Consider the following 137,846-nt stretch of genomic DNA (forward strand, 5'->3'; position numbering starts at 1 on the left):
CTCTCCAACGGCATGTTTCGTCAAAATTGCTTTGGGAGCCAATATAGAGTTCCTCCCTTTTATCTATTAACTCAGTGTTGAGGAACTTAGTGAACAGCTATGCGAATAATCGCTTAAGTTCAGAAATAGAAACGTAAACTCAAGAAGGGTTAATTACCCTTTATTTCTCAAAATAAAAATATACAGTCGGCCCCTTTTTCAGGGTGTACAGCAAAGCCTCCACTTGGGCTTTAACTCAAAAGTGTAAGAAATAGGAACTAGCTAATGATTAGCTAAAGAGATTTAGCCGAAGCTAACACAAATCTAGACTAGTTGGCCCTTAGCGAAACTATCAAGGGCACGTAATACGGCCAAGCGTATAGTAACAGCTTAGAGAGACGTAGTCATAAGGCAAACGCGCGCTATTCAGAAATTCCGATTCTTTCTCCCGAAGTCAGTGGAACTTCGACTTAAATACCACTTTTGCATTTAACTCGATTCTGAAAACTCATTCTGGTAAGGAATTGTAAGCTGAAATTAGGAGAGAAAGGAAAGGTGCATAAACTTAAAAATATCTGTTATAAATTCAGGAGAAAACTTACAAATTTTAACTTTACGACGAAGAATTGCATACTATTATCAAGAACAGGGAAAACTATGTAATCTAACAGATGAAGCATTTTACAGAAACATTGCATTTTTGTCTCATATTATGACAAAACAAAACAATTTAAATATATGTCTGCAAGGTAAAACGAAGCATATATATATAAAATGTAACAAAAGATCCAAGCGTTACGGAAAAAATTAATACGGGGGTTGTAAATTAAATAGTGTCAACTTAACCTTGAAACTCGCAGAAGGCGGACATGCGCAAATAGGATATGGGAGCGGTGAGCTGGCGCTGTTGTCGATATGTAGAGTGCAAAAAACAGTCGATCTGCTTAGAAGGGTAGTTGTTGTGTGGCGTTAAAATGAGGAGTTTCGTTTCCATCGCTCTAAAGCATGTTTTCAAAAGATGATCAACAGTCGTGGCTTAAAATTGAGGTTCCCCGTGGCAAAAATGCAACAGAATGCTATCGAGGATTAGCGGAAGCCTGTGGCACAAATGCTTTACCGTATAGGACAGTAACACGGTGGGTTCAAGCATTTCGTTCGGATCGGAATGAGACTGTGGATTTGCAACGCACAGGTCGGCCCTCCATTCCTCAAGAGCAGATTGACATCCTGAGCGGTCTCCTTACCGATCCGCCTTATCCTGACCTTATCCTGATTATTACCTTATCCTGACCGCCGATGGACTGTTCGATAATTATCCTTAGAGGTTGGTCTGAGTCATCAAACGGTGTGGCACATAATGAAGAAATCTCTCAACGTGAGGAAAATTGCTTCCCGCTGGATTCCACATCGACTAACCAAGCTAGCACCCACTTGGAGAGATACCGCAATGAAGGAGAACGCATTTCTGCAGCGTATTGTCGCCATTGATAAGACATGGACACGAACCTATGAGCCTGAATTAAAGCGTCAATCAAATGAATGGCGTCACCAAGGTTCGCCACGTCGACTACGACTGGGACGGTGTGACTCTTACACATGCTGTACCTGAAGGACAAACTGTCAATGCAGATTACTATTGTCGATTTCTACAGCACCATCTGCGTCCGGCTGTGCGGCGCAAACGTCCACGTTTATTGCAGAACAATCTTCCTATCGTATTGCATGACAACGCTCGTTGCAATGTCGCAAACAATGCCACTCTCCTTTTGCGACGGTGGCAGTGGGAAATTCTGGAACACTCTCCCTACTCACCCGACATGAGTCCTTGTGACTTCGATCTGTTTCCGAAGTTGAAGGAACCCCTCCGAGGTCACCGATTTCATGACGTTTCATCTGTACTCCACGCAGTAGGGCGCTCGGTCGCTCACATCAACAATCAACACCTTGCCACTGGTCTACAACGGCTTCCCGACATTTTTCAAAAGGTTATAAGCTTTGCTGGTGATTACATAGAAGGAATGTAATGCAATTGTACATGTAAGTTCATTAAAAATTGATTTATACCTATGTTGCTATTACTTAATTTACAGCCCTCGTATTTTTTAAAACATTGCTTTCTTGTCGGATATATCTGTAGAACACTTCCCGGAGCTAGCAAGAATGTTGAATGAGTAAAAACATAAAAATAAAACTTTCAATGAATATATAGGTATCTTGGACTTTTTAAGAGAAGAATATACTGAAAAAGATTTTCGGATTTTGACGAGCACACTTCTGCTATGAGCCTGGCATTTGAACCACATTTAGTAGATATGGCCAAAGCTCCTACGCAAGCAACTGCAAATGGAGTTATTTGAGTTGCTGGAAGATATCCTCAAATCTCTTTTTGACGCTAATAAGGATCCCATAGAAATCTGGAAAAGTGCTTTTGAATAGCGATGCCTATAAGAGCATGCACGCCGTTTTCTTTGCTTTGGAAGTACTTATTGCTGCTAGACAACATTTTCTCTCATGACAAAAATTAAAATTAGTTTAAGAAAGCAAATTACAGATGCTCATTTAGACGATCTACTAAGGCTGCCCGTTACGAAGCTTGATCCAAATATTCATTTACTATCATGAAAGAAACAAATGCAAATATCCCACTAAATTACATTTTCCATGGAATTTTAACATTATTTTACATACTGTTGCTATGTTGGTTTTTTATAAATTGATATTATTACATTTCTATTGTTTTTCTTCACAATGTAATACATTTATTGAAACAAACTTCTATTTTATTATTTTTACTTGAAACAGTATTTAAATATATGTAGTTGTTTATTAAAAATTATTAAAGATTAATTTTATAAATTATTAGCCTTATGTGACCACAAAAATATTTTATATTGTAAATTTTTATTTTAATAAATAACTTTTTTTTGCATTATTTCTGTATAATGCAATAAAGTGATATACAAAAAGTATAGTAATTTCACAAAAGTCGCATTTTTAGGTATATCAAGTTATGCGACTTCCTTTATTACTGCTTAATTTAAAGTGGCTTCGTCTGATACAAATGTTACCCAACTGTGCACTATAGCATCGGACGTTTTCCTCACACTTTTGAATCTGATCGTAATAAAAGAATTCACATAGAAGGGATTTCAAACCAAAGACAATTAAATGTTATTTAAAAATCCTTAATAATCTGCGTACAAATGCGATTTAGCAAGATCATACATAAAAATATTTTGTTACGAAATTCAAATTATCTTCTTCCGTAGCAGAGACTTTAATTTTTTAGTTACTGTGAAACATTGTTGCATATATTTAAGCTGTGCCTTCAGTAAACGAGGCTATTTTGTTCCGGATACGGTTTAATACAATTGTAGGTTGCATTTGTCATGTTTTTAATGAGAGATAAAATTGGTTCGTTGAATGCAACCTTTGACCTCGAATTCTCATTCATTTTTTTTTCTGTATGGCTATGACGCTTGATTAAGGGACTCGAAAAGCGACCTTCTACTATAAGACGCCTACGCTCCCATTCTTCTACCCTTTTAATGTCAAACGCATGTTCGAGCGGAGTTTTCAAGCGTTTCAGCGATTTACCCTGGTAAGTTTTTCGTTTCTAAATTTGCATTTTGTTTTCGCAGAAAGAAGCTGATATTCAAATTTTTCAATTTCTTCCGATTGCAGTCACGTTAGGTTCTATAAATTATTGAATTGTCTTCAAAGCATTGTGAAACGATTGTTCACAGCAAGAATATATTTACTCTCTTTCTAAGCTTCTTAAGTTAAAGAAACCTATGAATATTACACTAATATAATATTTAACAATTTAACTATTGGTATCCAGAACTCCATTGCAATATGAGATGCTTCTACAGTAAGAGGTTTTGTTGCATACGATTGTGTATTTGGTAAGAGGATGCCAGTCTTAAGTTTTTTTTATATTGTAATAACGTAAATTCCAAAGTGTTCAATAAATTTCAGAAAACTAACAAACTGTAATAAAATTAACATAGCTTAAATTTTCATTACACAGGTTTACGTTTACTTATTTAGACAAATGAAAACCGAGGCAAATTCTTGTCAGTTATTATAATTTCACACTCATCGTAGAATTTTCACTAAGACATTTGCTCTCTCACAAATTTTGATTATAAAACATTTTCCATCTTATGTATTTAAAGTTTTATTTAATAAATATGACCATCAAAATTTAATACTTGTCAATCAAGATAGGTAAGTTTGCTTTACAACATTTCGTAGCACGTTATAAGAAAAACTTTTCATGTTTTGCTATAATAAATTACCTAAACCAACTTGTAAAATCTCCGAAATATAAACATTAGATTTCTCGGCTTTGCAGAAAAAAGTTTACTTATCTTTGAAATTTTATAAGCATATATATCATTAATAAATACTTCTCTTAAAACATACTAAATGTCATCAAGCAGTGCTTACATTTTTGCTTTTTTATGTTAACATCTTCCACACAAAGTTGACTAAGCTAGTTATTTATCTTTTCAATCACATGACTGAAAAATGCGAAACATTAAAAGTTTGTTTAAGAAAAAGCGGACAGCAAGAACGGCTAGAAGAAATTTAACCAAGCATGGCATAGGAATTTACTATATTTTTATAGATATTTTAATGTTTTTTTGCCATTTTAAGCTTTGTATATGAAAATGAACTAAAATTTAGTGTGAGATTTTATATGTGTCTTACTAGGAATTAAAATGATTATAATGAAAGCAAACACGCAGTATGTATCTACTCCAACAGGAAACACAACGAATTCTTCATAATAGTGATTTAAATGTAATTTAAATTCCCATTATGAAGGATTTGTCCTGAGTCCTATAATAGTAGACATATGCTGCTCTTTCTGAGCATTAACAGATTTTTCGTGTTGTTGCTTAAGGTATCTGCCTACGTTAAAAAAACGATTTCGGCGAAAAAATTCGATTTTTTTTATTGCCCAATTTGAAAGGTCAATTTTGTAGGATTCCGAAAATGGTTCATTTTTACGTTTGTGATAATTAGAAGAGAAGGTATAGCCAATTAACTGCACTGGAAATGAAAGCAGAAAGACCGGAAGTGCTATTTAAAAGGCTCAACTTAAAGGTAAACTATGTTGTTATCCGTGTTTTTTTTTTAACTGTTTGTGTGTAAAATTGTGCTAAAACATTTCATTTTAATTCTGGGTACTTTTTTTTTGTTTCTGGCAATAATTATTTGCCTTAATTCTTTGAACCGGGACTGGCAACATTGCGGTTTTTTAACTGGGTTTGACAACATTGCGATTAGGTATAAAGACTATGTTGCTGGGTGCATATATAGCTGTTTTAATTTTTAATTCAGGGTATCTTGGATTACTTCCTGTGTTTGAACATTTAGGCATATCAATTGAACAAGAAATGATTAAAAATTACTTTGGAATTGATAACGAAAGAATAAAGAACTCGAAAATTCATTCGTCGCTCATTTCGAAAATAGCCAGAAAAAAATTAAAATCAAATAGGAAATCAAAATTACTTAAGTATAAAGATATGGAGGGTGTGATGTACAAATGTGGAGAATTTTAAGTGTGTAAATACAACAGAACAGTTTTTCTGTTAATGTGAAATCTTTAAATGCGTTTTCTGAAAAACTAATTTTTCTAGTGTTTTTACATACAAGAAATGAAATTACTCAAAATGTTCTAAAGATATCTCTATTAAATTTCACTAAAATGTTTTCTATATTATTTATTAGGTTTTAAGCTACAATCTAAGTAATATTTATTAATTTGATTGTTTTATAAGTATTTCTATATAAAACGATAAGAAATATTTTACAAAAAACTGTGTTTTTTCATGTAATTACACATATTTTAGTAAATTTTAGAAATATCATATACATTTTAGTTCATAACACAGATAAGTGTTGTAGTAGTATACAGTATAAAAAAAATTGAAATATATGCTGTGAGAAAAAATATACGGCATTTAACGTAAGTGCTAAATTCTCCTAAAAATTTGCAAAAAATTGCATATATTTCAAAAATTTATAAAATTATTCCTAAAAATTTACCTATTTTCATAATTTGATATCATATTTTGACTAAATAAATATATATTTCATCAGAATTCTATGTTTTAAAAAAAAAGTGCTCCGAACGTAGGCAGATACCTTAAAATTGAAATCAGTTATTCATTTAAAGTTTATGCATTGTGTGTTACTTTACATTTTTTGCAAAACAAAGTTGCTCTTCTCTGAATATATTACATTATTCAGAAAATGAAATAAATTAGTTATGAAAATAATCATACCATTTGAATTCATGTATTGACTTTGCATGCGTTGTTTACTTATTCAGGAATAAATTTTAAATAGATGAAGAATTTCAAGTTATAATATAATTTTTTGTCTTAAAATATCTCTAAAACCGTGTATTTTTTTATGAGCGGTCTTTATACCAGATCTAATGTATTGCATGAAATTATATTGGAAGAGATATACAATAGTGTAAAATTTAAAAATAGGCAAAAAAGCTGCCTTAGTACGACTGCAAAATCTGCGCCAAATTAAGGTTGCCTTTTTTGCCTAATCTTAAATTATATGAAATTGTATAAAATAACTATGTCTCCATTTATGAGTCTGCAATATGGGAATAATAGCAAAAGTCTTGATTAAAATTCAAATGAACTGAATGTTGTTGATTTGTTATTTCTCTTCCTTCAAATGAACATATCACCTCAATTATATGCACTTAATGTCTAGAAAAACTTTTTTAGACGATTTTGTTCTCTAAACTTTAGTATAAAAAAATGTCGAAAAACTAAAAAGTAGCTACTAATTCAGAAGTCAAACAACAAAAATCAGCGTTATACCTACAAAATTTTCACAGGACTAGTTTCGATGGTTTTACCGAACCATCATCTTCAGCTGCAAAACCGCAAATGAACAAGATAGGAAATAATGATTAGATAAGATAAGATTTCTTAAAAAGTAGCTGTTTACTTAATTTTATCCATAGTAGAACTTCAGTTATCCGGGCGCTTGCTTTTCTTTCTAAAGCCAAATAAAATTAAAATTGTTTTTAAATTTATGTGTTTTTAATTTTTCATAAATAACATAGAAAGTAACAAGTACGGGATTTAAAAAAAACTGTTAAATCAGTTTCATTTAAGGTATAAAATACATAGACTGGCCTAACATATTTGATAATTAGCTATACAAATATTAATGGAAAATAATTACGTATGCATATAGGCTTATTGTTCTTTATATATTCCTTGAGTCACTGCTTAGCTATTACTTCTTTTAAAAAAAGCAGATTTAATAAACGTGGTGGAGTAATATCAGATCCCTGTTTACATACTGCAGGTTAACTGCCGTCAGTTATTTCCCATTCATCTGCTGGTCAACTTTGTTGTAGTCTTTTTGTCCCCTTTTGCATGGCTTTTTTTAGACGATAAAGCGATATTTTTAGCCATAAATGTAATATTTTGAATCATCATAAGTATAACGAAATTACCATGTATAAGGCATTTTCTACCTCTCCATGATTTGCTTCCGTGGTGTAACTGGAAGTAAATCAGACTGGCAATCGGAAGATCCGGAGTTTGAATCCCGGTGATGGCACTGCATATCTTTCACGTTTCCTGCTTCAAACATCCTAATTAAAAAATCCTACACACTTAACATTACATTAATGACTTAAATTAATGTGTATTAAACATAATAATGCAGCCAACTTATTCGAGAAGGTTGTAGCCGCAATTAGTTCAGATGGTTAGATTTCTATTTTACTTCCAATTAAGGTAATTTAATTGGTCAACTAATTATCCCTTAGCGTGGGAGAGCCAACCATCGTAGGATGGTTGTCTTGAAGAATAATTTTCTAAGCACCTGTTTTTGATTAAGTGAATAATGTAGCGCTTAAATTAAAGCAAAAGAAGTAAAGGTATTTTGTTACGAAGATAGCAAAAATAAGAACAACTTGTTTGTATATTATATTATAGGGTTTTTTTAAGTCTGTTATAAAATATTGTTGTGAGCCCCTTATAACTACGATAAATACTTTAATGGAAAACTAGAAGGTATACAAAATCAGGCTCAATGGATCATAACGGGAGCTTTTTGAGCTGATCCAATTGATGTCCATTTGCTCTTCACAGGCGAAGTACATATCAGGAAGGAAATACCTCTTCTGCCGGCCATAAAACTTCATGAGAAGCTTATTAGACTTCTTTATTATAAATTTTTGGAAACAGTATGCAGCAGACTTAAGATCTAGGAATGGTTAATAGAGCTCGTTTCAAAGAGAAGACCATATTCCATTTTAGCTTTTTCTAAGCACTTCCCTTCTCTTTCTAAATCCTTTCGAAATCAAACATCCTTCTTTTTCTCTTGATATGTACCGGTTTCTAAATCTGGTAATTGTTCTGGTGCTGTTTATATTTTGGGAACAGACACTTTTGGAAGCAGATACTGTCTCGACTTTTGACCATATGGGTTTATACAGAATGGTCTTATACTGACAGTACTGAAAGTTCTGGAGCTGGAATTTTCTGGGAAATCTACTTCCAAACCTACCTATTGGCTATTTCAAAACTAGTTTTGACGGTGACGCAAAGGTTGTACATGTTGCTTTATAACATATACCAGTTTTTGATAATCCTACTGTAAAAACTGTTGTTATTCTGTCGGATTCTGCAGCAATTATTCGAGCTATTTCAAATCAATACAGGTCAGGAATTAGTGAAAAAATTAAAAAATGGCGTATTTTCTTGCGTTGTAACACCGAGTGTCACAGAAAAATTGAATTCCAATGGATTTCTTTTCATTGTGGACCGCGGTAAAGAAGCTCGTTGAAACGAAAGACGCACGCATCCAACTGGATTTAACAATGTCACTTACCAATCTACGTTCATTCTCCATTACACGTCACATAAATCTAAATAATCATTGGACATGTAGGACAGATTTTGAGCAAGGAGTTTCTGAACAACCTACCAGACCATTCCAGAATTAAGCAGTTCTGGCCTTACGTTTGATTACCGGACATGACTGCTTTTTGGCCCATTTCTTTCATTTCACGATAGGCCCATTGCGCCCATGCTGTGGGTTATGCCCCTTAAAAAGAGCGCCTTTTACACTGCTTCTTGCACTACCGTATCTAGAATTTACGCCTTATCTCCCGAGACGCTCCCGGAACTTCTGATTTTTTTAAAAATTTCTTCTGGTTTTTGGCTACATCTCCCTCTTTGTCGGTTTGTTAGGGCTTTTCCCCACAGGCTTTCTGCATCTGAAATTGAAAAAAATGTTTGTGTACTACTGAAAATAAGCAAAGCACAAGTAATATTGCGTGAAGAAAATCGGAAGCAGATGAGAAAAATTAAACGTGTATGATAAGGTGACCAGATTTTAACATTGGTAAAGCGGGACACCATTGACCGGGGGGGGGGAAGATTCCTGATTGAAAATTTCGTCTATATGGAGCAACAAAAATTTTCATAGAACGCAAAAATAGTATTGTAATAGATATTTTTTAAATTTCAACATAAGTACAATATACAAATATAATACATTAAAAAATTACGTATAATATTATTTTATTCTTTGGCATATTTCTCATTTGAGTGAATTTAGTAGACTGCTGTCGTTTTTTGTTGAATAACTTTTGGACAACTTGTGATGTACAAGATCTGAAGGAATGATTGTGATTATTAGCATGAAAAGACATAAAAACTTCTGCTAATGCTAATTTCTTTTCTTCGTCTCTATAAATTCTTTTCCCGAAAGAATTCCTGCATTTTGGTGGAAGATGCAGTAGTATTTAAATATCTTTTATGTTTCTGTGTCCCCGAGTGCTTTGAAATATCATTCTTCCAACCGGGCGAAATAGAAAATTCACCATTACATTTCTCACATTTTACCATGTGATCGCTTTTGTGTTTTATAACAAAAGGAAATCCACTTCTTTGAATTTGCATCTTCTGTTCTTACTCATTATGTTAAAAATCTAAAGAAGTAATTTATTATTGTGTGGCGGTCGTTTTAGATAGGGTCATAGAAGAGTCCTGTATAGTGTAACAAATATTTATTAACAGGTTTACGTTACACACGGATATTACATTTAACTTTAAGAAAATTACAGAGCAAGAGTCTGATACAACCTATGAAGTGGGAAGCTTGGCTTTTACTGAAGTACTTCTCTGGCTACTCACCAGAGGGCAGCCTTGTTGTCACACTTAGTTCAACAGTTTATGTTAAGGAGAAGGTTACATTATAAATTTATAAATTATATTATAAATTTTTATGTATATATATATTGCTTAAAAATACAGTAAGTAGGTACATAATTACATGAACATATTTTATTGTTAGTTTAAAAATTAAATTAATTTGTTTGTTATAAAGTAACTATATTTTAAATAAATATTTTAATTTTAATCCTATAATACTTTCTAAATAAGTATTTCTTTAAAGACCGACGCTAGACCTTTTGCCGCCACTATAAAATATAAATAATAAGAGTACTGTCTGCTAAATTCAAGGAAATTTATGTTTTTATAAAATAAATAAATAAATGAATTACGTACCTAAATTATCCGACTAGCTGATTTGTTGACATTACTTGTTTAACTAGCACTAGCACACAGTACGATGTGTATCGTCTGAGAGACAGTTACAAAATGTTTTCATCAATGCCAATGCCAAAAAATGCCATTAAGTCTAAACAACGGTGGTCGAATCCTAACAACTGATCAACAATGCGAACTTTGATAAGCAGTTCTCGATTATCAGTTGTCAACAATTATTTGTTATTATTAAAATTTAGCATTATAAAATTAACAAAAATAATATAAGATACATATCCTGACGAAGTAGCCACATGGCCGCCGAAAACCGTATTCTCCCTCCGTTCCCTAGCTTATCGTGCATTCTTTCCAAAAATCGGGACTTTTTTAAAACGTCGCGGGACAAATTGTTAAAAATCGAGACTGTCCCGCCGAAAGCGGAACGTCTGGTCACCTTAGTGTATGAGGACTTTAGTTCTAGTTTTAATCACTTAGGAAAGGTATCGCTTTCTTCATTAAAATACTGAATGCGACTGCAGTTCGGAATCAAACCATTTCTATATCTTAACCTGATTTAAAATTAAAATATACTGTTGTGTTCCACCTGCTGTTTTGATGACGTGGAGTAATTTATGCTTGTTCTTGAAGGCTGCTTCTCCCCATGTGCAATGAGGGATATGAAAACCTTGTTATAAAAGTAGTGAGATATTTTAAAATCATTTATTATCTCTCTCTCTCTCTCTCTCTCTATATATATATATATATATATGTGTGTGTGTGTGTGTGTGTGTATAATAAGATGACTTGGAGCAAGGTGCAACAGATTGACGATGGCTCTCTGCGTTATATCCTGGGGAGACTTTAAAGCGTAGTTACAAAGATGACACTAGAAGGAAAATCTTGTAGACAGACGTGGCCAAACTGAATATAATTTTTACTGGTGGATACGAAACTAGTTATCAAAAATATCTCTTTCATCACATATAATCATGGGCGCAATACGCACACCTAAGTTTTACACAGAGAGTATCGCATTTTAGATAATGGCGTAGTTAGTAGCACGACAAAGCAAACGGAGCGAAGTAGCATCTTGACTGCAGGAGAGCTGAAGTTGAAAAGGGCGCAGTTATCCAGGATGGAGGCTTACCAAGAGACGGTTTTTTAGAAGTTTGAATAATTTTTCTCCGTAGTAGCGTCTTTAAGCTAGAGCCCTCTGTTCTTTCTACTGTATACTTGTTTCGAGACCCACCTTTATTCTTTTGAAGAAATACTGTAACTTCCATACATTTACTGCACTTTATGGCAGTAATGAGGCCCGGTGGCGTAGTCGTCAGCGCGTCGCGCAACAGCACCAAACGTCCGAGGTTCGATCTCCGGGCTGGGCAAGGTTGACTCTGCCTTTCAACCCTTCAGTGAGTCAATAAAATGAGTACCAAGCTCGCTTGGGGACTAAACACCGGTGGTTCTGCGACCACCTGTTCAGGGCATATGCTCATGCACTCCGGGGCTCACGGTCAGGAAAGCAGATGTCGGGGCACTGCAGGCCACTAGGGCTGCTGCGCCGCTGAGTTTAGTTTATTAGCAAGTGATAACAGTGCTTTCATAAATCTAGGCAAAGTGCCAAGGAATTGCATTTAGCGATATCTTAACCTGATCGAAATCTAAACTTACTAAGCTTTACGTTTATTTCTAGTAATTTACGTTGAAGTACCTCCTTTTTTAAGTTAGTCATTTTTTTATTATTGTTTACCAAACCTCAGTTTTTTTAACCGCTTTCAGACACTGAAATGAAAGCTACGATAGCGAGAACTGTCTGTTAGTTGCTTTAGTAATGCAGATTTAATAATAAAAATAATAGTAGCAGTAATACTTGGAAATGGCACCTCTTTTCCGGCAGTTGCTTTTATAAGTTGCACTTTTCAGCAAAACTGCAAACAATTAGCAGTTATTGAAACAGAGGCTATGTATTGCATTTTTAAGAGACTAACTGCTCTTTTATACCCAAAATTCCTGTAAAACTGAAAGGACCTAGAGCTGAAGGCTCGTATAAGGCAGTTACTTTGCTTGTTTATTTCCATGACAATAACGATTCCATTATAATTGTTCATTTTATGATACTGCAAGATTTGTTTCTGAAGCAAAAGAAAGAAATTATGTTTGGTTTCTGAGTTAAACAATGTTTAACTGAAAGTAATTATAAAACACTTAAGAAATAATATTTCTGGAGTTATTCGGTAGGTATATTTCTGGCGGAGCTGTGCTGGCTGAAGTTAATGATGTTCAAATTAATGTCTTCATAGCATACATTCTTTCTATTTAAAATAAATCATCCTTTAACCAAACAGTATTTCTATTAGAAATTTTTTACCTTAGCATCTTTAAAAGAGAGCTGAGAAGAGACTGGTAATTGTTTTACTTCCTTTCAGAATTAAACGCCTATATGAATTCATATAAATATGGATTTCATTATGATAATTTTTAATTAAAATTCTTATAATATTTTCTGTACTAGGAAATTGATCTCACAGAGTTCAAAATATTGTACGATCATATGAATCATTGCCACCATAAAGCATCAAATTTCAATTCGTCTTTTAGTTCCTTTTTTGAAAATTATCATACTTGTGCTGATCATTATCTAGCTTACTGGTTAAGTCTAAAGTCAAAATTTGTTTGATAGCTGCCTTTTGTTTAATATGATTAATTTAAATACGGCTGGAACTACAGCGTAAGCGGTTCAATTTCTAATACCATTTGCATCAAGTGCAGAAATTTATTTTTCAAGCTTGTGAAAATAAAACATATAAATTTCTAATAGTGTACATGAAAACTTACTTTTTTTTTACTATTTGTTTACTGTTTCTCAGTAGAAAGCTCTAACTAATGCATAATAAATATTGAATGATCTGAATAAATGTGGCAGCTTCATATCAGGGAGAAAAAGATCCTACTTTTAATTATGTGACTCATCTCACTTGTCTGACAGTAACATCACAGCATCACAGCAAGTCCACGAAATTCATCGTTGCAAGGAGTGCAAGATTGCAGCTATCGTTGGCAAGAGCCTTGAGTGCCATATAGGTGATAGAACGACTTTACTCAGCTCCGCCTGCAATTTTGATATAGAGCACCCCGGGGAAGACGCTTCTCCTACCACCAAACTCTCGAGAGAACTTTCGGCTCGCCATATATTTAGAGTGCCCCGTGTCGCACAGACACTATACATTTACAAACATCCATGCCTTCACCAGGATTCGAACCCGGGACCTTCGGTACGGTAATCAGAGTCACTAACAACTATCCCAGTTGGGCGACGTGTTAGACGGTTCAACACTTCTCACTTTCGTGAGTCTCAGATTGCCAATTACTGTTTCTCACATTTTTGTCGCCCTTTGTAAAACTATTTAAAGATCATGAATAGTTGAAAAATTAAAACTGCAAAGAATATATACCAATTCGTATTTTTACAAAAAGAATGCTCATAGCAAACCAGTATGATAATACAAACTCAGTTTTAAGTAATAAAAATAAAAGTTATATGTAATTAATTATGTGATTTTAATTCATCATTCTTTCATTTTTAAAAACAATAATCAAAATTCAAATTTTTGATCCGCAATAGCCGATTTCTAAAGAGAAATACGACGTTCTGGACGCGCTGAAATGACAAATTAATAGTAAGCTGTAAGCCAAAGTAATGAGTTTAAAAATTCTAAGAAGTATAGCTTTTCAGATTTGCTTGGAATTTTCTTCAATGTTTTTTATTAAACGTTTAATTTCTATATATTCTTAAAACATTTACAGTAAATAAAAACTGCAGGGTAGTGAAATTTTAAAACATGTGCAATGTTTTCAAAATACGAAATCATCAGGGTATTAATTCGAAAAACGTATATATGATTTAAACACTTACATAGTAAGACATTAATTGTATATGTTATAATGCATTAAAATATAAAATTAAAAACTTTTCATTAATTAAATGAAATTTAAATTTAATATAATCAATTAATTTTTGTTTAAAAATTAAAAATTACTCAATCAAAGCAATTCCCTTCGTCAAATTAAAGCACTTTGTTTCAAATCCTCAGAGCACTTTCCTTCGATTCCTCAAAGCACTTTCCATCGTTATAGAAAATCTTCTGCATACACCCGGAGAATAGAAAAGTCAAGTTAAGGTTTTCAAGAAGAATATTGACAGAAATAGGTAACATTAGGTTATTTGATTACGACAAAGCACACGAGGGCTATCTGCCTAAGGGAAGGGATGTCTTCGTGAAGGACTTTTTGAGGTAACTGGCTCGTATTCATGTTACACATGGGGAAAATACAAAAACTAACCCTGTAGACAGCCCGTTCACCTGAGTTAGAACTAACAGCATTCAGTAGCTTTACCGCTCGACCACTTGTAAGGCATATAGTTTTTAAGAGTCTGAATCCTCGAAGGTAGGTGTAGGTGTATTTAATTATTGCAAAGCACACTAGGGCTATCTGCATAAGGGGATGGATGCCTTCGTGGAGGACTTTCTAAGGGAAACTGACTCGCATATACGTTACACACGGGGAAAACCACGAAATCACCCATGCAGCCAGCCCGTTCGCGGGATTCGAACCTCGGATCGAGCTACCAGTGTTCAGCGACTTTATCGCTTGGCCGCTGGTGGGCTCGAATCCTCGAAGGAATAATCTGAAAAATTAGAGTAACTCATGGTGAAATGCAAAACACTCGAGCCTTGAAGTGAAATTCTACTTCCTTCATTTTCGTTGGGAACGAAAACGACTGCGAGAGGGATTTTTTTATGCTTTGTTTTCTGCTGCAAAAGTGATAGCCTTCTACTAGAAAGTATACTATAACTTTATCGGCTTTATTTTCATTTTTCTCTGTCGTTACGTAGTTTTAAAATTAATTCAAGTATTCAACTGCTTATTAATTTCATCATTCTACTAAGGTACCTATGATGTAATTCAGAGAATCTGTCAATGCATTTGCCTTTTTAAACTACACAGAGCATTCCCTCACTTTAACGTTGCTCGATATACGGCGACACCGGCGGAATCAGGAGGAAACAGCGGGAATATTATGCTGCTTCCATCTGAAATTGCGTATAAATAATGTAGCCGTGAGATAATATGCCTCTAGAAAGGAAAGGGAAAATACTTTCAGCCTTAAAACATTATATTATTTGAGGTTTATCATTTCGAAAAAATTATAAAAAAATTATAAAACTTGAAAAAATATATAAATAAGGTTAAAAGTCCTACAAATGTTTCACTTTTTTCTTAAATAAAATTAATGCCTGTTGTTGCCAATTCATGAAACAGAATTTTATATACTATTGAATAAAATTAAATTTCATGTCAGAAGAATATCAATACTGCTTTGGCTTTTTCGTGGCTTTTCTCGTGTATAACATAAACACGAGCCAGTTTTTTTTTAAGAAATCCTCTACAAAGGTTTTCCACTCTTTATTCAGATATCCTTTCTTGCTTTGCTAATCCAAACTATTTAAATTTTAATAGCTCTGGCATTAGTTCCTGCATATCATTTTTAAAAATATTAAAACAATATATTATCGTTTGAACAAAATTAAAAAAGAAATATATATAGAGAGAGGTCTGAAAATTTGTATATTCCTACAAAAGTTTCATCAAAAGCGTTAGATTTTATTTTCCGTGCAGAAGATAGTGTGGATGAAAATTCGAGTTAAAAACTCTGCTGTCGACTTACTATAGGATGCTAAAAACGTATTTTATGATACTCGTGGTATACAATAATACATATTGCAAAATGTTGATTCATAAAAAATAAGATAAAATGATGTTTTACGTGACTGACTTACTTTGCATTGAACAACGATGTATAATATGAGTTTTAGTATGAAACTGCTTACGAATCATCAATTAGCAACCATATCTATTTATGAGATTTTATCGCAAACTGAAAGCAATGATATCTCTTCTGGATACTTCAAGAAGAATTTTTCAACAGTCATTCTTTTGATGAAAAAGATAGAGAAAAATTTCAATTATCTGCCATTAACTGTTGAATTTGACGGAAAAATATATGTGTTTAACCACAGCTCAAAATTCCGAAAACTTAAAGAAAAAATTAATTTAAAGCTTATGTGTTCCTATCATATTCCCGCTATTTAAATAAATGAATGCACAAATGAGCAGGAGTTGAGACTGATTCTTGTATAGGATGCATGCATACATACACACATATAGACATACACGCATACACTCAAGCGTACATACATGTGATAATTTTTAGTACGCATTTAACTTTTATTGCTTGTATGTATTTTTTTGTAGTTTATTTTCTTATTTTGCTTTTCCTTTTTACTTATTGATTGGGTGTGTAAAACAGGGTTTTTTAAGTGTACTATTAAATATTCAAATATAAATGTACTAAATATATTAATGTATGAAATGTTTCCATATTCAATATAAATATTCAATTTTTTTTTTATTGGAAGGTCTTAACTTTCAAAATAGAGCGAGTTTTAAATTGAGTTCTAACCAAAGAGGTAAAAGGGAGTAGTAAAACTAAAAATCTTGGTAATAACTCTTTTATGGCTACTTCAAATAATACCCTTTATTTAAACTTCTTTACTTCAAATAATGACCTCTTATATGTTAGAAATTCAAACTATTCTGATATATGATTTACCATTTTTGAAATAGTTTATTGAACACGTAGTTTTCTTTGTTTTCGGCAACTGCCTATTAGAATTCTTAATTTATCAGAAAATCTAATCAGTAAAGCTTTAATTTAATTAATGAATCATAGTATTTTATGTTTAAATTAGACTTCTGAAAATTACCCGAATGTATTCTCTTACATCGGATTAATTTAAAAAGTAAGTTTTTATTAAAAAATTTTTAACTCGCTAAACATTTTACGTAGCGTAATTTCAGTTTGTTCATTTCCTCATAACTAATATAATCTTTGACCTTTTTCTTATCCAAAAATGAAAACAGAAATTAAATTTATGTAAAAAATAAAGTTATATTTCGTTTTCTCTCGAAGCGAAAGACCTAAAGAAATTGTGCATGAGTAAGATGCTTCCTTCGAAATTTTACAATTTCTTTTGAAGCTTTTAAACTCTGTTTCGGAAGATCGAAAGTGGATGAGTTTAAGACAGAAAGCACGTGGAATGATTTGTTGACCATATCGACAGATTACGTCTAATGCGACCGTAATGCTTTCCAAATAATTCACAAATGATGTTACACGCATCACTCTGCCACGGAGGCTGCCTATACTGATTGAAATTCGTTAGTTATATGCTATCAGTTTGATTATATAAGTCTAAATGTTGTTATATTTAAATGTAATACTTACTATCATTATTTCCTTATTATTTTTTAAATATTGTATTTCGTGAAAGACATCGTTCAAATAATAAAGCTCAGCACACTTTTGGCAACATTTGGTGGAAGTTTTACTGCAGTAGCTTGTTAAGATATCCTTCTCAACGTCGAATACGCAAAAAACATTAACCGACTGACCAGATGAATGATTGTCATGACGTCTTCCCTTGTTTAAGCAACTACTTTTATTTCCCAGGCCTGGTGAAGAGTGAAAAGCCCACTCACAGCTCTGTAAAGGTTATCATCATGAATATTTTTCTCGAAGTAAAGCTCATTCCTATAAATATAACAATCTGGCTTTATTTGTAATCAAACTAGCCCTCTCAGATTAAATCCGAATTTGAAGAAAATGGAAATTTTTTTGACTATGAAATTAAAAGGCGAGCTCTAAAATACGATTTTTAAAAAGAGGTACAGAATTATAACAAATTTATGTATACAGTTTATAGTTAATTTAGTTTACAGTTTATGTATACTGTGTTAGTTATACGGTGTTATGTTTAAATAATTTTGCAGCAACTTCCCATTAGGGAAGTAAGTAACTTAATAATCTTCAATATAAAAATCCTCATCGGTATATATGGATTTGGGATATGTTACATTTTTCTTACAGCCGATCAAAATGATGCGATTTGATTTATAGGCAAAGTTCAAGATTCTGGTGCGTGAGGGTACATCCGAAATTATTATGTCGAAGGCTAAATTTTTGATGCATTAATGAAGTTGGAATGAATTTGGTAATTTTAAGATTTTAGAAAGCTATACATTTGATCACACAATTGTTAAAGTTTGGTCATGTGAATTCTGGCATGGTATATGAATGGACATGATCGAAAGTTGTATTTTTAATAAGATCTTCAGCTAAGAAGTTCACTGAGTTTCCCGTTTTTGCGCCAAGTATAATAACTACTTATATGCGCTTTATTACAGCTTAAACTTCAGACTGATTAACCTTTACATCGTGAAATAATCATATACTCTTCTTTCAGGGAATGATTGGCCCCTCTTTGGAAGCCACTCTTTTAATTTCGGTGCCACCCCAAAGTCATGAAATAGCAATTTGTTTTCCCTACTTAATTTAATTTTCCAGGTTCGTTCCGGTGTTTTAATTTTCAAACAAGTTATTTTTGCATTTTATTATACCTAAGGCGAAAAATGTATAGTTCCAATAAGAAAGAATTATCATGTATCGCTAGAAGTCCTTGTATGGTCTTTATTTTCGGTCGTTGGCATATATTTCTAACTACAAAAACGCTTCAAGTAAGGAAAATATTCCTGTTACCGCATTTTTCAATTAAAAAAGTAAATTTGGAAAACTTATGAAATATAATTTTTGATAAGATATCCCAGTCCCTATAGTTACATATAGTAAAAATATAAACAAACATTCTAAAACAGGAAATAAAAAATTTTTACCTCTGGTACGAACAAAGTTGGCTAGGACATTTAATATAAATTTTGAGATTATGTTCAGAGGTTGTACATGAATTGAAAGTAAATATTTAAATCTGTACTTAATAAAAAACGAAATATCCGTTTGGCGAAAAGGTATCTGATGATGGCCGAGTCAACGAACTCTCATTTACCTTAAGGACGGCTGAACATGAAACTAACGGGAAGACTGTGGCTGAATTATTTCGTGGACGAAAATTAATTACGCCCCTAGATAAGTTTTTTTCCTGTTCAAAAGAGGTCTGCGAAATTTAAGATGGCAGTTATTCAAACATTTGTGGACGAGGCGACTAGAAATTAGGATAAACCCAGGGCGGAACAGTTTTATCATGACAAGAAAAGATGGAAAACTGATTTCTTGATAGATAGCAGATCCTTAATTGACAATTTTCTCTACCACGATGTTAAACAGTAGAATATGGATATGAAGATTTGAGACTCATTCTTCTCACGGAGATGAACGTGCTGGCCAGAGCAACAATCGAGTTTCCTCTGTATCGAGGAATCACAGGACAGCATGAGAAACATAAGATATTGGATTATCTTGTTGAAAGAAAGCGTCACTCAAACCTGGAAGACAGGGCATAGCCACCTGTCTTAACACATCAAAAATGTATCGGTGACGAGAAGTGACCTGAATCTATATACAGTGGCACCCCATACCATTGCGCCAGATGCTAAGTCGTATGACGATGACAAATACAAGCTGGCAACATCTTTTCTACTCGGTGCCTCCACATATGTATACGTTCATCATGATGCTGTACGCAGGATTTAAATTCGTCTGAAAACAAATGGTGCCACTCCTGTGTCTACTGTCTTCGTTCATTGCACTGTTGTAGGCACACATATTTCTGCTGCAGTGTCAAGGGATCCTGCAACAATGTTGTTGTATTGACAGTCCATTCTTTTGCAGACGTCGTCACAGTGTCCGTCCGAACACTTGTCGGTCCGCAAGGCCGAGAAGAAATTATGTCTGATTTGTCTTTCGGGTGTGGTAGCCCGCGATCGCCGAGTTCCTGCATGGAGTTCAGTATAGTCTTCCTAGATCCATCGATTTCATATCTGCCTCATAGTCATAAGATCCTAACCAACACGAGCAGTAATGTCGCGGAACGATAAACTGCTGTCCCAATAGGCCACGATCCTGCTTATGTAAAATTCCGACCGATGCTGGTAGGAACACGAAGTATAACACGACGTTTACACAAAAAACCTTCTTACGCGAAGCATAACATGATCTTTACACGAACAACCAAAGTTCAAATGCGATTTCAAGGTGAGAAACCAGCTGTGCAATCTTCCTATTTGTACACAATGTGGTGGATGACGTTACTCATATCAGATTTGTCTGCATCCGCTGGAATGCTAATTATTTGTATATCCCAATATGCAGCACATTTCAAACAAATTTGATGTTTATTGTACCCCGCCTTCATGGTATAGCAGTCTTAGTAGCCAACAGTATAGTTACGATCATAACAATTTCGTGATAATGAAGACTTAATTCAGTGTTATTTGCGTGATTTGCCATGAAACAGAAAATTTACGTAAAAATTAGATTCACTTTTCAAAGCGCGAATCGTCATTTTAATTTGTAATATTTTTGCTCAACTTTTTTCTTCACCCGACGATCCGTCTATGCTCAGACATGTACCCTCTAAGCTCATACATTAAAATTTGGCTTTGAAAATTAGTGTTAAATTACTGTAACAAGATCTTATAGTATTCCTAGGTTAGGTTGATTTGAGTAATATACTAGAATGCGTTGTCTATTTAGTAGTCTAACAGTACTAATTTTAAATGTTTTATTAATAGGTGAGGACAAAGCTTGAAAAATGCTTCTTCTAAGAAACTTTTCTCTATTACTTATGTCTCTTCTTCTCGAGAATGTCACATCTGAAGACGCATGGTGGTTGAAGGTGGCCCAGAGACAAGGGTAATATTTGCAAATTGGCATGATACGAGTATAATCTTTTTCTATGAATTAAAGATAATTGGACATATTACGTTACTGCAATATAGGAACGTATTAAAAGGGTCTTTTTAAAATCAGAATCTACTAACCACGCAACATTTTCACAGCATAAAAAGTTCTTCTAAATTTTGTTATTATAAAAAAAATTACTTGCGTAAGTAAACATGTATTAACCCTTTGACTACGAATTTTATTAACAATTTTATTACAACATTACACATTGGGCAACTCATATTTGTTCTTTTCTCTATGTTCATTTGTGTACAACTTGCACAGCGGTGTCTTGATTTTCCAACTATTGGAAGTGATTCCCAACATTCAGGAGATTTAAGTACTTTTTAACCCAGCAGTAATTTTTAAACTTTTAGTGGAGCATACATATCTCGTTAGTAGTTAAAGGGTGAATGTTTTAACTGCTTTTCACATTTAAAAAGAAATGAAGAAAGTTAGATACGACTCACGTCGTTAAACGTTCTCTCAATTAATTACTGGTCAACAATCAAAATTTAGATTTAAAAAATGAATTAAAAAGCCGTGAAATCGTTTTAAAAATGCGTAAATACTTCTTGTTCGTGCTGTAAAGGAAAAACGAAAGATTTCTAAAAGAAAGTAACGCTAATAAATACATAAACATAATATTAATAGTTATGCAATGATAAAAAGTTAGGGGTAAATACTGGTTGAGTCAGAAATATGGCTAAAGGTTTGATCGCAAGGTGTGCTAACAGTATAACGGCTAGAATAACGAGAATAAAATCTTTGAATTAAACAACAGTGAATATCAGTATCAATCAAAAATATTTTATTGTTTCAAACTGCTTCCGGTTTTTACCCATGACGTTCCGTCAGTGTCGCAAAGAAAAAGATTTTCATTTCTGAATGTTTAATGTTTACTCTTGTAAACAGTCGTTTTCCGACATTCCCACAGTCGAAGGCAACATGCTGCATTAAAATTATGTCTCACGACTTATCGACTATTCTGAGCAATGATCAGTTGCAGCATTGGCAATTGTAAACGTTAACGCCCACGTTATAACTGTAACTCTACTACAAGTTCAGCTCTGTCTTAATTGATTATATGAACTCGGGTAAATTAATCTTATTTGAAAATGAAAAAAAAAAAAAAAAAAAAAAAAAAAAAACATCATTCATTCTTTTCCTGTAGAACTTACTCAATGTAAGGCTCTCTGGCCCCTTAGAAACCTATTCTGACCCTTTTTCTCCTTAAATTTGACTCGTTTGCAGCAAATAGTTGTTTTATTAATTAAATCTTATATTTGAAGCAAAAATCGTGCAACTGTGCGCTTCCCTATCAATCATGAATTTAATTTCTTAAATTATATTCCATGGCAAATAATTTAATTATTTCAAATTGTCTGGCGTGCGCTAAACGTCAGAGTAACAGCAAAAATGGCAAATGATTCCTTGTCGATGAGTTACCACTGTTCCCATGTTACATTTAGAGAAAGTCATCTCCATCAGGACAGCACCAAAAACGGTCATTAAAAGTAATATTTACTAATTATTTTTCCTTGTTTCTTTTCTTATCTTTCTTTTTTTTTTTTTTCAAGTAGGTTCCGCTTGCAGTTCTTCTGAGTAGTCCCCATGCTTCTCAATAGATCCATTGTTTCAGAAGATCTGCTATTGCTTCTAGGGTATTACTTTTACTCAGTGCTAGGTAACTGCTGAAGAAACCTCTTTCAAAAAGACATGCACTGCCGGCGGAGGGGCTGTTTCAAGTTGAGGAATAATTTGAAACCTAGTGAGCTCATGTATAGACATTTTAGTTGTTGTGATTTATCTCACTTGTCTGACAGTAGCATCAGAACAAACTCACAAAATCCATAGTGGCAAGGAGTGCAAGACTGCGCCTGTTGTTTGCAACAACATACAGGTGACAACAACAGGTGACAGTACGACTTTGGCCCCTGTTCTGATGGAGAGCAACCTGGAGGGGGCACGGGTCCGAGAGTCTCCCACCATTCTTCCCCTACCACAACCTCTCGAGAGGGCATTCGGCTCACTGCATATTTAGAATGGCCCCCATGCTACACAGACACTATACATTTACAAACACCCATGCCTTCTCCGGAATTTGAACCCGAGAACCTTCGGTACGTCAGACAGAGTCAATAACAACTATCCCGGTTGGGCGGCAGGTAAAATTTTCCACTCGGACTTGGTCAGCAGATCGGTTACAATTCCACATACAGGTGTCCACTAGCGCTAGAAATGAATTGCCCATCCGTAAGGCAATCAGACGAGTTTTTTTTTTTCTTTTTCGGTACAATTTTCGCAACTACTTACAGTAGTGTGCTGCTTTCGTCATAATTCTTTAATAATTCTATACAAAGATCATCATTTACTTCACACATTATCAGGTTCAATGCTCCGTCTTACTTTCTTCGGGAACATGCAAGGACCTGACTCGGAACAGAGAGCTTACTAAAGCTATGTTCAATAACTGTGGGAAGTAGACAGGATACACAAGAAGGGTATACAAAACCCTTTATTTTTCTCTATTTACAATAACTTCCGTACTTCGGAATACAAAGACCCACTACTTGTGGTCTAAACGTAAAAATATAAAAAATAAAACTAAACTCTAATTTAACTTTAAAATAATAAACGTGGAAGATTGGCCTTATATTAACAGGAACCCGTATGTAGTACAGAGAACTGCGAACACTACAATACGTTTAAAAATTATCAAGAGGATTAAACCTCTGGCCTGGATGTATGCAACCAGCAACTGAGTAAAACTTCTAAGGTAAGCGGCCTGCTTCGACTAACTGCTTCCTCTCTTTCGCTTGGCAAAAAGCCACAACTTAAATACTTGGCGCTCGCCAGACAAACTTTGCATAAATACGTTAACGCTTATAATTCTGGCCGGAAGTAGAAAATAAGAAGTGATAGTAAAGATTTAAAATAAAATAAACGTTAGTAAAACTTAAGATCCTTACAACATTACTGAGCATATCGAAATTTTTTGGGTTGTGGAAGGGGTAGATTTCTTTATCGGATTGACAGCAATTTTAAACCTGGTTCGAAGTCTCTAATACACGTATCGTTAATAATGATTATTCGAGTCAGAAATTCGAGAAATATATTGGACTCGCACTATTTTGTAAATCTTCTGTCAAAATGTCGTATACTGGTATTGGGGGAAATCGCTGTTAACTTGTAACATTTCTTTCCATGTTGCTGGACGATCTTCTGCCTTTTCTATCCCACCAGAAAGTGTCATACTTTTTTCGGCTACTGATACTTTGACCTTCAAGGCCTCCGGTTATCTTGCACACCTGACACATCTGCCACGAAAGCAAGTAGCCCAAAGAAGACTATACGATCCACTGCCTAATCACTGCAAACTTCATGCAATGCAATGTGAAATTTATTGACGCTATGTCAAGTAAACTTCTAGTTCTGAAGTAAGATCTTTGATTTCTACAGTCACAATAATTGCAAAGTTTATTTCAAGCACTGGTAACTTTAAAATGTTGCTTTCTAGAAAACTTGCATTTGAGTTTGTTCACTTTTTCAACTGCAAATAATACAAATTATCTTAACGTCAAAACTTACTAGGGAATTAATATAGGATTTCTTAATACGGAATGCAAAATACCTGATGCCATCAGATCTGGTTTCAGATGATAAAACACCAAACAAGTTTATATCAAAAGATGTATTATAACTTAAGAATACTTCATAAGACAGAAACGGAGAAACTGATGTATGCATTAAAAATAGCAGAATTCTTTATTCCTTAACTAATGCATAACAGTTATAAACTGTCAGATAATTATACTAAACTCCCTTATTGTGTAGTCCACATTTAAAGTTTCTTAGGATCACTAATTGATATTAACGCAGGAAAATGGTTTCTCTATATGCTTTGAAGCAGAATGAATTCCACAATAATATTAATAACATCAGCATACGACCTACAATTCGGACATCAATAGTACTTTAAATCTTCGATAATCTTCGGAAACTTCCTTGATTAATAAAAGCTCAATTCAGATATTTAACTAAAATACATCCTTTGAAATGAATTTTGGTAGGATTGGAGTTAATGCATCTTCTTTTACATGATCGATCATTCCACATGTTCTGGTATTTAATTACATTTAGCTTATGAAACTTCGCTTTTAATGCTTTAATCGAAGTTTTCATCACGAATTTGATAGTAGGAGCGTAAATTTTATTCCATTTGCATCAACCACTTTGCAGTGCAGCTAACTTGCGTATTACTTTTTAATTTATCTATGTATATTTCATTACGCTGTGCTGATGATATACCTAAAATCTTGTTGAACAGCTATACAGATACACATAGTTGTTAACTTCCATTAGGGAAACTAGAGGTGGGTTGAATCCTAAGTTTCCTCGATTTCAAATTCAAACATTGAAAGCTTTTCGAATCTCACATTCTTTGACTTCTTCAACTAATAGTAATAATAATAAGAAAAAGTTACTTTTGATTAATATTGAACGTTTTTAAAATGAGGAATTTGAAATCTGCATATAGTGGAAAACAAATTTAAGAATGCGATTTTTAAAAATAGCCTATATTTATTAAAATGATAAAAATGAAATTTACCAGCTGACCAAAAAGTTCATGCAGTTTGTGATCAGCAGAGACAGACAAATATACAACGCATGGTACTCAATGATAGGTCACGGAGTAATCTCAATCGGCATCCGGCATCTTTGCCAACGTTCTTGCAGACTGCAACGCCCTGGCGACAAAATTTGGGGGTCTTGGACGCAAAGAAGTTCGCGGATGCGTGCCGAAGGTCTACTTAACTCTCGAAGGATTTCCGACGGAGGTGGTTGCCGAGGGAATGGAACAGGTGGTATTTTATAGGCACTAAAAAAGACTGGCGAGTATAGTGTCTTCAATCCAAGTCGCTGAACGGTGGTATACGTGATCGTTCTTGCTACGTGTGGTCTCGAATTTTGGTAGAGGTACAACACATCCTTGCGATTAACCTTGTGCTGTATCCTTCTGCTGCAATACATGTTGCACCCGTTGCAAATGCTGCGAGTACAGCTCCTCAGTGATACTTTAGCTTAGTCGTAGTAAATAACGGCGGGAGTCCCACTAGCTCAACTTGTGCACCTTTTCTATGCAATGCACGTGAAATCTGATAGTTTCCTGAAAAGTCGGGAAACGTTTAGCAAGTTCATCAAGCAGAATTCTTTATTCTTTAACATCTTTCTTATTTACTACTGTTCTTGAACATGGCTGCCTTCAGAGCCTCGTCATCCAGCATCTATCGTCGCCACTACGGATTTAATCACAAAGGCTCAGATCTCCCAAAATGAACTTCTGGAAACTACGCCTACTATGCCTGGCAGTGCGTTCATTCATGGTATCCTCCCCAAATGCCTAACATTTTCTATAGTCTGACAGCTGCTGGCAGGCCAATCTTAATGTCATTTAAGAAACAACCACGAAGGAGACATTTTGATACCTCTTCGACACTGTTAGCTATGTTGCTATGTGTGCGCAACATGCCTGTATTAGAACAGTTCGGTGGTACACTAATACTCCATTGCTTTTCCAAGGCGGGAGTCTCTTTGTTTCCTTCCTGTGACAGCTTCATAAAATAAGATGTCAAAAGTGACAAGAACCTTTTCATTGCCTTTAATAAATGAAATACGTAGCAGTAAATGATATAGTATATAAAGAGTAAGTAAATAATAATAAATGAAATGTATAATTAAACTCTTGAATATTTACATTCATTTTCCAGACATAATGTGGCAGACATATCTGAGTAACAGTTTAAATTCAGCAGCAATGACAGAATAGTTCAACTGGTAGACAACTAGAGTCTTGTCGCGATGCAGCGTTTATATATCATGGCATAAAGTTGTTAGAAACATCCTGGTCTTATTATCAGTGGGTTATCTATGCCAAAAATTATTAAAATGATTCTAGAAATAGGTTTAAGAATTTTCGATAAAATGCACTGCCCCAGTAACTTGGAATTTATCGCCAGATTTCATGCCATGCTGAAACTGTATGGAACTTACGACCATCAAGAGGTGATGCTGATGATTTAGACAGCACTGAAGTTGAAACAATCACGTTCGTTTCTTAATAAACGCTTCTACTGGGTGTCCTTAAAACTATTCTTTACATTTGAGAGATCCGAATGATGAAGAATTCACTGAGACTCGAGTTCTGAGTTTCATAGCTTTACTAAGATTCGCAAGATCTGAGGATCCAAATGTCTCCTGCTTCGAAAACTAAACTGGATTTCATTTTGCATCTAATGAATTCATTTTTTTATTTAAGGCTAGGTTTGATCTCAATATATTGGTTTTCTTGGTAACTGCGGAGATGAACTAAATTATGATTTTTTATACAAAGCCGGAAAAAGTTGACAACTTATCTGGATCTATTTTTCCAAATTAGGGTTTTATTCTGCAATCAAGAAACTTCTTACTTTACCGTAAAAACCTAAACATTACTAAAAAATATTAAATCTTCTTTCGATTTCAATTACTTAAAATCAATGAGCAATTAAAAACATTAATGGAAGGAAATCAAAGAAAATGCTTTGTTTCCTGCCTGCAAAAATAGCTTTCATTTGGGTCAAATATTGGAGTTTTAACTTTTTATATTATAGGAAACTTAATTTCTGTAATAAGGAGCAGTAGAAATAAAATTAATTTAAAACAATACATGTGCCACCGAATAAATGATATCAAAATTTCAAAATCTCTTAAATTTATTTCAAATGTTCCCTTGCATTCAGAACAAATTTTACTGCTTTAAAGACGATGTTGATAACAAACCTGCCGTTCTTCTAAATTGATGCGGCTCCTACTGCCATTAAGATTGGCTACCCTTGATATGCAGTAATTTGATATGTTTACTTCGCGCATGCAACCATATTTCTGCCTCATCAAATATATTATATGATTACATGAGAAGGGAGATAGAGTCTTAAAACTTTTCGCCAAGCCTCCAAAAATTGTTTCCCAATCATCTGTTAAAAACACTCAAGAAACTACTGCTTTAGAGTGTTAAGGTACAGAGATAATGTTGGTGGTGGTGTATTTAATTATGGCAAAGCACACGAGGGCTATCTGCCTAAAGGGAGGGATGCCTTTCGTGGAGGACTTTCTAAGGGAAACTGGCTCGTATACACGTTACACATGGGGAAAACCACGAAAACGCCCATGCAGCCAGCCCGTTCGCGGGATTCGAACCTCAGACCGAACTACCAGTGTTCAGCGTCTTTACCGCTCGGCCGCTGGTGGGCCACACACACAGAGATAATGAAACAGCTAGGAAATTTTAGAACAGTAACGATTTGAGTTAGTTACATGTTTTCTCAGAGAACAATAACTGTCCCCAAAATTTAGGGTGTATCCTTCCGAAATCTAAGGATGTGCAAGTCATAAAAATGTAATATGTATCTATAAAGGCAATGATTTTACCGAAGTGCTAGTTCATGCTGAGAAGTTTCTTTAAAAGGGGTTTTGCAATAACACTAGTAAGACATTAATTTCTATAAAAAACTCTGGACATTTGAGACTATGACTATTTGTTTCTCTGTCTAATTATTTAAAACAATTACATTACTGTAATACAGCCTACAAAATTGCTATTTTGCATGTTCTATAAAAATATAATTTAACTGTTTAGGCCAATGGTATGCGCAGAAGAGCTTGTGGAAGGGAATAAGCGGCATTTCTCAACACCCTGGACTGGAGGCAATTTATGCGGCACAGAAACGTAAGTTAACTTCATTTAATGTTCGAAGATGTAAAGGAATTAAAGTACTAATGCATTTTTATGCTCTGTAAACTGTGGTCTCTAAATAACCTGGAATGAAGTCCTCATTACTCAGTTATTTTGTGAAATGTATATAATGAGCTTCCAAAGTTCGTGAAAAAATTTTTTTTTTAATTCAAATATTTTTTTATACAAGGTCCGGCTATTAATTTCCAGGACTGACGTAACTGTAGGAGAACGAAAAGTCGGAAGATAGCGCTAATGATTGCATATTGAAGAGCGTTTTCTTGCGCATGGGCAGTGTAATCGGCGCCATTCTGAAGTAAGTGGTTCTCGTGGAAAGGGGCATTAAAACGTAGCTCTTAAACTCCTATTGTCGAAGTGAAAATGGAGCAAAGAATTAAAATTAAATTTTGCTTCAAATTGGGCAAGACAGCTGCGAAAAAATACGAAATGTTAAAGCAAGTTTACGGCGAGGAAGCATTATCTCGCTCAAGAACTTTTAAATGGTTTAACCGCTTTCGCGAAAGCGTCGAAGATGATCCATACACAGGTCGGCCGCAATCCGTACGCACGCCGGAAGCAATTGAAAAAGTTCGCGATATGGTGAAATGTGATCGTCGATTGACTATTCGAGTACTCGCCAATGAATTCAACACGGACAAAGAGACTGTTCGGCGAATTTTGACGCAAGATATGTTCCATGCGTTCCTGGATAGGATAGTCACTTGGTGTTATCAATATGACCCTGAAACCAAGCGTCAAAGCTCCGAATGGCGGTCTCCAAGTCCACCAAGGCAGGAAAAATTTCGATTTGAAAAGTCCAAAATCAAGGCTTTCTTGATCGCTTTCTTCGATTGCGATGGACTCATTCATCATGAATTTCTTCCTCCTAATATGACTATCAATGGACAGTTCAACACAGAAGTTCTTGACCGACTTCGAAAACGAATTCGTAGAGTGAGGCCTTATTTTCAACAAAATGGGAGTTGGCTGCTGCTACATGACAATGCCCGCCCACACATTGCGTTGCCTGTGAGGCGACTCTTAACTCAGCATGTTGTCATTGAAATGCAGCATCTACCATACTCTCCAGACCTTGCACCCGCAGACTTTTTATTGTTTCCTAAGCTAAAAATTTCCCTTGTAGATTTTTTGGGTATGATGAATTTGGAAATAACCTTAATGTTTCTCCACCATGCAATCAGTGCAATTTGTATTAATCCGTCTTTGGTCGGTGTACTTTGACACTCTTGTTGAATTGAATGGTCAAAAAACAACCAAAGTGGACTGCAATGAAAAGTACTCTACATACTTCAAGGGAAAAAAATTATATTGGTATAGAATGTTATATGAACATTTAAATGCTAGAATACAGTTGTTTACGGGAGGGAAATTCTTAATCAGAGGCCTTGCATTACTCTTTTGATAATGAAATTGCGTTTGTTGGGATTTCTGTTCTATAACTACGCTGTACTGTAGAAAATGCTAAGATAATAGCATACTTAGCATTTTCTCTTTCATCTTATTCTAAATGCTTTAATCTTAGTAGATGTACTTTTCGTCCATGTTTTGGAAAAAATATTCCAAGAATGTATTTTAAGAGCAGCTTTATACTTGGTGAGAACACTTAAGATTTAAATTTTGGTCACATACATTCAGTTATGGCCATCGTACTGTTACACACACACACACACACACAAAAAAAAAAAAAAAAAAAAAAAAGAAAAGAAAACTAAGTAAATATAATCTTTAGCAGTTCAAATTTCCTTTTCGAAATACTTCATTCACAAGCTAAAATATATGTGCAATTTTAATATCGTACCTGCAGGCCAATTTATTAATTCTCTAATATCTGGTCGGACGAATATACATTTTCCAGCTTTGCTTTTGAAAGGCGAGAATAAACAGATGCTTTTCACAGAGGTACTGAAAGCAATTTTCCCTTTTTACGAGTACCTCTGCAATTTCTCTAATAGGTCCAGTTTTATGAGAAATGGGGATAAAAGAATATATATATATATATATATTGTTAACAGGTTTAAGGTGAAATGTTTATTGTAGCTAGGTTCAAGAAGATTTCTTAGTGGACAATGTATTTTGAATCGAATCCTGTCTTTCTGTTCTGCTGCCCCACTCATAAAATGGTATTTTAGCTTAATGTACTTGATGACCAAAAAGCATATTTAATACATGCTCTGAACAAATCAATCATTTGTGATTATTCTATTTTATGTGCGCGAGAATCGACTCAATATTCATATTTTAATGGATAATTTTACGAGGTTTATATTGAACAGAAAATCCTTAGAGTTTGAATTTGATAGCATACGTTCAGTTACAGCCTTAGGGTTTAACTCCTTAACTTAGATACTCAAGGTTCTTATTGTTATACAAATAGTTACTAAAGATAATCTTTAGCGGTTCAGATGTTCTTTTTCAAAATAATTTATTGACAATGTAAAAACACTCATCTAATATTCATGTTCTAATATATGAGCTGGTATATTATTTTCCTAATGTTTGGTCGGATGAATGTAACTTTTTGTAGCTTAGCCTTTGAGTGGAGAGTGTATCAGGGTATTTTTTAACAGAGACGTTGAAAGCAATTTTCGCTTTTTATGAGTACGTCTGCAAATTGTTTAATGGGACCAGTTTTATGAGAAACAGGCTAAAAGTATCTTTTCTCTGTTAACAGGGTTTGAGGTAAAATGTTTGTTGGTGCCAGATTCAAGAGGGTTTCTTAGTGTACAGGGTGTGTTTTACGTCGGATGTCGGCTTTCTGTTTTGCTGTCCTACCTATAGTATTTGAATATAGTGTAATACACCTGTTGACCAAAACGTATATGTAATATTCTAAGCTGTGAATAAACCAATTTTTTGTGATTATTGTATGTTATATGCAGGAGAACTGATTTCAAATCTTCATATTTTAATTGGACATACATACAATGGTCAACAGCTACAAAGGGATACTTGTTCCCACTATGCAAAAGAACAGCTTCAATTCTTCTTATACAGTTAGCAATAAAATGTATAAAATTTTTTATGATAATATTGACATTAAATTGCTAATACATTAAATATTTATTTAATTTCATTCATAAAAATGTGTCTGTAATTAATTTAAATTGTGTACTGTAGTTACCTTATTTACATAATTAAGATCTGAATAAAAAATATCGAGTTCTGGAAAGAGTAGTATTAGTTTCGAAGGATATTTTGAATTCAGAGTACGCAATGACATTAAGAAGAGGTAGAATCTTCAAAAAAAGATTTTACATTGTAGGACTATGCAGTTACTGTAACAATCAATCTTAACCAATATGAGTATTTAATTTTTTCATAATTAAAATTTTAAGAGCTGCGAATTTAAGTTCTGAGACACTCAGTTTGAGAGGCATAAATAAAATGTTAAAATGATCGTTATCATGTATGTAATACATGCTGCTTAGGTTTCACTGCTCAGCATATTTAAGAAGAAAAAAACGCTCAGAATTATCAGAATATAAAACGGTATGGCAGCAGAAAGTTATTTCAATCGCAAAAACTACGTCTTATCAGAAAACTGCGTTTTCTAGCTCTATGAAAACAGCAAACTGATATATGAATCATATATTTAAATATTTATTATCCAGCTCAAAAGCAATTTATGTGCCCAAAAATATACGCTCTGATAATTAAATAATGAGACTGAATCTATAAAACAAAAACAAACAAACAAATAAAAACGAAAAAACAAGGACATTACTTTTTATATTTAACCTTTTGCAAAGACACACTGAATGGCATGATCCAAATAAGGCCTAAAACGACCTATGCTTCTCTTTATGTGGTACTACCCAAAGATTCGATGTTACAATCCTTTAAAATCGTGATCGTCGTCAGAGAGCGACCTTTCAATAGAATTTGAATAGATGATAATTGCAGGAGGATGAATTAGAGAAGCAGAGTGAATGGTTAAGAACACACAGTTTTTAGCCAAATATTTGAAGGCATTATTCATGTTAATTATTAGTTATTTTATGTTCTGAACCTGTACTGTCAGTTTGCCCTTTCCGTTTTCCTTCCAAAATGCAAATTAGCTCGCGTATACGTATTTAAGTGATGATTTGAGATTGTTTAGATACAGTGTGTTCTGCTCGCTGAAGGCCACGTTGCTACTTTTTTATTCTGAGAAAAGAGTTCCTGTCTTCAGCGTTGCTTTATTCTTGCCGATACTGCTTTCTCGCCCTTGTAAGCAGAAGAGCTAACTTTCGTGCCGAAATTACTCTGCGTAGCCTCTGGATAATTAATACTTAGGTTTAATTTAAAATTTAAAAGGCTATTTTGGTTGTCGCTATAAGGCTGGCTGATTTGTAAGTACTAGATGCGCCGTCTGTTCATCTCACTTAGTTTTAAATAAAAAGGGTCTTTTACATCCTTCTTACGTTTCTGTTTCATCTTAGACAGAGGGATAAGTCGCTTAGGGTCTTATTGAGGATTTGCCACAATTAAGTTACATTAAGGCATTACACAATTAAGGCATATTCTCTACACATTCTTGTACCATTATTGCTTGTTAAGCTGCTGCATTATCGTGAAGAGGTAATTAACTACCACATACTAAATACTTGGTTTAAACTCGGAGAATCGTCTTCCGTATGTTTAAATATAAATATCATTGACAGTTGGTCTCTCAAAACCACATTTATGATAACTAATTCCTTTGGTTTTGTAGAAACATGCCACCTGTGTTTTCACTTCTGACTTCTGAAGACGATATTTTTTCTTTAGGTAATGTTGATACCTTCCATTCAGAATTTTGGCATTCAGTTGTGGCATCCTAGCAGAAATTCCATGCTTTACCCTTTAGTTCCAAGTTGATTTAAAGAAAGCTATTCCAAGTTGATTTAAAGAAATTTTTATTTTAATGACAAATTTGAAAGGTCTTTCGCATACTGGATATAATCCTCTTTCTGATCGTTAGAAAAAGAAAGTGACAGAAAATGGGAAGTAAATTATATTTTGACCAAATCGTCCTTTAAAAGTTGACTAATTATCACCTAGCTTAAACTCGTCTTCTATCATTCTCACAGTCAAGCAATGACATTTCTGCACCCATTCTCTCACTGTTGCAATGAGTTCCTCATCACAAACAGACCTGAGGTCCAAACCTAACTTTAGCTTCAATCGTTTTACACCATTTTGGAATTATGTATACCACCTGAATATTTGTGCAGGGGATATACAGTTATTGCATACGTTTCTTTAATAAATTTCAACTACCACTTTCCGAATTTTTAAAACGAACGCAATATTCATTATTTGCTCCATGCTACTTCGGTAAACAGCGTTCTCTCAATAACTGAAAGAAATAGTATTTTTATCCCACTATGCCTATTACTTTAAAATAGGCACTTTAAGGCCTTTCCCTTCCTCATTTGCAAACGTAACATATGTCTTCACCACCAGCAGGGTTTATTTTCTACACCTCATTTGGGTGTGCAATTCAAACCAAACTCTATTCGTGCGCTGCGCTTTTCACTAAATTTCACTTTCTTAGCGTGCTTTCGTGGTGTAGTGGTTCTTCGTGCTGGGCCGGTATTCCAGGTGTCCGTGGTTCGATTCCCGTAGAAGGAGGTTGCTCATTTTTATCTCGTCTGCTTCCACAAAATACCTCATGTCTCTACAAGTGGCGCCCGAACTAAAAGGGTGTTCGATGAAGTTTTTCCACACCCAGGATTTGGCGACTAGGTCCCCTGAAAACCCCAGTCGCCCTTTAAAAAGGGAAGTATATAAGGTATTTCTCCCACTTTCTTAACGTGCCTTCGTGATGTAGTGGTTCGGCACGCTGGCCCGGTATTCCAGAGGTCCGTGGTTCGATTCCCGGCGAAGGCGGTTGCTCATTTTTCATCTCTTCGGCTTTTCCAAAAATACCTAATGTCCCTACAAAGTAAAGGAATCGTTGTAATCGCGAAAAATTTCGGGTATAGTATTTGAACAGAAAAATCCCTTCTGAGCGTTCTCGAATCCATCTGAAAAATATTTTGCGTGAAGTTTGTACGTATGGGCAGAACTCTTTTTTCCAACACAGATTGGAAATTTATTTAAATATGGATTCTAAGAGGTGTTTTTTTTTTTTTTTTTTTTTTTTTTTTTTTTAACGTTCGTACATACATACGTATGTGTCTATGCATGTATCTCCCATAACGCAAAAAATGTTAGACATAAAAGTTTAAACTTTTTATATGGGACTGCTAGAACATCTAGTTGTGCATCTTTATTTTTTACTACAATCGGAAGAATCAAACATATATATGTATATGCCCACCCTCTTACCCGGTTTCAAAGTTCTTACCCGTCCTTTTATTTTCGCAATCGTTGGTCATAGTCATATACTTATAATTACAGAAGTGTTTTAAATGAAGAAAATATTCATATTTTGGCAATGTCAAATTAAAAAAATAATTAATTTTCGCAAATAACGAAATCTAGCTTTTAATGCGGTCTTCCGGTTCCTATACTTTGAGAAAGTTTTATACCGGTTATGAAAAAATAAAATTATAAGAAGTTTGACTGCCGTTCTTCAAAAACTGAACGTGGTATTTAATTTCAAAATTTGCAATTTTTATGTCATTTTAAACTTGCCTTGAGGGATCGGTAATTCAAGTTAGAATAATTCGAGGAACGAATTTAAATAAAGAGCATCAAAAAATGGGTATAATTTAATAGGCCGTATAAGGAAGTCGCCTGGTGTTCACATCGCATTTTTTTAATATTCTGTATATTATTTCTATAAAAATAATACACAGCGATAACATTTGGTGGCAGCATCCTTTTATCTGAAAAGTGATTTGACACAAAAGTGAAACAGACAAAAAATTGAGGATTGAGTCTAATGTATTTAATTGCTTCATGACAAGAGTTCATCTTCAATAATGACCTTAATCTCGTTGCATGTAGCGTAATTGCAAGAATACATTTAATGCTTATGTAATATGTTGTTCTCAATCACATACTTGTTTTAAATACCAAATGTGTAAGCTTTTGGATTATCCTATTATATATTTTTTCAGGAAACTGCGTTCAGAGCTTCAAATAAAGTATATAAGGTATTTCTGCTACCTTTTTGGCGTGCCTTCGTGGTGTAGTGGTTCTGCACGCTAGGCCGGTATTATAGATTCCGCGCGGTTCCATTCCTGGCTAAGGCGTTGCTAATTTTTCATCTTGCCTGCTCCCAAAAAATACTTAATGTCTCTACAGTGGCGCCCGAACTAAAAAGGGTTGTGGATGATGACTCTCCACACCCAGGATTTGGCGATTGGGTCCCCTAAAAAACCCCAGTCGCCTCTTTAAAAGGGGGAGTATATAAGGTATTTCTTCCACCTTCTTATCGAGCCTTCGTGGTGTAATGGTTCTGCACGCTGGGCCGGTATTCCAGAGGTCCGAAGTTCGATTCCCGTCGAAGACGTAGCTAATTTTTCATCTTGCCTGCTTCCAAAAAATACCTAATGTCTCTACCAGTATTACTTTCGATGAATCGTTTAAGTCGAAATCTATGTTATATGTCTATCTAATATGTTTGCTCCCATTGATATAAAAGACTTAGTACTGAAATTGAAAAGTTTTTAGTAATATTTTAATACAGTTTTTCATTAAAAACTATTATGGATTTTCTTTAAAGTATCACTTCCGATTATCCGTTAAAAACTGTTATAAGTTTTTTTCTAAGTACTTCTAAGTTCTAAGTGCTGCTTCCAGTTGTCCAATTTTAAACAGAATCTAATCAAATCTTTATATGAATGTAAAAAGCTTAAGCACGGAAAATAGAAAATTTTAGTCTTTTTGGGTATCATAAAATGTAACCATAGACTTACAGCGAAGTATCGATAAGTCTAAAATAACAACTGAGACTTGAAAAGGGTATAAAAGACTTTTATTAAAACTAAAGAAGAACAGAAGGCACACTTGGCGTTTAAAACTCAGCCAGCACATGTGGCGAGATAATTTAAGTAACAATAATTTGAAATTCAAAATAAACTTGTAGTCGAAGACTGCACAGTTCAATTTAACGCGAAGTTGGCTCACAACCTAACCGGCGTAGATATTCAAATATCGGGAATTATAATGCAGGGCCGACGATTACAAATCTTGTTGGAGCTAGCAACAACTTAATTATGGCCTCTAGAAACAGAACACGCTCTGCCTTACAATCCCAAAATCTCAGTTTAAATCCTCGCAAACTAATTTGCACCACAAGTTTTAAATAAGCGTTACCGTAGACCAAAGAATCGTCACACACGTACAGACACACATACAGACAGGCATCATTGTAAAAATAGTAAAAAACGTGTTGAGGGGACTCTGATTTGTGCTTATGCACTGAAAATTCACTACTGAATTTTTGAACACTAAAACATACGTATGTATGTAGGTTGGCGGGAGGTAAAAATAGTGAGTTCCCTTGTTTCCTTTTAGCGGAGGCTTCAAGTTAAAATATTATTTGTGGACTCAAAGTTGCACTAGTTTAAACAGACAGTTATAGGCTTCAAACAAAAGTACCACTTCCGTTTGCCCAATTTTACTTAAAAGTCTAATCAGTTTCTTATCTGAATGTAGAAAACACAACTACGGGGAATGGAAGTTTTTGTGAGTTTCATACAAGATTTATCGTGCACAAAAAAATTGTCACACATATTGTTGAGACATTAGGTCATTTTGAAGCAGAAGAGATGAAAAATGAGCAATGCCCTCGCCGGGACTCGAACCACTACACCACGAAGGCATGCTAAGAAGGCAGGAGAAAACCTTATAGCATACCCTCAGACACACAGGTAGCACTTTAAAATTAATAAAAACATGTCGTGGAGACTCTAATTTGTGCTTCTTCACTGAAAACTCACTATGGAATTTTTGAACTGAAAAATTTTCCTCCCTTACCTATATATATATATATATGTTACCGTGAAAGACCGAAATTGGAAAATGTCGACTTTCACCGGAGAATATCAACATTCACCAAATACGTCGGTGAAAGATCGAATATTGCACTACATTCTTGTATATTCGGACCCTCACCGGTGTATGTCGACAATCACAGATATGCTCTGGTGAAAGTCGAAAAGAGAGGTCATAAAGTGCCATAATAGTTTAAGTTGTTGCAATAAATAAGATTTGAATCACATAATTTAGTAAGTTTTTATTACTGTTATTTTATTTTCTCATTTAGAACGTACTGTATAATTAAGTAAGTTTTTAACTTCTAGTATTTTCCTTTCTCATTTTGAATGTATTGTGTGTTTTAGGTTCTCATGTTCTTAAGTTCTTATTTCAAGTCTCAAGTGCGTTTATTCGCGACTGAATTACGGGGAAAAAAATATAATATTGTTATATGTTCAACATTCACCATTAGTACATGGTGAATGTCGACATTGACCGGTGTAAGTCAGAAATAAGAGTATTTGGAATACGTTTCGGACATACAACCAAGAGACTATGTGAATGTTGACATTCACCGGTGAAAGTCGACATTCTCCAGATTTCGGTGTTTCACCGTAACATATTTTTAGGTTGCGAGAGGTAAAAAGTAAAAAAATTTTAATTTGCACACATTCGTGTTGCTATGTATTTATTATTTACAGAATAAAACGAAACTCAATAACAAGGTTTCACAGCTGCATCATCATTATTCGTAACGTTTTTCAACATACCAAGGAATGTATTCACAATGTTACCGTCAATCATCGTTACTTATTTCTATTTTAAGTGGACGGGTTTTGGGTAAAATGCCTTTAGAATGGGGAGCTTGTCTTATAAATTCCAAAATTCTTACGACCTTCGAAGTGGCAAGACATAGACAGGCAAAGCAGTATACATTGAAAATTACAGGCTACGGAAACGATAATTATCTTCTGCGGTCATCTAATTACAACCGAAGGTCAGGCTAACAAAAAGAACAGAATTGCATCTTTATGGATCGCCGTATCATTCTGTGTTTTAAAACAGAAATCGAGTAGAAAAAGAAAAATTATTTTTTTTGTGTTTTTCAACATTAATGTGATACCCAGACTCTGAATCGTGGTTCAGGCTAAGGGTTGCCTGCGGAAGAAACGTTATGCCGCATATTTTCTTGGTTTTTAACTTTCCCATTAACAAAACAACTCAAAAACACAATCACCCAAATTCTAAGCTCTAAAACAAAGAAACTTTAAATAGGTTTTATGAGGTTTGTTATCTTTCTCATTTTCAAACATGTGCTTTCATACTGAGTGATCTCTCTCTGGTGTTTTAGAAATGCACTTTCAATATACAAGTTCTCAAAGATCAAATCATTTAAAGAAGTGTCTTTCAGCCTTTTTTTTTTTTTTTTTTTTTTTTTTGCCATGCCCCATCGAAGCGTTTCTAAAATTCTAATGCCTGTATGCAACATACACATAGTTGCTCCCCTTAACAATCAAATTGTCCCTCCGTGGAGCGTGGAATCCATGTTGGGAACCACTCATTTAAAGACTGTGAACAAAGACATTAAATACCTATAAAGTTTTCATTCGTAAATCACATACTTGCACGTTTAATTGCCATGATCCTCACCCATGCAAATTAGTAACCGCCGCTAAAAGAGGGTAGCTATGTACCGACCGTCATCAGCCTTTACATGCTGAACAGTAAACTATTCAATTTTTTTACCAGAATAAGTGTGAAAGAAAGCAGAGAATTTTATCACGGCATGGATAATTTTATTTATCCAAATGCTGGTCTGTATTGGCGCGTTGTTCACTTTGATTATCAGATAATCGACTGAGTTAAAACGTGAATGCGAGTTTTGGAAAGAATTGGAGTTCCTTCTCAAGGGGTTTTAATATATGCGAGAAAAGTTCTGAAGCTATAGCACAAACTCACAAAATTCAAAATGCTGTTGTTTAGTAAAATAATATAAACTTAATCTAGGGATAGCCAAATAAAAATGTCTGTTTTAACGGTACTAATCATGTAAGATTGAAATTATATGTCTGTGGTAATATTTTGTTTCTAGCATTATGTAGTTCGAGTTGATTTAAATTATACACATTATGTTTGTTGGAAAGAGTAGAAGGAAATGTTCAAATGCATTAGTTAGATTTCAGAGTGTGTTGTTTCTCAGTTTCCAGTGGTAGTCTGTGACTTTCATCATTTAGAATTGTCTTTTTTAATATGCTGTATTAGGATTATATTTATGACTAAATTTCACGTATATTTATTTGTTATAGGTAAGTCCCATTTGAATTTAGTTGAAATACCCTGGATTATTTCGATTTATAAAACAAATCTGTTAAAGGAAAATGACTATTTTAGAATTAAATGCTGGTAATCGAAAATCTCGCTCCTTTCCCTAATCAGACTACATGGAAGTAATCAACTCTAAAATTTATTTTAGAGTTGATTAATTCACCCAACAGGGCGCTCGCGGAGACCCTAGAAGGGTTTTTGCTCTAGATGGTTAGTGTGAGAGAACAATACGTGTAAAATCCCATAGTGAAGTTCTGGTGTTCCACACACTTTCACCTGTCACCAGTTACTTTAAATTGCCATTGCCAAAAATGGAGATAGATTTTTGTGAACACGAGACGTGCATTTATACTCAGCTTCTGATTTAATGAAAAGGTTATTTCAACCTTCTTAAGTCTTTGTAGTTAACTTCAGACCATGCGATAATTCGCTTCAAGTCTGCTAGGAGTTTGGAACTAGTTTATGCTACCAAAGCAACTCTGAATAATTCATCTCAACTCTGATTTGAATCCTTTCAAGTATGAATAAGCTATAACGCTAGCCAGAATCATAATATTTATACATCACACAAAACTCATTAAGACAATGGGAATTAATTATATTTAACGTTATATAGTTTTTAACGTAGCAAAACTGGAGTTAAATTTGAAAAAAATTATATATTCAAAATTTGAATAAGATAAGCCGAACAATAAAATTAACTGATGGTTAAGTAGCAAAAATAAATTTAATATTTTAATCATTCTGTAAAGAATGTGGCGAAAATCAAATACCACATTATCTCACGAAATAAAATTGGATCTAGTAGGTTTCATCCAAAAGACCTCGTAAATCATAAATAATTTGCCCGTTCAGTTTGAAAGACTTAAAGCTTTATAAGTTCAAAGGGAAGAGAAAGTTACAATCAAATCTCAATTAATAAAGCCTCGCTCATGAGCCCACCAATTAGCATTTTATCAGAATTTGAAAATAACATGATATGTGAAAGTACTTTTTTCAAAAAACTCCAAAGCAAGTTTTAACACAAGCGTATGAATTAATCTTAACTCGGATTAAAACTTAACGAAGCAAACTTAAAATGACTAATTTTTTTTTATTAAAATCTATTTGTCTGTTTGTTTGTGGCAATATCTCATCCGGAACAGCGGGGCGTTGAGCTTCGGGAGAGGTATCCCAGATTCCAAAAATCCATGAGAAGCCGTTTCGACCGTTCTCATCTTCGCGCGAATTTAATCAGCCGAGATATTAATTAAAAACTCTGAAAACGTTAATTTTCGCACTCATTTTTCCGACTGGGGACAATCTCGCGCGCTGAGATAAAAATCCGCTGTATTTCGAAAAGTGTTGCCACTGCTCGTTTTCAAATTGTAGAGTTTGTTAATAAAACATTTAAGTTTTACAAAATATGAAATAAAAATAGAATTGCCAAACATTAAATGAATCATTTTTATGTAAGTAAGATCATATTCTGACGTTGAAGAAAGCAGGCGATTACATGTGACGTCATTGTATGCCAAAAATATTTCGTTAATGTCATCATTTTAAATAAATAGCTGCGGTTGGCAGCTTTTTTGTTTCAGGGTAGGATAACTGACACGATATGTTACTGCCACATTATTGCTTTTATTGATATTGAGAAAAAGTTGTTATATTATATTAAATTTAAATCACAACGTCATACGTATACGTATTAACCTGAAGTGTCAAAAGGTTTTGTTTCTTGGTCGGACAACCAAAACATTATTTACGAATTGGTTGTTGCTTGGAAAGAATTAACTGATTTCATTCATATTGAAATGTTTTCATGTATTTTCTTTTCAGGTTGTACGTTGAACTTACAAATTTGGCTTTGGCTGTAGTCCGCTAGTAAAACCATAAATTCAATATTACTTTTGTTTGTTTTGTATTTTCTTTCTCTGGTCTTTTTTCTGTAATAACGTTGATAATGTGATCAAGTATTACTCATCGGTTTCAGTATTATTCGCTATTCCTGTTGTCATGGATACAGCAGAGTACCTGGAGAACGTGGATGCCCTTTAGGTATGTATTTATTCATTTATTTATTTTTCTCTTTAGAATAAAATTGAGAGTTACCATAAATTCAATTTCTAAAGTTCATCTTTGATTCTAGGGAGTGGATGAATATATTACTTTATTAGAAAACATATTTATTACGCCATCGAATATGTTTTTAAAGTATCTAATTTGTTATAATGTTTATTTAAAATTATTATACCTTTGTTCAAAATGCTGAACTGCTTTTACAGCATTAGAAAGAGGTAAAAGAAAATATTACTGTTTGCTATTATCTATTTAACTAAATCAAAATTTTTATCGTTATAAGGAGGCTGTTTCCTCTTACTTCTCAGAAGCTACACTGATATTTTAATTTCTTTCATTGTCCCGCGTTACTATATTTCAATCTTAGCAAATTAGCTTTAAATAAGGAAAATAATAGTTTAAAACTGAAATATGGAAATGAGGTAAATGAACAATATTTTATTCGCAGTTCTAGAAAAAATTCTCATTCTTTGCATATTCAACATGTGTACAGCGATAGATAGTAATTTTTATTTTACAAGTATGCGTTTCCAATTTAATACCCAATTTACTTCCATTAATCGTATACCTATGACATGTTAAATAATGACTAAGATAGGAATAAGATTTGATAAAAATTTTACCAAAGTGGGAATTTTCGCGATTAATTTCCCGAATTTTAGATTTTTTGAAATTTCGGGATTATCATAATTTTTTGCGAACATTGAATAAATCCAGGAGCTTCAAGTTTTTCACTGGTATTTTTTAAGTTTTACTGCAACTGCCAGAATATTTTAATATTTAAATAATCTTAACAATACCTTTCGTTAGAATTTACGAAAACAATTACGCTGCAAAATCAGTCTGTCCCCAAAATTGACCTGAACTTTAAATTATGAAATACCCCTAAGTCTTGCTAAGGTGTATGAAGTGATGGCATTCCCATAACGGTTTCGGTGCCGAACGTTCCTTTTGCTCAGTTTTAAAATATGCTACATAATGAAGAAAAACTGCATGTTGGGTGATTCGCTACTTCATGTATAAACTTCTTGGAGGCATAGGTTACTCAAAGAACGAATCAGGAGCAGATTACCTACATAATGAAGAAAAACTGCATGTTGAGTGATTCGCAACTTCATGTATAAACTTCTTGGAGGCATATGTTACTCAAAGAACGAATCAGGAGCAGATAGCAATGCTCAGTCTGATACGCTATCGTTATGTGCTATTGTGCAGAGAACACACACACACACATACACACACAAAAAATAGCAACAAACTGAGTAACATAAGTTTATCCAATAAAATATAACATTGCGAAATTAAGAGAGGTCACAAAGGTGTTCGAAATTTCCGGTAGCAGCTTCAACACAAGCCTGATATCGACGCCGCATGAATTCACAGACATTTTGAAATATTTCGGACCTCTTTGGGATGGCAACATTAGCTAAGCAGCCACATGTGACAGTACCCTTCTCATTATTCGGGTTTGCTATACACCAAACCTTTCATCTGACCCCCCCCCCCCCCGCCTTTCAACAAAAGGTCCAGGGACGATGGGTCAGACAATCTTTCAGGTCAATGAATGGGACCACCAAGCCTGATCCGCTTTGCCCAAATATCGCAGTTAAGTGCTCCCCAAAATCACGTATGAAATGCGCTGGAGACCCATCATGCTGTAATATATCATAGCGCAGCGACTGCTGGATCTGTTCGCCATTCAAGTTTGGGCAAGACTTCCTCCATAATCCTCTTATAATACCGTTCATCCAACCGAATAGGTGAGAGATTACAGGTCTAATAAATTCTCTTCCACAAAGTCAGATCAAGCTTTAAAGGAAATCTTTGCTCTACTGTGTATGTTCGTGTAGCACAGACGTTCTCCACCACCTATGCATGCCACTTAGGTGTATTATAGCAACCTTACTTGGGGTAGTATAGCCTTTCATTAGTCGGTAGCCAAAAAATGAGATTCGCCATACCCTTCTGCAGATAACATTGAGCAAAAGGAACTAACTCTCTATTGGTCTGCGAAAGACAGAAGCAAGTACCAATTGCAAGTGGCATGTTGAATGTCTCCTGCATAACGAAGTAGCATCTCTTAAATTTTATGCTGTTCGTCTCCAATTTATGGCAAGACTCTCGTACAAATCCGTTTCATATAATCTTTGAAGACGGCGTGCAAACTTTTGGTAGTTCGGAATGCGCTTTGTCGGGTAGCATTGCTCGTGCAGTTGCACAGCAGATCGCCCGTTACAATTCGCAGCTCCATATGCTACACACATTATTTTCTAACTTCGAATTTCTCCATTCTGATCGGTATAGTAGTTAGCAATGCTGGCTACCATATCGTTGAGAATGGGTTCGAATTTCAGAGAAAGGATGGTTGTTTGTAAGTTAATAAGTGTTTGGCCGCCATCGAAGCGCTTAAAATACTGAAGAGACGGAAATCCTCTCGAGTAGCTTGGTGATAGGGAAAGAGGGATGTAAGATACTCGAAACCCTCTACCAGGGTGTTATGCATCAAAATTGGAACAAAGGTTTTTTACACAATTAGTTAGACGGAACCATACCTGTACTAACAATGGTGAAGTTCTCGTAACCCGCATATTTCTATCTGTACTTGTACCTCGCGGAAGTTTATCGAATGACGGTTTTCCCGAGTAGACATTTTACTGGCTCCACAATACTCCCTCCACCGCGGTACGATTGCGTTTTCGAGCCTTCATAATGCATAAAGTTCTCTATGAAGGCATCCCTCTCTTTAGGAGATAGCATTATCATGCTCTGATCGCGATTCATCTTTGAGTAACTTACCCCTCCCCGGTCGACTCACCAGCGATCGAGCAATAAAGTCGCTGAACACTGATAGTTCGGTTTGGGGTTCGAATTTTGGCGAACAAGCTGGCTGGATGGGCGTTTTCGTGGTTTTCCCCATGTGTAATGTGTATCGATCCAGTTTCCCTTAGAAAGTCATCTACGAAGGCATTCCTCCTCTTATGCAGATAGCCCAGGAATGCTTTGCCACAATCAAATCAAATAAATTAAACTCTTCCCCAATGTTTCTACATGCGGAAGCGATTAACCCTGTATATGTCATACAGTGTATCATAACGCACTCCTCTTAAGGTTAGGTTATTTGAATATGGCAAAGTTATCAGGACTATCTTTCTAAGAGGAGGGATACCTTGATGGAGGACGTACTGGGAGAAAACTAGCTTGTGTTTTCATTACACGTGGGACCATGAAAACCAACTGTGCCGCCATCCCATTCGCCTGGGATCGAACCCAAGCCAAGGTCGAACTACTAGGATTTAGTGGTCTTGAGCACTCCTACTGGTGGGACACTGTCCTCCTAAATGGCGTTGAATTATATTGCTGTAGTTTCATAGGGTTATAAAACATGGCTGCTAAGATGAGACTTGCGAGTTTGCACCTTCTGTTGTTTATATTTACATACATTTCCTCTGTCAATTTTCCATTATTCTAAAAGAAAAGATGCATATTTTAAGAGTCTGATATGCGAGAATCATAGCGAAAATGCCATAGCTTAATTTTTTTAAATAGGCGCATGCAAAAGACTTTGAGTGTTTCTTCAAATGGTAGTTTTACAGATTCCTAGCTTTTACATGGCGCCGATGAACTATAAGTTTCAGTTTGGTAATATAATACTTAGTTAAGAGCTTGTTATTTACATTACTTCTTCGTATACAGAGGAACTGTTTCCCTTGAAATGTTGAAGCAAATCCTTAGCCGAGAAAATTTTGCGAAATTTTACAGTTTCTCTCGCGAACACCTCATTAATTTCCTCTTTTTCCTCCCACGATAGAATTACTGCCGTAACCATGATACTTACCAATTTCCTTAAAGTAAAAGTATAATACTATGTGATTAAGCCACGACCTGAATTTTAAATAATAAATCAAAAATGGAATATAGAATGTGTTGACGAAAAGCAAATTATTGTAAGCATGCATTGCAAAGAATAATGACACGTGGATTCCAGAAAAAATATTCTGGTTAATCCCATTCTCACTGCTACACTTCAGTCATTCCTTTTTGCTTCAGATTTGCTCTGAATTTTTCTAGTACTCATGTGTTGGTAGTCTATATGTTTGACCATATTGTGAGTCAGTTCCTGCAACACTTGAGTCAGTAATAGAAAGTGTGACAGAGATAGAAGAAATGGGTGATTGATTAATAAATGAAGAATACAGAAGCAGAAATAGAGGATTTAGGTTGATGATATGAATTTGAGAATTATTCTGAAAAGCTTTCAGTAAAAATATTCAGTAAATATCAGAGTCTTGCTGAACAATTATTGAAAGAAGCGCAGATGATACTGTAGCTGGATTGCAATTCTGGATAACATTACATTAACTCAATATTCTGTAACGCGGCGATATTCTGTAGAATAATTATATAATAATTCCGATTTGAATAAGCTAGGTTACTTATTATAACAGCAATCATTATAATATATTTAGCCTGAATGAGAGTGCATGTATAAATGAAGCAATATTAAATCACAATAAAATTATTTTCAGACTAGCCAGAGGTCAGAAATGTATTGAAGCTCGAAGCAAAATTCAAGTAAAATAATTTTTTATTAATTTAAAACTCTGCATGCGTTTAACGTATGGGTTTTTTTTCCTTTGCTTGCAAGAATTTGCTCCATTTGAGAGTAAGCTGACCTTTGACCTCAAACTGACATTAGTTTTAGATAATAGCTGCATATATTATATCTAGCACTGAATTCTGGTTTTCGAGGGGCAAAAATATGCTACTTAACTGCTTCAGCAGATAGTTTTGCCTCAAGAATAGATTTTGAGTCAATTTGACACTGAATGTTTCCTAATTTTAAAGTTGAAATGAGCGTGTTTCTGCTGCTACTATTCATCAAAAATACTTCAAATAAATATAAGGAAAGTAAGGCGATTAATTGAAAAATATGCATGTTTTCAGAAAGTTGCTTTCTTTCAGAGCCGTGACAAGATATTTTTTCACCTGAGGCAAAAAGGTAAATGCGCGCCTCTCTCTATATAAATATATCAAAATAGCTATATTTGTATTAAGCAAAAGTAACTGAATTAAATCAAAATATCATAATTCTTATAGCATAATTATACCATAAATTTAACGTATTTTTTAATCGTTGCTTTATAAATTCAGTAAAATAATATAACCAATTATTTACAACTTTCAAATGAAAATGTTAAAAATTACTTTTTTGATAAATAAGAAATAACATCGAAATGCACATTGCATTAATTTCCAGATTTTCTTGTAATTCTTCCTATTGTTTTATTAATTTAAGTTTGACGAAGCTTATTTCTCCTAATAATAACTGACAAATTTAAAAACATAATTAAAGTAATTTTCGGATTCGTATGGCCAGTTTGGCGTGATTTCTAGTGATTTACCTGACACAAGTGCCTCACTTGCCTCGCCCTTGTCGCGGCTCTGCTTTCTTAATTCCTAAAACAAATGAGTCATTTTAATGAATCTAAAAAAATATTTTTTAAAAAATAATATAAAGCGTGCTTAATTTTGTAATGGCAGTGGAACCTCTGAAGAATATTGCTGAAACAGCCAAAGACATAGGTGCTACAAAGTTCATTGAGTATGCTGAACAATCTGGTCTTTTACCTATGCTTACTGATAGAGGTGCATATACAGTGTTTGTTGCACGAGACAAAGCTTTTCGATCTTTGACCAAAGAACAAGAAAAGGCTCTGAATTCAACTAAGAAATCTCGCAGCCGTCCGCCAATTCTTTTATACACAATAGTAGAGGGTAGATTACCTGTTGAAGAACTTCCGGACTCTATCACTACACTCTACAGAGAAGGATCCGTTGCTGTAACCAGATTTCCTTCTGGGGTAAGTTTTTTTTCCTCATATGAATAATCTTCTTATGAATATCTTATCTTCTTCCTATCCATTGAATTTACAATTAAAGCCTAATATTCTTGAAACATATAAGAAAGAATGTAATATCAGAGTCGATTACGAAATTTTGATTATGATAAAAATAATTTCTTTTTCTTATATTACTTTTCACTAGGATCAGGATAATTCGTCAAATAATTTAAAAATTTAAGTAGAAATAATAGCTTAAAATACTAATTTTGGTACAAGAGCATGCATCTGTAAAGTCAACATTTTTAACTACGGTTGTTGGCTTAACACCAAGCATTATTTCTGAAAATGATCAAACAGACAGGAGTGGTATACCTGTTTGCAGTGAGCTCTTAACTAGCATTATAGTACCCTATTCAAACCTTGAAACTGGCATTTCTATATTCGCAAGTTTTACTTCAGTAGACTAGTCAGTGCCATTTGTAGCATTTCATTCAAATCGCTACTGATCGTTGTTGCATCAAAAAACACCTTATTGATATATTAAAGCCAAATTATCCATGAAAATGGTTAATTAATGTTTGATCTTAATTGGAGAGGTTTTAAAGAAAAATAAAGCATATTTTATGTTAATCTTCTTCATTGAATTATCTGATAGTTATACTGTTCTATTTAGTAGTTTGAGTACGTAACAACCAGATTTAAAGCAAGCAGTAATTATTACCGTGGTGCTCGAAGTTTTCACTATATTTTGGAAAGTAGAAGAATGGTTTCATTACGCATGAATACAGGTTTACAAAAACCATTCATACTTTTTCCCTTGTAATTTATGAAAATAAATTGTCACAGGAAAATAAACTGAAATCTACAGACCTAGTTCCGTATTATGATTTGCTAGGAGACATCTTTATTTTCATCACCGTTATCATAAATTATGTCATTTGACTGATAGTATCAGATGATGTCCATGAATTTTTTCGTTGCCAAAATACAAGGGTTGCGCCTGCATTGGTTTAAGTCTTCGACAGATTATAGACAGAAGACAGTACGAATTTTCCCAGCTCCGTTCAAATTTTGAAGAGAAATTCCCTAAGGGATAGATCCAAGCACCCCTTACATCAACTCCTTCAGAGGATTTTCTGCTCAAAAGTATTATTTTATGTACAAAAATAGTTTAAATACCGCAGAAATACAATGGACATTTGTGGTATTTGAACCCAGGCTAAATACTCTGGCAGACGGCTCTCCTACCACTGTGCCAGCAGGGTGGCATTGCTTTCTTCATTGATGGTAATAAATATTCTAGAGAGTAATGAAATTTTAATAGATATTTTTGCACGAGGTCTGCATTGTGAATATCTTCCCTAAGTTTTATTTTCTCCGGGTTATAGGGAAATTCAAATTTATAGCGATTTAAAAAGACTTTTTAAAATTTAATTAAAAGTCTGAATTAAAATTTAATTAATTTAAAAACAACTTTCATAATTTAGTTAAGGTCTTATTTAAAATTAATTAATTAAAAAAGACCTTTTAAAATTTCATGAAATTTTAATAAATGAAATTTTAATAAATTTTTACACGAAAACTGTATTGTGAATATCTGCTCTACCTTTTATGATCTCCGGGTTATATGGAAGTCCAAATTTATAGCGTTTTAAAAAAGACATCTTTTCCTTTATATTATGAAAGGGTCAATAATATCATGAGATAATTAAGATGCCATCACAGTATGAATCTTGACTAATTACCAGCTTATATAACACTAAAATAAAATATAAATTTACAATTAAAGATTGCAAAATCGGAAAATGCTTTAATTTTATGATATTTGTAGTCTTTATTAGGCAGCAAACTTTTGCTTTTCATTTGCATTAGTATTTTTAATTGTTTGCTATGTGTTCATTTTGAATCGATAACATAATAAAAAGGAAAAGAGCTGTTTTTAGTTGTTTCGTAGTTTTCTTTTCAGTTTTTCTATTATTCTTGAAGTTGTTCTATTATAGAAAATATGAACAGTGAAAAAAAAAACGTCTTGTTTCAAAAGCTTAGAAAATTAAAAACTTCTTACTGTAATCGTAGGCACAAATATTTTAAAAATGATACATTACTGAACAGTTAGAATATTTAACACAAATTTTTTTTTCTAATTTAGCTCAATAAAATTGTTCAGTTTTCTATGAAATTATGGCTTACTTTATTCTTATTACTGCTGACTGGTCATCTGAGTGTGATAATGGTAAAAACGACTGAATGTTTATTAACTCCCGTTTGTTCCATTTCAGTTGACTACTGTGAATTGTATTCCACTAATTTCAACAAATCTAGAAGCAACAAATGGTTTGCTTCATGTAACTGAAACATTACTGCTGCCTCCTGGACGAAGTACTGTCACAGATCTCTTAGCTCGTACTCAGTCTTTAAGCACCACAGCAGCGATAATGGCCAGAGCGCAACTGTCCAATGAACTGAGAGATCGTAAACCAATAACAGTATTTGCTCCAGTTGATGAGGCCTGGGAATCAGTTCCACAAACTTTTATGGAATCTCTTATGGAAGATCCAAATGCTCTAAAAGGTTGGTAGGTCCTTTTATAAACAGAATTCAATATAAACTAAAAAAATTTCTTATTTAAATTCGCGGTTTAACAGGCCTTTGTTTTTCCAACTGAAAACTGTTTAAGAAATACTGGTTATTTAAGCACTTCATCTTCTTATGAAACTCAAATATTTGCTTTCTTTCCTCCACAGATAAAATTTTTGCATCTGAACCTGGCCTTAGAAATACTCCCCCCCTTTCAACAGCTGTCAAGACTCTATTTAGACAAGCTTCTACTCGTCTCTCTAGACAAAAAACAAAAAAAAAAAAAAATCTTTTGTGTTCCCTAGTTTCCTGTCTGAAAATTAACAAAGACGATCCTCTAAACACAAGCTTTTAAATCTGCAGTTCCATTGCAATATCAGCTGAAGAGGGGCAGAAGTGCATTTCTATTTTCCGTCCTCGTAAGTGAATTTGTAAGATTTTGATACAGCCCCGCTATGGAGCGAATCGTGACCAATAAAGCCATCAATGACCTCTTTTCATTTTCGCTTTAATCTGGAGGGGGGGGAGGCTAGGAAAACGCGTAGTGACGAGTTCCTCTCGGGGGTGACGCTTCAGGCCACATTTAATCACGAGGTGTGTGTGACGTTGCTAATATATGATGAAAATTTTCAAATCGACAAGTCTCTACCGTGAGAAAAGGAGAAATGGTTAAATCACTTTAAAATGTTAATATTCATAAAGCCTATAAAATGAAATCGTACATACAATGTCCATTTCTAAAATAAATAGACTATTAAAATAAAGTTGATTCTTTCTGTAAATGAAGGAAAAATATTAGGAATATTTCATCTTCATTTGCAGAATGAATCAATTTTGTTTAATGAAACTTGTTTAAATGAATAATTGTTGGCATCATTCTCTATAGCCAAAATAAATTTTAAAATTATTACAATGATTTTTAACTTACTTTTTAAAAGAAAAAGAAATTAAAATGTATAATTATCGATAAAAATAATATTTAATGTTAATTAAAATCTATTTTAGATACATCAAGTAATGATCAGTTAAATTTTTCCTCCAAGGACATTCACATCACATTAACATAAAATATAAAATAAAAATCACAGTATGAAAAAGACAGCTAAAATAAATTTAAAATTAATTAGTGCTCATTAAATAAATAACTTAAATCATGAATACGAACAATTGATGAAAATCTAAATGTATAAACACTTGCTCGGAAACGTTTTTGTGTGTATGGCCGACTGAAACACAGTATGCTCTACTCTAGAGATAGTTGGAAAAAACAAAGTCGTGATCATGCATTTTAGAAAACAAAGACGAAGCTAACGTTTACTGATCCAGTACGAAAGGTCTATTATAAGATATATCTTAGACAAAATAATACATATAAGATACTTCTAACCCCAAGTATCTTGGACTGACTCTAGATGCAGAGTTGAGTTTCTCTAAACGCCTTGAACATGTTTCAATAAAGGAACTGAAAAAGGCTAAACATCCTTAAAAGACTTTGTGGTGCCTCTTGGGGATCAAGACCAAAAACCCTCAAGAATACTTACACTTCCATCGTCAGGCCTGTTCTAGAATAAGCAGCACCCATATGGCCATCGACAAGGCCTACTGTTAAAGGAAAGATCGACGCTGTTCAATATAGGGCCTCTAAAATCATCACTGGAGCTGTTTCATCAACGAATAACATCAAAATTGAAACGGAATGCTGCCTCGCCCCCTTGGAGAGTAGAAGAAAATTAATAACAATTAAATTTACCAACAAAATACAAACCCTTGCTGAACATCATATCTCAAGTAGAACTTTCAGGGCATGGAGTGATAATTGCAGGCTTAAGAGATCCTCGACCCTCCAACATGACCAAGATATCAGAAATGACAACAACCTCAAATATGAGACTCTCAAAATTTCCAAAGAGCCTTACAACATTCTGTGCCCTCTTCCCCAAACAAAAATTTATTTAAATCTCTTACAGCCTTGTACCAAGAAAGATCCCACCGCAATAATCAAAGAAAAGGGTGACCATATCATTGAGGAACTCACGACTTTAACTCAAGATCTGACGATCGTCTACACAGACGGCTCTTCCGACTCCAATCTGAACAGAGGAGGAGTTGGAGTCTTTTTCATCGGACCAGACGGAGTGCAGAAATGCCACAGTATTCCTGTTGGGAAAATTGCCTCCAACTATACATGCGAGCTCGTCGTCATCAAAAGTGCTCTGGAGATTTATCTCTCTAAAGAAGACCAGAGTTCCTAGGGCATCATGATCTTCTCTGACTGCAGATCAGCATTGCAAGTGATCCAGAAGGGCAAATGTCAACTCAGTCATCAGATCATTGAGCTCACAAACAAAATTATTGCTTCCCAAAGATCCTGCATCTTACAATGGATACCGGCTCACGTAAATATTTTTGGTAATGAGAAGGCGGATGAGCTTGAAAAGGCATCCCGTGATTCTCCTCAGCCATCCAACTGCCTAACCCTCGTTGATGCCAATGCAGTTGTCAGCCAAAGACTAATCGGTCAAGTTAAAGGAAACTCCATCCCGGAATTGAACTGTGACAGAACCATATCGACTATCATAACCAGACTTAGGACAAATCCCTTAAAAGGGATGAGGATTTCTGCAGACGGACAGCGTAGTTACACCAACATTTGTCCTCATTGCCCAGATGACATCCCACTGTCTCGCCATCACATCTTCAGCTGCCCAGCAATCCAGACCAGACTGTTTAACATCGGCATTGAAGACCCACTGGACCTACTTTATACTGATAGAGCTGCCGAGGTTGCAAAAGCTGTCTTTGACAGCTTCGAAGCTATATAATTGCACTTTATCATAGACATGACATCATCATAAAATAATATTTGGAATCTAATATGATTTTTACAAAAAAACGAAAGTAGAATTCACAAAGTAAAGTGATTTTTAGCAAAATTTTGAGGTCCTTTTATGTTCACCTTTCTTCAACACTAAGACACAAATGTAATTGCTCCGAGAGGCACTGATTTTGAAAATCTTGACCCTTCCAATGAAATTTTTCAGCAGTTCTCTAAATTTAGTCTTCGTTTTGATTGGACGGCGGATGAAGTTACACTCTAAAACCAAGCTAAGTTCTGTTATCAAGTAATAATTGGTTCTTGCAGATCAGAAGGAAACATGGGGTCCTAGCAACTTTCCTTTACGCAATCACTTTGGGTAATCGCTAGGTTATTTGATAGTTCTAGTGTAGTTTTCATATTCTAGAATCACTTCCAAAGCGAAGATTCATTGACATGATGACAAATATTACATTTCTCACTTGTTTCAGCTCCATCTAGAAAGACTTTTCTGGGTTTTTTTCCCCTTTTTTTCCCTCCTGTAAAAAATAAAACTATCCCGTCTTATCTGTAACTGACTATTTTACAGCATATGTAAGAGTACGATACCCTTCTGAGGAGACGACTAATTTGTACAATTTAGATTTATTTTTTGCGTGCATATTATCTTCACTCAAAAATGCAGAAGAGCTAAATTAATTTGCACTAGACAGCTTATCATTAGACTGGGTGCAGAGAGAATAACCAGCCTAATTCAGTGAATGCAGGATTTCTAAAAAAGATAATTAAATTTCTAAAAAAGATTCTAAAAAAGTTAATTCGGTAGTGTTGTAGGGTTTCTCTTAGTTCAATTAACCTATTATTCAAATTTTTGTTATCTTTCCTGCTGAACTTCTCAACTTTCCCTCGCATTTCCTCGCCAGGATATAAATTTAAAGTTAACCGAAATGAGTATTTAAACTGGTGAATCTTGGAGTTTATTCAGATTGTGTTTTTGCAAGCTAATACACATTTCTTTTCTGACCTTGTTGTTACGCTGATACGCCTTTTGGCCATATAAATAATTATCACGCCCTGCTAGGCTGTCGATTCAACCTATTTTAGCCATAACCTAAAGTGCTAGTCCAGCACTACACTTTTTAGACTTGAACTGAAATCGATTTGTGTAACAACGCTTAAGTTCCACCGCAAGTTGTCGATGTTATTGTAAAGCAGGAAGTACGTGCCTTTCTCTTCATAGTTGAAAATAATAAAGGGTTATTTTGACCCTTTCTCTGTGCTGGTATTATTTCACGCCTGTGCAAGAAGTCGCCAGGTTCATTAGTAGTATCTAGTATTAGTTTATTTGGCCAAGGAGAGTTAGATCCTGTAATATCATGATCTTGGTAGGAAGCATGTCATATCAAATGCCGGCACAGATGGCAGTTTTCTTCTTATAAATGGCGACGATGCTCAAACCTGCAAGCAGGCCTAGGCTTTGGATACATAGTTTTTTTTTTAAGTCAAAGTAATGAACAAACGAAGTGACTAGATAGATTGTCATAACTAAAACCTGTTCAGCTCTTTCAAAATTACTTTATAAAACTGAGCTGTTGAAAAAAGTGTCTATTTGAGAATACTGTGCTTTTTAAACGAGATGGAAACAGACTGGAGTGTATATAATTTTTGATCGCAATAGGTACCTGGCAACTTAACTTACAATAGAAAAGAAGATGCCAAGCAATTATTGAAACTAAGGACGAATATACTCCATTTTAAAATTTATTTCCGACATTTCTCTTTGAAATACAAGTATATACGCCTTTATTTTTAACCATGCTGTTTTTTTTTTTAAATAATTACAGTTTTGTTAGGTATATACTATTATGAAAGTCAGAGCAAAAGGCAATAAGTTACTGATTTATCTACAACTGTGCCAAATTATTTCATTAATATTTATTAATATTTTTTAAATACAATGAGTTAAATATTGTTTTCTCCCTAACGGTAAGAATATTTTAATCGAGCACTTCCTTTACAACATCAGAAAACTCACAGCACTGGCTAGATAAAATGTGACTGCTGATTCTATACAAAATGATCTCTCTCTACCCAAACGTTTTATTCATAACTTACCAATTTTATTAAATAACATAAATTTAAAGATCTCATCAGATGTGCTTCCTCAAAGTTAATAGGAACCATTCATATAATACTTCTTAAAATATAAGTTCCTGCTTTAATGCTGTTGTACTTTTTTAAATTTCGATTTTTTAAAACTTTAGATGCAATAAATTTCCCTAATGTCTATATTTATAATATGTTATATGAGAGCATGCTGTTAAATTATGAACTAGAACACGTGGAAATGAAATTTTTATCAATCTGTTCTACTTATGTCTTTTCCTTGCAAACCCCCTTGGTATTCTAATAATCTAAACATATTTTTAATTTGTGCTTCTCTATTGCATATAAAACAATTTTTGAAAATCTGCATTTTATAGTTTTATTGCAGTATCATATTGTAGAAGCACAATGGTGTAGTGCAGTGACTGCTAACGAAAGTGAATTGAAAACATTGGAAGGAAGTTTCCTGAGAATGTCTTGCAACAGTTCTGGCCAATATGTGAATAACGCTCGCATCATCCATGGCGATGACAAGGCAGGAAATGGGTTTGTTCACCATATAGACTCTGTGCTCATACCAGATAAAGGTTGATTATTTTATGTTTTTAATATGTATAATTTCTATAAAAAACCTATTTTTGTCATATTCTGTAACGTCTAGTATTTTTGGCTAGCATAAATTACTACTAGACCTATTTGAAAGTTTGGAAGTGAATTATCGCTAAAACTAGAAGATGAATACAACAAGGAAATGGTGTAAAAACCCTTTTATTTAACTTCCTTATTTACAGACGGCACAGTCTTTGTGCTTACAAATCCACAATCCATTTGTGGCCATAATACTAAAGACAATGGTAAACTAAAGATACTTTAGTAGTTCAACACTACACATGTTAATTTAACTTAGCAGGATGGCTCAGAAACCTACATTAAGCAATTAAGTTTCGGAGGCAAGAATACGAAGCCTAGATTCATAATTCAAACTAGTATTGGTAGAAACAACAACGTGCGCAATCAACAGCAAAACACGCTCTGACTCACCTTACCACTACTTCAGTTTAATTACACTCTTGTTCCCCCTAACTCATTTACATACTAGCGAGGAAACGCGACAGAAACAAGAAATGACAGCAAAGACAACCAAATTAAAACAACTATTAGTAAAAATAAAATAAAAAAAAAAAAAAAAAAAATACGTCATAACTCTAAATCTAAATCTTAAGCCAAAAGGCATTCTTAAAAAGGCGTACACACCTGATTTCGTAATGAAGGCGGTTTTTTTCCTTCATCTTCTCGCTTTACTGCTATCTTGAAATAACGTGAGATAGACTAGGTTATTTTGTGATGTTATTTAATTTTCGGTAGTCCACGGCGAAAAGACACGATTTTGGATTTTTCTGAAGGGGGATGGTCGATTTTCGTTTTGCATAAGACTACCGAACTCGCGTAGCGGCTGTTATTCGACACGATTATTTTGTTGCTTTTAACATCTCTTTTGTGTGGTCTTCTATAATGCTTTCTTTCACCTTATCATACCTGAAAGGTTTTGATTTTACAACAGGGGCATCTTCTATATTAATTTCTTGGGAAACTAGTTGACAAAAACCAGGTTTCATGTCAAAAAGTTTGTAAAAATTTTTTACTAGGCCTTCAGTTTTCTTTTTGTCATCTTCCGGGGGGGGTGATTCATATCTACTTCAGGTGCTGCTCCCACTTCTTCTTCTATAGTGTTCATTTGTACCTGTAAGATAGAATTCTTAAAATATAAGTTCGCACTCGCTGCCGTAAAAAGTCGACCCCCAAAGATTACTGATGTTAATAAATCTTTGACCACAAGAAATATCACTTTTTGATGCTCGTTCTTAATTTGAACGTGCAGCACATGCATTGTTTACCTTGTGCAGCAATTACTTTTCGCCCCGTAATTTTAAATAGTCTATAACTTGAAAAGTGCTTTCTAAAACGTTCTTGCCCCAAAAAACTACACTGCGCCCCGGGATCCAGTAATGCAGAAGTAGGTACATTGTTCAGTAATATGTGAATTTCAGCCAAATTTTGTACAACGACGATATTTAACTTGACTTTTGAGGAATTTTGCTTCAAGGGAAGTGACTGGACTCTCTTCTCGGACACTAATTAGTTTAAATTATTTTAATTATCAGCTCCTTTCTTCTGTTGCTTCTTTTAGCGATCGCCAAATGACTTTGTTTGACCCGTCTATTTTGCTTCCGCCTTTTTCGGTCTTCTCAGACTGCCGGTACGGATGCTTTGAGGTCTTTGTTGGGGTCAATTATCTTGCATACCGGCCATGACCAAAACTTGCCGTACGCCTTCTATTTGAAGTTTGCCTGCTCTCAAACTTTACGGCGAGTTAAAATAAATTTTCCAGCGTCTGTGGATTTCGCACTTTCATTAAATCCTGTATAGAAGGAAGAAGACGCGATAAAATCACTTCGATAAATTCGCTATCCCGCCTCTTTCCACACAATAAATTAAACACTTTTTAACTTTTTGAGTAAAATAAACTACGTCAGCTCTTCTACCTTGACTTGATACTTACTAAAGTGCTGCGCTTCCAGCTGGCACAGTCTTTCACAACTGGGAACGTTTTTAGCAGAGCGTTTTTGAATGTATCCCAGCTATATTTTTCAGAACCTGGTTCGCCCAGCAGGAACTTTCCCATTCCGTTGAACTATCTGAGGTCTTGTCCTTTTAGGTTTGCCGAGGCAATTGTTACTTTTTGAGATACGGAACAGGACGCAATGTGGAGTTCCAGCTGCTCCATAAATAACATGACTTACCCTTATATCCAATGTAGCAGCTGCTTTCATTGCAGCCCTCATGGTCTCGATGATGAATCCGAACCCTTCCAGCGGGTTTGCTGGTGCCGGCGGGACTTGCAGTCTAGGAACGGCCAACGTAAAATTTCCAGACTCCAAAGACATGGTTCGATGATACTTCGAGAGCCAATTTAATGTTCCTAACTACTTCGTCTATGCTGAGCGTAGAAGAACCCATTGAACTGTGTAGCGACTTATCGCTGAGTTCAAGTTTGTAACGAAAAAGATCCAGAGAACTGTTAAAATACCCTTTTATTCACTCAATGGAATGATAACAGTTGGCCCCTTCTCGGGCTTAAAGGACCTTTAAATCAAGCTAAGAAAATAAGAAACTCATCTAATACTAAACTAATAACTATATAATTCTAGAATTACATAAAATATTGTACATATTTTATAGATTTGCATGCATCAAATTACTTAAAAGATAACAAATTAGTTAAATCTATTTAAAAGCTAACAGCAACGTATAATGGAAGATATGTATTTTTTAAAAGAACTTTGTTGCACTGTAAAAGTGACATTAAAATTTTGCAATCCTTCAAATGTAGCAAAGCCTTCCCAAAAATGTGATTTTGCTCATATAAATTATTGAATTAAATCTTTTACGTAAAGTCGAAGAAAATGATTATTTTGTTGTAATTTGTAGTTCAAACTTTAGTGGAATACCTATCATCTCGCAGTATGACGTACTTTTTGAAACTAGCTGAATTTGGTGGTGTTCTTCCCCTGCTCCAGCGGCCAGATATGTTTACGATTTTTGTGCCGACTGATGACGCATTTGAAGGTAATTACTGAATTTTAAATGTCTTTTTTTTAAATTATACAGCGAAATTTTTGTATGACTTTAATTCCTTTTCCATTTTCATCATAAATCCATAATATCCATCATAAATCCTTTTCCATTTTCAGCTCTTCCTAACGATACTCTCTCAGACATATTCAACCAGTCATCATTAGCAAGATCGTTTGCTAGTTTCCACATAACACCCGGCCGGCAGCTTACATCCAACTTAATTGATGGTCAGACATTATCAACTATTCAAGGCTCTGATTTCCCTTTACGGTTCAAACTACATAAAAAGGTTTTATTCTACTATGTATATTAACTGTTACTAAATATATTTGATGGCAGAATAGGCTTTGTATGTGTGAAACATATCTACTGCTCTTATTAATATTAACTAGTATCAGAGAAATTTTAAATCATGTACTGCAGAATTAAATAATAAAATAATAAGAAAAAAGAAATGTATCTGATACACTGAATATTATGCGAATTATGAACCATTATACATGTCCCATCAGATCGTGCGTTTACGATCACTGGACGTTACTGGATAACATAGAACGGGGATTCAGCACTAGGATCTCAAATTAGCAAAGAGCGCAGACAGAGCGCGAAAGCATAAGGCTTATTATTTTTGAATTAGTAAGTAGATAAATAAATATTTACCATATTTTGAATTGGGCGCATTCCAACCTGTAGAAAGAGGAGCTTATAGCGTAATACTACGATGGGCTGTTTTAGAGAACTACCGTATAATGATCTCTAGTAATATGTTGGTAATAAAATGAATATGAATGCTAAAAGTAAATTTTACGATTGTTATTCGATGCTACAATCCGATTGTTTACGATGTAATTTTTTACATCCGGTGCAATCGTAAAATCTCAACAATCCCGAAAATTTGGAACAGAAGAATACACAGCTTTATGTAAGCTTTTCATGACTTTTCAACAGAATAGTTGAGCCACTACAGGTATTCCATTACGGGTATTTTGTTTCTGAAGAAGCATGTTCCATATCTTCGTTAGAAAATTTGACGTAGAAAGGCTTCTGAACAAAGATTACAAACAAAGCGTTTGCATATTCCAACAAATAATAAGATGTTTTTTTCATTGATACCATCGTTTTTAATTTCAGCACATCCAGCATATCGGAAATAGTGAACTTTTCAATGTTGCTAAATAAAAACTGGAAAGTTACAGTTTCAGGTTATATCTGTATGTGTGAAAAAAATAATTATATCAGGTGCAAGTATGCTTTATTTTTGCAGCATTTTTTTTAGTTACCCTGTATAGAAATGTAGATGAACACATATGCGTTGTGCTTTAATGATGTTCAGAAAATGAATGCGCCTAAGTTTTAAGAAGTATCATACAGCGTTTATTTTAGATCCAAATTTTCTAATTGTTAAACTGATTTAAATGCATTAAAATTTAGATCATGTGATCGCAATAAAGTTGTATTTTAGTAAATTATTTCTAATTTTTTAATTTCATGTAATCTTAAAAAACCTCGTTCACACCCGGCTTTGTTAACATTTAATAATTTTCCAGCGAATTACTGTGGAAACAGCGCTCGTGATTGAAGCCGACTTGGAAGCTCGCAACGGAGTTCTTCAAGTCATCGATAATGTACTTATCCCTCCTACCAGCACTATCTTAGATCATCTCCAGCAGAAAAACTTCAGGTATCGGAATTATTTTAAAAGACATTCTGAAATTTCTATACACAGAAGAAATAAGTACGAAGTAACACTGCACCTTTTATAGGCTAGCCAAAAAATGTGTTTGCTCCTGAACAGATTGCTTTGTTTTATTGTCTTCGAAATCGAGAATTTTATTAAAACAATATCATCTGACATAAAAAAAATGTGTAGAAAATAATCTGAAGGACATTATTTTAATCTCACGTTTGCGTCTATAAAATATGTAACGTTTATATATGCTATCTAGTATAATTAAAATTTCTCAAGAATGAACATTCTGAAGCACTGTTTAAACTTATAGTATATTCTTATAGTATTTCATTATCAAGACGGCCATTTCTCAGTTTTAATTTGTCTTCAAATTTAAGAAGACAAATCTTTGTAACGATAAAATATGAGGTTACCTCCTTATCGCGTGCCTTCGTGGTGTAATCGGAAAAACGTCTGAGTAGCAAGCGGAGTTCAGAGTTCGAATTCTGACGAAGGTACTGCATATTTTCATGTTTCCTGCTCTAATAAACCTAATAACTCTATAACAGTACTTACAGACATTGATCTTCTAAGCAGTGGTAATAACAGCAGTAACTTCTAAGCAGTACTGTTGGGTTATTTATCATTTGGGAATTGACATAGTAATCCTAAAAATACCCGAAAACAACCAGTTCCATATCATTCTTCCACTCATTTGGACTTGTTTTCGTCGTAATCTTCAGTCAATATACCATTCTTAAGAAACCTTTATACGCCTTCTTAGAAAAATGAGGAAACAAATATAATCTGAATGTAATTCTAAAATTTTAAGAACTTGTAGAGACATTAAGTATTTTTTGGAAGCAGGAAAGATGAAAAATATGCAACGCCTTCGCCGGGAATCGAATTGCGAACCTCTAAATTACGCGCTGAGCGTGCAGACCACCACACTACGAAGGCATGCCAAGAAAGCAGGAGAAATACATTTATAAACTTTATTTTTCTGTGCGCATTAAAGTTCGTAGACTAAAACCTGTCGTCTTCATTACATGACTCTTTTGCCTATATGACTAGCAGCAAAAACCTGCATTCAATGTGATTTATTATTTTCATAATTTAATCAAAAAATTTATAAAACATTTCGAGCAATACAATTCAAGGTTTACTGGATGATTTTTACAGCTTTCTAAACTTCTCAATGACAGTTAATGCTACGTTGAATGGCAGTTATTTAGATGTATTTCTTTAGGATTTGTTCCTTAGGGCGATAAGAATATTTTTTAACTACAGATGTTTTCTCAATACTTGTTATGTGTCCTGTAATGGCTTTATGTGCACTCATTAAAGAGCTATCCTCTCTTCAAAGCAATATTAGTCAGATAACTTTTAAAACACGCTTTACTAATCTACGAGAATGTTCAATAAGCTTCGAGCTCAAGCATGATACATTAATTGAGGAAAGACGAAACGTAATGAAATGATCGCATGATCCTTTGGAAGTACTATCAGAAGGAAAGCACAATGAGCGGGCGTTATGATTTGCTTTCGGCACCGATTATTAGGGAACGATAGTGATTACTGCTTATTGATTACACACATACAAGTATAATGGTAAGATAAGATAACTGCTATTAGTTATGGAAACTTGTTGACTCTAATTAAGACTCTAGTTAGAATTATTGACTTAGTTAAATTAGTTAAATTGTTGACTCTAGTTAGAATTAACTGGGCATATAGTGTTTACTTTCACATGTCGACGTCCCAGACTGAAAGAGTCTCATATTTCCTAGGCTGCTATTCAGCAGTGAGGATAGAAAATTCTCACCTGCTCTCTAAAGCTAGCTTCCCGTGATTTCGTTTTGTTTCAAAAATGAAGCAGCATTTGCATGATTCGCGTTAAAGCGAAGATGATGATTTCAAGCATGCATTTCAAGAGTGGTTTGAAGGCTAGACAAAACTGTCATCTTCTTCGCCTTGGATTCTAAAGCTCAATGGATCGCTGTAGTAAGAGCATCGATGTAATGGGGGATTATGCAGAAAAATGGGAAAGTAATTTCAGCCTTTTATTTTGTAAAAATGTGCTTATTTTACAGCTTATTGAACTTTCCTCGTGTTTAGATTCGCAACTCTGTATTATCAACTCACTGAAAAAATATGTATGGCACGTAATGCAATCGAACAATTCGAACTTTTCAACGCTTCAGATCCAAAAGTTACTTTACTTATAATGCATGTGATTGATTTTTGTAGAGAACATAAGATTGATTAATTTTGGCATCGTAAGGATCACTCTGTTTATTAATGCTAATGCACCAATCTCTTTAACAGTATATTTCTCAGCTTATTAAACCATACGGATCCAAATTTATTACAATTGCTGGATAATTCAACAGCTACATTTACAGTGCTTGCTCCTAATGACATAGCCCTGAATGACACGCCACCTGGAACGCTGCTCCGTCTTCTATCTGATCCTCCATTGCTTTATCAGGTAACTATCATTTAAACGATTGTGAAGTAAAAATAAAATGCCTTTAAAATTAAAATGATAAGTATATAAGTAAAGCTCTTAACTCATTCTTCAAATACTTCTAAAAATTATTATTATTATTATTGGAAGAAAACTTCTTAACATTTTTAAGTAAGAAGGCTATTTTCATTATTTTGTTTCTCAAATAAACATTTCATTTCTATCAGAACTGAAATTGCTTTCTCTATGTGGCTGTGCTCAGAATAAATCTGAAAAATATGTTATTTCTACAGTTAAATTCTCGTTCTCTTCAATATTTTTTTCTTACGTTTATTTCCATGTTTACTTGAAAATGCAGGAGAGTATATATGCTTTTTATTCAGACTTCCAAAGAATTCCTTAATTTTTATTATGAGAAGCAGTTCTGACTAAAACTTAAAACTATTTTTTGTTGAAAAGCGGAAGACATGGGCCAATTGATGCTCTGTGTGCGAGATTAGGCAAAATTAGAAGAGCTATGGCCTTATTAAATCTGCAGGTTACAGTTGCATTACCCTACTTGTTCCTTTCATAAAGCAGCATGAGTATGAGAAAATATTTTTCTTGATGAAAACGAACAAAAATAAATTTAAAATATCTACTCCGTGTATGTGTAATAAGGTTACAAGCGAAAACATCGCGGCAAAAACATCGTGGACGAAAACGTCGCGGAGAAAACAACGCAAGGTGAAAACGTCGTGCTACAAAACATCTTGGGAAAAAAACATCGCAAAGAGAAAACATCGCAGCCCTAAAACATCGTCGTCGAAAATAAAGCGGAACTTTCGGAAATAAACCGAAACTTTCCTTTAAACACATACACTCTTTGCCCTATTTGCACTCTGGGTAAACCTTCCTATAAATACTAACTCGTTTTCCCTCATTTACATTCTAGTGGGGAAACGGAAACGAGAAGTGAGAGTAAAGATTTAAAACATAAAATAACTGGTTAATGAAAAATAATAGTAATACCCTACAAAATCAAGACAGAAAAACAATGTGTTTTAAATAAAATATTCAACAAAATGTTGTATACTAATTGAAAAATAATGGTGCATGCTTACGCAACTATGCATTGTTTATCAATTTTAAGTAAAAAGCACAAATGAACTTTTTCCAAGGCTTCCGGCATTAACAAAAAAGTGTATTGTTACAAATTTTAATACGAATAATAATTACGAATTACATAACTCGTAATAATTCGTTAAATATATGTAAATAATTTTAGTGAAACTATATGTGAAACTGTACTATCTTTTGTATAATATAACATGAAATGCTTGAAAAAGTGAAGCTGTGCCGGAAAAAAAAAGTTACAGAGGCAAGTCTATTTAACATTGAAGTAAATGACTGCGTCGCTGAATTGGCGAGATGTCGCCAAGCCGACCATGGTTTTAGTAACCAAATTTGTCACCAAATTTGGCGAGAAATCGCCAAAAGTTGGCAAATTTAAGTGTAACTGTATGAGGCACTTTTAAATAACTTTAAGTGTGTATGCCTTCCAGTAATTTCAAGAATTGGGAGGTACTAGAGATTTCTAGACATTCGAGGGATATCTATATAAAACCAAGAGAAGCATCAGTTCTCAATTTTTAGTTCAGAGTTAGATCTCTGTAAGATCTTTACATGCGCTTTGAATTGCATTCTGTTTAACGTTCTTAGTAATTTAAAGTAGTGTTACTTTTTCTTTAAGTACGGGTTCGTGGATTTGGAGTGAATAACGATGACAGCACATGATGAAGTATCAAAACACAATTTATTAGCTAGTATTTCTCAGGACAGGTCCAATAACACTTTTATAGTGAATCTAAAGTTACGTTTTGATCTATTTTAAACATGAATCACGAAGCTTTGCTGAAAAGAAAGAGAGTAATAAAATCACAAATAATGAAATGCAGGGGTAAACATAGCATAGAAAACGCAGACTTAAGAGCATGTGAATTACTTTCGTAGAATTATAATGCATCAAAAAAACTAGTTGATCAGTTATGTGCAAAGTGTGAGGAAAAGAACTTAGAAAAATGCAAGGAGCAGTTTAGCAATCAATAAAGTCTAAATGAAGTAATCTTAAAACTAAATAGAAAATCATAGGAACTTAAGTTAGGTTTGAAATTAGAGATAAAAGCTGAGAGAACGTCTTCAGAAAGTGTTAAACTCCCAAAATTAAACTTACCAACATTTAGTGGAAGTTTGCAGCAGTGGATAACTTTTAATGATCTGTTTAATGCATGTGTGCATAGTAAACTCAGTTTATCAAATGTTCAAAAGTTACAGTACTTAAAATCGTCATTAACTATGATAGTATTGTATTGTGCAGTCAGCAGCGATAACAGATTTCACTCAAATACTCCAGCTTGTCGTGACTCTTTGCAGTCTCTATCTCACTCTCAGCCCCTCTACTGGAAAGCTCTGCCCTTATCCTCAGTGCTTCTTCGTAGCCATATAAGAGTAAAAATCTAATGACGTCACTGCTTGCGACACAACAGTTATCACACACTATTATTGGCTGTTTAAAATTGTGATTTTAATACTACTGAGAAGAGGATTTTACTTTTTCTATAATGTAAGTATGTGCACCAGCAGCATTACATAAATAGAAACCATTAATATATGCAAACCATTAATGAAAGAATGACGCGCATGAAACATATAATCTATAACTATCCAACTACTTTTAGAACAGGAAAGGCAACATCATCAAATAAAAATAAATTTTTTTAAGTACTATAACAATCAAAAGTAAAATTAAATCTTATATATATTATTTTCATATGCTATGATATTAACATCTCAATTATATTAAGTGTAGTGAATTTACCACATCGTAATTTTTATATAATGGACTTATTTTATATCATTTACATTTGTGTTTAGCCTTTTTATATCATTTTAAGATGTAAAAGCTATCTTGCGTTTTTAGCATTATGAAACAAGCTTGATCTTGTACCATAAAACTTAAGTCAATTCTGTATGCAAAACCGAAATTCACTATCACCTGTCAAAGAAATATTAGTATCAAAGAAGAAATATCAACAGTTCTCAAATCTTACGGTTTCCTGTTAGTAGCATTAAAAAAATGAACTATAAAAATATCAAAACTTAATGCTTAAGGTCTAGAGAAGATATAAAAAATCTTGAAAGAAAATCTTTTCTGACTGATATACAGAACACAATATATGAAACAAAATCTTTTATAAAATTATGTATTCCTCTTAGATGAATATAAGATTTGTAGGGTTTTAATTGTATAGAAATTTAAAACAATATACTTCGGACCCTACTAGACCGACAAGCGAGTTATCGCTCTAGTCTGAACTAAGGTGACAAAGTCCTACGAAGGTTAAAATAACTTTTTTATTAACTTTTTAAATATAACAGACGGAACCACTTATGCTACAAAACAAAACTCCGCTACTTTCAGGTATTTAAAATAACCTAAGTAAAACTCAGATTTAAGTAACGTATTTGGAAACTAAATAAATGGTCTCCTGAAGCTGGCTCAATTAATTAAACGCCGCATTTTAAACTTTGGCTGGCAAAATAGCTAAAGACAGAATAAGCTTTGGCAGATCTGACGATAAACGTAAACTGCAAAGGAGGGTGTCAAAAGCTCTAAAACATTCAAATCCTCGGCATAAATACTCTAACAACTGATTTGCATTCTGGGGAGAACTGAGGAAAGAAAAAGTTATAGTAAAAGTTAAAATCATAATAATTGGTTAATTAAGATAAAATCCTACAGATCTTTTCAGAATTGTTATTCTGGAGGAATAACATTTATTCATAAAAATGCCGAGTCTGATTTATAATTTAAAAAAAAAACTTCTCAAATTTGCCTCCAATATTGTATGTGTATATATATTACGATCTCTGAATAGCAAATTTCCAGTCAAAATTGGTAAACAGATTCAACCTTAACAACGAACCGAATTAACGTTTATAACTGGCCTTAAATTTCATTTATCCAGTTTTATCTCGTAAGTCCATCATCATACAGAGTCATCATCATACAGAGTCATCATCATACAGAGTCATCATCATAACATATTTAAAATGAGCCACCCTTATTCTCAAAATGCTGCCATTTCAATAATATTGTAATGGTACCTTCTTCCAACTGCAAATTAGTAAAACAAGACTTTTAAGTAAGCTCACAGGCAAAAATTAAGTGATATAATTTTTGGACTTCTTGGAGGCCACTCAGTATTCCATTGTCAAACAATCCATCGCTCCCAAAATATTTGAAGTTTGAGAGATATCCTTAATTTAAAGTAAATTTCGAATGAATCTCTATCTTTCTTTAGTCTATTATTTCATTTTTCTTTACAAGCTAGATACCTTAACACTTAAGATTGTTCTTATTTCAACTAATTTTTCTCTCTGTTACACGATAGTTAAATGATGTTTATTACTCACTAATCATTTAGACATTATTCAGTGGCAATATTGACGTAGCTAATAAACAACATACAGCAGTAGATCAAAGTTTAAGCAGACTTCCAATAGTTCGTGGGGAATAGCAGTCACTGTGTCAGCACTAAAGTAAATTCAAAAAGCAACCATATCTTATAAAACTGTTTATTCCTTCATTTACACTTTCGACTTCAAAGTCTGCTGGAATAAATGACTGCGAGAAACGACAAAAAAGACTGGATATTTTAACCAAATCTTATATATTTGTATAAAAAAAATTAAATAAATCTTATAAACTCTTACTTTTCAATTTCAGACGATGGCTCGTCACATCTTGCCAACTTTCGTCGTTAGCAGCACCTTAGAACCTCATCTAACCTATTCATATGAGACTGTAAATGAAGAAATGATTACTGTTACGAAAGAAAATGGTGGCTTTTTGACCGTGGCTCGACTCGCTGAAGTTATAATGCCTGACCTGGCAGCAAAAAATGGTGTCATCCACGAAATTTCGAGATTGATACAATTTTAAATGAAACGTAAAATTCAAGTCGGAACTGAAAGTATTCCCATTTATTGGTTAATTATCTCCATTTGTGCCACTGTCAGAAAAATGTTAATGAATTTTCTTAATGCAATTGTTATCTGTTATTATTTTGTTATCATTTGAAAAGGTGCATCATAATATCTATAGCTCTAACACAGTACACATATATACAAAGGTAATATATTATTTTAAAGATAAAATAAAGTTTCCGAATGTAATAAAGTAATTTATAAACATCGAATATCACTATAGTTTTATGAATGTGGGAATAAATTTTTATGTCTGAAAAGTAATGTACGGAGTTTTTTCTTTGCCACACAATAATGACTGACAAGTAAAAAATACAAAATTTTAAAATATGAATAATCTTTATCTCTCAGTAATGAGTGGAAAGGTTGAGTATACCACGTCTTGTGCCTACAGTTAATATCAATGTTAAGCGCAATAACGGGCTAGGAAGGATAGTCATTTTTAGTCATGTGAAGGTTTTTATTACCTTTCATAATAAACCTTCCGAATAAGTTATTTAAATTAGCGCTAACTTATATTATGTTTGAATATTACTGTCATATAATTATAGCTTTACACTAAAGGTACTATTTCTTAATATAAATTAAACTCTTGCGATATGTCGTTGCATTACTAAACAATTTGGAAAGGTCGGAAAATCTAAAACTACGCACGCGTGCAATGAGTGCTTTCCTTGTGTTGTGGTGGTCCACTGTTTGGGTATGTCCTCGGTTTTATATTAATTTTGTGTGTGTGTGCCGCATTCTTCTTTGTTTATCTACGTGCTGAATTTATGTGAATCAATAAAAATTCTCAACGTTTGGTTTATTTTGTATTTAATTGTACATATACATAGCAAAAACATCGTATAACCAAACTTATTAATCCTCTTATCATTTAGGGTGAAATGCGTATTTCATAAAATTAAATTATAGGTAATCGATAATAGGTAAGCAGTAAATAAATTTCATTAGGTTTATGACAATATTAAACAATTTATATGTAGCATTATGTTACTGTCATGTATTATTTTAAAATAAATATATAGTATGGCGTATTATACTGAAGAGAGTAGAGCAGGTTTATCTGTGAAGTCCTGGTGTAGATGTGCAACTGGCAAAGAAAGAGGGACAGTGGAAGATATAAGGCTAACGATTATTGGTGCAGAGGTAGAGGGAGGGTTAGTGAAATAAGAGTTAATGTTGTAGAATATATTATTTTTTATAGTTAAAAATAATAAATAAAGCTAAAAAGGCAAAATGTTTTGAAATCAATTTAACTGAGAAAAATAAACATTGAAACGATTAACTGAGAAGGTGATAAAAAAACCAGAAAACTAACAATGACATGAGTTTAATTGAATAATTAAGAACAATAAATTAATATAAAATTTCTACATATCATAACTAATTGGGTTTAGAATTGTTTTCAGAAAGTAAAACTATAGTTAACAACAGATCAAGAGGTCACAAAATATAACCTTCTGTTATGCGATAAAATTAAAATTGGGCTGCAAACTTAGCAGAAAGCCTTTTCGTGCTTTCCCATAAATGTGTGATTCAGTTTCATACATCGACAGGGGTTTTTTTTTTTTTTTTTTTTGCTTAAAACACGTAATCTAGGTCATGTTATTCATCTAAGTCAACAGCATACATAACCTGCCATTTTTCAAGAAATCAGCTGAATCTTTTCAAGGCAACCCATTTCTTCAATCATCATTCTTGTTCCTCAAAACTTTTTGCTAAAGAGTCAATCGAGTTTTAGGCTTCTGTAATTTTATCCATGGTCCTTAGTTCCATCACTGATAAGTAATGTATGTACATGCAATACGCAGTGCCTGATGTGATCACGTTTGCTCATAGCCATTTTGATAATATTAAATGATGATATGAATAGCCTTCAAAATAGCAATGGAATTTAACTTAAATTATGTTAAATTACATAAATATAGCTAGAAATATGTAAATAAGCAATTTCATAGCATTTTAATTAGGAAAATGCAAATCTAATTATCTTAAAACAAGCGAATCACTCGGTATCGATCTGTCTTCCGTATCCGATGCGAAGACTTAAGATATGACAGTACGAGACAGAAGGAGAATGAAATTTGGGAAAGACCTGCTTGATAGTTTTGCAAGTTCTTCGAAGCTGAAAGAGAAGGTTTTGATTCTACCTCTACGTTTAATTTCAGAATCACGCGATTCGTTTGTGTGGATTAATTTATTATATTTTGCTATGGTCTTTCATATAATATATAATTTTAGGATTTTTTAAAATGAATGATATTGTTGCAGATCTTTAGGAAGAGGGAACAAGTACATGTTCTTGTCTACGGTAAGAAGTCTCAGCCAGCTTTTCGGTAGCTTAAAACTGAAATCGAGAAGAAACCTTTGTGTATCAGTTATTCTAATTTAAATAGCCATAATGCCGCCTTATTGGCAAGATGGTAGGGTAGGCAGTCATCTGTCACAGCTTTGGCCTTGGATTCGATTAACGGAAAAGGCGTGTATGTTTTAAGTGTACAGTGTCCTTCCAGTGTCTTTTGAGTCCCTTAAAGTACAATCGAGCTGGAAGTCCTTTTAAGAGATTTAGGGAAAAGGATGGGAAACTCTTGGATTCAACCTTTGAATTTTTCTGCTCAAAATTGGGACGTAGTTGAGCAACTTCATACTATCACCTATAAGGTGAACAAGATCTAATTCGACGACGGAAGCAGTCTTGCCGATAACATCACAAGCGAGATAAGTCATACCAACAACGCAATAATTATAAAATCATTTGTCTTTAGTCAGATCAAATGAATTAAAATGTATTTTGATTGCTTTTTTCCAATAGAGCAAGATTCAGGTATTAGACTGGCTTTAGTATTTTAGATTATTTAGCTACTACTTGCTGTTAGCATAAAAAAAACTCTCCATCTCATAAATGTGCACAGTGCTTTCCAAACATTTAGATGATGAAGAATTGACCATTCTTTGAAAATCCAAAAAACATTATTCATGTTTTGCACAGAGCTAATGTTAAAGAAAGTAAAATGATTTTAACATGAGACTTATTTGAAAAGATTAATTTATATTGTCTCATTTTTGGGGAAACAAGAACGTGCATTTAAGGGCCATGGACAGTCTGAAACCTCATCAGATAAACTCGTGTATTCAGAGATGTTTCGAAGTTTAATTGCTTTTGACTCATTTTTTTCCCAGCCGTAAAAAAATGTGCGTTTCAGGGATATATAATCTATAATAAAAATGATCTTACTGATACTAATACTGTACTATATTTACTAATAAAAATTTGATTAGAAATATCTAAGAGACCTCTTGTTACGATATTCTTGATATAATAACACGTGATTTACAGAATCCAGTTATCTATTGCAGAGATAGGTTGATGTTCAAAGAAACTGTGTCAATACTTTGCAAATAAATTTTCTTATAAACAGGAGTACAGTAACTAAATAGATCCATTTACATATTTTTCTCTACGGCTGGATGATAGTATGATTCAAAAGCGAAAACACTAATGTTATAAAAAAATTTTTTGTTTAACTAGGGAAAAGTATCAAATTCCTAATTTTTAAAATAAAAAATGCAAGCGGAAAACTAGGTCAAGGTCGAAAATGTGTCACAGTAGACTTTCGGGACCGTTATTTGGCAAAGATTTGGACCGTTTTTTGGCAAAGACTCGAAGTATATGACTGATATCAGCCTAGATTGCAAGGGAGTAGTACGCTGCAACTACAAGAAGATAAATGATGAATGACAGACTGCACCAAAGAGGGTTGTATGGAAAAAAAACCCATGATTTTTGTCCTACAATTTTGGACGGCGAAATGCGCTCGATTGCAGTTTAGCAGAGATCATTGTAATTGGAGTACCACAGATTGGAGTCAAGTTATCGATACCAGTGAGTCTCATTTTTTTTCGGAAAGTGATTCCAGACGTGTTACAATCTGGAGGCAGCAAAACGCACGCCATAATCATGAAAATAACCGTAAAAAACATCTGTATAAATTTGGTAGTGGAATCATTGCATGGATTGGCATCATTTTGAATGGTCACACTGACCTACGCAATTTTATCAGAGCAACTATGAATGCTAAAATATGCAAAGCTCCTTATGTCAAGTTGTTCAGGAGTGTAATCGGTAACAACTTCACGGTATAATTCGAAGTGTACAGGACTAGTAATCGGGAAGTCAGGAGTTTGAATTCCGGCTATGGCAACTCATAATTTTCACATTCCCTATACCGTAATAAACTCTAAAATGTTAGTTTTCATATTTACAGAACTCTTCCATTTATACTGATGAAAATGTTTTTGTAAAATTCTCCGTCTTATTGTGAGAAACTCTGTGGTTAAAGTTGCATTTCTAGAATCAAGCTTTTAATTAATTAAAAGAAACAAGCTTTTAATAGCCCTTTCCAAACAAACCCGTACAAATTGAGTCCTATTTTAAGCGCATAAAATTATTATTAAATTATTCGTTATTTTACATTAATTTCACAAGGAAAATTATAAGTATTTATATTAATTTAGATTTTGAATCAGCCAGATGAGAACAATATATTTTTTGATTCACGCAACGTACCTGCCCTTTCAGTAACCTTCAGTCTATATTCCCTGTACCACTCAAGTTCCATACAGTTCCACTAGAAGCTTGGAAAGAATTTTTGAATATCATGTATATTGCAAAGTTTAACATCTAAAATTTATAATTTGTTTAAATAAACATAAACACGATTATGTTACAAAATTATATGAAATGTTATTTGTAGCACCTTAGTTCTGCCATTTCAAAGGAACTTAATACGTCAGTTAAAGGAAATTATTAAAATTAACACGAAAGCATTTATGCATTACATTTGAAGTTAGATACTTGCAAATAATATAAAGAGATTAATTGCCAATGTTTTGAAAAATTGAAATGTTTTCTGATAGAAAATAAAATTTTGGTAGTTGTGTTATAAAATGTACACTAAAACATATTGGACAGTTTTAAAAACTGGAAAAGACTTTTTCTCAGAAAAAATCGAGAAGCATGCCTGGACTGAAAATCCATTTCCAAATTACACCAAATAAGATCGCTTACCCAAGGCCAGTCTTAACTGTATTTGGCGCCTTGGGCGAAACGTTTTTTTCTCGCTCTCTTCTAAAAATCAAAAATAGCGAAATTATGATAGAGAATTCCCCAAAAGATTCTTTTTGGTATTCTGAAAAATCTTAATAGATCTTATGCTAATAGATGTTCTGAAAGAAAGGCCATGAAATGATCAAAATATAATATCTGCATCGTTTTAATAAAATTAAAGACTTAAATGACAAATTATCTTAGCATACTTTTTATATGCTAGGGAAAGGTCCGTTTTCCTAAATGATATTTCAAGGAAGTGTAAAAATACATTGTGGTATACTCGGACCAAGCCGCCCAGGCGGTATAGTGGTTAGAGGAGCCTGACTGAGAAAACGAAAGGGCCCGGTTTCGAATCCCGGAGAAGACATGGATGGGAAATTGTCTGTCCCTTCATAGGAAGTAACGGTAATACATTGGGGGTACACTCAGACCATTCTGGCCACGAAATGGCTTCACGGTAAAAAAAAAAAAAAAAAAAAAAAAAAAAAAAAAAAAAAAAAAAAGGAGTGACCCCGAAAGAACATCAGATACAAAAAAAATAATACATAATACAAAATGTAAATAAGATACAAATAATACTCAAATATAAAATAAAAATAGGGAAAAACATATAACAAGCACTCACGAACATACAAACAAAAATTAATACAAAGGACAACATCAGATCAGAATTCCAATTACACCTCGATTTGCATTAATAAATTTAAGGACATCTTGTCCAAAAGATATAAAAGCCTTGATATCAAAATTAGCATTATATGTAGCATTATCAGTTTTGTAAAGCTTCCTCTGATCGGCGAAAATAGGACAGTCCTCCACAAAATGTTTCGCTTCTCCAATGGCATTAGAAAAAGCACAAAGTTTATTATTTTGAAAGTTGAATCTCTTAAAATAATAGGCCATGAAATCTCCCATCCATCTTACTGGCCATGAAACCTCCCATGGCCAGTAAGGATTTGGTTCAAATCAGTATTGTTAAAAATAGCCATTTTGTTAGAAATTCTGATAATTGCCCTGTATCCTTTATTTTTTGATGAATTTTTCCATAGGATTTTCCATTTGTCAATGTAAAATTTTTTCATGTGTGTGATGGCCATCTGTTTAGATCCTGAAATTTCAAAAAAGGGGATATCCATATCGGAGGCTGCCTCCTTGGCTAAACAGTCGGCTCTCTCGTTTCCAATATGCCCCACATGAGCTTTGATCCAGTGCAGTTTTACATCTAAATACCCGTTCAAAGTTTGTAAACAGTTTTTGATTTTCAAGATGATGGGACGGGCGTTGTCTGAGCGGAAGAGAGACTGAAGCAGCGACAAACAATTTGTGTAAATATTAATCGCATTATGAAAAGCAACGCATCTGTTAATTAGGGTTATTAAGTGAATAATTTATCGGCTGAATTAAAGAAAAGTCTTAACTTTGTATTTATTTATCAAGAAAATAACTTCTTCCAAAAAATTCAATCTTATAAAGTTTTTATTACTTTTTTGCTACTTCAAATGTTTAATTATTCTTTCTCTTCCAACTTACTCCAGATATACACTATTTAGACACTTGATATTTTGACAGAGGGAACATGCGCGTGAAATTATGCTGTTGCTGAGATATTTAATCTTATGATTCATGTTTTCTAATCTTCTAATGCTGTTGATTTTTCTAGTTGAATTGCTTGTAGTTACTTATTCAGTTTGAAATACAGTAGAATTCGAATTGGCCAGACTATCAGGGACAATAGCCCATCCAGATAACCCGAATATCCGGATGTATGTTTTTCGGCTAATCAGATAAATATTTATTTCAATGAGAGAAAATTTTGTTTTTTTCCTTTATCGTATTTTATTTCAGATATCGTATTTATTTTGCTAAATTCTTTTTGTACCAAAGATGTTAAGCGACAAAAAGAAATAATAGATCACTGTAGCCTCATTCAACTGTAACCTAAAAATGAAAATGAAAATATCTGAAAATGAAAATGTCAAGCACTGGAGCTTCTAAAATAAATAAAGCACTTTCCATAAAACGCATTTTTTCTGTTTCCTCATATAATAAGCAATTTCAAGCTCATATTTGTATATGGCATTGGTCTCAAACTGCATGCGGCCCGAATTCACGACTTGAAAACAGCTGTCGGACCATAAAAATGAATTTTTTTATAAATGAATGAAAAAAAATGAAATTTTTTATAAATGAATGAAAAAAAATGAAATTTTTTATAAACAAAATAAAAAATATTTAAAATACGTTTTAAATTTCTCTTAATAAATACTTATCATAACATATATAAACAACAATAATAATATCGCAAAAGCAAAAAAATTCAAATTTATATTTGTTTTCTATCTGAAATCTAATCATGATATCTGTAAGACATTTTATTTGGTTACACTTTGTGATTCCAATATTGACAGCAAAATATTAATTTTTTTCCAGACTGACTTTTTTACACATTCATTTCAAATTACGCTAACATTTTTAATTAATCGTTGGATAACTTAACTTTAATTTAAACTAAAAATAGAGAAATGATGAAAACTTTTAAAGTTTTCACAGAAAAACTTTCCAAATGGACAAAACTTGACAGTAAGTAAAAACAACCTAGTTTCTTTCTCTTATTAATGAACATTTTTGACGCATAAATAAAAATATGTACGTTTGTATGTAAATAATTCTATTTTTTTTTTTTTCTTACTGCAGCTTGACACTTGATGATGTTTCGATTCCGATAAAGTTTATTGCACAGAAATTAATAGAAATTATCATCATTGCGTACTATAGATGCCCATCTGTGAATCAGGCACTTTTCTTTAAAATCTCATGTTGTTATTAATTTCTCTATCTGTTTGTTCTCTTTCTTATTATCTCCCACTTACTTGAAACCTGCTCACAAACTCTAAATGTAGTCCCAAACAAAGAGATTAATTTAGTGCAAAATTTTGTGACTGACTGTATTTAATTTTTGACAAATAAGAGTAAAAGTTAATAATATATTTATTTTCAAATCTTTGAATAAGATTTATATCTTATTTCAAATTGATTAACTTGATTTATATATTTTCTAGTACGTTATTATTTTCGTTTCTACTGGTAATGTAAACTCGGAATTCAAATGACTAAAATCTTGAAAGATTTGCAAGAGCGTATTTGCAACAGATGCATAATTAAAATGTAATGTAAATAAAAAACTTCTTAATACCAGTGGTATATGGAATCTTCTGGTTCCCGAAGACCTTAAGTTTTTTTTATGCAACATTTCTTTACAAGATGATATCAATAAAAATTTAAATTGGTACTACCTGCTATCTTTTACTTTATTTACATGAAAAATGTTACTGTGAAATATTAGCAGTCATGATTTATCACATTTTTCTGCATGTCCATAATTTAATTTTTCAAAATGAATGTATATAAGGGTCTCATAACTAAAAATTCTCATTAATCTGACTAATTGTGCAATAACATTATGAATTTAAAAAAAAAGAAAAGACTAAAGAACCTAGAAGCATTTAGAAAACTCTTCTGCACTTCCGAAAAGCATCGATGGAATAGCCTCCTATGGCGCATCTTTTCCGAATCTCTTTCGTTATCGACACGTGACGTCACACGCAAAAGCTACAGGTTGAGGCTCGCCCTCTGTCGGCTAGTGGGCAAATGCCAATCAGAAGAATAAGCACAGTGAAAACGAAGAGCTTCTATCCCAGCATCTGCTCGGATATGGATTTTTGATCCGCGTTTGTGATAGTAGAAGAAATGAGTCAGTGCAACGCATTTGCAATCACCATTTGTTCCGGTTTCATGCGTGCAACGAACGCTGAAGATTGGGTTGTTCGTTGTCGTTGAAACCTGAACAGGATGTGTGAAATTCGACTCCTGAGGAACCTCACATCCCACCGCTTAAGTAGGTGCACGAGATCTCTGAGCAGGTCAGCACGTTTCACCATTTACGAATCGATACTTATTTAAAAAACTTGACTATTGGGCAAACATGATAGTTTGTTACTACTTTTATATTGAGTCAATACTGTGGCGTACCGGGATTGCTCTCGATAACGTTCGCAGCATATTGTCCTGTTTCTCATTTTTTATGTGCACTAAAAATGCTTGCTTAGATGAGAAATGTGAATGCCGCTAAGATTTTAATTATTAAGAATTTAATTTCCAAGTTATTAAAGGAAATAAAAGTATCTGTTACTTTCTTGATAGCATCTGAATGCAGGTCTATATTCTTCATCTGTTAGAAACGTAATAAATTTGCCACTCAGTTAATAATTAAATGTGCTTTGATATTTTTGTAGGAAAAATATTGTTATTAATAGTAATGGAATAAAATGTTTTCTCAAATATCATAAAATCGAATAATTTTTTTTAAATACTTTGAAGAAATATGTCTAAGGATAAATTTCCACTTTTTCTCCAAACTGAGCAGAAAATACTCCTTAGCAATAGTAAGCGTTTTGAAAATGTTAACATTTTCATAAAGCAGTATATTAGTTTCAATAAATACGGGATACACTTCAATTACATTGTTAAATATTTTTACGTATTAACTGCAACAATTTTGGAGTAATTAAATCTATTAACATATAAATAGCTAACTTTATTCTTCGATTATGTTTTGTGAATCCCATATTCTATGTATTTGTTTATGATACTTATTACAGTTGAGAAGGCAGAGGATCGAATTAAACATATTTTAAAAAGGTATGGAAAACGCATCACATATTTGGTTTAACTTCTATGTTAAAGATCAAACTGCCTGAGTTATTATCAACAGTCTTCAGGAGTAAAGAAGTGTTAAGAATGCCGATAAATGTACTATGTAAAACGATTATTGATGGCTCATGAATGATGCGTAATCTAAAATGTAAAATCTTAAAATAATAATAAATACTGGCACTTTTCCAGTCAATTTATTTTCAAATACCGCTAAATTGAATTCTGTTATTTATTTAAATTATATTAAAATTGCAACCTTTTTAAAGAAAACTAAATGATAATTATCAGTTGTAGATGAGATTCTTATCTTCATATTAGTATGTACCTAATTCTGAATTTCTTGTAATATGACACTGATTTTTTAATAAGGTAGGCAAACAGATTCATATTGCATTTTTGATAAAACTTATAGTTGTTTAGTGTATAATGTATAAGTATATCTCAGCATTATATAATCCCAAAATCCTCAAAATTTCTAAGACTTCTGAATTTGTTGTTTGTTGTTTAACTTTTGAATTAGTTTTTAAAACTTGTTAAGATTTGATTTAAATTTAATCAGTGAACGAGTTTATTTTCCACATTTTACAGAAACTGCTACAATGCTCCGTTTTATCGAATGAAAGAGAATAGAGAATAACAATACATAATCATAAAATTACAGGATATGATTATTAGTCATCATAAAGTGTGCTTGTTCTTGAAGTCTCAAATTTAACACTATATGCTGATATATTAACCATAAAACCATTTAAGTATTTTTTACTTCTCTTTAGTTTACTTACAATCAAAGAAGTTTCTATTAGTCGTTGCTTTATATTAGGTTGAGAAAAAAATAACTGCACTCGTTGTATGATCAACTTGGTGTGTTTGTTATATCTAGCCATCTACTTTTCTTCCGAGCATCATTATAACTTTGCTTGTTACTGAATTTAGATAAAGAATCCATGAAGTAACGGCAAATGACTTGGATCGTTTGCAACAGAACACTCGTTTTATTCTCTAAGCTAAACGACCTTTGACAACCGTGTCTGTTAAATAACATTTGGTAACATATCAAAAGAGTCACTGTATAAAGTCTTGGTTGTTATTCAAGTTTATGATCAAACGGTCTGAAACGTTTTGCAATGAGAAGTTGAATTACAATTTAAAATGCAATAGATAAACATTAGTACTTGCAGACTTGCAATACAACAGGCAGCTTCTAGTAAGAATTCGCAGCGGCACAATGGACTTAAATAAAATCTGAAGATAAAAGCTAAGTGGTACTTAACCTAATTAAAGCAGTTTTGTTTCGAATTATATTTACCATTCAAGACTTTCAGGATTTTAGGAAAGGGGTTCTGAAACTTAGTGAGACCACGGCCTGGTAATTATTTTTTTCAAAAAATACGAGGACCAAGTCTCAGCATATTTACCCGTATGTAACTTTTCAGTGACCTTTAAAATTCGCACATTAAGCTAATTTAAATATTAATAATTAGTTATGACATAATCCTGAAGAGCATTGGTGTACGTTATGCCCCAATTCTGTGACATACAAAATTGCACTTAATTTAGCTATCAGTCATTATACGAAAGAAATCCTGCAATATGTTGCAGTTTCTTCAGATCAGTATCGTTTAATTCATGTGTATTGATTATCATTGAGATATCGAATTCTAATTTCCAAATATTTATAGCCTTATTCAACGAAAAATTTATAATTTTATTATTATGTTGATTTTAATGACGTTTGCTTGAAAAAGGACGCGAAAAAATTATTTATGCATTGTAGTCTAGTGTAAAAATCAGCTGAATATCGGAAACAATAGAATGATTTCAGCATGTTGACGGCATACTTGATACCACATACATGCACCAGATATTTGTAATATATGAAATATGTAATTTTATAAATAAGTAATATAATATAATAAATAAAACGTATCATTTTCTAAAGTTTAATCGTTAGGTCCAACACTCATTAACGTTCTGGATAGAAAAATGTAGGATTTAAAAAAGCAGTGATAAGTCATCAAAAATGTTACACTTAGTGTCTTTTACTACAACGAAGACTACCGCTTTCTAATTATTTTTAGAATTAAAATAACTTCTATATTCGAAGATAATTCAGCAAGATTTAGGTTTCATCATGGCTATCTGTTTTGTTTAACAGAAGAATTTAAATTTCTCATACTTTATCTCCAGGAATCTTTATATTCGGAATAACACTTTTCAAAAGATAAAATAACATTTTTAAGTGAGCTATAAGAAATTTGGTGGATACAATTGACTCCATCGTATGAGGACGTGTGAAATATTTCACTGTTTCCTTCTTGCTGTCATTTAAGTCAGTGTTTGAGTTTCTTCATGAATGATTCGATGTATCCCAGGCCATTTGATATTACTGTGTCTTGGCTTTGAAGTTTTAAGTTCAACTCCCTCATGTGAAGAAAATATACAATGCATGAAAAATAATCAGAGCATGCGCAGTTCAGTAAAAAATTTTGCCCATATGGAGCCACATAAACCAGCTCTGTTTGGAGACGCTAATGCGGTACTCCCTTTCCTGAATGATGAAAGATTTCGATATCTGAAACCTAAAGATCATTTATAAATATTTTCATGTTTAATAATAAGTGACAGTTATATTTGCTACACAGATGTTATTTAGGCACTCACAGAGACACAGATATTATCCTCCTCGGAATTTTTGTAATAAAAGTAATGAAAAAGTCCTAAGCATTCACGAAAAATGCTTAGGAGATTAAAACGAAAACATTTCAGATAAACCTTTTATGACCTGGTGTAACTGACGCATGGAACCGGTACTGGGCTGCGGCTGGCGGTTCAGAAACGCCGCTCTAAACCAACTAGCAACGGCTGCAAATAGTGTGATCAACGAAAGCACTGAGAAAAAACGTTTTCTCAACAGCTAATAAAGATAACATTTACCTTTCTTTGATTAATTAATCCTGCTTTTACTTCTTCTGAAATCGCTGTACTTAATTTCAGTTAGATGGAGTGCGTACCGTAAAGAAAGACAAAACGGGATAGAAATTGAGAAGATTACTTATTAGTAAAATAATAAAACTTAAACGATAATAAAGGTAAAAAATAAACTAATATTTAAGTTTAAAAAACTAATATTTAAGTAAAATATAAAATTAATTAATAAGCAAAAAAATGTAAAGTAAAATAAAAAATACTTAAATAAACAAAGTTTAAAAAAACGAATAAAAATATAATAAGCAGAACAACATTTAACCCCCTTGTAATCAATCAGTCCTACTTGTGCATTTTTAAGCGCTCAGTTTCTCATTTACGTAGAATGAATAAGCAAAGAAGGTAAAAACAGAACCGAAAAATAAGAGTGCTTGTTAACAAAGTAATAAGAATTTAACATAAAATAAAAGTAAACTAAACAATAAACAAAAACTAAAAAGGAAAGCTAAAATTTATGTTAAAATGAAAATAAATTAAACTACGAGTGGATCACAAGTCAACTTTTAACTTCCCCCTAATCAAGCAAATACTTACGTATCTTCTTAAGTACTTTAAATTTAATCTGTCATTACAGCAATCGAAGAAAAGAAGGAAAAAGCAGATTAAAAAAATAAAAGGCTGCTTGTTACAAAAATGATAAAACGTTAAAACTAATACGTTGTAAAACTATAGCCGTCTATCTTCCATAAGATGGATCTTACTCTGTATATGATGCTGCACTCAAATCGAGATTTTCAAACTTTAAACCAGGGGAAGAAATTCAAATACGTAAGATTCTCCTCTTAAAGTTGTAATTATTTTATGCTTAAACTAAGCAGCATGTGTCAATTTTGGAGGGCTTAAGGTGATTCTAAACAACAAATCATATAAAATAATCACCAAAAGTGTGTTTGAATTAGGCAGTAAAATAGTATTAATTCAGGACTATTAAGTTTGGTAAACTAGTTTTTACAAAACCGCAGTTAGCAAACTAAAGCATTTGAAAATAGTTTTACTTAAATAGTAGTTTATTTTAAAGATAAAGATAGAAGCTGAGCGCACAGAAGAGGGCATATGTATCCACCTGAACTTGATAGATAAAGATAAAGTAAGATAAAGTAGGTAAGTCTAAGATTGAAATGATTATTCATGAGTCTAACTCACTAACACTATATTTAAAGCTCAAGATGACTGTGGATGCAACATATAATATATCTAGCAAAAGGTATTTCTTCATCATTTTCAGCATAGATCTAGGTTTCTTAAACGTTTTTCAGGCGCAACCCCTTTTTATCACTGAGATTTTTCGCGACCCCCAGAACACCATAATATTTACAAAAGTTTTGTGGGAACCCATAAGTATTGCGCAACTCCGACACACGCGTCAATGAAACTGTCAATATTTTTCACTTGCACTGTAATATACTATTGCAGTTTTAGGTCATTAACTTTAATTTCTAATTTTTAGACATAGAACAATGTGAAAATTTTAAATAAGTACAGACGAAATGACAGCGTCACGTGCAAAGCAAAGAAAAAATGAATGTTTATATTATAAAAATAATGCGTCGAAACATTTTCGTTTTTCTCTTTGTCTGTATAGTCTTATCTTTGTCTATTTTCAGATACATTGTGTAAAAATATTTGGTAATTGTAAAATTATTGTAATAAGCTAAAGAAATATCAAAACTGCTAAAACGTTTGGCGACCCCCTGCTGCAGATCCCGGCGACCCACAGTTTAAGAAACCCTGATCTAGCTGATCACAGCATGAATATTTTCTCTACCGTTTTCAAAACTGTTCCATTTATATCAAATGATATTGGCTAAAAAGGTACTAAATGTCACCAGAATGTAAAATTTGAAAACTGTTGTGCTCTGCAGTAAAAAAAATATAATTATTAATAATAAATGTAGTAATTCTTTATAAATGGTGTATTATTCCTTAAAAGTCTAATAATCTACTTGAGGACAGAATTAACCTGCTAACGCTCTCCTCTTCCAAAGAAAATATCCAAAATGATCCTTTCTGTTTATTGGAAGTAATTAAAATTTGAATATTCTTTGTTTTAGCAATCTGGACAAACCTAGGGAAACGAACGTTCGGCAGATAACGAGCAATTCACGTTCACCTATATTCAGTAGTTTACCCGAATCATACTTAGACATGAGCTCTGAGGAGATAAAATATAATATATGATACATTGTAGAGACATTAGGTATTTTTTTTTTAAAGTAGGAGAGATGGAAAATGAATAGTGCCCTCGCCGGGACTCGAACCACGGACCTCTCGAATACGCGTCGAGCCTGCTGACCACTAACACCACCAGGGCATGCTAAGAAGGCGGGAGAAATACTAGGGATTAGCAAATCCTGGTGGTGAAGACTTATCATTCACCACCTTTGAGTTCGGGCGCCATTGTAAAGATATTAGTTTTTTTTAAAGCAGGAGAGATAAAAAATAAGCAATGCCCTCACCGGGACTCGAACCATGGAGCTCTCGAATACGCGTCGAGCATGCTGACTGCTATACCACGAAGGCATGCTAAGAAGGCGGGAGAAATACCTTATAACATAAACCTTGAATTACGACATAGTGTATGGGATGAAAATAGGAGAAATGTCCTTTGTGCAAGTAATGTTTTCTCTGCAACTTGAACTAAGTGGCAACGAAGAACAAATAGTAAAATTTAATTTCGGCAATTATCAACGTACGTGAATATTTATTAGGTACGCAGGTTAATTAAACTGTTCATTAATTTTTACTGCAGTGAGCGAGAGAAATGACTAGTTGTGTCAATAAAACTGCTTTTGGATAGAAACTTCGCAAAAAACTCGAGTTTAATGTCCTCGAATTTATAATAAACGAGTCAGAGATGAATGAAATAGAATGCACTAATGAACATTTCGGTGCACCTCCACGAGTTAACTCCAAAAGCGAATTCGGCCCTAGTGAAAACTTACAAAACAACAATTACATTGACCAATGTTGAATCGCGAGCATGCGAGTAAGTTTGAATTGTTTGTTCTCTAACATTTTGTTTTCAGGAAAGTTTGCATGTGCATAAGGGAAATATGAGACGGCTTCGGGCAGAGATACTTTCATATTTCCAAAATGCATTTCTGTCTAACCGAATTTTTCAGGCGAGTTCTTCTGAGAACCCAATGTAAATATTTCAGTCCTGTAGAGAAAGATAAAAAGGAATCAGTGAATCAATTCACGTTTCGTACGTCTTGCCTTATCGATTAAGAGAAGAAATAAAAATTCGTCAGCTAACAGTCACTCAAATAGATTCCACATGATGTTAAATTTTTGGGTAAGTGGTTTAGTGGCTAATAAATGAAATAAATTAGTGAGCTTGCATTATTAGCGTCAATATAGTGGCGCTAATTAAGAGTTACAGACGTTAGTAAATGTGCGTTTTCTATCCGCTGTAGTATAAGAAAAGAGTTAGCATTCGCAATTGCTTGAAATTTTCTGTTGCATTCTTCCTTAACCCTCTGTGCAGGCAAGCCTCCACATTTATTCAACGTCAAGTGTGTTAACTGTGACCGCCGAATTGACGGCTACAACCGGTTTCTCCTTCTTCTAGTGCTGGGGTCCGAAGGTGTAGGACGGCTCTGGCTGTCCTCACCCCGGCTGATGTGTGTGCCATTTTTCTTTTTTCTTCTCGTTTTTGACTGCCATCTCCGTTGCTGGAAGTAGAGCCATGGTATTCCTTCTAGTAAAAAATTGGAATTGAGGATTCAACTAAATAGATCCATATACCTAACACCTGCCGAAAATTAATGATGTTCTACAACTTAAAAACTTCGAGAAGTCTTTCGTATGCACGTGCTTTAATCTTTCCTGATGATTTAAGAATTCGCCTTGTTCTTCTTCGAAAAATATATTGGTACAGCGATCTAACTCAATTTCTGCCGTTAAATTTTGACTGTTGCTTCTCACCGAGACTTTGTTTCACGTTGATGGAGTGAGATCTACTTTGATTTGAGTACAACGCACAACTCGTACGAGATGTTCCGATTCAAAATTATAGGACTGATATTCTTCTGTCTGGCCGAAAATTGCTTAATTTATGTTAGTACTTATTCAAAATTTAATAATGTCAAAGATATAATAAATATTAATTGAATTGTGTTATTTGAATTGTCATCCTTTGGGGTAAGTTATTTTAATTTCATATTTCTCTTTTAGATCACACATTTCTATCTGCATAATTGTAAGTATTTAAGGGTTATTGCGATCCACAACGCGATCTACCAATCCAGCAATTTATTAGATTTTACATTTATTAATCTTTGATTCACACCACCCATTTTCACATTTTGTAACACCCTCTAAGCGGCAAGGCCGTATGTATGTTACGGTGAAACACCGAAATCTGGAGAATGTCGACTTTCACCGGTGAATGTCAACATTCACCTAGTCGCTTGGTGTATGTCCGAAACATTTTCCAAATACTCTGACTTACCAAATACTTACACCAGTAAATGTCAACATTCACCACCTACTAATGGTGAATGTTGAACATATAAGAATATTATATTTTCTTCTCCGTAATTCAGTCGCGAGAAAACGCACTTGAAACTTAAAATAAGAACTTAAGAACATAAGAACTTAAAACACAAAATGAGAAAGGAAAATAATAGAAGCTAAAAACTTACTAAATTATGTGATTCAAATCTTATTTATTGCAACAACTTAAACTATTATGACACTTTGAATTGCACAAGAGGCCCTTGCTTTTACCACTGCATTTATTTGTGAACACTTCCTTTTGCAATGACAGCGTGTTCATACACTCCTCTTTTTTCGACCTACATCAGATCTGTGATTGTCGACATGCACCGGTGAGGGTCCGAATGTACAAGAATGTAATGAAATATTCGATCTTTCACCGGCGTATTTGGTGAATGTTGACATTCTCCGGTGAAAGTCGACATTCTCCAATTTCGGTCTTTAACGGTAACATATATACGGTCTAGACTATTATTTGTCATATCTGTAAGAACGTATATATGCGTGCATATAAAAATATGTCAAAGAAATTAAGGCGATATATCAGAAGTACACAAATTCAAGTATGAAATACTTGGAGAGTTTTTACATTAAAATCAAAAAAAAAATAATTTGTTCTCATAGTAGCTTTGGGAAATTTGTGCTTTCTTAGCGAAACACCTGGCCGCTCAAAGTGTAAAAGTTTCTTAAGAAAGTTTGAGCTTTAATCTGCTTAAGCATTTCAGTGTATATGTCTGAAATATAGATATTTAAAATTACTGGATTTTGGTCACTTCAAACAGCTTAAGATAAAAAGCATATAAAATTTAATTAGTGGCAGTAGACAATTAATAAAGCGTGAATTTCATATAAGACCGGTTTTAAAAGTTAATTGCTCACTTTTTATGCGTTTTCTTATTTTTAAAATTTTTTCTGGTTTCAACAGTTAACATTGCGCATATTTCTTATGTAAGATAGATTTATATTGACTGCTTTTTGTTAATTTATTAACTTCTTGGATCTTTTTTTTTCTTTTTTCTGTTCACCATCTCTATTTCTATTATCGTTATTTAATTTCAATCTTTTTATTACATTTATTAAATTTCCGTCATATACATAAATGATACTTAGTTAAACAATTTTGGCAAAGCACTCGAAGGCTATCTGCCTCAGAACTGATGCCTTCGTGGAACATTCTAAAAAAAAAAAACTGAGTATATGAAGATCATGAGGGAAACCACGAAGAAATTATGATGCCAACACGTTCATCGAGAAGCTAATATGGGATAAACTACCAGTATCCAACAGTCGTATTCACTCGCCCATGATGGATCTTTAAGTAAAAATGTAAGAGGTTAAAATAAAAGAGATATGTTCTGTGAAGAGAGCTAGTATAGCCCTTGAACAGAAAATAGTTTTACAAGTTAGTATCCAGAACAAAAAATTCAAAATGAATATAAATTTTAAAATGTTACTCCGCAGAACTAAAAATCTACTAAAAACTAATGGAAGAAAAATAAGCTGGGGTTACAAAAGATGCAAATCGGAAAGTTCCTACTCCAGTTCACAATCTAAAAATATCTTTGCCGTATCATTTTAAAAATCATGTTGTTTACTTTCTTTTACCAACAGTTTTGAACAAGTGTCCTTTTGGAAATGGAACATGGTCTATGCTCTCATATAAATTGGTGAAAAATAATAAAAATCTTCTAATGATTTTGAATTTCTAATTTTTAAAGGAACAGCAATTAATGGAAGTATAAAACTGCCCTTTGTCATGAAATTAGGCATAAAATCTTTCGAAAAAAGTAGGAAACGCTAAGAAACACTTAAAGAAACTGAAGGCAGGTTAATGTGATGGCATGAACCAAATGATTTACTTTTAGCGTATTGCTTGAGAAGCAAATACTGGTCCTTTTCGGAAAAAAATACCACTAAATGCAACTTAAAATAATAAAGCTAGATGTAACAGTTTCATTTTTCGTGGCTTTACATTGCAAATAAGGAAAATGGCCTACCATAATAGTTTGGATTTTAACTGGAAATTTTAATAAAATTTTATTAAAACTGTATTAAAACGAGATCATAAAATCACTAAGATATTTGCTTAATTTGAGGAAGGAAAATCCTTCATTAAATAGGGCCCACCAGCGCCCGAGCGGTAAAGGCGCTGAACACTGGTAGTTCGGTTCGAGGTTCGAATCCCGCGAACGAGTTGGCTTCATGGGCGTTTTCGTGGTTTTCCCCATGTTTAACGTGTATACAAGCTAGTTTCCCTTAGAAAGTCCTCCACGAAGGCATCCCTCCCCTTAGGCAGATAGCCTTAGTGTGCTTTGCCATAATTAAATACACCACACCACCTTTATTAAATATTCGATGGACTTCGATAAATTTCTGAGCTTTTAATAATAGTTGTTAAACTTTAGGTAGACCATGTGCATAAGAAGCGGATAACAGACCGGTCGCATAGTCTTTCTCGTAGATCTTTTTCTTAATCCAAAGTTTTATTTAGCTGCCAAAAAATTTGAAGTAAACTGTATTAGAGGACAGTCGACGAATCACGGAACAGATGACTGCAGAAATTTGAAGGGGGAGATGCTTTGCTTTGATATAATGTAAAATACAAATCTTGTGTCACTTTACTGTTTTGAATCTCTGAAATTTTAGACTGATCTTTTTATGATACTCAGCTTAGAGTTTTAGTTTTCTATACTTAATTCTGCAGTTTCAGTTTCCTGTACTCGATTTCCTAGTTTCATTTTTATCATACTCGGATTTTCTGCCTTGCTTATAATTATTCTGACATTATTCTACATTACTTATTGTAAGTATAAATAGAAATTTTCTGCATTTTAAAATACATTTTCTCGGGGAGATGAAACTCTATTTACAAACCGCAGAGTTATGCACTAAAAATATGTAGGGGAAATGTATACGTGGTTAAAAAAGTACACAAAAATGGCATAGTATTGGGTTACAAAAACGTCTCCGCGTTTTTTTGCCACTAGATGGTGTTCATACCTATATATCCGGCAACACTCACTCGATTGTCTCAAACATGTGCTTAAAAGGTGACATTCAGCTCCCAATGTTTGTTCAAATAGTTTTCTAATTCGTTGCTCATGTCAAAAGTTATATTGATTTAAAAATGAGTTAAATAGCTCAAGAAATACGCTATGTGATGCTTGTTTAATATAAATATATATATATATATAAACGCTGCAAAAACATGCCGAAAATTCTGTGAAGTGTACGGTGAGAATGCTGTGAGTAAATAAAGTACCCAGGAGTGGTTTGCTCGATTCCGTTCCGGAAATTTCGATGTCAAAGATGCATCTCGCTGTGGTCGGCCAGTCACTGAAAAAGTTCGATGAAATTTTGCAAGTGGTGGAGCAAGACCGGCACGCAAGCTTTTAGAAAATAGCGGAGGCACTAAACATCAACCGCATGACAGTTTGAAATCATTTGAAAAGAGCAGGCTACAAAATGAAGCTCCATGTTTGGGTGCCACTTGAATCGAATCATCACAGGTGATGAAAAATGAGTGAAATACTAGAATATCAAACGCAAGCGATCATGGTCAAAGGCTGGTGACCTTCCACAAACGACTTCAAAGCCTGGATTGTCGGCACACAAGGTTATGTTGAGTGTTTGGTGGGATTGGAAAGGAATTGTCCGTTATGAGCTGCTGGAACCTGGCGAAACCATCAATTCGGCCCTATACTAGACACAACTCCACCGTCTGACCGAAGCAATCCAAAAAAGAGCCACCAGAGTTGGCCAACAGAAAGGGCGTTATGATCCATCATGACAATGCGCGGCCTTATACATCTTTGATGACTCGGAACAAATTGACAGGACTTGGCTGGGAAGTTTTGATGCATCCACCATATGGCCAAGTTTTTCGACAATAAACTGCAGAAGTACTACACCGATGGAATTATAAAAAAAGGGTAAAGGTCATAGATTAGAATGATCAATATTCACTTGATTAAAACTGATATTCAATAAAGAAAATTTGTGTTCAAAAATGTACCAACAAACCGCGGAGACCTTTTTATACGGCCCAATAAATGATTACCTTGAACTAATACGTAGATATCTCAGTATGGAATTAATTTAGACTGTAAATTAAATCCTGTATGATTTACACTTTCTTTTCTAATAGAGCCAGTATAAATCCGGAGGCTCCGGAGAGGAGGAACAAAGGGTTGCAGTTTGGTATCCTCAAAAGTATTTCAGATATTGCAGACAGATTTTTTTTTTTTTTTCAATACATTCAACAGAATTCAACTGTAGAGTTTGGGCTGGGCAATTCAATCGAATGCTGTTCTTTTTTCATTCAAGTTTTGCATCTACGCGAAATGATCGATGAACTGAGCAAACTATGGGGCTACAAATTTCTAAAAAGACAGCATGCGAAATGACATATATGTATCTCTTGTTTCTTACAGAACCTTGTTGCAATGTGTAGAATGGTGCAGCCATTTATCATATTTTTTCTTCAGATAAGCAAACCATCGTTATGAGAATTGGTTTCTCATGGACATTCTGCGGAGAGTTGTATATTTCATGTTTTCTGTAAATAAAATGACTATGAAAATTAGTATTTAAATTCGTTCATCACTAACTCACTTATGAGTTAGTCATGAAATTTCTACTTTTGCGAGTTAGAATATTTATGCGAATCCTGATATACTTTCGTACCTCATTTGCTTTCTTTTTCCTTAACTCTTCATGTTCTACGCATCAACAGCGGTCTAGTTACACGTTTTCAGTTTTGTTATTTTCAAATTAGCCTATACTCTTAATTTCCAGATAACATTTTATTGGTAATTGTGTACAATATACAATTTCCGAAGTTATCCTTTAATTTTGAATACCAATGTGTGTATATATGTGTATACATAAATATGTAAGATAAAAAATATGTGATTCAAAATTATAATTTAAACTAACGGTAACTCTTTAATTCTATTTCTCTGTTTTAAAAATCGTAATAACTTCCCTGGATTGCGTCATTTCTAGATCATTCCTTTTTGCATAGCCTGCGCAGCGCTGATGATAGTAATAATTGGAAACTGGAACTTTAAACCAAAACTTTTCTCTTCATGTGCTTCCATCTTGCATAACTACGCACTTCAGCTTCGCTCTCTGCCCTGCTAGGATGTAATCTCGCTGTCTTGCTTGTTATCGCTATAATATCAAAACTGTAAATATTGTAAATAGGCACAACTAGAGTGCCAAGTGAACTGTGGCCACAAACATCAACTGGAAAATAAAAATGGAATTAAAACTGCCTCGACTGCCAAGTTCTCATAGATATTAACAAATCAACATAAAAGCATACTACACAATCAAATTTCTTCAATATGGATCTAAGTACGCATCAACACGCTGTTCCGTCTTTTCCTTGCTTATAATATATATATATATATATATGAAGCAAACTTACCAATATTGAGGACGTAGTACGTAAGGTAGAGTGTTGAATCCGTAATGAACAGCAAAAATTTTGATTACGCAGAATGTTGAAATGCTGATTCATAATGAATAGGAAACTGGCTGTTGAAGCAGATTAAATCTTTATTTTTATTTCAGTAAACATGTTGCGGCTACAAAAAACTCGGCACTCTACTTTTTCGCGTTTTAAAATGCTTACATTTTTAATAGCTTTGCAGTATGAAGAGAGCAGCAGTCCAGCTAGGCCGAAGTGTCAAAAGCAAGTGCAGTTGTGTTCAGGGTGAAATCTTGATTCAGAATGAGTTACTTTCAGTTCTATATGCATTTGATTGGATAATCAATACTGCTGCAAAATTATTATTGGTTGTTTGAGTTTTGGTTCCATTTACATCACCAGTCTTATGTAAGAGTCATATGACAGAGATTAGTCTCGAAATGATGTAGTGCAGAAAAAGATTACAATTTTTAGAATAAAGAAGCGTAAGCATCAAAGGACTATTGTTAATTTAAATTGTAATTTATCTTTTACGTATTTTTTAGTTTTCTTACACACACACACTTTTAAATTTTTGAATTTTTTTAATTTATTATATTTTGCATTATTACCACAACTTGTTCTGCTGTCTGCGCGCGATTGGATTACTATACATATTGCTAAATTTGAACTGTTTTTTACTTTGTATTTAGTAAGTTTGAATTGTTGTTTACTGTGCATTTATTTAGTTTTGAACTGTTTTTTTGCTTTTTTTTTAACTTTGTATTTATTCATATTATTTGTATTTATTCAGTTTTAGCAATATATATATATATATATATAATATATATATATATAATATATATATATAATATATATATATATAATATATATATATAATATATATATATAATATATATATTGCTAAAACTGAATGATAGAAATAAATTCTATCTCTTTCTGAGTTATGAGAAATATAAATTAAAAATTCTTTGGGCATTTTTAAATTTCATAAAAATTCTCAACTGCGAATGAGTATTTTCTAATTTCTGTAAACAGTTTTATGTAAACTTCAAAAACGACATTTAAGTTTTGGGCAGTTAAACCGGAATAGCATCGCAACATTTAAACCAAATTTTGAATTTTTATTATCCCTCATCCATAAAGTGGAACAGTTTGACGTGTAGTAGATTTTATACTGATCCCTAATTTGTCTGAAGTTTCTCTACCGAAGGATGAAAAACAGTAACATTGTTAAGGGAAAATTCTTTTCATCGTTATTTCATTGTTTTCTTAGCTACAAGTACTTAAGTATCTTTAAAAGTTTATTTATTTATATACGTTTTTCTTATTTTGCTTGAAAGGGATCATAACATAATTAAAATTTCCCATTTTTTATGCAGGTAACTCTCGCAAACTATAACTTGTAAAGATTTTTTATGCCATTTGCACTGACGTTAGGAGTGTGGGTCCAATATCAGCTGTTCAGAAGATAAAGAAACAGTCAATGTTTTTTAAATTACTTGGGCAAATATGAGAAAAATCAAGATAATTAAGTTTCAACAGTCTGGTCTAAAAATCAAAAATAAGATGAATTATGAAACAAGCACTCAAACATATGTTAAAACTTACTTCCTAAGAAACTAAATACATTGCTTTAGAAGCCAATGTAAAGTTGACATGGGAAAAAAAGCAGGTTTCTTTCATTTAAGAATTTAAGGCACAACAAAAATATCGAAGCTCTGTTGCATGAGAGTATGCTGAGCTTCAATCTTGTCTTGCGCTAAAATTATATTCTGAATTTTAGAATACAGAATACTGACTATGCTTACGTTTGAAATTTTCCACAATTTCTTAATGAAAGGGAAGATAATTGAAAACATTTCTTGAGACTTCAATAGTAATAAGTCACAAGAAATGTTTCAAGGCAGTCAGAATCTACCTCTGCTAGAACTTAGAAGATTTTGAGAGAAATAGTAATTTCAACTGAAGATAAGTTTAAACATTTCTCTGTTATGAAATTTAATAGTTGTAAGAGCAGGAAAATATACTAGTCATATAATTTTTTTATTATTTAGTATGACTGATATTTATACTAGCTAGTGAATGTACATTTACATTTACTGGGAGAAATAAAGGACAATTTACAGTCATAAACTGAGCATAAAAATAAGCAATAAACACCAGAGACATAAGAAACGTGAACCGATATCTCGTGTTTGAAGGTGAGTAAAATCTTATTGACATTAGACAAAAAAAAAATTGTATTTAAATTTTAAATGTATAAGATACCAGTTTTGGCTGGTCAGAGACTTGAAAATATATTATATAGAATATTGCTGATAGTAAACGCTGGTAGCTCGCAAAGTACAAATTGTCATTGTAAAGTAGTGACAGCTATATTACTTTCTCAACAGTTAAATTTTAAGTTTTTCACCATTTTCTCTCTTTTTGTTTCAGTAACAATAGTACAAATTCCGCAATGTATATAAATGCGAATATATGCGAAAATAAGTTTAAATATTGCGGTTTCTTAACTGCACCTTTGCTGAATCCTATTCAGAATAATTCCTATTTGCGGAAACGCTTGTCACTTTTGAGAATATGGTCCTGCAATGCTAGCCAGCCGAATTTGTTTTTTAGGAATAAATGAAGGCGTAAATTAGAAAGCACATTTGCAGGTGTATGTTTGATTTTGTAGCTTAAGTTACGAGGCAGTAATGGCTTTATACCAGCCGTTAGATATTTGTTCCCAAGCTTGCGAATCCTGAAGTCTGCGGTTATATTACTCAAGTTAAACCATAAGCTGTAGTTTAAAACCCTTTTCGGCTCAGTGTTCCACTACATGGAACACCCAAATTAAATCGCTTCTGAAACCTTTAAATTCAACCGTAAATAGATAAAAATGCCTTTATAATATACTTTGAACTTTTCTTTTTAAACAGTAGATAGCAGCATATCACAAGGAGACACAGAATTTTCATTTATTATGTGTTATTAAAATCCACTTTTTTTCAAGTAATTTTCTCTATTTTATTAATGATATAAAAAATTTTATTTGGAAAAAAAAAATTAGCCATAATTTTGCTGGCCGTACTCCAAATTATTTGTTCTATATTTTTTTTTTTAATCTTTCATACAAAAACCACACGCAGAATCATTGAATTAAGCCGGTGGTTCCATTAGCGGGAACACTGCGCCTTTAGCGATCTCATGCTGTTACGAATCAGAACATCTGTGCTATTAGGCGAGAACATCCGTTGTTTACGTTTTCTGTTTCCGTTGTTTTGGTGTGGGGGGGTGAATGAATTCAAACAAAGCAGTATTGAGGGGTGAGGGGTGAGGGGTGTTATGAAAGCCTTAATACTGGCATCTCGAATTTTTTGGGAGTAGATTTTTTTTTTTTTTAGGCGGGAATTTTATTAGTAGCTTGACTCATCTTTACTTAGACCTGCGCGAATTTTTTGCTGTCGCTTTTTAGTCTCATTCCCGTTTATTTTCAATAATTGTGTAGATAGTTTTCGTGTATGTAATATTATAGGCTTATTTTTCTTTATTGTTAATATTAAACGTAGTTAATTATTTTAATCGTAGTTGGTTTGTGCTTCCATCAAAAAGGTGTGACTTACTTTGAACAATTTCACGAAGTCAAGAAATAGGAAAATTTGTAAATATTTTTGTATATAGGACTCTTGTATATAGATATTTATCTCATTTATCCGTATATATTCAAGAATATTGTGTATATCCTAGAAACCATGTATACAGCCATAATACAAAGTTTTTTCATTCTTATACAAACGCTTCTAGTCATTTTCGTGCTTCACTGCAATGCTCGCTTAGTCGCACTTTTAAAAGCTCTGGCGGCGCAGTGTTCCACCTCATGGAACACCCACAGAATTAAAACGGTAAGTGCAATTTTTACAAACTTTTACCTGTACACTCCTTTAGGACTAAATAGACTGCATACACCTTTTTTTATTGAAATTCCGACGTTAACGTATAGTGCGCCGCAAAGGGTTAAACAAATCTTTAGTTGCCATTAAGTTAGTAATTTTGCAAGTTCTTTTATAAGGTATTTCTCTCGCCTTCTTAGCATACCTTCGTAAAGTAGTGGTCAGCAAGCTGGGTGGATATTCCAGAGGTCCGTGTTTCGATTCCCGGCGAAGACGTTGCTCATTTTTCATCTCTCCTGCTTCCCTATAGTGCCATTAACTTAGTTTGGCGGAACAGGTTAAGTAAAGGGACCATCTCTCCTGCTTCTAAAAATAACCTAGTGTCTCTACAGTGGCGCCCGAACTAAAAGGTGGTGAATGATGATGCTTCACCACCGGGATTTTGCGACTGAGTCCCCTAATCCCCAATCGCCTTTTAAAAGGAGGAGTATATAAGGTATTTCTTCTGCCTTCTTAGCATGCCTTCGTAGTATAGTGGTCAGTACGCTCGCTGCGTATTCGAAAGGTCCGTGGTTCGAGTCATGTCTCTACTCTTTATTATTTACTAGCTTCACCTTCACACGTAATGTAGCCTAAGAAAGGTGAAAGACAAGTAGAAGCATTTAAGTTTAGAGCGGCAAATACTACACAGCTATAAAACTTTAAGCAAGATTTAAGATTAAATTTCAGTGATCAATGTTTAGTTGATGCAAAACTCAAAATCTATTCAGTTTTAATTTATTTGTAATCAACGGTTTTTGTGTGTAATTTTATAGTTAAATTCTTTATATTAACCGATTTCATTCACAAATGTATGTGCTACAAAATGTTTAAATAAAAACGGGCTCAGCAATTTAATTTAACTGTATTGGAGTTTAGAACATTTTATTTTATTTTTATTTCTCTCACCACTCCATTTTAACCTTTCATTTGTTATATTTTTTCATTTAACATTTGTGATGCATTAAATTTAATGTATTTCATCATATTATTTTTTTATTATTTATGTTTTATTTTATTATTATTTTTATTTATAGATTTTTATTTTAGTTGGTGTTATTTTATCTAACTTTTATAATCTTCCATAGAGCTCCGGCACTTTTAATTTCAGATTTTAAGATCTGATCGTTACATATAGGTAAAACTCACAAACGCCGACAAAGTTATAGTCTGTGCCTCTCTCCAACTTTGGATACGTTATTTAACGCAAACATCCTTAATTTGTTTAACGTAAAATTGCTACTAAAAATGCGAAATTTCCATGAGCATTTGTAACTTTAGGCTGTTTCCAGTTATATTAGACACGCCTAATGTTATTAGCAAATCGCCCAATAAAAATGTAATATTGGCTGTTTTTAACCATTTAAAGGTACAAAATGATACTTAATGTAAAATATAAAGCTTTAAATATTTCATAAATCACAGCAGTAGAGTATATAATAGTAAGTACGCTTTATTTTGTGACTTTCAAATAAATTTTGTTTGCTAAAGTGTATTTTAGCATAACATTCTGTTTGATTCGGATACTTATGTTGGGAGAATGAGTTTTTATTAATTAATGCAGTAAATTGTCGATGGTATACTGTTTTCCTTTAGGAATTTACTAACCGCATTGACGGTCTAAATCCAAACGTATTAAAAATATTACTTGCCACGAGAAGCAAATCCACTCTCAACTAAAAAGCTCTCGCTTGTTTTTTGGAAACAAACGAAGGCAATTTTTAAAATGTATGTAAGTAAAACTAAAAGGATAATTAAAAGGCTACCTGTGTTTTTGTAATTACAATACACATATATTGAACACATTACTACCAACATATTGGGTCACATAAAAAGTCTCCGCGGGTTTTTGCCACTAGATAGTGTTAATGCCTACACATCCGTCAATACTCAGCCGATTGTCTCAAACGAACATGTGCTTAAAAGGTTACATTCAGCTTCCATTGTTTATGAAGATAGTTTTCTAATTCGTTGCTCGTGTAAAAAGTTATATTGATTTGAAAATGAGTGAAATATCTGAAGAAAAACACTATGTGATGCTTTATTACTATAAAAAGGGTAAAAACGCTGCAAAACCATGCCAAAAAAGGTGTGAAGTGTACGGTGAGAATGCTGTGAGTGAATGCAAAGAACCCAGGAGTGGTTTGCTCGATTCCGTTCCGGAAGTTTCGATGTCAAAAATACACCTTGCTCTGGTCGGCCAGTCACTGAAAAAGGTCGATGAAATTTTTCAACTGGGGTAACAAGACCGGCACACAAGCTGTCAGGAAATAGCGTCAGTGTCAGGATGTCAATAAACATCAACCACATGACAATTTGAAATCATTTGAAAAGAGCAGGCTACAAAAAGAAGCTTGATGCTTGGGTGCCTCATGAGGAATTCTCCATTATGAGCTCTGCAACTTGGCAGAACGATCAATTCGGTCCTGTACTGGGCACAGCTCCGACCGTTTGAACGAAGTAATCGAGAAGAGCGACTAGAATTGGCCAACAGAAAGGGAGTTGTGTTCCATCATCACAATGCACAGCCACACACATCTTTGATGACTCGGAAGAAATTGACGGAACTCGGCTGGGAAGTATTGATGCATCCACCTTATAACCCGGATCTTACACCGTCTGATTACCATTTGTTTCGGTCTCTGTAAAACTCTCTTGATGGTAAAAAATTGACCGACCGAAGCGCCACTGAAAATCACTTGGCCAAATTTTTCGACGGTAAATCACAGAAGTTCTATGCCGATGGAATTATGAAGCTGCTCGAAAAATTGCAAAAGGTCATACATAATAATGGTCAATATGTATTTGATTGAAATTGATTTTCAATAAAGAAAATTTTATTCAAAAATGTACCAAAAACCGCGGAGGCTTTTTATATGGCCCAATATAATAGATGCTAAATACAAATACAGTTCGCTATAATTGAATTTTAAATCATTTTAAAAATTTTGAATAATTGGCAAAAACTTTTCATAGTTTGCTTGTATTAAATATTCTACAAAAAAGCATGTTTCTTGCAGTCTACTATATTAAGAAAAATTATTTGTATTTATTAGGTTATTCCGCAAATCTGTAAATAATTGCTCCAGCATCGAATTTATCTAACAAAACCTTTTCAATGGATGACAGCGTATATGATTTTAAGTTCTCAGATGGTGAGTTTCTTAACCTTGCTTATATAGTCTAGTTTTGAAAAATGTCCTCGCACATTGCTGTTCAATAATTGATAGTGTGGTGAAGATTTTATAATGTTTCATAAACGTTATTACATGTATACCTTGTCATTAAGTCTGCTGTACGTTAGAAATGTTAACAAACAGGATAAATCTCTATACAAAGTGTCTCAAAAAGGAGAGAAATTTAAAACCGAAGTGTAGAAAAGAGTATAGTAACTGAAAGAAATTCAGTTGTGGTAATGAATAATACAAAAGACACCATCGCATACATAATGCTCACCGACTAGTAGATATATGCTTTCAAAACAACATCTAATTAAAATTTTAAGTCAAACGGGATATACTTCCTTTCAGTTTTTCAACCGTAGCAGGTCGACTGGCAACTTCCTACACAGTATGCAGTTTCGTGGGAATTTTACGGTAGATTTTTTGATTGCCAAGTAATACCCCATCCGAACGATACACTTGCGGCCCCCAAGATACTCTGAGCTGACTGTCCGTGATTTGTAAAGTGTCCGTAAAGAGAAAGCATGCCGTAGTCGACCTGCTGCAGCTGAAGAATTGGAACAAAAACTCTAGGAGAAAAAGGTTAGATTCTTGTGGACATGTCACGTCAAGCTATATAGGAATATCTTCCGAAAAATATAGAAATTTTTGCTTGTAATCTGTAGTCATTTCAAAACAATATTCAATTTGAAGAACTTCATGACTAAATTTTTCTTGCAAGAAATGCTTTATAATTTGGATGTTAACAGAATTTTAGCCAGATATGTAAGTAGCAAGTCCATCACCGCCTTTATTTTGAGTGTTTCCTTGACATGTTTGATTATTTAAGCATCCTAACGAATTATATTTTGTCATGAGTTTCACTGTTTCACATTATCATGATCAAGAGCCTTGTTTTGCAGAATGTAGCCTGATTTTTAGCCTGGTGTAGCCTCGAAAAAAAGTACTTGTTAGTACCCTAATATGTAATGATACCTTTAATCCACATGGCAGTATTCTTCTGCTTCAGCACTTCATTAAATTAATAAAGACGCAAACTATTCTCTAAGACGGCAATTAGCCAGTGTGGTAAACTGCTGAAATGCAGAACAGTTCTCACATGTGTTGTTGAAGATTCGTTTAAAGAGAAGCTCTGATTAAAACACGTCTACAGGTATTAAAGCCACAAACAAAACTGAAGCAATACAAGTATTCTATGACTCGAAAGCCATGTAGCATGAACAATATACACATCCATTTTCTGTGTTATAGTCGTTTGTTTAGTCATTTTTGTTTAATGTCGTAGATCTGTGTCATGCATGATTTTACAAGCGAACATCATGTAATAAATCAAATGATTGGAATGGAGAGTCAGTAAAAATTGATGTCGTTAAGATTTCAGAAGTTGATCTTAGCTTGTAATCTGGTTGAATTTTTAGGAATGTGGCAGTAATAAAAATGAATGCTTATATAACGCATGCATTTCCCTCACATAATCCAATTCAAAACTACTTTCCAGATTTGCATATTAAAAGAAACTTTATTATTTAATTACTTTATTAATTCTTTTATTAAAACAATAATTGAGCGTGAGTTTTAGTTGCATTATAAGGTATTTTTCCCTCCTTCTTAGCATGCCTTCGTGGTGTGGTGGTCAGCACGCTCGACGCGTATTTGAGACGTCTGTGGTTCGAGTCCCGACGAGGGCATTGCTCATTCTTCATCCCTCCTGCTTTCAAAAAATACCTAATTTCTCTACAGTGGAGCCCGAACTAAAAGAGTGGTGGATGATGATTCTCCACCACCAGGATTTGGCAACTGGGTCCCCTAATCCCCAGTCGCCCTTTAAAAGTGTAAGTATATAAGGTATTTCTCCCTCTTTCTTAGCATGTCTTCGTGGTGTAATGGCCAGCACACTCGGCGCATATTCGAGAGGTCCGTGGTTCGAGTCCCGGCGAGGGTATTGCCCATTTTTCATCTCTCCTGCTTCGAAATAACCTAATGTCATAACAGCATATAGTAATAATATTAGAATTTCTAATACATTTCCAGGCTACTAAAATGTCATTTATAAAATTTACTTATTATTTTTCATCAATATTCATTATATTTTGTTTATCATCAATGTATTTATTATTTTTTAATAAAGGCATCCTTTTACATTGGAGGTCTCCGTCCCATCGAACAAGCTGACATCCTCTCCAGTCTGCCAATGACGAGCGAAACCAATGACGTCCAGATGTTATAGTAATTAAGAATGCAAGTTTACAAATGCTGTAAAAGCCTTCATTCCTCCATGAAGTTGAAGAAGAAGTTCCTTTCTTACCTTCTCTTCCTCCTCCACAAACTAGTACATTTAGTATGTGTTCGCATTACAATGCATTTCAAGTATTTACTGTTACAGACGTGCGAATAACAGTTACAAAATATGCTTTAAATTCTTCGTATTTAAAATCTGCATAATTCTTAGTTGTTGTTTTTTTTTAACCGAATGCAACGAAATTTATTCTTAAGAGCAGTTTTTTGAATTTTTGAAATGTAATATATGAATAAAGAAAGCTAAGGAAGTTCAATTAATTTATCAAAAATAATTTATGCGTCATGATGAATACAGGTCATGTGGTAAGTATGTATAACATGTATTCGCATATCTATTAACAATTTTAAATTAAAAAATAGTTAAAGTAGTTTTCTTGAAATGTCAATTCAAATTAATTTAATTAACAACTTACAATTACTTTAATTACATTCTAATAAATCAAACTATATTTTGGCATTCAGTTTGCAAATTGTGATTTGATATTTTAGAAAACGTCTCACATTGTTGGATATATGAAAAGGTCAGCTGTTTCTTTCTGCATAATAAAGTGCAAAGTATCAAGTACTTCTCAGAACAAATTATTGCTCTGCACGTTTATACCAAATAGTAGAGAAAAAGAAGAATGATCATATGTGAAAAATTTGGAATGAATGAGAAAACGTTTGAAAGCGAATGAATTTCGCTGTTAATAGAGCCTTAAGTTATTTTATTCTTAATAATTATAGACACAGAATTAACATTTTATAACTCGAAATTCAGTCATAAACAGCTAAATTTTATGTCGACGGTTTTTATATCATATCAACGAATTAAATAATAGTAATAATAGTAACAAACATTTACTGTGCTCAAACTTCAGATCAAAAAAGCAGTTCAGTAAGCTTGATAATTTTTAAAAAGATAAAGAGGGCGTTAAAAAAAAGGGGACAAAAATAAGAAATTGGTGGTTAAAAAATGTCTATAAAGTTTAAATTAAATTGAAGATTAATTTTCACCTAGAGTTGTGTATTTACATACTAAACTACAGTTTGCTTACAAATAATGTTTACTACTTCAGAATGTTCAGAGGAATGTTTTGTTTGCTCTGTACTCTAGTGTAACTAATATTAAATGACCCTTTATATATCAGGGTATTTGAAGCTGGTTAAAGAACTCCTTTGCTTCTTTCAAGATTTTATACACTTTTGGTCATATAGCTTTTGCAGTACTGATCCACTGGAAGCTGTGTAATTCTTTAAATTTTGAGAGGGTCACAGCTGTTGCATGTGAGGGCATGTGATAGGCTAAGAGTTAGATTAGGTTCTTCGAATATGCCACAAGGACTATCTGCTTAAGGAGATGGATGCCTTCATGAAAGACTCTCATTCAAGTTACACATGGGCGTTCGCCTGAATGTGATCGAACTAGAAGTATTCAGCAGTCTTAATCACTCGGCCACTGTCCAGTAATCTATAGCGTTTTATTCATCAGAAGATCTATGGAAAGATATGAAAGTAAACCAATAGATAATATTAACGTTGAGCACCCGAAGAACTTTGGTCATTGTTCTCGAATTTTTTCTGCTGCTTATTTAAATAACGCACATTTACCTACTTGCCTCTTTCTAAAATCAAACTTAACTTTTCCCTAAATCTATGAGCCTGAAAAGCAAGACCTAAGGGAATTTTGAAACTCTTAACGAAAATAATAAAAGCTTTTTTTAAATCCAGTTGTGGGCAGTTTCGCGTTTTGTGTGCACTTAATGCCGCTCAGATTAACTTTTTCATTTATTTACAACACAAACGTAGATTATATACACTTTATACAAATAAAAAATATGTTAATTAGAATAGGATTTCTGATTACGAAATCACTAAATTGCAAATTCTGCCTCTCCCGCCAAAGGTCAGTCTCCAACTAACTCTTTTCCTCCACCTAGATTGCGCTACTTACTTTTAAAGTTTTGGAGAATCAGGCACTATAACTTTGTATGTTCAGGGAGCTATTTTTCTGTCAGTAATACTGATCTTATGATAAACATTTTTCAGGCTAATTCTATAGTTGAAAAGTTTCCCTCTAGTATTTTTAATAACTCCAAGAAGTTGTCTATATTCACTATTATTTCCTTAGCATGTGTACAAATTTTATTATGAGGAAACCTCCCCCTTTATTTATTTTTATTCATATGGATTAATAACTGCTAAATGGATATCGCTTCTGAAAACAGGTAGTTTCCTCACTTTATTTATTAGATTAAATGGGAAAAGATATGAGAGCTGTCGGCCCAGGACAGGGATGCCTTCGTGAAAGATATTCCAGCTTACCATGTCTTCTCTGGCATCCTGTATCGTTACCTTGAAATTTCTCTCTCTCATTTGGTATGAAAAGCGTACCTGCCTAACAGCAATAGAGAATTCACATACTTGTCATGAAGCCGCAATCCCAGCATATTGCCGTTTCCCAGAACCGTTTCCGTTTGTACGTTTCCCAGAACGTATATCGTTACTGACTACACAGTGATCGTCATGCCTGCAGCATATATTGCTTCATCCACTGATGCTGGCTATCAGCTTGAAGCAACTAAAATTTCGACTCATCAAACTAACACATCTTTTCCTCATCTTCAGTAACTCAGTTGACATGATCTAGTGCCTACATACAGCTTCACGCCCAATAATCCATGATGAATAGTAATTAGAGTCTATTAGCATGTTCAAAATAAATTCATATTTGCAAGTGCACTTATCCGTACTGCATCGAAGTTTGCTTAACACACTTCTGTTTGACTTCAGATATCGTTTTTTATTCGGTCTTTACGAGTCTTCTCATTCTGTGCTCATCTTGTTGTGAGAACTCTGAATTAATCTCAATATTTCTTTCTGTAGGACACAATTTTACCACTTTTATGCTTCCTTGTGGATAGCCTGACTACGCTTGACCTAACTGAAAATGGCACAGTTTATGCAATTATTGCTTTAACGCCAGTATCATTTGTTGCTTTAACGCAGATAATCATACTGTTTTCGAAGCGTGATAAATTATAGCCATTACAAATGCTTTCCGTACACCAGAATAAATATTTATGACTAGATGAAAATGGGCACACATTCGCGCAGTAGTAAAGGGTACGCTTGATTTGACTTGAAAGTGGAATTCATTAAGCTTATACGGTATTTCTCCCGCCTTCTTAACGAGCCTTCGTGGTATAGTGGTCAGCACACTGAGCCGGTATTTTAAAAGTCCGTGGTTCGATTCCCTGCGAAGACGGTTGCTAATTTTTCATTTTGCTTGCTTCCAAAATATATCTAAATGTCTCTACAGTGGCGCCCGAACTAAAAGGGTGTTGGATGATGATTCTCCTCACCCAGGGTTTGGCGATGGGGTTCCCTAAAAACCCCACTCGTCCTTTAAAAGGGGGAGTATATAAGATATTTCTCCCGCCTTCTTAGCGAGCCTTCGTGGTGTACTGCTGAGCACACTGAGCCAGTGTTTCACAGGTCCGTGTTTCGATTCCCGGAGAAGGCGGTTGCTAATTTTTCATCTTGCTTGCTTCCAAAAAAAAAAAAATACCTAATGTCTCTACAAGCCATTATAGCTTTATGAAATAAAGATGTAGACACATTTTGAAATGCTGCCTTTAACCCATTTTTACTATGCACTAGTACCTTTTATTCACAGATAATACATTGAAAGAACGTCGCTTTTACTTAAAACCACGGATAATAGCGAGCGCTATAGGTAACTAGATATTTGTGCAACATACATGAAAATAATCATGTTATGTTTAATTGGTGACTTTATATTTTCTGTGGTGTGAAATTAACTTAAACTGCATTTCAACGTAACAAATAACCGTAGGGTCATCTAAACTAGTTAGGAGAGCTATACTGTTTAGCAATAACAACAGGTTTTTAATTATTTACAAGTGTTTAATTGTCTGTCAGCACATGGGCAAATCCAAATTTAAAATGAAACTAATATTTATCATTCCACTGCATGTGATTTTACAAACTAAAATGATTGCTTCTTGTTACAGAAAAATGCAATCTGAGGCTGCTTACCATTGTTCTAAGATTCAAATGAATTACCAGATCTTGCTAAAAATTTGCAACACGTCGTAGTCGGATACTGTGTATTTAAATTCGTAAATACTTAACATAGCACAGCAGTTATTATCTCAACCTCTCACAATCACAGCATGAAAATAGACTCAATCAGACAACAGTGATGACGTGGAACAAGCTCTAATAGTCTAACGGTTAAGATAAATCTCCTACTTTTAAATTATGCCGCTTGACATTAAATTTTTTGCTTTAGAGTTTGAATGCATTTTTCCAATTAAATCCAGAAAGGACAGGGAAAGGGCTTTAACTGAAAAGTATAACATTTATAAAATTTAGGAGTAATTGCCATAACTTATACACAATACGGCATTATCATTTAAAGTAATATTAAAAGGTTACATATATTGTTTGCTATATTAATATACCTACAGCATATTTATCTCATTCACTCTCGCGGTATATATTAAAGTGAGGGATTCTGACATTTTAATCTGCAAGAAATTATATAGCAATGGGCGAAATACAATCCTATCATATACATTTTCAACAATATCCTAAAATATCGATATTATTACTTAAATATCATGCACATTTTCAAGGGATGACAATAAAATAAAAATCATGCTTTTTCATGAAAATACTACTTAAGACATGAAACACTGGCACGAATCGCTCAAGCGGGGTGCCTATGAAAATGGCTCAAAATTGCTCTCAGATGAAAGCAGTGTAGGTATGTTAACCGCTGTACTTCACCGTGTTTTGCCCCGTTCTCATCTGGCCTGCACTATGTAGCTCATTTCTTCAGATTTCTATAAAGAGTTTGGTCCATAAAAGAAGGGCAAATGCTAAATTAGGGAACGTGAGGACACGATTTTAAGTTTCAGTTGACACATTCATTAGTTTAACACCGGTAACCCTACCTTTTTCGAAGCGTGAGGATTGGATTGGATTGGATTATTCAGTTATGGCAAAGCACACGAGGGCTATCTGCCTAAGGGGAGGGATGCCTTTCGTGGAGGACTTTCTAAGGGAAACTGGCTCGCATACACGTTACAGGGGAAAACCACGAAAACGCCCATGCAGCCAGCCCGTTCGCGGGATTCGAACCTCAGACCGAACTACCAGTGTTCAGCGTCTTTACCGCTCGGCCGCTGGTGGGCCACTCGAAGCGTGAGGAACTAACAAGAATACAAAATTCCTAATGGAGGTTCTCATTCGTTCTCGAAACGGGATTCTGAAACAAGGAAACCTGATTACTTCTCTTGAGGTAGAAAAAGAGACTCTATTAGGCTAGAACGACTTAGTACATAAGTCAATTTCACTTATTGACACCTCTTTGCTTAATCCAACAGTGAATTCGGATTCTTCACACAAGACCTATTCCTCCATCTTACGTGGCCCTGCTCCGACAGCAGCTCAATCCACTGAAGACCTGGTGCCACTCTCCCAATTAGTTGAAAGGAGAAAGAAGAAATCACGCTCTCCTTCTACTCCAACGGATTATATCTTAATCATTGCCTCTAAAGGTGAAAAATCTTCTCTCCAACTTTTAAAGAAACAACTGGCCTTTAAATTAAATCCTAAAAAGCTTAACATTCCAATTCAGTAAATTAGGTTTACTCGCTCAGGAGAGCTTCAGAATTTACTTGGGCTTTAATTCGTGTCCAATTCGTGCTTCTCGTCCGCTGCCCTTCAAAATCATATCTTCAATATCATTCTGCCATATCACTAAAGATTCCATCTCCTCAAGCAAGGACTTTGAAACACGTTGAATATCAGAGAACCTAAGGCCATTAAAGACTCGATCATAGTATTTGGTGTTTCCCTGGATTACACAGCTCACGACCTCACTAAGGTCTTTGAGAATTTTGTTCCACCGGATCAGCAGGACTCAATTCACCCAAGAATTCCATTACACCGTCCTGATTCTAAGCTTAATTGGATCATTAGTCTGGGCAGAAACTACAAGAAGTTAGGTACTCAAGAATTTACTTGGGCTTTAATTCGTGTCCATTTCGTCAATACGTCTATTTATTGCGTTGCTTCAACTGCCAGGGCCTAGGCCATCGGAGTAGAGACTGTAAAGAATCTTCTTCTTGCGTCCAGTGCTCAGACTCACACGAACATCCTTCTAGGGACTGCAAAAATCCTGTTTCCTGTGTCAATTGTAAAAAATCCAACCAACTTGACACACATCCTTTTGACACTAACCATCCAGCTAATTCCAGACAATATCAAAGCTACAAGATGGCATTACAAAAGCACCTCCGGATCCAGTCACTAGGTTTTAAGTGCGTAACTCCGGATCCAGTCACGCACTTAAAACCTAGTCAATAGTTTACTCTTGATGATCTGACCTTCATGCAATGCAATTTACAAAGATCATCTTTAGCTACCTTTCACAATTCACCTACACAATTGGAAATTACCAATTGTGAAAATTACCTATCACAATTGGAATCAAAAACAGACATTGGATTATTTCAAGAACCATATGTTAACCTTGGGAGGCTCCACTACCTTCAATAAAGTATTCTTCTCAAATAATTACTTGGCAGCTATAGTTTACAACGAGCCACTTAATCTAACGCAGTAGAAAAAAACAGATTACTCAATTTCAATCTTAATGGACACAGCAGATCTGAAATTTTTAATTACCTCTGCCTACTGTCCTCCTAGTAAAGATATTGATTCCACTCTGTTTGAATTAGATTTTCTTAATCCCTGTCCTTTTAATTTCCGTATTATAGGAGGAGATTTTAATGCCTCTAGTTCCCTGTGGGGCTCCTCAAAAGAGGATCATAGGTTAGCTTCAGTATTGTTTATTATTGATTCTCAGCGTCTTGTAATACTGAATACCACAGACTCACCTCCTACGTTTGACACTATCCGTGCCAAGGATTGGCCAGACATTACCCTGGTATCTTTTCTCCTAGTACCTAAAATACAGAATTGGAAGAATTCTGATATGGTTCCACTTAAAGCGACCACAAATGCATTACCTTCTCCTTGGATTCTCCTAATACAATAATAAATAACTAAACAGAAATTTAAAACAACCTATGGATGGATAAGGAAACTGGAAAGAAAGATAGCACGTTATGTAGATAAACTAATAGCTGACTAATTCAGAAGTCAAACAACAAAAATCAGCGTTATATTTACAAAATTTTCACAGGACTAGTTTCGATGGTTTTACCGAACCACCATCCTCAGCTGCAAAACCGCAAATGAACAAGATAGGAAATAATGATTAGATGAGAAAAGAAAGCCTGGACAAGAATAAGCAAGTGGCGCCATCTGTTGGTGAAACCAGAACTAAAACATAATTTTTTTAAAGGCCGAAGACAAATTTGGATTGGAATTAGGATCGTTAACTAGAACAGAAAGATTTTTATGAATGTGAAATGCCTTTAGAAAATCCAGTTTTCCAATGGAAGATGTTTTTTGAATAACTTTGGCAGCAGAAAAATTGAAAGTGTGGTTTTCGGACCAACAATGTTGAGCAACAGAAGACTTCTGTGTTTCCTTTTTTCTAACATATGCCTCATGTTCCTTGACGCGAAATTTTAAGGCTCTCTTAGTTTGGCCAATGTAAATTAAACCACACTGGCAAGGAATCCTATAAATACCCCAGGAATTCATACCCGGAATGGGGTCCTTGAGTATGGAACTCGGAATTTTATTGATGGGAGAATAAACAACCCGAAAGTTAAATTTCAGCAAAATATGTGCAACTTTATAGTAATTGATGGAAAGAAGGGAATGACAACAGAATTTTTATAATCTCCTAAAACAAGAGTGTGTCTTTTAGTGTGTTGAGATGAGAATTTTTTAACTGCTTGATTAATAATGTTGGGTGGAAAGCCCCTATCAATAGCTATTGCTTTCAAATAATTAAGTTCTTCATCAAGGGCTAGTTTGGAGGAGCAAACTTGAAGAGCACGGCAAACATAGGAATAAAATGAAGCTAACGTTTGTTTAGTCGAATGACATGATTTAAAGTGTGGTGGAAGGCAAACCGATGAAGGTTTACGGTAAACCGTAGTACTGAAGTTGGATGTGTTACGTGTGACCAGAATGTCGAGAAACGGAAGAGAATTGCAAGTCTCAAGTTCAAAAGTGAACTGAATAGCAGGATCAATAGAATTCATTGTTGAAATAACTTCATTTAAATCATCTTTATTACCTTCAAACAGAGTAAAAGTATCGTCTACGTAGCGGAACCATGCCGGGAAGTTTAAAGTTTCAAACAATTTTGATTCATAATAATGGATGTAGATATCAGCCAGGATGGGACTGAGGGGGCTTCCCATGGCTAATCCCTCAGTTTGCTTGTAATATTTATTTTGGAAAACAAAATGTGTTTGTTTCAAACAGAGTTGAGTAAGAGAAATTAGCTCATCAATTTCGATGCAAGAGAAATGAAATTCGCGAAGTCTGGTTTCTAGACATCTTAATGCACCCTCCACTGGGACATTGGTGAATAATGATTTTACATCAAAAGAAACCATGAGTAAATTACTAGGAGAAATGTTTTTAACTTTTTTTACAAACTCTATTGAATTTTTTATGGTGTAAATGTTATTGTCTAATAGAGTTGAAAATCTAGAAACTAAATATTTAGCTAATGGATACGAAGCAGTACCTAAATTTGATACAATAGGGCGGAAAGGAATACCACTGTTATGAATTTTGGGAAGAGCATATAATCTGGCACAATTCGCAACAGATGGGATAAGTGAATGTTTTAAGTTGCCTGAAATGATTTGCGAAGATTTGATCGCAGATTTTATTTTTGACAAGTCCGAAGGTGAAGGATCTTTAGGGATCGGATTATATGGTCCTTCGTTTAAGACTTTAGTTACACCATCGATGTAAATGTTCCTATCCATGACGACTATCTGGCCACCTTTGTCGGCCTTTGAAATAATAATATCCGGGTTAGAATGAATTTCACGCAATGTAGCTCTTTCTCTCGCAGTTAGATTTGTTTCGAAGGTTTATTATTGAATTTCACATTATGAGCGATAAGATGCCTAATCATTTCTTTCTGTGAATCTGAAACTTTACTGAACTTGAAAGTTTTTTCGATAGGAGCCAAAATCTTTGGAATCGAGGGTTTACAGGTTTGTGAGAAGTTAAAATTATATTTTAGAATTCTCTCTTGTTCTTCTGAAAGACTAACATTAGAAATATTAACTATTGGCTTGATGTTTACAATGGGAAGATTTTTTGAACTACTTGAACTGGAAGATTGTAAAAGAAGTTTTTCGAATTTAACTGCAAGGTTGTTTTTATGACGGTTAACTGCATTCTCCGTTCTAGACCAAGACATTTGTTCAAGGGCAGTGAATTTTGGATATGATTTAGCGAGTTCCAGATGAAGTTTATAGAGTTCACGTTCAATTTTGGACAATTGTTGTCGTGTATCAAAAAACATCTTCCATTGGAGAACTGGATTTTCTAGAGGCATTTCACATTCATAAAAATCTTTCTGTTCTAGTTAACGATCCTAATTCCAATCCAAATTTGCCTTCGGCCTTTAAAGAAATTATGTTTTAGTTCTGGTTTCACCAACAGATGGCCCCACTTGCTTATTCTTGTCCATGCTTTCTTATCTTATCTAATCATTATGTCCTATCTTGTTCATTTGCGGTTTTGCAGCTGAGGATGGTGGTTCGGTAAAACCATCGAAACTAGTCCTGTGAAAATTTTGTAAATATAACGCTGATTTTTGTTGTTTGACTTCTGAATTAGTATTTATTCGGCGTGTTATTGTGTCTTAATTATAGAAGCCCCAAACAGGCTTATTTTTTGCTTTCTTTTTTTGCACGTGGTGTGGCCGCCATTTTGTGATTGCATGAGTTTCGGTAAGTACTTTTTTGCAATTTTCAAGTTATGTTTATATTTTGTATATTTGGATATTGTGCTTTGCTTGTCTGATTTCATGCATTTTGCTTACAAACGTTTTGTTTTCTATTAATTTCAGTGAGTGATTTTTCTGCTGTTTTGTGTGTGCTTTATTATTGTTTAGTTAATTTAGTTTGATTTTCTGTATTGCTTATCATGCCTTTATCCGCTAATCGTTTAACTAAATTACGCCTGAAACGGCAAAAATTCCTGAATCATCTTGACTTTTTACTTAAATGTAAATGTAAAAAATTGATCCCCAATTTTATTCAAATCAAATGTAATCAAAAACCTTCGAGTCGCGTTTCAAGAATTCTGTTAAATTGCAAGCTTGCCTTACTTCGGTCCATCATAAGGGATACACGTCAACAATTGTCCAAAATTGAACGTGAGCTCTATAAACTTCATCTGGAACTCGCTAAATCATATCCAAAATTCACTGCCCTTGAACAAATGTCTTCGTCTAGAACGGAGAATGCAGTTAACCGTTCATAAAAACACCCTTGCAGTTAAATTCGAAAAATTTCTTTTACAATCTTCCAGTTCAAGTAGTTCAAAAAATCTTCCCATTGTAAACATCAAGCCAATAGTTAATATTTCTAATGTTAGTCTTTCAGAAGAATAAGAGAGAATTCTAAAATATAATTTTAACTTCTCACAAACCTGTAAACCCTCGATTCCAAAGATTTTGGCTCCTATCGAAAAAGCTTTCAAGTTCAGTAAAGTTTCAGATTCACAGAAAGAAATGATTAGGCATCTTATCGCTCATAATGTGAAATTCAATAATAAACCTTTGAAACCAAATCTAACTGCGAAAGAAAGAGCTACATTGCGTGAAATTCATTCTAACCCGGATATTATTATATCAAAGGCCGACAAAGGTGGCCAGATAGTCGTCATGGATAGGAACATTTACATCGATGGTGTAACTAAAGTCTTAAACGAAGGACCATATAATCCGATCCCTAAAGATCCTTCACCTTCGGACTTGTCAAAAATAAAAACTGCGATCAAATCTTCGCAAATCATTTCAGGCAACTTAAAACATTCACTTATCCCATCTGTTGCGAATTGTGCCAGATTATATGCTCTTCCCAAAACTCATAAAAGTGGTATTCCTTTCCGCCCTATTGTATCAAATTTAGATACTGCCTCGTATCCATTAGCTAAATATTTAGTTTCTAAGATTTTCAACTCTATTAGACAATAACATTTACACCATAAGAAATTCAATAGAGTTTGTAAAAAAAGTTAAAAACATTTCTCCTAGTAATTTACTCATGGTTTCTTTTGATATAAAATCATTATTCACCAATGTCCCAGTGGAGGGTGCATTAAGATGTCTAGAAACCAGACTTCGCGAATTTCATTTCTCTTGCATCGAAATTGATGAGCTAATTTCTCTTACTCAACTCTGTTTGAAACAAACACATTTTGTTTTCCAAAATAAATATTACAAGCAAACTGAGTGATTAGCCATGGGAAGCCCCGTCAGTCCCATCCTGGCTGATATCTACATGCATTATTATGAATCAAAATTGTTTGAAACTTTAAACTTCCCGGCATGGTTCCGCTACGTAGACGATACTTTTACTCTGTTTGTAGGTAATAAAGATGATTTAAATAAAGTTCTTTCAACAATGAATTCTATTGATCCTGCTATTCAGTTCACTTTTGAACTTGAGACTTGCAATTCTCTTCCGTTTCTCGACATTCTGGTCACACGTAACACATCCAACTTCAGTACTACGGTTTACCGTAAACCTTCATCGGTTTGCCTTCCACCACACTTTAAATCATGTCATTCGACTAAACAAACGTTAGCTTCATTTTATTCCTATGTTTGCCGTGCTCTTCAAGTTTGCTCCTCCAAACTAGCCCTTGATGAAGAACTTAATTATTTGAAAGCAATAGCTATTGATAGGGGCTTTCCACCCAACATTATTAATCAAGCAGTTAAAAAATTCTCATCTCAACACACTAAAAGACACACTCTTGTTTTAGGAGATTATAAAAATTCTGTTGTCATTCCCTTCTTTCCATCAATTACTATAAAGTTGCACATATTTTGCTGAAATTTAACTTTCGGATTGTTTATTCTCCCATCAATAAAATTCCGAGTTCCATACTCAAGGACCCCATTCCGGATATGAATCCTGGGGTATTTATAGGATTCCTTGCCAGTGTGGTTTAATTTACATTGGCCAAACTAAGAGAGCCTTAAAATTTCGCGTCAAGGAACATGAGGCATATGTTAGAAAAAAGGAAACACAGAAGTCTTCTGTTGCTCAACATTGTTGGTCCGAAAACCACACTTTCAATTTTTCTGCTGCCAAAGTTATTCAAAAAACATCTTCCATTGGAAAACTGGATTTTCTAAAGGCATTTCACATTCATAAAAATCTTTCTGTTCTAGTTAACGATCCTAATTCCAATCCAAATTTGCCTTCGGCCTTTAAGGAAATTATGTTTTAGGTCTGGTTTCACCAACAGATGGCGCCACTTGCTTATTCTTGTCCAGGCTTTCTTTTCTCATCTAATCATTATTTCCTATCTTGTTCATTTGCGGTTTTGCAGCTGAGGATGGTGGTTCGGTAAAACCATCGAAACTAGTCCTGTGAAAATTTTGTAAATATAACGCTGATTTTTGTTGTTTGACTTCTGAATTAGTATTTACTCGGCGTGTTATTGTGTCTTAATAATAGCTGACTTTCAGAATTGTACCACCCGCCAAGATTTAGATCAAACTTATGACAACTTCCTACAATGCAATATGCTAGCTTGTCGAAAGACCTTTCGCCAAAAGACCTTACACAACTAAAACTACAGTAGCTTTGTGGACAACAAAATTAAAAGAGAGCGAAGTTTGCTTAGAGCACAACGCAGACGTGCGCAATCTATCACGGATTTGAACTCGAGACAACAACTTTTTATATACTATAAAAAGGCCCGAGCGATCTATAAAAGAAACTTACAATTGGCAAAACGAAATGCTTGACGTAATTATTGTACACGCATTGCTGAGAAATTCAGTGCTCCTCTCAAAATCGCGACTGATCAAGTCTTTAGGCCAACAACTCTACCTGCCAGTCTCCTTTCTACTGCCATCAACTTTCATGATATCGCTCAGCACGTACTTAAGACTTTTTTTCCAACCAGATCCTATCTCGGAAGATCTTGCAGAGCATGCAGCCTTACGTTCTAATTTTGATACTTACACGCCCTTCAAACATTCTTCGGAACCAGCCCCTACATTGGTTGAAATAAAGCGAATCATTCAGCATTTAAATCTAAAAACGGCTCGTGTCCCAGATGGGTTAGATAACTCGTACATTCAACTTCTTTTCAAGATTAGTCGGGATCTGATTTTTGCATTCATTAATTCATGCTGGAAGCTTCTTTACTTTCCAGCACCTTCGAAGAAAGTTGAAGTCACACTGTTTTATAAAAAAGGAAAGGATACCCGATTCTTATCAGCCGATCTGTCTTCTTCCCTCTTTTGGCAAGCTCTTGGAACGTGTTTTTCTCGGAAGACTTCAATACTTCCTTCATAATAATACTATTTTGGAAAAAAATCAATATGACTTCTTCCGTGGAAAATCTACAGAGCATGTTCTCGCAAGACTCCTCACAATCCTCAAAGAAAATAGGCAAGGTAAACAACATTCTGTCATAATTAGCCTGTATATCCAGGGAGCCTTTGATTCCTTATGGTGGCCGGACATCATTGATGCTCTGGTGGTCATGGGATGTCCGAGGGACCTTCTGGACTTGATTAGAAGCTACCTACAGGACCGCTCAGTACAATTAACTTCTGACTATAACATAACGGAACATAGACTTCACAGGGGTTGTCCGCAGAGGTCTTGCTTAGGGCCTATCTTATGGATTATAGTGGCAAATTTAATTCTTAGACAACTCAATAAAGAATCGGACTGCTCTGTCATAGCATATGCAGATGACTTCTTGCTCATCTTCAAGGGGGAATCAAAACTTCAAAATGTAGCTCAACATTATATTTTCGGTAACTGGGTATTACAAGACAAAATTAATATCTCTCCTTCTGAAACGCAGGCTATGATAATCGAAGCAAAGGGACCATTAAAACGTATGCCATCACTTAAAATACAAGGCTCCTCTATTAAATTTGTTAAAAACTTGAAATATTTAGGCTTAATTATAAACAATAGACTTTCCTGGCTCCCTCATCTTCGCTACCACAAAAAGAAAGTGGATTCTCTTAGCAACAATATGAAACGTACAGCAGCGACTAAATGGGGCATATCGTCTCCGCTTTTGAAAATATGGTATCAATAAACAGTCACTGAGAAACTAATCCTCTACGGATCAGGTATTTGGGCCAATTCCCTAACTAGCAAGAGAAAGATCTACTTCAAACTATCCAACGGCCTCACCTTCTTCTAATCTGTCAAAGATGCCGCACAACTTCTACAGCAGCATTACAGGTCCTCTCGGGATTACCTCCGTTGGATCTTGTAGTACAGAGGGAATCCACTCTGTGCGGTGTCTTGCGTCTTGGTTAGAATCTGACACTGTGGAATCAGGAGTACTTTGCAGCAAACTTTGAACCAAAAATCTCGTCACCTCCTTTTCACCCCTTTGCCATGGACCTTCGGAAACATATAACTTACCAAGTAACCAATCTAGTAACAGATCACTTTTCAATATTCACAGATGGGTCCAGTATGGATACAAGGACGGGCAGTGGATTGTGCATCTTAAAGAATATGATTACTCAACGTTGATGGCGAAGAAGACTGAATAAAAGTAATTCTGCCTTTCAGGAGGAATTACTCGCAATTTTAAAAGCAATTAATCTTACACATCGAGTTCCGAGTCCTGTGTTTATCTACACGGCACGAATCTGCCTGAATTCTGTGTTTGTCTACTGAGCTCATATCTCAAGAAACTAACTAGTATGCAGCTTTCTTTCTCATGTGGAATACTGCTATCACCCCAAGTAGCATGGAAACATCGTAACGACGTTGCAAACTCTTCGCGGATGTCGTTGCAATATGTCGTCTTTAAGACACCCAGATGTCCGCGAAACTCCACTGTTTTGCAACCGTTGAAAAGACGTCTTTATTACGTCTTTGCGGATGAGGTTTTTTTGTCGCACAGACGTCGTTATTGCGTCTTTTTTAGGTTATAATTCGGTTGTGAAAGCATCGTATCACGACGCCTAAATTCGACCTTTTCGCAACAGTTGTGAAAAGGTCGATATTATGTCCTTGTGTTACATATTGATTTATGTAGAAAAATAAGCTTAATAATTAATGAATTTTTCTTCTTTTTTAAAATTTTGTATTCCTTGTATTTTTCTAAAGTTTAAATATTTTATCATTTCCTGAAAACAACAACACAATAATAATACAAATTTTTCTCTTTAGAATAAATATGCATATTTAATAATAGCCTTAATTATTTTCAGTACCTTAAACTATATTTTTTAAATAACTTAAATTCCAAGTTACAATTATTGAAGATTTCATCATTTTTCCCCTTAATCATTTAGTATGTAAGTGAGAGTAGTTGTGAAAGTGGTTATTATAAATATATAACATTAATAGTAGGTTTTAAGTAAATAAAACTCAATCAGAGATAAATAAAAGTAAAGATATATCTGTAGGTAAAAAAAAAGAGCTTTTCTGATTATAACAGTATTATCACATTTATTTCTGTTAAATCTCAGAGACATTGAAAATTGCCCCTGGCATGATAAATTAGGAAGCGGCTCTTAGGTAACATAATCAGTCACCTTCAGTCACCTTCCCCAGTAGAACGGTGTTTGAGACACCAGGGTGCCTAGGCCGAAGGCCTTACCCCTTGTAGAACATTTGGTGCCTTCGAATGATGTGAGATGAAGTAACCAGTTATTCTCTAGAACAAAAATGTGAAAACAACAAAAATCATAATGAACATGTCAAAATCATTTACATAAATTTTGGTTCTGGGAGCTGAAAGACAGAAAAAAGTAGCATAAAGGATGGTAAACTGTTACTAGCGGCTAGAAAAGCGTGAGCCCAAGGTTTCTAAAATATCCTAAGAAGTATTTTACTGATCTTGGTGTGAGCCGTCGAGCTGGTACGAAAAAGTCCTGTCGTTAGACTCTAACTGCTCATTCGTCGGAACCAGTCACGTGGGAGGTCACCCTCCCAGAAACTGACCCCCTCGATGCTGCTTGAAAACCAGTAAACTGGAACTTAGAGTAAGTGTAGAAATGTGAAGAGAATGATAGTAGAACGTAGAATTACGGCATTTCTTGTGGTGTAAGATCCTTAGTAGTCTTCATCTGCAATCTTCACAAGGTACATGGCGGCTTTAAAGCCAAAGGAAAGTTTCTCTGCAGTAGTTTTCGCTCTCTTGATATTTTCGATGAGCTGTACGACTTTTCCGATAAATTCTTGTATCTTATCGTCTCGCAGCCAGTTAATAGCTTCGTTAGTGTCTGCAGGGACTTGATTAAGTTGATGACTCTTTAGTGTTTTGCTGAACAGGGATTTCTGAGGTGGAGGAATATTTCTTTTTGGATTTTTTGTAGGGTGTGGAAAATCATCATTCTTGAAAGTAAATTCTCTCGTCTTGTGGGGGGCTGGTTTCCTGTCAAATTTTTTCTTGTACACTTCGCAACCGCGATAACTGGATGCATGATTTTTCCCGCAAAATAGACATGTGGGAGTTCCGTCCTTTTTCTTAGGGCAAGTATTGCTGCGATGTTTAAATCCGCATTTATAGCATCTAATTTCGTTAGTGCATAGGTGTTGGAAGTGCCCCCACTCCTGACATCTGAAACACTGCGTCGGTCGTTTTCTGGGGCTGTACTTTTCAATCTTTATGTTCACGCTGAACATGCAGTTCAGCTGATGCATTGCATATCCTTCATTGTTTCTTTTGAGCTCAATGAGCCATATTGGCAATTTCTCCGAGTTATACTTTTTGCTCCGGTAGAACAGTTTGACCTTAAGGACTGGAAACTTTCTTCTTACAAGATCATCATAGATTGCTTCTTCAGTAACTTTACCAGGGAGATTTTTCCTTTTCAGTTAAATAAGTATGAAAAGGTATTTCATTGGATTTCAAAAATTTCATTGCATTTTGATAATCTTCCATCTTTTTAGTGTTTACGTAAATTAATTTCACCTTCATGCTTGCTTCTATTTCCTCCGTGCATATTTCTCTTAGATGACGTTCAACTATCAGCCAGTCTATCAGCTCTTGTTTGAAGACAATAGGGGGGTATTTCTTCAATGTATTTATTTTCTGGTTCTTTCTGAGTTTCATCAAATTTCTCAAATCTGTTTTCGGTAGATATTTCCCTCTGGTCAGGCGTAGGCAGTTTCTTCGCCGTTTTCTTAGGAGAGATCCAAGGGTTTTCCTTTTCACTCTGTTGAGCATTTTCCGCTGAGTTAAGCACTGTTGCGGCTTTCAGCTGTGCATTTTATGATTTCTGCCATTTTTTGATCACGCATCGTCTTCAGTACAAGTTCATGGGTGTTATCTGTAGATTCCGATATCCTATCTTGAGTGACGTCAGTCTCGGATGAGGTTTACACCTTCTTTTTCTTGCTTTTCCTCTTAGGTGACTTAATAAAATCTTCTCGTCGGAGTAGAAACTGCATAGATTTACTAGAAATCAGATTCCATATCGTCATCAGAAGAGTTGCCTTGTGTCCTAAAAAAGGACATTTTGCTGTACCCAAGGGTACCTAAATGAGTTCAGAAAATATCGCAGTAAAAAGCTAGCAAGATAAACTGAATTGTCCGCTTACCTGAACTCAAGTATAAATTTATTCGCGTTTCATAGTAAAAAATATAACCATTAACTTCTATACCTCCAGGATATGCAAATGAAAGACTGTATAAAGTATTTAATAAATGTGATCAAAAATATTTTATACAAAAATATACCTAAATCTAATAACCAAAAAAACTTCCCATATCCATATATAAAATGAAATAATAACCTAAGAAACAACATACATGACAGCATTATTTAAGAAAAAACATGAACTAGCAGTGTGTTTAAATGTATAAATAGCAGAAGGAAGGTAAGAGAACTAAAATTTCCAATTAATACAAAATTATTTGCGTTTTTTAAATAGTAAGCAATTAAAAGTGCAGTATTTACTAGTAATGCGGATGTTTCTAAATACCATTTATTTCGATCATATGTAAATGTATTTACTTTTTTTAAGTTTCTAAGTTTAAGAATAGTGGTAGATTACAATGATCATTTCATGAATCAATCTGTTTTTAATCAACAACTTTCCTTTTGATACTGTACTGAAATAATTTAAATACTATAGTATACGATAGTGAGCTAAGTACGTTAAAGTAAGCTCTTCGTTAAATAGCACACGATGAAACAGTTTGTTTCTATTTATTATGAATTTCTTTGTTATCACAAGCACATAAAATGTAAGCGAAGAAAATAGAATATACTGAAATTTAATTTTTAAAAAAATTTCCAACATTCATTTATTGAGATAATCTAATAGACATACATAACGGCAATATTAAAAAAAAAAAAAAAAAAAAAAAAAAACGCGAATTATACAGTGTTTGGAAGAATAGATACCAAACGACAAGTAATAAAACTGCAATTTGCAACCAATAAAAAAATATTTAGTGTTATAGATTACAATATTTCATAGTAATGGTAATGTTTTCTTAACACTATTTTTTCGATCATATGCGCAAAATCTGAACACTAACCTGTCGTCATGAATACAATAATCGAGAATGATGGACGATATAGCACTTAGGACGTTATAACCGAATCCATGCATCCAAATATTGCACCGCTGGAACCACTTAAGATTACAGAAATTAATATAATTTTAATCAGCGGAAACACATAAAACACCCAAAACAGAACTCTATTTCACTATATGAACGATTTTAGCACTTTGCAAAGAGATATTCACAAACTAAATAAGCAGAAATTCAGCATTACCACAATGATTTTTCCTCAATTCAAAATAAACTGCCATCATAATATTCTTGTACATCATTCTCTTTCTGTATTGAAGCTCTCTAGTATTTAATTCCGACGGTGAATTACAAAAGCGTAAAGAAAATATTCCTGAAAATAAGATGGAGTCTGATATATTGCGCAGTTTCTAACTTGTTCGGTTACTAACTTTTTTAATCTGGCAGCTAGCCAAATAGCGCAAGCCTCGAGCTCAGATTTTCGTTTATATAATCATCCAGTAAATAATATACAACGAATGTCAATCGGTCGAACAGCAATTTAGTGTAACTTTTCAGCGATTTATACGATTGCATTAAACCTTTCGACGGTTCTTCTGATAATTTAATAGAATCTTTTTTAAATGGCATAGAAGAATTATTTCAACTGAATACAATTACGAACAATGTTCACAAGATTATATTTACAAAAAATATTTATCGGGCTCGCTAAAACATTTTTAATGTCAATGTCGCCAAATCCCGTGTGTACCGTATACTAGAATTAAACTAAGCATTTTTAAATGCATGGAGATGGATAAAACCGTAACAAATAGTTCATCAGGACTTTTATAGGTAATGAATTTCGAATTTTTGTTCACAGCCTCTCTAATTTAGTAATTTATCAAAGCCATTAATTTTGTCGTTTTCCATTAAAAGTGTTAATATTTCTTTCTCCTTTTCCATTAAATTTTCCGTTCTACTTCTCCTGAATGTCGGTGAGTTTTCCGTCATATATATTGGATAGTCGTTAAATATGCATGAATGTGTATCGTCTTTTAATATTGGACATTTTCTCGGAATTCTTAAAATTGCCCCATTTTTATCCGTATATATATCTTCACGCACAATCCTTCTTCGCGAAAGTTGTACTTTTTTGCTCTGTATGCAGTAAAACGTTTCATATTATGTCAGCATATTAATTCAAATAAGTTCGGCCTTACTTCAAATATAATAAATAAAGTCATATTTCAGCAGTGAAATAATTGCTAACATATGTTTTGCATTGATTTCGGAAATATGAATTTTTAAAATATATAAAATGCATAACTTAATAAATAACTTACTTTACAATCATATGAAAACTGATACGGCTCAAAACCTTATACCTCGCAAGATTGCTTTATAAATGTTGGCAAAAGTGTCACCCTTATAAGTGCATCCCCCTCTCCAACTTTTATTTATTTATTCATAGTGTTAGTTTTATGTTATATTTCACATATGCCTTTCTCATGTTGCTACACATTGATGAAAATGACATTATTATTTGTGGAACAATACAAAGTTCTTTCGTAAATTACTGCAAGAAGCTATGTTCCTACAGAAACTCTTGCATACCCATATAATATAATATGTTACAGTGTTCTACTTACGCAACTTATGTATCTAACTGTATAATCCATGTTATTGTGTATATTATAACTACGTTCAATTCTTAAGCTGTTTCATCGCATTAAGGCAAACTATTATGCTGATAAGTATTATTTTTCATTCTTGGTGTACTAATAGTAGAAATCTACTTTAATTTACTGAAACTTTTACTGTGTATTATCTATACAACTGCCTATGTAACTGCGAATTATATGCATCGCCGTGTTATCTACGTAATTATATACTTCCACATTTACATCTGAAATACTCTGTATTATATTGCAATTGTATATAAATTGTAGTGTTGTCTTGTTTTGTGTAACTGACAGTGTTAGCCATGTAACTGTGCATTGCCACCGGGTGTTTTTTTTAGTAACTTATGCAACTGCGCAATATTGTAATAGCGTATAAAGATTTCTATAACAGCATTTCTTATATGTAACAGTACAAATTACGTAACTGCGCGAATTTGTAACTAAGTATCAAATATACGGTATATAATTGGTTTGTAACTGAATTCATAATGTTGTAACATACATAATGCCGAAAGTTGGAGTTATAATCGTATTTAGCTTGGCCTTTGTACAAGTAACTTTTTATCACAAGATTTTGTAACCTTAATAATGCACTAGATCAAGATCATTATTACTTTGTTTCTTTTTCACAACAGCTTATTGTCTTATTATATTAAGATTATAATATCTGAATGCTTTTTTAGTTGCTTCAAGCAAAGATGACAATGTAAGTATTCCTAGATTGCGACTCTGTAACTTGATTGTGTTAAATTTAATGCCTGTCTGATCTGCTTTGGCCAACTGAGGTTGTGGCGGAGCTGTTAGTAGACGTTCCACTGACAAGGCATTATTCCGCTTGGCAATCTTTTAGATAATCTTAGGTCGGAAGCCTGCTCAGTGGTGCTATATGCTATACCTCTGCGGGCGGCGCCCAGGTGGGATAGTGGTTACTGACGCTAAATGTCGTACCTAAGGGCCCAGATTCGAATCCCAGAGAAGGTATGGATGTTTCTAAGCGTATAATGTCTTTGCTGCAAGGGGAACACAAAATGCACAGCGAGTTGAAATTCTTTCGAGAGGATGGTAGAAGGGGAAGAACCAAACTCCGGAGCATTGTTCCTCGAAATTCCATCCGGGGCAAGCAATTAGCAAAGCCCGGCTGTACTTAATATACCTAATTGGATGCACAAGTGACAGTCTTGCTTTAATTTGTATCTCTACCTCTGCTGGCGGCTGTCGAATAAAGATTTTCTTCAGCTGAAATTTCAAGGGCTCTCCAACAGCTCCTTCTTACCTATTCCGATTGCGTTTTAGACAGTACGTTACTATCTGATCCCAATTCATCTTTGTGTAACCTACCCCTCCCAAAATTTGTACACACGGTAGCAAAACATCCTGTATACCGTCTTAAATGATGACTAGGTTTCTGTACGTGGTTGTATAGTATCAAGTACAGTTTAACGGCTAATTCAAGTATTACCTGTTACATTGCAAATTATACAGGAAAGTAACAAAAAACAAATTTCTCAGTATATATATATTTTTATCAGAATACCCATCACGAACCTACCACGACATATAACAAGGCATTAAAACATCAAAAGTTGTTTTTTTTTTAACAACTACCAAAATGTTTAAGTGATGATCAGATAGACAGTGAGATTGACAAATAAACAGGTTCATTGTACCACTATCAAACTCCTCCAGATTTTCATTAGAACTCATCATTAACATGATGATGTTTTCTTCCATCCGCTATTGATCGCTCTGATAATAATTTTACAGTAGAGTAATCTGAAGAAAATAAGAAGCAAATATACCGAGTATCCTTGAGTTTTACGCCGGAAGTGCATTCTACAAATATCAGCAAAATAATAATTTATGAGCATATAATGGAATACAAGTCTATGAGTTATGGATAGTTAAAGATCAATAAATAGCATGAGAATTGTCATTGAGTCTCTAGTAAGAAATGAAGCATCTCTTTAAATCCCTTTGTCATGAACTCTAGAATCATACTGAGGGCACTATCTAAGGAAGTTGACCTCAATATGGAAGCATACTCAGGATGTTGTCCGGAGTACTCCAAGCATCTTGGATCATATTCTCCACTATCTGCAGCAACGATATGCCTCTTCTGTTACTCGGTGGTTCGCTTTCTGAACCCAGTAAGACTACTGTAACATCTAATGTACGTATGTAAGCTTCTCTCATTATGTGTGCAATCGCTTCAGTAACAAAGATTTTTCACTTTGCACACCAAATTTGGTAACTATCATTCATTCTGCAGTGTAGTGTTATCGTCGTCGACAGTAACTGACGGTTGTTATCCTGGGACTATCACGACGGAAGAAAATGAAGCAAGGAAGAGTACTAAAGATAGATCTTAATCTGAATGCTAATCTTCTGAGCTTTACCTAAAATATTTTATTACTATGCAAATATACTAAGCATTACGAATTTCTGTTTGTAAAATTCTAATATGCAGTGTCTGTAAAAAAGAAGCAGCGGACGAATTTAAAGTTTGTAAAGTTTTTGTTAATTAAGAAGTTATTTTATGTTTTGGATCTATACTGTCACATCTCCTTGCCGTTTTCCCGCCAGAAGGCAAATTAGTTCGCATGTATTTAGGGTGAAGTTTATAATTGGAAGACGAAGCGTCGTCTGCCTCTCGAAGCCACGATTATAAGTTGCTAGCTAAGATACGATTTGTAGTCTTTGACCTGGCATTGTAATTTCCGTTAGCTGAATATCCATGGCGGTTAAGATGAGTCAGTTGCTCATTAATTGATCTGTGTAGCCATTGTCTATTACCTTATTTAATACTTTTGAATTTACTTTTACTTAATTTATCATTTGAACTTACTGTCATTTAAATCATCTCGTCGTAAGTGCTGGCTTGAGTTGTAAACACCAAGTGTGCCTTCTGTTTTTATTTAGTTTTAAATAAAGAATCTTTTACACCCTTTTCAAGTTTCAATGGTTAGTTTGTAAAGACATTAGGATACTTTTATAGCAGGAAAGATGAAAAATGAGCAACGCCTTCGCCGGGAATCGAACTACGGACCTCTGAAATACGCACCTAGCGTGCAAACCACCACACCACGAAGGCACGCTAAGAAGGCGGGAGAAATACCCTATAAGTTTAGATTTAGCGAAAGTGTTTAATAATAGTATGCAAATTTGTTTAGGTTATGTAACACTGTATAGTTTTGCTGTTGTAAATACGTTATGCCATGATGTTAAGTTGCGAAGCTATGTCTATGCGCTACGCTATGTCATGTTGCTATGCTATGCAACGTTATGCATATGCTATGACAATATGCTATGCTATGTTCAATCACTTTTATTTACGCTATGCTATTACCACTTGCTGTACAGGTCATGTTATGCTGTTTATATATATATTATTTTGTTCATTATAAAAATGTTTTGTCAATATATATGCCTCCATGCTATGTATGCAAGGCTATGTTCTGTATGCCGTGTAGACTATATGACGCTGTGTATTTTATGTTGTAAATCTGTGACGTCATTATGTTATGTCGCTACGCTATATCTACCTTTCATGTAGCTAAGTTACGTAGTGTATTTAATGTTGTAAATATGTAATCCTTATGCTATGTCATATCATGTTGCAATGTTGTGTCATGTTATGTCTACGCTACGCTATGACATGTCACCATGCAATGTCCACCTGTCGCATAGGTCATGCCCCACTGTGAATTATATGTTGTAAATATGTAACCTCAATATGTTATGTCACTATGTCTTATCTATGCTTAACTATGTTATGTCGCTATGCAATGACTATATTCTGTACTATGTCACGTCGAAATGCTATTCCATGCCATGCCTATGCTGAGCTATGCTATGTCGCTATGCAATGTCCACCTGTCGTGTAGGTAATGCAACACTAGGTATTTCATGTTGTAAACATGCTATGCTCTAGATAGAGTGGGTCCCGGACTATACTCGATTAGTCTTTGAAAGCCGTCCGGGTGTTCGGCCCTGCTGTCACCTGTCACCTGCCAGCTTATCTAACGTTTGGTAACGATTTATGATACTAAAGAAAGTTACTAAACTTTATAGTGGTGTTCGAACAAAAAAAGTAAGGACCATGTCTCAAACCATTCAACGTTTTAGTCTGGCCCCCGTCAACATCGGAGGCTTCACTCGCACCTTCACTCCAAGTCCTGTGGAGAAGTTTCGACGCATTGGGGACACGATGAGAGCGTCCATGAAACCCGCAGTGAGTTAACGGCAGAAGTTCCTAATCACATGTTTTTGAGCAACTGAACTCGCATTTCCTGCTTTATTCAGTTATAGAAATACAACATATAGCCATAGCAATGGCACTTAGAAGACAGGCACAGAGCTGATACAAATGCATCGGTAAATTTTACTAGGAGAACTAGGCAACGAGAATTATAAACTCAAATTATTTAAAACCGCCCTGATAAAAACGTTCCTTGCGGTGAAAATTAGGGCAAAATCGGAAGCAAAATTGTTCAGCACATACCATCTTAAAGTCAAATAACTGACGGATTTTATATTGAAAAAAATACAATTGGTAAACTTATTGTATGGAGGAAAAGGCCTATGTGGAAGTCATTCAAATTATGCTGCCTAGGTTATTGCCGCAAATCCAGGACTTTTTAATCGAGAAACCAGGGTTCGCTCGAGAGTTTGTTTGAGAACCGTGTAAAGTTTGAAAGAAGGAGGGTTTCAGAAAGTACGCGTACATCAGTATATGGCCAGAGGTCGAACGGATAGTTTTATAGGCCTGTAGCAGAAGGAAAGCCATGGTTTGATGGTAATAAATGAAAAATTTGAATGAAGAAAGAAATTTTCATTCGGGTGTGGCGATCGCCAAGAAAAAACAAAAACAGGAAGGAAGAATGTAATAAGAATTTAAATTAATAAGGAGTACTGAAGTAAGACGGTACAATTACCTCGGAGGCTATAAAATCCCTCTAGAATTCAATTGAATGCGTAGTTATAAAAAATTTGGCTCTGCCTTTAATCCAAATATTGTTAAATAATGTGCCAGCAGCGGCACTACTGAACACATGGACACTAAGCAATATGACTGTTTTTCGAAAACATTTTAAGAAATATTGAATGTTTGGGGTTGAAGAAGCGAAAGTGATTGCCACTCAAGGCAAACAGTGTACATATGTAGGAAATGTCACATTACAATATCCAAACAAAAAATTAGCAAGAGAATGTTTTCTTCGTTGTGATAAATCTATAAGCTCGAATAATTCTGGGAATGGAGTTTTTAAAGCCGGTGAAACTGACATTAATTTTCAGGAAGCTACGGTACCACTCGAGGTGAACCAGGTGGAAGAAGAACAAGTGCAGCCACCATCCCTGGAACTGACGCTGTTGGAGCCGCAAGAATGGTTCAAGTGGGAATAGCTGGTTTGCTCATTTGTTTGATGAGGACTAGGCTTAACCCAAACTTTAAACCACAGCATGGGCACAAGAAATGCCCCTTTCCTGTAAAACAAAAACCTACCATTATGATAAAGAGCAGATAACTGAAAAACACGTCGCTGATATGTTGAAAAATAAGGTCATAATTCCCATAAAAAGCTCCTTACGCTAGACCGGTAGTCCTATGATGCCGTAAAAAGACTAATATCCCATCAAAGGACCATAAGGCGGTGTTTTGAAGTGGATTACCGAAAATTAAATAATATCACTGAATATCTCGTTTATCTACTGCCCATAATCGAAGAAGTAGCTAAGAAGATTAAATCAATGAATTGCATAACGACGCTAGATCTTACTTCCGGATATTTTCAAATATATGTAAAACCATAAGCATGTGTCAAAAACCACATTTATTACAAAGTTAGGCATTTGTGGCTTTTTTGAGAATGCCATTTGGCTTATGGGGAACTCCTGCCACGTTTCAGAGGACGATGAATACGATATTAAGACCCGTCTTTGTGAAAAGTACTTGTATTTACCTAGCCGATATAATTGTAACTAATTGTATTTTCGTGAACGACTGGGTAAAGTTTCCCCACTGCCCTAGAAACTGTTGCTGTTCCTCTCTTTCTAGTGTGAAGTCCATTTCTTTTTGTGTATGAAAATCCATACACAGCCGTACTCTTTTACCATTCCATATTCCATGCTGAGATATATTTCCTTTCCGCACTTTACTAAATTTCAGTTAATAATGGTTCTTGAAAAGAAAGCTAAGTTTTTCAAAATAAACAAACTGTTTTTGACAATATCAACAATTTTATTTAAGCTTTAAAAAGGGTAAAAATATTAGCTACTCCCTCATAAAATATTCAATGCCTTATATGCAAATATCTTTAGAATATAATTTTTGTTGCCATTTCGGAAAAGCAGAACTTTTTTCCGTTACTCTTCCAGAAGGCGCTCGCGGTTGCTATGTCATTTTTAAGCAAACGTTACATCTCCTAAGAAGTGGAATACCACTGACACTCAGTTTATAGAATTTAATATTCTTTGATAGCATAAACTGGAATCAAACCCCTAACAGACTTGGAAAGAATTATGGCTGTGTCTGAAGTTAAAGTCTTGGAAAGGTTTTACTTAAATCAGAACTTGAACATAAAATGCGCGTCTCGTGCTTGACAACATCGTATAACCACTTGTGGCAATGTGACTTAAAATAACAGTAAATTTCAAATTTAAAACTAAGCCTAGTAACACAATTGGTTTAATGCGAAGTTGGCTCAAAACTTTTCACTGGAGTAGTAATTTAAAATTACGGCAGCCAAAACCGAATAATACAATTTTATCTTATCTACAAGTAGCAAAAACCTAATAACGTGGCCTCGAAAGGCAGAAACAGACTCTCTCATACAATCTGAAAATCTCACCTCAAATATTCTCAAACCCGATTTTCATTCTGTTAGGGAAAGAAGAAGTGACAGTAAAAGATCTAAATCATAATGAAACTTACTGGTTATATTAACATAACATAGGGAAGTTTAATGCCAATCAATCAAATCACCAGATTACATAATTTTTTTACGGAATTGTCTACTCATTTTTGTATGGCTGTGAATACCCTGGGTACTGGAATTTGTTTATCGTTCATCTACAACGTATATCTTCATCATGCTAAGTATTCTCAATTTCTTAAAGCGCGTTCATTGTAGCGGTTGAATCTCCAATTACTCTATGTGGATGCGTACACTTATTCATAAATTTTCTCTAAATTTTACTATTTTTGAATAGCGTATTCAGTACAGAAACTTCCTGACCTGAGAGAGAGAGAGAGAACGAGGGACGTGGGGACTATCCCTTTGCCAAACGGTTAATTAGTATAGCACCACGTCCACCACTATCTATAGCACCCCTTCAACGTTTATGGCAGCAGGAGAATTTATGCTGTCTGACATAAGTCCATGCCCAGCGCAGACAGTTTGTCTATTAAATTAACAATATTTATAACCAGATATCTCTGCCTTATGATAAATTTGCAGAACGCCTGCCTGTTGGTAGTTGGCAGCTGAATATGAAGATCAATTGTCAGTGATCAATTGTCAATTGTCAGGTAATGCTCTGGGGACCCAATATCTCCGCAGCAGCAGTCAGTATGGCTGAGTCCGCATTTTGCAAAATATTGCGAAAATGGACCATGACCAGTGATAAATCGGACGAGCTGAGGGTTTGAAATGATACGTTCAGTGTCCACATACGCTACGTGATACTGCGTTCGTCGACCGTTTGAGCCTGGTCCCATTCCTCTTGCCACCGTCCAATAGCCTTCAATCTCAGGCATTTCTTTAAATAAGAAATGGGCCGGGATATTGACCTGAGTGTCTGCATTGCCTGAAGCTGCCTCTTTGACTAAACTGTCTGCCGTTTCATTTCCGTAATGCCCAGCATGGGCTTTGATCCACTCAAGTTTAAGCTGATGAGGAAAGTGCTCTCTTAGATCATACAAAAATGTTTTGGATGATGGGAGAGGGATGGTCAGGATTACCCAAAGAATGCAACGACGATAGACTGTCTGTCTTTATAACTGCTTTTTTAATACCTAAGTGATTAAGTAGCGTAAGGCTTGTGCAAGAGCAATCGCTTTACCTTGGAATACTGAATTTTGAGAGCACAGTTGACCTTTCGAATGATGTGTAACTATATGATTCCGCAAAACAGCAAAAGCACTGCCTGTATTTTCATTAATTTTCGAGCCGTCTGTATATGTTTCCATTCGAGAAAATAGAGCTGTAGTATCTGGCTGGACTTGGATGCGAATACCAACGCCTTTAAATGATGGATGGGTACGAAAATCAATCAGGAGCGGTATTTCCCAAGGAGCACGTCTCCAAAAATATACGTATAATTTTGGTGAAATAAGGGTATGGTATTTTTTGCACGTTACTTTTACGAAATTTATACGAATGAAAAAGACTGAAGTTACTGTTAACTCTTGATCGTTATTTTCCACACGTTATTTTTACGAAAATTATACGAATCCGAATGTACTGATAAAACTACCGCCATGATGGTATATTTTATTCGTCACTTTTACGGATATTATACGAAGTCTAAAAAGATTGAAAATGAAGTTTATTAATTCAAAATATTTAGTGTATTTCTGGCATTTCACTTTGTTTTCCTTGTCCACGAACATGAAAAAAGGGGCATTCATATATGAGGCTAAAATTTTTCTATAAATTTTAACATGTGAGCTAAATCTTTACGTGCATTTTTGCAAAAAATTATATTTTCTTAATTTAAACATCTTCAAAATAACTTATTTATTTTCTTATATCAAATTTGTTATTTTTATTCATATCAACACTTATATTAATTTACACAATTTAATTTCTTTTATGAAAATCCTATTACCCATTTAACTGGAATAAGCTGTATATTAAATTTGTGTACTTACTGAGTTTGGTACAATACTCTCCTTATTTTATTTAGCAAATGTGGGCAATTGAATTGGAATAAGACTAGCAAATCTTTCATGTCGAGGAATATAATAATAAATACAGCAGAAGATGCTCGAAAACGTTTAACTTCTTGAACCAAATGTAGACCAAATGTTTAATGTAGACCAAAGGATCATTAATTATAATCAAAGATATACTAATATTTTATTTAATAATAATAATAATAACTCTACGAAATTGCAAGCTGAATCATGATATTTTACATATATTTCAGTTCCTTTAATCTTTGTTATAAAAATCATATGAGGCTAATTTTTTTAAATTTTGTTTAATGTACGGAAAAAATGATATAGCGATTTTAATAATTTTTATATGAGGAAAAAATTAATAAATAATGTAAATAAATAATTATATTATATTTTTCCTTTCATTCTTAATATGGAGATCTACAGAATAAGTACAAGGGTCCAGTTAAATGAACTCAAAATTTGCATAGTTAATTTTACGCTATAAAAATTAACCGGATTTACGATTATACACTGAGCATGAGCATATAGAGACATTTCTATTTTTCGTAGAAAAATTTAATTATTACCTTAATACAGAGATGCTGTGAATATAAATTTATATAATGCAAAAGTAAGTTTATTTTATATGCTAATTAAGAGGCTTTCTTAATATGTTTAATTATAAAGAAAAAAAAAGCGTTGCAATTCTTGTTCACTGACCAATGGCAAAGCAGACACTTTCTACTTCCGGTTGTGGCGGGATATTTGTGAAGTCAGCACTCAGCAATGGCGGTCGAAAAGAATGGTAAAGTCGCAAAGAATACTGTTTGTTCGTGGATTGGCGTTTGTGACAGAATCCATCGAAGTTACTAATTATTTGAAGAAAGTAAGTGAATATTTTATATTTTCAGTGTTTAATAGTCGTACTTTTTTCACCTATATAAAATTTTATAAATAGCGTCTGTGTAGGAAATGTGATTTTCCATATGATTCATTTTCAGGATGGTACTGTTAAATTTTGCACTAGTCTGTTTCTTACTGTTTGCGTCACTCCTTTTTGTATGTGTCTCACCTTTTTATAGTTATATTATTTTTACTCAAACGTTTTAATATTTATCTTAAAGCATACTGTAATTAAGCAGGAAATAGCTTTTAATGGAAAAAGAAAGGCAATATTAACATGACTAATTGTTCAGAAATCTGTTATGGAAATGTTATCTACCTTATGCCAAAAAATAAAGCATGTAACTTTCATTTATTTATGAAATTCAAAATTTTTTTATTTTCTTAGTGTTTTCCCTAAAAATAATTTAATTTCTTATTTTTGAATTTAGTTTTATAAATTTGCTTTAATATATAATCTTTAACTCAAAGATATTGTGCTGTTAAAAAAGGAAACTTTATGCCATAGAAACATAGGTACTTTGTTCCAAATCTGTGTTCATTTTTTTATATATATACTGAATTTTTATGCACTAGTAATTACTGAAATATATCCTTTCATGAATGCATTTCTTTTTTGTTTGTTTGATTTTGTTGTTTTAAAAGATCTGCCATAGTTAAAGAAAAAAAATAAAGTAAGAATGCTTTACTTTCAGTTTTGAATAAATTTATTACTATTTACTGCAGCTTCAAGTTTCTCTAAACATAATTTTCGAAGTCAAAACCTGATAGTTATGTTGATTATTAGACTTGCATGAAAAAATTTATTGAAAAATTAGTATTTGATCTAAAATACCTTAAATTATTTGAATTATATTTTACTAAATCATGTATTTTGATATAACTAGATAGTTAAAAAAAATTTAAATTGTAAATGTGCAGAAATGCTTATATAAAACCAAGAAATTGTTTATATTTTTGTTGCTTTTTCCCTTGTAAATTAATTATATATATATATATATATTACAGTCTGGGGAGTCAGCACCCTGCTGAATTGTAGTAAACGAGACGTCCAATCTACTAGACCATCAAAGATGCAGATTTGGATTTTCTATTTCATAGTTATTGAAATCATAATGGTATGTTTGTTTAAATTAGTACTGTTTATGAATGTGATAAAAATAAATTCTGATAAGATAAGAAATGATTTATTTTCTATTAATTATGAACTGTAAATAATGTAACCAATTTTCTTCATAGTATATTTACTAAACTTTTTTTTTTTTTTTTTTTTTTTTTATATATATAAAAGGAAGGTAGTCTTATTTATACAATTCTTGCAGAGATACCAAGAAATAAAACATTTCAGGAATTTTCACTCAGTATGTCTTGATGTGTAAAATCGTGTTGTTCAATGCCATATTACTTTTTCACAGGAAAGTAATTTTATTGATCTAACATCTGCATAAATCAAACTTTTTTAAGAATGATTACAGTTTCTAAGCTAACTTAAAATTTTCAGATTTAGAAAATGTATGTTTAATGTAGCATTAGTTTTCCATGGAATAGAAAAGGTTTTCAAAATGTTCAGTTGTTAGAGGGAAATAATATAAATAAGATTGTCCTGATACAGTTTCAGCTGGAAATGAAACTGAATTTTCGGATAGTGAAGATTTCATTTAAGAATTCTGATAAAACTGATTAATGTAATTCCTCTGCATTTAAAAATTCTAATAAAACTGATTAATGTAAATCCTCTGCATTTAAGAATTCTAATAAAACTGATTAATGTAAATTCTCTGCATTTAAGAATTCTAATGAAACTGAATAATGTAAATCCTATGATTCATGTAGGTATTCTTCTGTTATCAGGAGATTCAGAAATGTGTGTTTATATGCATGCATTTTTAAATGTAGGTGCTCGTGTGTGCATGTGTATATTCTTTATGTATGTATGTGTATATGCGCATACATGCATATACACATGCTTACATATCTACAGTGGAACCCCGAGATACGAGTTTAATTCGTTTCAGCATTCAACTGGTATAGCGAATTTCTCGTATCTAGAAACAAGCTTCCCCATTGAAAATAATGGAAATTCAGTTAACCCGTTCCACACCCCAAAAAATATCAACATTTTAATATCAAGTCAATTTTTCCTAATAAATAACACTGGTAAATAATATAACAATAGTTTAACTTTGTTACCAACATTTTAACTCATTCTCATTAATCCACACCAACAACAGCTTCTCAACATCTAGGAGTACTTTTATGGTGCTTGGAAGCAACGATAATTCCTTTGGCTACATCAGGTTTCTTAATTTCTTCCTGCTTCTTCAGAATAGTATAGATTTTCGATATTGAAAGGCCGCAAGTCTTCGCCAATTCCTTCACCATGCTTATGTTTATCTACGATTTCTTTCTTGATATCGACGGCCATGGCCTCCTTATTTTTCTTTGCAGCACTATCTGAGGCAACAATCTTCTTGCGAGGCATCTTGAAATAATTATTTTCACGTTAAATGTCAAAACAATTAACTTGCAAGTGCACAAACACGTATATAAAAGAACACTGAGTGATCTGACGAGGGGATTCCCCGAGTTGAGCCGGATAGGGAAATGGCGCCACCCATACCAACAGCCTGGCTCATTGCTCGTTACTCAAATTAATCTCGTATTTTGCTCATACTTTCCTCGTATCTCGAGGTTTCGTTGTACATTTCTGAATCCCGTCCTAATAACGGAGGAGTACCTTTGCCAATATTGCAACAGAGCTAGAATGAATTATTGTGTTAAATATGTGGAAATTGCATGCTTAAAGTATTGTTATTTTCTAAAAATATTATGTATGTCTATTTTTTACAAGAAGAAAAAATAGCTAAAAGCTGTTAATTTACTCGGATTTATTAGTCCAAAGGGGCTTTGTCCCTAAAGAACTATTGTTTTTGTTTTGCATTGGTTCACTATAAATATCTGTTTCACTTTTCAAACTGTTCCTATCAAATGTTAGAGTCCTTAGTGTGGGATTAATACTCTCTATCTTAGTGCCCTCTATAACCTATGTTAGGGTTAACCTGTATAACCTACAAGGATTGCCAGTTTAGGCGAGATATCTAGGTAGTCATCGTAATACGTACCTTATTTTTTATTATTTTTAAATTAAATTGAAAGTAATAAACTAGTTTTCAAGAATGGAGTTAAACTAGATTTGCATTCAACTCTGGTTTATTGTATTAATGATGTTTTGCTGTAACAAATATGAATTTTTTGTTTAAGTATAATAATTTAAAATGTTTTTTCTAGAGAATGAAGTACTGCCACTAAGGTAAAGGTGCTAACTTGCAAGGTAATTTTCTATTCTACATTAACTCAATCTTTATTATATATTGGCAGAAATAATGAAAACCTGACATTCAAAAAGAAAAATAATAATGTTGAATGTAGTATATTAGATGGTTAACTGAGGTTTGGCAACTCATTAATAATCTTACACATATTGAGTACGAATAACTTTGACAATTACCGGTATTTTCAATAGTATAAAATTAGGCAAGAAAGCAGTTTTAGCTTAGCACCGATTTTAAATACAACTCTCTTACCAATATTGGTTTGACAAAGGTAAAATATAATTGAATTTAATAAGTTGGAAATACTGTCTGTCTTTCCATGAGTTAAAAAATAATTTCAAATAAAATTTCTTTTTTTCAGTTTTTCATGTTATTTGTTTAATGTTATTGTAATCTGATTTATCATATTTAGTCACATATTCCATCCCTCTTTGCACTATAGTATATAATTCAAAGGACTTATCAGTTTCAGCAATATTTTTTTTACCAGTATACACTTTTACCATAACTCTGTTTCTAAACCATATCCTGAAAAATTAAGGAGTAAAGTACACAAAGAAGGAAAATATGCAAGTAAATAATGGCATTTAGTGTTGTTTATGTGTCTAATATTTGTACTAGATTGTAAAAGTTATATAATTCTATTAGCTTTTTAAAATTATTCTTTTTGAAATTCAGGTGCTTCTTTGCACCCAAATGGTTAAAGCCCTAGTGTGACTTTGGTACTTTGATCTAACTTCTATTCCTAATAAATAATCCAGCTGCATACAGTTTACTCAATTTCTGCTATGTGTAAGGTAAACAATATTAGCTTTTTTTAAATATATCTTTTACAAATATTCCATCAGGTAGATTTCTTTCATATTTTGCCCTAATTGAGTCATCCTGCTAATTAAGTTAATATGTTAAGTTTTTGTGTGTATAATTCATTTTAAGTATGTGCAAGCAAATGCATACATTAACAGTTACGTAGAATTATGTTTTGGGTATCAAATTCAGAAAATTTGGGTCTGTTTTTAGAAGATTTATTAATGATTTATACTATATTAATTTTGTTAAAAAAATTCTGTTGCTTTTAAATGAGAGTATATATTTTAAAATAGCTGCATGATATGGTAGAGGTAAAAAGCTTCATGTGGATCATAAATTAATATTATGTGGCAAATTTTCATTTATTTAATAAAGAAAATATTCAAGCCACAATTAAAATTTTTTCACTGGATTATTTGCATACAAAGTTTACAGCAAATATTTCCTGCAACAGAAGTGAAAATTTTTATTTTGCCAAGACAGGAAATTTAGTTAGTGAAAGCAGTAACCCTATTTTGAGATGTTAAACAGGAAGGCAAATTTTTGAATTTAAATTGATTTTTGAAGGAAGACTTATTTAGTCTTGCTATCATTCTACGTGGTTCTTAACTTTTTTATGGTATTTATAATTTTATTGTTATTCAGCATTCTGTTTGCTTAGAATGCACATGAATGTAGACTTGAAATATTTTATATTGCAAACTGAGATGCCATTGTTATCATAATTAAAGATTTTTGCTCTGATTTTGGAGGAATTTACTGATAATACTTTTGATTGTGTATTGGTTTCTGGTTTATTGAAATGTGTAAAATAGCCTGTTAATGCATATACGTATGTTAATGACATGTATATGTTTATGAAGTATTCTGTTATATGTATATAGTGTTGTGATTAGTTTTCTGCTTACTTTTTATTTAAGAAAAAGTTATCTGTAAGAAAGTGAATATTCTTTACTATATGTAGGAGTAAAATTGAAAAGGCTAATGCAATATAATTAATACAAAATTAAGTTTTTTCTCATGTACTTAAATACAAACATAGCCATTAAAGACTTTCTCAACCTTGCAGTTCTAAACAAATCTTAAGTATTTTTCACTTGAAATTATAGGCATTGTGTAAGGTATATAATTGAAGCTTACTGTGTGATAGTGTGAAATTAAATTTTTAATTACTGAAATGTAAATTTTTAAATATGAAATACTCAGTGCATTTTATATGCATCTTTTAATACTTCAACTATATTTAAAAACTGAAAACCTCTGAAGTGTGAAATTATTACAAATTTTTCTTTTTCTTGTTTAGGAGCTGTTCTCAAAACATTGGGTGACAAAGAATTCATTTTTACAAAAATCGAGCAGGATATTAAAGACAGCGAACTATAGAACAAATATGGCGAAGCTGCATGAAGTCTATGTTGAATTTTATTATTGAAAAAAATATGCTCTTCAGATTTGATGTTAGTTTTTATTGTTTAACAGTAATTGCAGTTTTTGAATACCTGTAAAATAAACCTAATTCTTAAATTAATTTCATGTGTATTTCTTTTGCAAGTATTACAGTTCATAATACTTCAAACAACTTGAAATTTTATACTTGTTAATTTATGTGGGATATCTTCATAATAATTTTATAATTTAAATAACTCATTGTCATCATATGAGCATAATCTAAAATACACAGCATTTGACAACAAATTAATAAAAAATTAGCCAACTTCTAATTGCTTTCTTTTGTCCAGTTGCCTCTTTTTAAATCATTTAATACCATAAAGCTATTTGATGAAAAAAATAATTGATATGTCCACATCAACATGCACATTTATAATGATGTTATAGAAAAAGTCACATGAGATAAATATTAAAAAATTCAATATTCCTAAACAAATTAACTTTTTGAAATTTTATCTGGTATATAAGATAAAATAAAGAACATATTTAGGTAATTTTGAATTTGCATAATTTTATGAACTTATTTATGAAATTAACAGTTACCTTGTAAAAGGTAACTTTTTAAAAATACCTCAATAAAGCATTTCTTTTATAGAGGTGAACTTTTAGTACTGATCTAATATATTTATAAGATTTTAAACTGAAAAAGACAACAATAATAGATTACAATACATTGCAAGATTGACTGATAAATGTAAAATTTTTAAATATATCATAATTATGTGTAATTAAAACAGAAGCTACTCGATTAACTTGCATGCAAATTAATATTTTCTTTAACATGTTTGGGATAAACTGAATTTTAATAAATAAATATGTATATATTTGTGTATTATCTGAAGATATGAATGAAATATTTGTGACATTAAACATTCATCTTCAAGGAAAATAACAAAGTCAACTTGGTAAACTATTGGAAAAGGTAAGTTTTATACAATTTCCTGGTCTATATTTAACAATTTTAAAATTTAGCACACTCATTCAAATAATCTAAACGTATGATGTTTTCTTTTGTGCTACATTCGTTTACTGAATTTGTTAATTAACTATATTGTACTTTAGATAGAAATTAACGTAGATATTCCTTGTATTTTACGGTATAAAAACTTATATATTTGATAATAATTGACCTAAATCTTCCCTATGTTTTCTTTGCATATACGAATGACTTTTGTAAAAATTTAGTCCGATGTCTTCTCCTCTTTACTGTGTAACGTGCACATTTTTGGTAAAAAATTTGCATAAATCTCCAATTACCTATTTACTGCATTTTTCGTAAAATGTGCTTATTTTAATCTCTTATTTTTTATATAAATCTGTGCAAAAATGTTCTGCATATTATGATTAAAAGATAAAATTAATTTAATATCAAATTTTTACATATCTACCTTTTAGGTATGTACAGCAATATGG

The 137,846-nt window shown here is 33.7% G+C and overlaps 2 protein-coding genes and 1 long non-coding RNA gene across 4 annotated transcripts; all 3 read left to right on the forward strand.

Annotated features, from left to right (window-relative positions):
* The first annotated feature begins 3,447 nt into the window (after window positions 1–3,447).
* Window positions 3,448–69,367, forward strand: LOC118188073 (transforming growth factor-beta-induced protein ig-h3-like). Of its 2 annotated transcripts, XM_035358415.2 has the most exons (12): window positions 3,448–3,580; window positions 21,189–21,309; window positions 29,018–29,107; window positions 42,330–42,394; window positions 47,957–48,276; window positions 50,538–50,829; window positions 56,134–56,343; window positions 59,246–59,383; window positions 59,509–59,681; window positions 60,940–61,073; window positions 63,390–63,552; window positions 68,300–69,367. In XM_035358415.2, the coding sequence occupies exons 2-12, from the start codon at window positions 21,209–21,211 to the stop codon at window positions 68,513–68,515; spliced, it is 1,902 nt and encodes a 633-aa protein (XP_035214306.1). In that variant the 5' UTR covers window positions 3,448–3,580; window positions 21,189–21,208; the 3' UTR covers window positions 68,516–69,367. The 2 variants fall into 2 exon arrangements, with proteins under 2 accessions (XP_035214306.1, XP_035214307.1); XM_035358416.2 differs by lacking the exon at window positions 21,189–21,309 and having other exon boundaries at window positions 3,513–3,580.
* An 8,072-nt stretch (window positions 69,368–77,439) lies between these two features.
* Window positions 77,440–101,259, forward strand: LOC146992985 (uncharacterized). The gene is made up of 3 exons (XM_085809104.1): window positions 77,440–77,592; window positions 100,016–100,235; window positions 100,532–101,259. The coding sequence occupies exons 1-3, from the start codon at window positions 77,522–77,524 to the stop codon at window positions 100,628–100,630; spliced, it is 390 nt and encodes a 129-aa protein (XP_085665230.1). The 5' UTR covers window positions 77,440–77,521; the 3' UTR covers window positions 100,631–101,259.
* Window positions 101,260–130,668: 29,409 nt separating this feature from the next.
* Window positions 130,669–136,512, forward strand: LOC118188071 (uncharacterized). Its single transcript, XR_004758053.2, has 4 exons — window positions 130,669–130,825; window positions 131,851–131,960; window positions 134,131–134,173; window positions 136,288–136,512. It is a non-coding gene; the product is annotated as an uncharacterized LOC118188071 (long non-coding RNA).
* The last annotated feature ends 1,334 nt before the right edge of the window (window positions 136,513–137,846 follow it).

The sequence above is a fragment of the Stegodyphus dumicola genome, chromosome X2 (assembly GCF_044657685.1).
Source record: "Stegodyphus dumicola isolate Sdum_Otavi_A_Nest chromosome X2, ASM4465768v1".
In the NCBI taxonomy this organism is placed as follows: domain Eukaryota; kingdom Metazoa; phylum Arthropoda; class Arachnida; order Araneae; family Eresidae; genus Stegodyphus; species Stegodyphus dumicola.

What these genes read in the sequence shown, in the direction of transcription:
- LOC118188073 (XM_035358415.2), top strand. Translation starts at nt 21,209, where the DNA reads ATGCTTCTTCTAAGAAACTTTTCTCTATTACTTATGTCTCTTCTTCTC. An exon ending in AAGGTGGCCCAGAGACAAGG is followed by an intron (nt 21,310 to 29,017) that starts GTAATATTTGCA and finishes TTAACTGTTTAG; the next exon opens with GCCAATGGTATGCGCAGAAG. An exon ending in TAACCAGATTTCCTTCTGGG is followed by an intron (nt 48,277 to 50,537) that starts GTAAGTTTTTTT and finishes GTTCCATTTCAG; the next exon opens with TTGACTACTGTGAATTGTAT.
- LOC146992985 (XM_085809104.1), top strand. Translation starts at nt 77,522, where the DNA reads ATGTGTGAAATTCGACTCCTGAGGAACCTCACATCCCACCGCTTAAGT. An exon ending in TGCACGAGATCTCTGAGCAG is followed by an intron (nt 77,593 to 100,015) that starts GTCAGCACGTTT and finishes CCTCCTTCTTAG; the next exon opens with CATGCCTTCGTGGTGTGGTG. An exon ending in CCCAGTCGCCCTTTAAAAGT is followed by an intron (nt 100,236 to 100,531) that starts GTAAGTATATAA and finishes TTTTTAATAAAG; the next exon opens with GCATCCTTTTACATTGGAGG.